Below are 144,179 nucleotides of genomic sequence, written 5' to 3'. Positions count from 1 at the left end.
GATCTTGCTGCTGGTAGAACAAATTCAAACAGTGCCAACGACTTTTAACTATACCATTATACCATTTGTTTTACCTATCTTACCTTTTCAATTCAGAATTTCATTCATTTCAGAGCATGGCAACAATTGAATAAATCAGGTCCGTAGGTGTTTGCCAGTTAATAGGCTGTTAAGTGGGAAAGATTTAGTATATAGCCCTCAAGGTTGTACCTGTTTATCGGGACATCTTTTCCAAGCATTTTTCTTCTGGCTTTTGTTATTTAATCCAGGGATCAACCTTTCCCATCCAGCCACCCTCCAAATATTTGGATTAAGGCTTCCATCATACCAGATAATGGGCCAAAGCTAATGGAGGTCTACTTCCAATTCTATTTAGAGCACCACTCTGGGAATAATTGGAACTGTTGCATCAGTTCAAAAATATTTTAGATAAGACTATGGATAAAGAGGTCTTTTGCAGTCACACAACTTCCCAACAGGTAATATTATGCTGACATTGCTGGCAGATTTATCAAAGCAAGTATGTTTAATTGAGCTGCCTTTTTTTCCAGAACAAGTTCAATTTAACTACTCTTTAAAACGATATTAAGCTAATTGATAGGAAACTGCAGTTAAAAGCAAAACCTAAACAATGCCTATTATGAATCCTAATCTAAAACATTTGTTTTAAAATATGCTTTTGCTTTATAATCTGAATCATGCAGAAAATGAAATTGATACAAGCTGGTCTCCTAACACGGTATTTTTTCAAAAACATTAACCACATTTTAGTAATAGACAGTATTCAATGGGCACAATGGTGCAAAACAAAACCTTGCTTCAAATAATAGATTGTAAGCCTTTTTTCTCTAAGAAAATAGGTGAGGTAATTTAAAATCTCGCTGCACAAATCGTTTTTAGAATGGTTACATTTAGTTGCATTTTTCAAAGCAGGTAATATCCAGAAAGTCTGTCTGTCTGTACTATATCAATGTATGCCTGTAAGTCCTGTGGAATTCGATTAGATTTACTGTCAGTCATGTCATATCCATTTTAATGCCATAGGGACCTGATTCATAAATATCAGTAATATATGAGCCTTGGCAAGATAAAAGTGCTCTGTCCTAGCAAAAGACAGACCATAACTGAATTCCAGTCCAGAAGTTCCTTTCCATTTGCTGAAACTAGCAGGAGCAATCATAAAAATCTTGATAGGATGCTTCAAATAAGGCCGCAGACATGTTTTGTAGACTGATACAGTATTACCCTGCTGCCTCATGCTAACATTTAACTTTTTATTGGCTTCTTTTTAAAACTGGCAAACTTTGTCATCATGGCTGCTTCCTCAAATTGCATCCATGTCTCCTCTCTGCCAACAATTTATCAAATATCAGTGGAAGCTTCTTCACTTCCCCTCCTAATTGTATAGCCATTATAACACAATTTATGCCTTTCAACAGAGAAGTAGTCTTACAGTACTAGCAATATATTCCGTTTTTGTACTATCAGTATAATCATTGCTCCAAATTCTGTCGAAACTTGTTTTTGCAGAAAATCTAATTATATAACTATGGTTTGTTGATTGGGTTAGTGTAGTGCTAGTTATCCCCTTCATGGATTACTGCCTTGTCGTGGCGAAGGGGCTTGCGTAATTCAATGAAGCTATGAGCTATGCCGTGCAGGGCCACCCAAGACGGACAGGTCATAGCTGAGAGTTCTGACAAAACGTGATCCACTGGAGAAGGAAATGGCAACCCACTCCAGTATCTTTGCCATGAAAACCCTATGGACAGTACCAAAAGGCAAAATGATATGATGCTGGACGATGAGCCCCTCAGGTTGGAAGGCGTCCAATATGCTACTGGGGAAGAGCAGAGGGCTAGTACTAGTAGCGCCAGAAAGAATGAAGCGACTGGGCCAAAGCCGAAAGGACGCTCAGCTATGGATGTGTCTGGTGGTGAAAGGAAAGTCCGATGCTGTAAAGATTTTTTCTCCATAGGAACCTGGAATGTAAGATCCATGAATCAAGGAAAGCTGGACGTGGTCAAACAAGAGATGTCAAGACTGAACATTGACATCTTAGGTATTAGTGAACTAAAATGGACAGGAATGGGTGAATTTAATTCAGATGACCATCAGGTATACTACTGCGGGCAAGAATCCCTCAGAAGAAATGGAGTAGCCTTCATAGTCAATAAAAGAGTAGGAAAAGCAATACTGGGATACAATCCTCAAAATGACAGAATGATCTCAGTTCGAATCCAAAGCAAACCATTCAATATCACGGTAGTCCAAGTCTATGCCCCAACCACCAGTGCTGAAGAGGATGAAATTGACCAGTTCTATGAAACCCTACAGCACCTTATAGAACTAACACCAAAAAATGATGTCCTTATCATCATGGGGGATTGGAATGCTAAAGTAGGAAGCCAAAAGATAACTGGAATAACAGGCAAGTTTGGCCTTGGAGTACAAAATGAAGCAGGGCACAGGCTGATAGAATTTTGTCAAGAGAATACGATGGTCATAGCAAACACTCTTTTCCAACAACCCAAGAGACGGCTTTACACATGGACATCACCAGACGGTCAACACAGAAATCAGATTGACTATATGCTCTGCAGCCAAAGATGGAGAAGCTCTATACAGTCAGTAAAAACAAGACCAGGAGCTGACTGTGGCTCAGACCATGAGCTTCTTGTTGCAAAGTTTAGGCTTAAATTAAAGAAAGTGGGGAAAAGCGCTATGCCAGTCAGGTATGAATTAAATCATATCCCTGTTGAATATACAGTAGAGGTGACAAATAGATTTAAGGAATTAGAACTGATAGACAGAGTGCCTGAAGAACTATGGACAGAGGTTCGCAACATTGTACAACAGGTAGCAACCAAAACCATCCCAAAGAAAAAGATATGCAAGAAAGCAAAATGGCTGTCTGAGGAAGCTTTGCAAATAGCTGAGGGAAGGAGGGAAGCAAAAGGCAAGGGAGAAAAAGAAAGATACGCCCAATTGAATGCAGAATTCCAGAGAATAGCTAGAAGAGATAAGAATGCCTTCTTAAATGAACAGTGCAAAGAAATAGAAGAAAACAATAGAATAGGGAGGACCAGAGATCTTTTCAAGAAAATTGGAGAGATGAAGGGAACATTCCATGCAAAAATGGGCATGATAAAGGACCAAAATGGCAGGGACCTAACAGAGGCAGAAGAGATTAAGAAGAGGTGGCAAAATTACACAGAAGAACTATACAAGAATGAGCTTAACGTCCCTGATTATCACAATGAGGTGGTCACTGACCTCGAGCCAGACATCCTAGAATGTGAAGTGCAGTGGGCCTTAGAAAAGCTGAGCAACAATAAAGCTAGTGGAGGTGACAGTATTCCAGCTGAGCTATTCAAAATCTTAAAAGACAGTGCAGTAAAAGTGCTACACTCAATTTGCCAGCAAATTTGGAAAACTCAACAGTGGCCACAGGATTGGAAAAGATCAGTTTACATTCCAATTCCAAAGAAAGGCAGTGCCAAAGAATGTTCAAACTATCGCACCATTGCACTCATTTCTCATGCTAGTAAAGTCATGCTTAAAATCCTACAAGCTAGACTTCAGCAGTATGTGGATCGAGAACTACCAGAAGTACAGGCAGGATTTCGAAGAGGCAGAGGAACTAGAGATCAAATTGCCAACATACGCTGGATCATGGAGAAAGCTAGGGAGTTCCAGAAAAACATCTACTTCTGCTTCATTGACTATGCTAAAGCCTTTGATTGTGTGGATCACAACAAACTGTGGCAAGTTCTTAAAGAGATGGGAGTACCATACCATCTTATTTGTCTCTTGAGAAAACTATATGCGGGTCAAGAAGCAACAGTGAGAACTGGACACGGAACCACTGATTGGTTCAAAATTGGGAAAGGAGTCCGGCAAGGCTGTATACTGTCGCCCTGCCTATTTAACTTATATGCAGAGCACATCATGAGAAAGGCAGGGCTAGATGAATCAAAAGTTGGAATTAAGATTGCTGGAAGAAATATCAACAACCTAAGATACGCAGATGATACCACTCTAATGGCAGAAAGTGAAGAAGAACTAAAGAGCCTCTTGTTGCGGGTGAAGAAGGAGAGTGCAAAAGTTGGGTTGAAACTTAACATTAAGAAAACCAAGATCCTGGCATCTGGCCCTCTCAATTCCTGGCAAATAGATGGGGAAGAAATGGAGGTAGTGACAGATTTTGTTTTCCTGGGCTCCAAGATCACTGCAGATGGGGACTGTAGCCAAGAAATTAAAAGATGCTTGCTCCTGGGAAGGAAAGCCATGGCAAATCTAGATAGCACACTAAAAAGCAGAGACATCACCCTGTCAACAAAAGTGTGTATAGTCAAGGCTATGGTCTTCCCAGTTGCAATGTATGGCAGTGAAAGTTGGACCATAAGAAAGGCTGAGCGCCAAAGAATTGAGGCCTTTGAACTATGGTGCTGGAGAAGACTCCTGCGAGTCCCTTGGACTGCAAGGCGATCAAACCGGTCAGTCCTAGAGGAGATCAATCCTGACTGCTCTTTAGAAGGCCAGATCTTGAAGCTAAAACTCAAATACTTTGGCCACCTAATGAGAAAGAAGGACTCACTGGAGAAGAGCCTAATGCTGGGAAAGATGGAGGGCAATAGAAGAAGGGGACGACAGAGAATGAGGTGGCTGGATGGAGTCACTGAAGCAGTAGGCGTGAGCTTAAATGGACTCCAGAAGATGGTGGAAGACAGGAAGGCCTGGAGGAACGTTGTCCATAGGGTCGCGATGAGTCGGACACGACTTCGCAGCTAACAGCAACAACAGTGCTAGTTATAATAAAACCATGATGGCCAAGTTCTCATGCCATACCAACTAGTTATTTAAACACTTGTTTTCATTTAATAGTATTTCATTTTCTGTTGTTCAGCTACATTCACATGTACAACCTAGCTATTGAATTACCCCTGGTTTATAGTACACTGAACCATAAAGCTAAATGCATTGAATTCATAAAATATGTTAAACTAAATAAATAAATCTGAAATGACAGTAATCATCAGCTGAGCCTATGGCAGACTTGATTAAGAATTTAGTGTGAACAAAGTCTAGGTTTGTTAACTAACAAACATTGTTGAGAGAGGAAAAGTAAAAAGGTGAAACTTCGTCAAATCAAATTCTAAACCCAGGAGTGTGTTTTCAGATTTAAGAAAATGGGAACTGAGATAGTTGCTTTAACAGTAAGTCATATTCTTCCAAAACATAATATAAAAATCTTGGATAGAGAAGAGGTGTGTAGGTGGCAATTCTCCACATGTAAGCAATGTTATGATTTTATTTAGTACCTTTTAAAGTCAATGGTTGTAGAAGAAATATCAGTCGAAGGAACCTGTCTTAAGTATTTAGATTGGGAAGCAATGTTTAATATGACTGAATTTATATGATTAAACTACAGACTTTATAGAGCAAACACATAATTCCTTTCATTGTTTATAAAACCAAGTCAATGGCTGATGGATGCTGAATCTTCTCTCTCTCACACACACACACACAGACACAAACACACAAGCTGAAATATGCTATTGTGTTTGTCGTATTTTATAAGTTATATGTATATCAGTGATATTCACGGGAGGGAGGGAGATACATGAGAGAGTGGCAAGGATGTACACCAGTGGTGTGGAGCTTGTGTCAGAACACTTTCACCACTCTGACAAAATGGCGAGATGTTGCAGTTGGTGTTATGCAGGAAGTATAACTTACTTTCATTAATACTTTCCAGCATGGAAATACAGTATTTTCTTCCATTTTCCTCCAGACAATTTTTTTCATGTTTCTTTTAGCAGAGGTGCTATGTTTTGGATCACACTCCTGTGAAATGCATTGCTCTGGTTTACAATCATTTAAATAATATATCTCAAATATAACTATTGAAGTGAACATATTTTATTAAGTAGGTAGAATAAGATGTGATAGAATTTTTCATATTAGAAAAGAAATACTCTTCTTATAAAAAGAATAAACAATTACAATTAAATCATTAGAAGAGAAAGTGAAAGGATCTCAGTTGTCTCCTAGATGTTAAATATCTCTGGATTCACAACAGGTTTCATGCTTTGAAACTAAATTATAATTAAATTGTACAGAAATTTATTATAAAATACTCAGAAAAGAGAGAGAGAGAGAAGTTTAGTAAACCTGTCTTTAAACCTTTATATTTAAATAAATTACCCATGTAATACTGTACTGAAGTTTGGTTTGGGATAAAATTGGGGAAAAGATTTTAGGTATAATAATAAATGTCTTATTAAATTTTATTCCAAATTGCTAAGTTAAACTCTTTTTAAACATTTTTCACTGAATCAACCGATTGCTGTAACCTCAGTTACCTTTTTCTCTTTAAGAAATTATGATTGCAGTTAAATTTAGATTTGTAGATGTGAAAGATATATACAGAGCAAGAGGAGACCCTACAGCTGTTAACTTGATCGTTGTCCCTCCTTCTGACTTCAGACTCTATAATTAAAGGAGTTGATCAGTGCCACCTTTTGGAAGGACTGTATTCCCCTTTGCCTAAAGAGGCAATAAGAAGATCTATGGCACTTAAGTATTTAAGTCTTTTTTCTCATACAAGCCATCCCAACACTTTTACATTGCTCATATCCTAAAAAAAAAGGGGGGGAATACTTAAGTGTAACTAATTCTGAGAAAATCTTAACCAGTAAGAATGCTTTGAATATTGTGGGGGAAACAAATGTAAATAAGAATTCTGTAAACAGGATCTATGATGAGGCAATTAGAAAAGAAGCTTTATATTGATGTGGTTATTATTTGCAGAAACATGAGAAAAATGTCTATATTTGTCATCCATTCAAATAATAAGAACTGTATTAATTTAAGGTTGGCAAAAGAGAATATTATTGGAAGAGAAAATCAAGCAAAGCCATTATATGGACTATAGAATTATAGAAATTGTTATTGTTTTTTAAATACTAACCCAGACAATACACTGTTTACCAAATATTAAGGTAATTATATTAAAAATCAATAAAACATTTACAAAAAAAATCTATGGCAATATATACAGTATATATACATATGCATACATACATACATACGTGGGGATAAATTGGGCACCTCAGATATTTTTTAAAAAGTTGGTTGCAATCATGGTACTAAGAGTTTGGTCTAGATAGCTGTCGGACTGAAATTAACATAACTTTAGACTGCTCAATGTATTTCACTGAATATATTCCTCTTAATAATTGGAATCTATCATGACATTAATAATAATAATAATAATAATAATAATAATAATAATAATAATAATAATAATAATAATAATAATAATGACAGCATCAACATCCGGGAGTGCGTCCCCGCTATCTTCAAGCGGTGATGCACTCTGACCCTCTGGTTTCGGCCCGTGGTACCGGGAGCGAAGATAATCAACCACCTGAGCTCAGGCTTGTATATCTTAATGCCAGATCCATAGTCAATAAAGCTCCTCTCATCCGAGATTTGGTTGAGAGTGAACATGCGGATCTGGCCTGCATTACGGAAACCTGGTTAGGACCTGAGGGTGGTGTCCCTTTGGTAGATCTTTGCCCACCAGGTTTCCGGGTGCTACACAGGCCTTGGGCTCAGGGAAGAGGCGGGGGAGTGGCAGTAGCGGTGAGGGAGAACCTGTATCCGCGAGAGGCCACTGTTGTCCAAATAGCCGGGTGTGAGTCTCTCCTCCTTAGATGTGGCCCTAAGGCTCAGTTGGGCTTGCTGCTAGTGTACCTTTCACCTAGTCGCGTAGCAACAGCCCTGCCCGAGCTTCTTGTCATCCTCTTGGGACTGGTGGTTGAGTTCCCCAAAATTATGATCTTGGGTGACTTCAACTTACCATCCCTGGGGAGATCATCTGAGTTGGCTCGGGAGTTCATGGCTTCCATGACGGCCATGGACCTGACGCAGATAATCCAGGGCCCAACTCATGTAGGAGGACACATGCTCGATTTGATTTTCCTATCTGGACAGTGGTTAGATGATCTGGGTGGGGGCTCTCCAATTGTTACGCCCCTGTCATGGACAGATCATCATCTCCTGCGGCTGACCTTCCGCTTTGCCACTCCCCGTCATGGGGTTACTGAACCAATGAAATGGTACCACCCTAGGCAGTTTATGGACCCTGGGCGGTTCCAAACAGCGTTTGGCCCCCCACCTGCCTCCTTTGCTCATAGCTCGGCCAGTGCCATGGTGGAAGCCTGGGAAAAGGCAGCCACAGAAGCACTCGACCGAGTTGTACCCATGCGGCCCCTGACCCGTTGCAGATCCCAGTGGGCTCCATGGTTTTCTACGGAGCTCCGGGAGATGAAACAGCAGAGACGGGGCCTAGAGAGCTGTTGGAGATCCAGCCGATCCGAATCCGACCGATCGCGACTAAGGTCCTTTACGAGGTCTTATCTTGCGGCGCTAAGGAGGGCAAGGTCTAATTACTTTGCTGCCCTTATCGCATCCGCAGATAATCGCCCGACCACCCTGTTTAAGGTGACCCGCTCCCTCCTTAATCTAGAGGTGAAGGAGGATCCCTTGCAGGGTCGTGCTGAGGAATTTAGCCAACATCTGCTGGACAAAATCGCTCGGATCCGGACCAGTCTGGATTCCAACTGGGCAGAGTCTGACGATGAGAACATGGACAGTCTTGTTGATGTTATCTGGGAAGAGTTCGATCCTGTGACTCTGGACGAGGTAGAAAGGATCATGAGGAAGCTAAGCTCCACTACATCCTTATTGGACCCGTGCCCCTCCTGGCTGGTTTATTCGGCTCGGGATGGGACACGAGGCTGGATCCATGCAGTGGTAACTGCTTCATTGAAAGAGGGCAGTTTCCCCGCAGCCTTGAAAGAAGCGGTGGTGAGACCCCTCCTCAAAAAGCCTTCTCTGGACCCAGCTGTTTTAAACAACTTTTGCCCGGTCTCCAACCTTCGCTTTCTTGCGAAGGTTGTTGAGAGCGTAGTGGCGCATCAGCTTCCTCTGTTCCTAGAAGATACTGATTATCTAGACCCGTACCAATCGGGTTTCAGGCCCGGACACAGCACGGAGACGGCATTGGTCGCTCTGATGAATGATCTCTGGCGGGCTCGGGACAGGGGTCATTCCTCTGTCCTGGTCCTATTAGACCTCTCTGCAGCTTTTGATACCATCGGCGTCTCAGGAGATTGGGAGTGGGAGGCACTGTTCTTCAGTGGTTCTCCTCCTACCTTCTGGAACGTTCACAGTGGGTGTCGGCGGGTGACCAGAGATCGACCCCGAGGCCTCTCATTTATGGAGTTCCTCAGGGGTCAGTCCTCTCACCTCTCCTGTTTAACATCTATATGAAGCCGCTAGGTGAGATCATCCGTGGTTTTGGAGTGGGTTATCATCAGTATGCTGATGACACCCAGCTTTTCATCTCGACCCCAAACCACATCAGTGATGCCCTTGACGTGATGTCCCGTTGCCTGGAAGCGGTCCGGGAATGGATGGGGAGGAACAGGCTTCAACTCAACCCGGACAAGACTGAATGGCTGTACATACCGGCATGTCAGGATATTCAGAGTATTCCATCCCTTAATATTGGGGGCGAGTTACTGCCCCCCGTAGATAGGGCTCGCAACCTGGGTGTCCTCCTAGATTCACAGCTCTCCTTAGAAGATCACATAGGAGCTGTGACTAGGGGGGCTTTCACTCAGGTTCGTCTGGTGTGCCAGCTACGACCCTATCTGGACCTGGATGCCTTACGTACAGTCACCCATGCACTTGTGACCTCTCGCCTTGACTACTGCAACGCTCTTTACATGGGGCTGCCCTTGAGAATCACTCGGAAGCTTCAGCTGGTACAGAGTGCAGCTGCACGGACGCTTTTGGGGGCTCCCCGATACTCCCATATTACACCTCTGCTCCGTGAGCTGCACTGGCTTCCAGTTGCCTTCCGGGTGAAATTCAAGGTGCTAGTGATGACATACAAAGCCCTACATGGCATGGGTCCAGAATACCTACGGGAGCACCTACTGCCAGCGTCAACACCCCTCCGTCCTGTGCGCTCCCACAGAGAGGGCCTCCTCAGGGTGCCACCGGTCAGAGAATGCCGGCTGGTGACCCCCAGGGGGAGAGCATTCTCGGTGGGTGCACCAATCCTCTGGAACCGCTTACCAGCCGAAATCTGGATGGCCCCCGACCTTCGCACCTTTCGGCGAGATTTAAAAACCTATCTATTCCAGCAAGCCGGCCTGGCCTGATAGATTTGGGGTTTTATTTGTAGATATGGGGTTTTATTTGTTTTATTGTTGGTTTATTGTATACTTACTTTGCTCTGTACACCGCCCTGAGTCCTCCGGGAGAAGGGCGGTATATAAAACGAATAAATAAATAAATAAATAAATAATAATAATAATAATAATAATAATAATAAGAAGAAGAAGAAGAAGAAGAAGAAGAAGAAGAAGAAGAAGAAGAAGAAGAAGAAGAAGAAGTTGTTGGAAGGGACCTTGGAGGTCATCTAGTCCAACCCCCTGCTAAGGCAGGAAACCCTATACCATTGTTACACAACACCAGAAGGGAAATTCAATGCCTGATTTGTAGCAACATACAGATATGCAGTTTGCATTCACTTGAATTAGGTTTAGGGCAGGGGTGTCAAACTCAATTTCATTGAGGGCCGCATCAGCATTGCGGTTGCCCTCAGGGGGCTGGGTGGGTGTGGCCAGGGTGGGTGTGGCCTACTGGGTGGGCGTGGCCAGCTCTACATCGTTGGCATCAAGGGTGCCTATGGGGGCCTGGGCAGGAGTGGGACAGATCTGAGGGTCTCTGGCAGGAGGAGGGTCTCTGGGCCAGGGCCAAGGCAGGGGGGGCCGTTCCCTCACTGTTTCCAGGATGGCTTCGCGGGCCGCATGAAACCACTTCGCGGGCCGGATCTGGCCCCCGGGCCTTGTGTTTGACATGTCTGGTTTAGGGGAAGGAAGTTGTTTTGTTTGATTTTTGAGGAAAGGAACAAATAACAGGGCTATTAAGCCATTTTGGCAAACTTTCTATCGTTTTGTTTTATTTGCAATATAATTTTCCTTCCTCCTATTTCTTGCAATGTGTATCACAAAGTTAGTAGTAATAGGTGCATAACTTTCTTTTCTGTTTTTGTTACTTTATGTAAAATGTTTACCTAAACAAACCAAGTTGCTATTGGTTGTAGTCATCAGTCAAGAAAACAAACACAGATATAATAATTAGGTAATGCTGGACTCAAAAAATGAGAGCTTGTGTGCTAATGAAGTTATCTAGTGGGATAAGAAAATGCTTTCAATCTAAAAGTGAAGATCAGAGAAGCCCAATAATGCAACTTCTATGTGGTAAATTAAAGCAAGGATACCCTTTTGGCCTCTATAAAGCCTTTTTATGGGCCAAGCGCAATCAAGGATGAGCTGAAAAATGCAGTACAGAATTAAATCCTTGGCTATAGTTTTTTTTTCAACAAAGAGAAATAAAAAGTGACTTGAATAAACAAGTAAGTTGACAACTGTCGAAAGTTTGATGACTTTGAGGACATGCATCTTTGTCACTAAGTATCCCTCAAAAATACAAAGCAGCCATCACAGACAAGTTGAACAGGAAATACCCACTTATACTACAGATACAACATTTTTACAATTACTAAATTCTTTCCACATGCAATCATCAGAAATTGAGTACAGGTGGTCCTCGACTTACAACAGTTCATTTACTGACCGTTCAAAGTTACAACGGCACTGAAAAATGCGACTTACGACCGTTTTTCACACTTACAACTGTTGCAGCATCCCCATGGTCATGGGATCAAAATTCGGACGCTTGGCAACTGACTCATATTTATGACGGTTGCAGTGTCCCCAGGGGGTCATGTGATCACCTTTTGCAACTTTCTGACAAGCAAAATCAATGGGGATGCCAGATTCGCTTAACAGCTGTGTCACTAATTTAACAACTACAATGAGTCACTTAACTGTGCCAAGAAAGGTCGTTAAATGGGGCATGTGAAACAAATGTTTCACTTGACAACAGAAATGTTATGCTCCATTGTAGTCATAAGGCGAGGACTACCTGTAGTTAGTAGCAATTTAATTAATCTTTCTTTCAAAGTGTCTGAGGTCTTCTACTTCTTTAAGAAACACAGGCTAATAATCATTTCTAAAACCTTTTTTTCCCCCAGCAATCAAACAACCAAACGTAACACATTTGTATCAAGCAGTAGAATGGAAAGAATTGTTTTCCTTCCTGAGAAATACAATGCTTTATCAGAATGTTGTTATTATTCCTCTTTTATGGACAATTATACTATGGGGAAAAGCTATAAAAAGTAACAATGATTCAATCATTTCTTTGGGCCGTTTTGTTTGAGCTGAGGAACCATTTCCCTTCTATTAAATAGCTATTTTAGGGAATTACTGTAGTCCCTAGGCATGACTTAAGTCCCTGTTAAAATGATTTCACAATCGTTGTGTTTAACTGTCTGAAAGACTATGTTTTTGTAATTCTCCTGTGATCGTATGGAGAGAGGGGGGGAGAGGGAAAGAGAGGGAGAGGGAGAGAGAGATTTAGTCTATTAAGGAACTTTTTTCTCTCATTACTTGCAATCAGTATTGGGATGGAATCAAACTGAAATGGAAAAATATATTTAATCAACTGAGAATCAGAAGCAGTTAATTTATTTAGGATGAAATGCTAGTAGGCCCTTCCCCTTTCATAATTTGCATCCTACCTTGCTAAGCCTGTTTGGAAATTGGGAGAGTTTAACGGTGGTAGGGGAACATTTTGCCTTGCCAGAGCCATATCCTTCCATTCCCACCACAGAAACAGCCACAAATGCCAAGTGAACATTACACAACTGTTTATAATTTTTGACATACAATCTCAAAAGCTAACATGATCTTAGAGTGCTTTGACAAATGCAAATGAGGTACTGGGGTCACATGGCAGCCGTGGATTGCACATTTTTCGCTTACCAGGGGTAGGCAACCTTGACTCTTTTATGACTCGTGGACTTCAACTCCCAGAATTCCTGAGCCAGCTGGTTGCCTACCCCTGCCTTACACTATCAAAGGTTACGGTCCAAAATAGTACTTATAATAGGGTCAAAGAATCACACAACATCTGAAAATGACACTGTGATATATTACTTAAATTGTTTGATAAGGAATGAGGAAACCCAGTTCTAATCTACTCTTAAGCATGAAAGCTCATTGATTTGGGGCTAATTACAGCCCAACCATAGCTGTTCTATTGCATTTGGATATCATACCAAATAAATATACTAACACTGTACTATAATGAAGAAACGAACCACAACCCAAAATATGTAGAGGGGAAAACACCAAATATGTAGGAAAAGAGAATCACATTTTTATTTTCCTTACTCCATTTATCTAAGTTGATCCAGTATTTTCCCCACACCAGGCTGTGGTAATGACAAATTGTTTTCTTTGATTTTCAGGAACATTATGTAAGGGCAAATAGCTCTTATTTCATTTACTACCCAATTCTTCTGTTTATTTATTTTTTCCCCTCTTAAAAATAGGATCCTGTTGTTCTTTTTTTCCCCAAGAACAAATCACTTTGCACCTTGTTTGGGGATTTTGTTTTAAAATAGTGCCACTTTTGATTTTGTTATTAGTTCTCATTTTTGGAAAACTGAAAATTCATTCAGTATGTTTTATTATGGTTCTAATTTACAGTATGTTTGCATATACAGCTAGGCGACAATTTTCTTCATTTAAATGTAGATGCAATTAGACTACACAGGAGCATTTGAATTTAAAAACAACATTGGCAGAAGTTTCATTATGAGGCAGCTTAGAAATTATATTCTCATTTAAGATTGGACACAGATCCTCTCCAGGACGCTACCTATTTTATACTTAATATAACTTTCCCCCGCTAACTATGTTAGCATTTGGCATGCCCTCTTTATAGCGTGGGTGCTTAGTTAAATAACACAATTTTGCCTAATATTCAACTATTATTTTCTTTAAAGATGCAGTTGTTTAGCAAAATAACCAATTTAGAGAAAGCTTGCTGAGGCCTTGCTATGCCACTGGAGAGTGTTCACAAAATATAAGAAAAAAAAATCAGTGGTGCAACTAAAGCTCCACTTTTTAAATGCAAAATACATATTAAGAACAGGTGGCACTTCTGTCATACATTTGTGGCTGCCATCCTCACTTTTTGGCAATACCATGAGGACACCCATATTGAAGCAACTTAGCCAACATAAATTATAATATCTGTGCCAACATAGTCCACATTATGACATGTCAATAATGAATGTATAAGCTAGGGCATTACTAATAGAACTGTATTGTTAATGAAGATTAGGTCTTAACAGTTCTGTCTGATGTATATAAATATTAAAGCTTGCTACCCAACTCAGAGATGGTTATCAGTTACAACAATGATTCTTCACTGAAGACTACGTTGAATTGATTTGATTAACATATCATATTAAAAAAGGTGGGAAAAGGCTAATTATAGAAAGTTGGACTGAAAATTTGAAAATTAATATTACTTTAAGTGAGCAACCTTTCAACGTATAGACAAGATGGTAAGGCAATTTAAAAAGCAATTGTAAACAGCTTACGGTAATCCTGTTGTAGCTACCAGATTAGATGTCTCAATTCTTGTAATGCATGAATTGTTTTTGTCTCTTAATTTTCCAGGGTTTTTTTTTCTTATCGGCATCCATGAGTCATATTATTAAATTTATTATAATGAGAAAAACCAATATCTGAATCTGATAAGGGATAGCCAAGGGAATTGGTAATAAGATACATGACCTTTCACCTCTAAGGTCACTAGAACACATCCGTATTAGGTCAATAGTGGCAGAAAGTCATTATTTGTCTGGCATCTGTTTGGTTGTCTTTGTAGAATCAGTTGACACATTCAGACTGGCACCAAGGCTCTTCACATAACATTTCCATTTTCACTTTAGAAATCCCTTGAAAGCTAAGGAAGAATGGACTGGTACATTTCTTGTTAATAAAGGATTACCCCTTTGTAAAGAGGCAGAAGATGCTATTCTTTTTTAGTAACTGGCCAAATATTCTCCCTGTTCAAATCTCTATGGCTCACTTCTCACAAATAGCCAATTGGTATTTAATGTTCTAACCTCCTTCAGAGTGCAATTATGGATTCACATGCTCAAATATTCTTCCATCCATTACAATAAAATGAATGAAAATGCACACAAAAATTTGCATCAGCAGTAAGAGTCCAACCGCATTTTTCTTCCTGGAATCCAGTTTGCTAAATGTAAGGCCTCCTTTGCATAACTTTGATAAGTCTTCCTTTGTAAGATCCCTTCCTGGTATCTTAATGTAGTACAGCAGAGACACTAATTTACTTTTTAATCTGCTATTTGAGGCAGCTCGCCTCAAACATGAGATAGCAGCTCTGTCCCACTGAAGAAATGTTTTTTACCATGATGGTGATAATGATACTTTCCATTCAATCCTGTCCAATCCTCAGCAATTCTATGGACCAGCTCTCTCCACACTTTCTGATCTTCTATGGCTTCTTTCAGTTGTTTTATTCTTTGATGGTCTCTTGCCATCCTGTTTTTTGATCACCTCATTTCGAATTCTTGCTGACCATTCCAAGTATAAACTGCCTTTTCTAATGAATTTGATCACATGAATGGATGAAATAAGTAAGGCAGAATTTTGTGATTCTGCCTTCCAGAGATATCTCTGGTTTATTTTTAGTACCTCCTTGTTTGTCACCTTTGCTGTCACCTGCTCACCTTAATTTTATATCCAAACCTGAATTCTGACAAATATAATAATAATGGGGGTTTTAAGAAAAGCTGAACTATCTCAAATACTTAATTTCAAAGGCAAAGAAACCTACATTAGATTCTAAAATGCTCAGGCGGAAGTAGTAATTCCTAAAGGAGCTGTCCGTCTAAGTACAAGTCAGGTACAATGTTCAAGTAATGCACAAATAGCAAAACCAGACAAATAATATGAAACATTCTTCTAGAACAGAAGCCATTCAGAAGAGGAATTCTAGAATATTAATTCCATCCCCATTGTTCTAGCACCTCCGCTTTCTACTATCTAAAGATGTAAGATGTAATCTATTCCAAGTACATTTTCCCTTCTTAAGTCAGATATTGCTATATACCTGACCTAGAAATACAGTATCAAATCCATGTGTCTGGAAATGCATTTTCCAGATCATTTAACACACTTCTCAGCTAGCAAACTAACCAAGTATTCATTAGCAGAATGATTAAAGTGGAATTTTCCTCATAATATATATGTAAAGTGATAACTCTGATCTGTGTTGGGTACCCTAAGCACCAAGCCAAAAAAAGCCTAGTGATATTTTCCAAGCTATATTTCATAAGTATGCAAGCTTAGAAGAATATCTTAAAGAAATTCAAAGGAAACTCCTTTCCTACAGTATAACAATGAAGTCTTATTTCTACTCACAAGTAAAACCTGGTAATTTCAAGTAAGTACTTAGTTTAACATTTGTTCCCTATGTTTCTGCCTATGTCGCTTCTACGTGTTCAGGGCATTCGGATTTGTATCCAAGAAAAGGGAGACATTTCCCAAGGCAATTGTAGCGCAGTTTGGCCAGAGAACATGCTGATGTCTGTCTGGTAGATCTGGACCAGAAACTGACTACACTTGCCAAAAAATACGTAAATGCAGTGTACCAAATCATTGAATCTAGGTAACAACATGCTCATGGAAGATATTAAGGAACCAATAAGACTGAGATCTTTTCTTCCTCTCCCCCTTTCCAACAACAAATGTATAGATTGTTGTGAACAGCTCTCTAGCATTTTGAATATGTGCAATAACATTTTCCTCCTCTTCACGTTTTAAGTCATAATTCTATTGCTATTGCTATTAAACTGTTATATAAAAGCTTCACCTGCTGCCGGCGTCAACTTCCCTCCGCCCTGTGCGTGCCCACAGAGAGGGCCTCCTCAGGGTGCCACCGGTCAGAGAATGTTGGCTGGTGGCCCCCAGGGGGAGGGCCTTCTCTGTGGGTGCTCCGGCTTTATGGAATCAGCTGCCGGTTGAGCTCCGGATGGCACCTGACCTTCGCTCCTTCCGACGTGATCTGAAGACCCATCTATTTGAACAAGCCGGCCTGGCCTGATGGGGGATGTGTTGGGGTTTTTATTGCGGGTTTTTTATACCATTATTTATTGTTTTAGCTCGGGCTCCTATTTAATTCCCTTTTAACTTTTGTATTTTGCATTTTATATGAGCCCTGTTCACCGCCCTGAGTCCTTCGGGAGAAGGGCGGTATACAAATATATATATATATATATATATATATATATATATATATATATATATATATATATATATATATATGGCATTGCACAGCTAACCCTGTTTTTCTGAATGGGTTTTCTAGTGCTTCTGACAAGAGCCTTCTTTCTCATTATAGTATTTTTTTTTTGTTTCGTTGCTAGCAGAATTACCACCTACCACCACATGGATCATTCCTGCCATATGCTGGGTTTATAAAACCTGTGGTGTCCCCATCCATACAAACAATGGATAGTATTCAGATACATGGCAGTTTTCTCTCTTCCTTCTCAGTTTCTCCCGCTTCATTGCCTCAAACATGGCAATTGCTGTAAACTTTAGTGCAAATATGTCTAGGAAGAAGAGAATGACAAAGTATGTCTCTATCGTTGCCATCAAAAGTACAGGTAGGCCTCGACTTATGAGCACAATTGAGCCCAAAATTTATGTTAAGGGAGATATTTGTTAAGTGAGATTTGCCCCATTTTACGACCTTTCTTCCCACAGTTGTTAAGTGAATCACTGCAGTTAAGTTAGTCGCACGGTTGTTCAATGAACCTGGCCTCCCCATTGACTTTGCTTGTCAGAAGGTTGCAAAAGCTGATTACAGGATCCTGAGACCCTGCAACCGTAATAAATATGAACCAGTTGCCAAGCATCTGAATTTTGATCACATGATCATGGGGATGCTGCAACGGTCGTAACTATGAAAAACGGTCATAAGTCCCATTTCTCAATGCCATTGTAACTTTGAATGATCATTCACTGTTGTAAGTCAAGGACTGCCTGTACAAATTAATAATCCCCTTGGTATTACAGTGCTTCTCTTCTGTGGAATTCTTCTTAATTCTTAGCATGTTATCAAGTCTCCTGTGTTTGGTAAGGTTAATGGGCTGCATTAACTGCAATTAATCTTTTAACAGGATTCAGGAAGTTAAAAAAAACCCAGACTATGTGGAAAAGAATTAATATTAATAGAGCCTTGGTGGAGCAGTGGGCTAATGCCTCCTTAAGTAACACCAGCTGCCTGCAATTAGTGCAGGTTCGCATCCCACCAGGCTCAAGGTTGACTCAGCCTTCCATCCTTCCGAGGTAGGTAAAATGAGGACCCAGATTGTTGGGGGCAATTAAGCTGACTTTGTAATAATGCCGCTTGGGGTGTGTGTGAAAGCCCTAATAAGCAGGCATATACATAGAATGAAGGCTACTGCTAAGCTTGTAAGCCGCCCTGAGTCTTCGGAGAAGGGCGGCATATAAATGGAATTAAAATTTAAAAAAAATAAAAAATATTAGAAAAAAAGTATTTTGGAGAAAAAGTATTAGAGCAGAGCTGCAAGATGTGTGGCTGGGGAGGCCTCCATGAAGCCCACTTATACCCCGTCTGCAGCTCCTTAGAGTAGATAGCAATATTTAGGGTTTAAAAGAGCAAAATCAATGGCTTCAGGCACTCACTAAACTCCTTGACACTTCCCAGCTTCCCAAAAAGGAGAGTTGGGCCTTCAACCAGATGTGCAAAACCAAAGAGAGCTCTTGGAGATTGTGTGCCCATGTGCTAGAGGTGGGGCAGTTGTTTCAGGCCCATCTGTCCCTTCTTCAAAATCTGAATTGTCATAGAGTTAGACAACTGCCTGCCTTCCAAATGTCTGGGCTGCAATTCTCAGAATCATGCTCACAAACTCTATTTCCTTGTTATATGGGAGTTTCCTTGCAAAACAACTGAACAGCACTGTGTTGTTCACAAGCCTAGAGAATTTTTTTTCCAAAAAGACAAGCTATGTGAGGGCTACCTATTCTATGTGCAGGCATTCAGAATGAAAAACATAGAGGCAGAGGTCAGATCCAAATTCAAATTCTCTGAGATTGTAGTCTTACGGAAACCCAAAATTATGACTTGAAACGTGAAGAGGAGGAAAGTGTTATTGCACACATATTCAAAATGCTAGAGAGCTGTTCACAACAATCTATACATTTGTTGTTGGAAAGGGGGAGAGGAAGAAAAGATCATCTAAAGTAACCCCAACCACACAGGATTAAAGCACAACATACCTTGTTTCAAGACCTGAGCTTCTGTAATGAGCCTCATGCAACAGATTACCCTCACAAAAAAATAAACAAGAATGTGGGACACACACACACACACACAAACCATGCACTGATGATTAAATGATTGTCTTCTGAATAGTTTCATGCAATAAACATTGGCCAATCAGCACTGAAAGGGGTACCTGAGCAGCCTCTATCTTAAGGGAAAGGATTGGTGGGGAAAAGCCCTGTAAAGGAGGCAAGGGGTCTGCTCCGTAAAGACCTTATCTGAAGATACTGCTTGTGGTTTGTTTGTTTTTTGTAAAAAAAAAAAAAGGCTAGCTTGGGATGGAGGGAAGGGTTGATGCGAACAAAGAACTGTTGACAGTGGTCAGACAGTAGCCAGTCCCTAGTAAAATTCCTCTCTTCTCCATAAGCTCTGAACAGTAAAACAATGCCTACTTTTTGACTTTGGTTGGGCCCTTTGAATTCCCTCTCCTTGACTGGATTTCAGTGACACATCCCTGGTGAACCGATCCAAAATTTGGTCAATAAGCCAATTTCCCCACCCACCTCGGTTAGAACCGTTAGAGAGATTCTAGCTGAGGCTCTTTCCCTACCGTCGTTGGATGTTGAAACCACCCACCATTTTCTGTCCAGACCAGGGGTAGGCAACCTCGGCTCTTTTATGACTCATGGACTTCAACTCCCAGAATTCCTGAGTCAGAAATGCTATGCTGACTCAGGAATTCTGGGAGTTGAAGTCCATGAGTCATAAAAGAGCCGAGGTTGCCTACCCCTGGTCCAGACCTACCGCCCTTGCGCCTTCTAAACCTCAAGCATGACCAGATCTCCCACCCCACCCATCATCCTGAGTTTCCAACAAAAAGACGAACCCTAGAGAAGCTGCTCCCCCTCCCGTCCCCCGTTTCCAGCAAGCCCCTTATGAGACCTTATAAGAGGTCCGGGGGAAAGAAGCCATGACCTCCCTGATTTATTTTGTTTCAGGGCTTTCGCGGGTGTCAAATTCGATCGCGTCACGTGACTTATAGCTGCGGGAGGGGGGGTTGGCCTTTGCCGAGCCGGGGTGGGCGTGGCCTGTGCGTGACGCATCCGGCCCGCGGGCCGCCAGTTTGACGGTTGAACGTTCAAAACTGCCTCCTCCCCCCCCCCGCCTCACACACACACACACACACACACACACACAAAGACCAAGTACCAGGCGCTTTTTTTCCCTCTCATGCCTCGCACCCTCTTTGTCCCTCGATCTCCAAAAGACTCCGCAGGAGTGGGGCGGGCATGGCTTCTGGATAAACGTCTCTATTAATGAATTATTAAGTTCGCTCTCCTGACCTTAAAAGTGGGATGAAGAGGCGCCCAGGGCTGGAAAGGAAACTGCTGAAGCCTTTATCGGTCTCCTGTCAGAGGCACTCGACCATTTGTCTTCCCCATCAGATTGGGAGAATTAATTAATATGAAAAGAAACTTTTTTTTAATTGCGTGTCAAACGAAATCAGATAGGGCCTTCCCGATTCGGTGCCTCTTTTTGTTTTGTTTTTGCGGTCTTCGTTTCGCCCAGCTTATGTTTCCTTGCTTTCTCAAGAAGAAACCATTAAGAGGAAGAAAAGAAAAAAAAAAGGGGGGGGTTTGCAGAAGATATGCAATATTCCCAGGGAAAAAAAAATGATGGATTTGGGCAGTTAATTTATCGATTCTGGCTCCTCTTCCTGCTTGTTTTATTTTAGAGGTCATTAATCAATGAAGAAAAACACCACCGCATTTCACCTTTTTTGCATGTAATACACTTCGCCTTTCCTTATTTATTTCTCTGGGAATGGATTCCTAACAAATATTCACCAATCGATTTGGGGTGGGCGGTGGATTTTTTTTTTTTTATCAAAAGTGCGATCGCTTTCGAGAGGGTCGATGTGATTTGTTTCTCTCTTCGCCCTATAAATAATAATCATTAAAAAAAAAGCCTGATGAGAAGGCGAGGGGCTGGGAAAGGGTGGGCGCGTGCCGGTGCCGGAATACTAAATCTGCGCGGGGGGGGGATGCGGGGAGAGAGAGGTCTTGCTTGCGACCTCTGTAAACCCAAAAGCCGCTTTCTGAAAACCAGGAAAGGGGGAAACCCCCCAAAAGCTCAGGGTGAAGCTTAGGAAAAGGAAAAAAAAAGAAAAAAAAGCGAGACTTAAGTGAGGATGGCCTGGCCTGAACCGGAGCAAAGAAAGCGGGGGGGGGGCGGGTGTCCCTCCTTGCTCGCACTTTGGGGCTTCGGCGACTCATCGCGTTGGTTTTTTCCGGAGGTCCAGTGTCCCCCCCCCCACACACACCTACAATCCCACACTTCGGCGCATTTACTAGAGCAATTGCTCCACTTTCTAGCCAAACCCTTGAGACACCACCACCACCACCACCCCTCGCCTTTACCATAGCCTCCCCGGACGCTGCTTAGCTTCTGTTGAAGCCGAGATACAGGCTGCTTTGAAGGAGTAGGGGAGGGGAAGGACCCCTCCTGGCCTTTCCTCGTCCCAGGTCGCCCAAGATATATTGGACTGCAGTTCCCCTCATCCCCCGCCAGCATGCCTAATGAACTGCTCAAAGTAAGGGGGGCGGGGGCGGGAAAACTTTATAGCCCAGAGGCAGCCTTGTATGTGTGTGTGTATGTTTTAAACAACAGCCATCGAAGATGGGAAGAAAGATCCGCGCCTCTGCAGGCCGTCACTTAAAGAAATTGGGAGTAGTTGGGGGAAGGGGACACCGCTAAATCTGTCACTGATCCTTCAACCTTCAGGTTGGATGCGGATCTTCTTGCAGCGGTTCCCCCACCCCCACCTGGTTCCGTGGGACTTTCGCTTGCGCCAAGAGCCTCTGGTTCTTCGCATCTCCAGTTCTCCAGCTTCACCTGGAAGACAAATGGAGCTATTGACCTTCCTTTCTCTTGTCTGACCCTTTTTCCGCCCCACTTGCAAGTTCGGTTGGTTTCTTCGCATATTTTTTTTAAAAATCGTTGTTTTATATTGGGAGAGGCGGGACGGGTACATAAATAAAGCAAGGTGTTTGCAATAGAGGTGGACTTGGACTCTTGCTTTCGAGTGAATTGAAGTTCAAGTCTCAATTTACTGGAAAGTAATTTTAAATTCCCAGGACCGTAAGGGTTCTGCGCTCTTAACCCGTCGAGTAAAGAACCGTCCTGAGTTCTTTTCTCGATTTTTAATAGCTCTTCTTCCGCTTTGCTCTCTAGTTTGTCCCTGTTCACGTTGATCTAAAACCACTCTCCTCCAGTGCTGCAAAGAGCAATACTGTATATCAGTATCTTTAAAAGGCGATGGCCGGAGAAGATGCAGCGAGAAATCGTTGTCCCAACCATCTCGAATGAATCAAAGGCAACGAGAAGGCTAGAGATCCATTTGATATCTCCGAAAGAGGTTTGGCACTGGAGAGCAGACTTTGGTTCTTTCGCCCGCTCGCCTCCTCGGTTGATGTTTGTCTTTAACTTAGGTGTTATCAATCTGTCCCGAAAAATGATGGATGACCTTGTCACAAGGTCGCCAGTCAAAACATTTCTTTTCGCTTGTAGCCCGAGGTGTTCTGTTCAGATTTATGTAAAAACGTCCTCCCTTAGACACAGACAAAAACTAAACAACACCAGAATTCCCAGGCTCCCTCCAAAAGAGCCAAGACGACAAATGTCAGAGAACCAGTTGGGCAAAAATGGATTTATGCAAAGGATTCTACAGTGAGAAGGGCGTCTTGGAACAGCATTGTGCAGGAAGAGAGAAGTTAATTTAGTTCTGTTTAATTACTACTCGTAGTTTTAACCCAACTGCCCGCAATGGAAAGTCTTCCCCGGTTGTGGCAGCTTCCCGACTCCTAGGATAGAATTCAGTTCCCGTAATGTACGGCTAAAATAATAAGGCTGGATAATTATCTCCGATTATCAACTAATTAGTAATGCCTCCAATTTTATATTTAACCAACCTGACTCAAAGGGTAAGGCGTGAACTTGTTTATCAACTGCCTCCCCGTCCACACACAATTAGATACGACCGTCGGTTCCCATTTATTTGTGGGCAGAAAAACAGCGAAACGCTTCTCCAGCGCTTTATAACCACACCAGTTTCTTAGATTAGATCCTGGTGAAAAATATTGCGGGGCCGGCCATACAGATAACTCCGGGGAACGTATCCCCGTCTGGGAAAGGAAACCCCACGTCGTTTGGAGCGCAAAAAGTGACCGTCCATAAAGGTTAGTCTCGCGTAGCCAACCTGGACTCGAAGACTCGGCCGATGTGGGGGGTCTCCGGGCTCCTCTTGGCAACCCACGTAAGGACTATGAGAAAACAAGCAAACTCTGAATTGTTTCGAAAATGGAGCTTGACTTTAGCTGAAGGTCTGAAAATGGGAGTGGGATTAGGAGGACGCGGGTGCGTGTGTGTGTGTGTGTGTGTGTGTGTGTGTGTGAGAGAGAGAGAGAGAGAGAGAGAGAGAGAGAGAGAGAGAGAGAGAGAGAGAGAGTGTGTGTCAAAGGCCAAGGATGTCAGCATCTCCCCTCTGACGCCACTTCAAGATCAGAGAAATGGCCCGTTCACACGCCCAGCGAATCCGCTTTTGCTCCTGGCCGATTTCGTTCTCCACCAGTTTCCCCCTTCGGGGCGGCCTTGCTCTTTCAGGAAGCCGCCGGCTCATCTTGCTCTCTCTTTCTCTTCCCGGAACCGAGAAAGTCCCCAAGCGGGGCGGCCGAGCTTTCTCCAGCTCCGCGTGCAGCCCGCGTGCCCGCCCGGTCGGCTTTTCCACCTCGAGAACTTGCGAAGGAAACGACGGCGGCAGCGCTTTCCCTTCGCTCCGCACGCTCGCAACTTCAGCCGCCCCCCCCCCTCCACCGAAGCGGGATGGGTGCGCGCACGCGCGTCTTTGTGCGGACCGTTTTTGAAGGGGGGGAGGAGGAGGAGGAGGAGGAGGAGGGCGGTGGAGAGCCGGGAAAGGAGCGCGGGGGCTTCTCGGTCCCAGATCCGCCACTTTCTCCGCTCCCCCTCCTCCTGCCCCCCCCCCCGCCCCGCCGCGCTTGTGTTTGGTGCTGTCGTCAAAGCCACGTGTCTCGCCCAAAGGCGGCTAGCGCGCCGAACGCTGCGGAGAGCCCAGCCGCCTCCGCCGAGCAGCCGCAGCCAGAGCGCGCCCGCCGGCCAGCAAAAGAGGCCGGCCGGTCTCCCTTCCGGACAGCCGACCGGCCTCGGCCGCTTCTCGCCTCCCTCCCGGCCCAGGTTGTCGGAAATCGACCTCCTTCGTCCTTTCGCCTCGTTTGGATCCGCTGGGACCCCGAAGAGTTCTCCTCCTCCTCCTCCTCCACCTCCACCTCCTCCTCCTCCCCCTTCGCGCAACTCAGGTACTAGGACAGGCCGGCCGTCGGCATCCAAGCATGGGCTTTGCCCGTCAGGGCGCTGGGTTTCCTGGCCGCCCGCGATCGGATGAAGTTGGCTTTCCGCGAGCCAACTTCTCGTCCGGGATGCTGCGGCTGGCTTGCCTGGAGATTCACGGGCTCAGCTCCTTCCCTTTCGGGATAGCGATGGGGAAATCAGGGGACATTCCACTGGGGAGCGCGGGGCGGCCTCTCTGGGTTGGAGGGGCAGAGATCGGGTCGGGGGATGCGGTAGGATGTGCGGAGGGGCGGCGGGGATAAAGCGGACGACTACAACCCGGAGGAGCTGGACATTTGGGGATGAGGTGGGGGAGAGGAGAGAGGTCACAGCCCCGGGCTCCTCCTTCCCTTTCTCCCCTCCCCCTCGAAAGTTGGGGTCCACCCTGTCAGGCTCTGCGCCTGAACGACCCTCCCCAGTTCTCAATGGTTCCGGGAAAATCTCGGGTGGGCGCTCAGTGAAAGACCCTCGCTTCTCTCCTGCCCGCGCTTGTGCAGGGCTCTGAGACCCACCTGGGTGACTAAAATCCCGGCAGAATCTCTCAGCTCTCTCTACTCCCCCACCCTTCCTCCTCCCCAGGCTCGCAGAGATGCTGAAGCCCGGCGACCCCGGCGGATCAGCTTTCCTCAAGGTGGACCCGGCTTACCTCCACCACTGGCAGCAGCTTTTCCCGCCCAGCAGCCAACTGAAAGGCGGCGTGGGGCTGCTGGGCCATCCACTCCAGGCGCCCGAAAGAGCCGTCGACCCAACCTGTGACAACCTCCGGCAGCTCCCAGCCTCTCTCGCTTCGTCCACCTCTTCGTCCTCCTCTTCGTCCTCCTCTTCCTCCTCCTCCTCCTCCTCTTCCACTCCTTCGTCCGCCCCATCTTCGTGCGCCGCCGCCGCCTCCCTGGCCAGCTTGACTTCGCTGCCGATGGCTCAGATCCCTGTCTTTGGGCCGATCCAAAGCTCCGATCCAGCGACGGGAGCCCCGGTCTCGCTCTTGCAGACCAAGGACTTGGGAGGGGGGTGCGGCGGCGGCGGCGGCCTGGCCAAGTGCAGCGAGAGGGGGGCGTCCAGGTTTCGCTGCACCGCCGAAGAGCTGGACTATTACCTCTACGGGCAGCAGCGCATGGAGATCATTCCCCTTAACCAGCACACCGGGGACCCCAACAATCGTATGTACCCACTGAGTTTTCTCTAGGCACGACGCAGGCCTTTAGGATGGGGGTGGGTGGGTGTTCCTTGCTTTTCTCCAGGGCTTTGAGGCCTCCTATCCGAATTTGTTTCTCCACACAGCCGAGCTCTCAGGCAAACTTGTAGAAGTTTTACTCCGAAATAAATTTGCCGATTTTTTTTGCGAATAGGCTGGTAGAGAATTGCATGTAGCCAAGATTACAATAACAATCACTAGCATATATGACCACCCCAAATTCACCCTTAAATGAGAGATGTAGGACCCGACCTGCTAGATATCTGAAATATGCCTACAGTTTACTTTAAATTAAGCAGGTCGGAAAGAAGCTTCAAACTGGCCCTTTCAACGTTTGCATTTTGGAGGGCTTCCAGTTCAACGCAGCAGCCAGCGGGACTCCCTTCCCCAAAGTTTCATGAACTTAAGAAGTAAGCTTAAATTAAATCGTGGAAAAGATTTTTTTTTTTTTGCCACAAGTGTTCTCTGGAAAACATAGTTAGATCCCCCAATTGGTTGTTTATCAAAGCCTTACCTTACTGTAACTTTCTTGAAAATGAGTGCTTTTTATTTGATTTTATTTACTTTCAAGGTTTTCTTCTTAATGGTGTAGCAAGAGAGTTGGAAAGACTTTCCCTCCCTATACTGAGAATACAGTCAAGGAGGAAGAAATTTAACTTTTTTCATTTAACTTGTTTGGAAATATCATATACCTTTCATTCTTATTGGCCCACTGGGTTTTTCCTCACTAGTGTCCAAACTGTTTTATAGGAAGTTAGTTTTCAAAAGTATAAATGTCAGAAGTATAACTGAGTCTCAAAACTCAATGGGGAATTTCAGAATGGATTTTTAAATTAAAAGAGTAATTTTTTTATACTGAAAACACTGGTTGAATTCTTTTTTTATAGTCCCCCCCCCAAAAAGGATACATGTTTTGACAGAACACCTTTGTTTCAGGACTGTAGTTTGCACTGCATTTGCTTGCACTATGGATGGCATTTGAAATTGTTTAAAATCTTTTTAGTTATCTTCAATGACAACATAATGAAAGCCTATAAATAATACATGAAAAATATACACGAGGAAGTACAATATAGTTGTAGCTTTCCTTTCTCCTAATAAATTAGTTGTTCCTCAACCCAGTGAAACATTCTACTTCAAAATGTATGACTTACACCTTCACTACATTTCCGTGGAAACAAATGCAAAGTTAGGAGAGTAATTAATTTTATTTGGGGCTTGAATGGGTATAGATCTGTGTGGCAGAAGAATCCGTGTAAAGTCTGAGTAAGAATACTTTTAATTCCAACATTAGAAACCTCATTAATTTAATTACCAAAAAATATGGTTTAAATAGCCAGGTTGGTGGGATGGAAAAGTAGCAATCATTCAAACAGATATTTCCACTTGGAACTAAAACTTCCTTCCAAAGTTGCAGAAATTTCCCAGTTTCCCATATAGCTTATTGTAACAAGAAGATTACACTTGCATTGAATTTACATAAAAGTGAATGTCTTTAGAGATCAGAGAATTGAAACAGCTACTTGGAAGGAAGCCCCGGGTTGCATAGGGCTCCGCAAGTGCGGAGCGAGCCAAATCCGACCCACGTTTACTCTAAATTTAGGGAGAGAAGAAGAACGCAATACTAAATCTTTTTTCTTCACCCGCATTCAATGGGATATTGTAGCCTTAGCTTTTCTCTTTTTAACCGTCCTCTGAAAACGAGGCGTCAATTTGGATCCGCTTCCAGCATTTCCCAGAGATTTCTGTTCGGGTCCTGCCTTGTTGCGTATCACCTGGTCGTGCGGCGGGGTGGTTTTCCTCAAGAAGCGCAGGGCGGTTAGAGAGGAAGCGATCCCCCTAAGTTATTGGTGTCGTAAATTAAGATACTCCGAGAGGCGCTTTCAGTTGTCAGCACAGATAGCTTTACTTCTCGCAGACCAGAAGTCGGTAATTTGGGGGGGGGGGGGGGGAAGAGACAGGGCTTCTAAACAGCAAGCTGATGAATTAAAAAGAAGAAAAATAAAAATAAAAGAAGAGCCGCTTCCTGGGATCGAACTGGCTCTCTTTGTCTTTTTGTCCGGAATTAAGTTGTCTGAAGTCTCCCGCTTCTTCCCAGAAAGGCTTGCAAGAGCCACCAGGTGGCCTTCAGTCTCTCCAAAAGGGCGGCTCGTCCTGGCAGTGGAGCTCAGCCACGCGTGGGGCGGGTTTAGGCTCCGGCGAGGCAGCTTGCTCGCCCCAACCCACTCCGGCCCTCTCCCCCTCCCCGTCGAGCCTCGGCTCCGACCTGGCTTGCTCCCTTCTCTTTCCCTCCCCTGGAAAAGGCTCCGATTGTTGCCGACGGGACTTCCTTCCGAGCGTTGGGGAGGCGGGCCAAGTCTAGAGCCTTGAGCTCAGGATAGTGGATCGGGCCGTCGATGCCCGGACCTCGAGCACCGACCACTCCCATTCTTTGCATTTCTTCCGGACGTAACTAAATCGCCGGGCTACGTCTGTTCTGTGTCATCCAGAGAAGGTCTCAAATCCTTTCTCCGGCGGCGACTGGGGACCGCCAAAAGAGGACTGGCTGGCGCAAGGCTGGGGAAGGAAGCGGGGTGTGTGTGTGTGTGTGTGTGTGTGTGTGTCCGTCTCTACTGTGGGTGAAGGTGCCATCTGCTGCAAAGGAGCTCGCGTTTGCTCTTTGAAGGGACCCAACTGGGGGGTTGCATCTTGCGAGCTGCGGGCTGCGAAGGCCACCATTGCTGAGGGTGAAACAGAGACCTCCCATCCTCCTCCTCCTCCCGCCAACCGGCCCTTCTGGTGCCCAGGTGAACGAAGCTCCCTTTTCGTCTCACTGTTCTGTTTCCCCATTTCGCGTGCCTGTCCGGTCCGTTCGAACCTGCTCATTGCCCGAAACAAGAACGCTCGGACGTACAGGCCACTCGCTCGATTTAGCAGTTAAACGCACCGCACGAATTCTATTGCAGTCGGAGGGGAATACTGCTGAAGCCGCCCAGGGTTCTAGGTGCGACTATATCTAAATAAAAATAATTAAGCATTTATTTATTTATTTATTTATTATTTATTTATTTAATTTATATACCGCCCTTCTCTCAAGAGACTCAGGGCGGTTAACAGGGCAATACGTAAAAAAACAGATACAAAAGTTAAAATAATTAAAACATGATTAAACAATGCCCATAGTACAGATTTAAGATTAACGTCATAATAACAAAACCCACCCCGTCCCATCAGGCCAGGCCCGCTTCCTTAAAAAGATGTCCCGGGTCAGAAAGTCAGAAATTTTGGGACGGCGGGGTGGGGTGGGGGTGGGGAGTCTAGTTTCCAGCACAAGGTCTTGTGCGTGTTGATGGCACCTTCATTTGCTTGCCCTATTCCCCATCAGTAATCTTGTCTTGACTGTTGTACAGCCCATAATTTTGGTCACCCTTAGCCCAGTTAAAGCAAGTTATTGGATTGTCATTTAAGCACTCTTTACCCAAAACACATTTACTAATTTTAGTGTCTCTTTGCTCCCGTGGATGGAGTCTAAGCCTTAATGAGTTGAGTTGCGTTCCAATATTTCACTTAATTAGAGAACAAATCCAGCTGTCAGTAACACTATTCAGCCTAAATGCTTTCCAGGCAAAATACAAACTGGAATGCTAAAATTTAATTAACTCTGTAAAGCGAGCAGAGAATAAAGTTGCAGTACTTAATCCTAGATTAATATTAATTAATATACTCATTAGATCACCACTATCGTTAATATCCATTATAATATAATGCTTTTTATTATTATTGACATGAATATATGAAATTGAAAATGGCACGATTCCTCATACGTTTCTGTTAAAAGGCATCTGTTTTGCTGTGTGGCAGCGATTCTATAACATGAATAGTAGCTAATTTACAATTTCACACTTTTAAAAAAAATATAAACAGCCATTGCTTCACTTACAGGTCGACTTCCAGATAAATAGACACACTTGACTGCTGTCTTTGGCACTTAGGAATTTCCAGTTCTTGACATAAATTAATTTTGAGGTTAACACTGAGAAGATATTGCCCGCACAGATTGATTGATTTTTATTTATTTATTTATGAAACATTGAAAGTTTGTTGTTTCCAGCGGAATTATTCTAGCAAAGAAATCACAGCCAATTGAGAGAACTGGGAGTCGAATGGACAATCTGGGTCTGTTGTTGTAAAGGTTTGATGAACCCCAAAGTTTCTGAGCAAGTAAGGGCGTTTTTACTGGAGATGAAACAGCATTCCATTCTTTTTTCTCTTTCACAGCGCCCACACGAGTGAAGACGTTCAGTGCTGGAGGTGGAAGGTTTCCTATCCTAAAATTGGCAAATAAGCAATAACCCAGACAAAACATTGTTGGCCTAGCGCAATTATTTCTAACCCCCCCTTTAAGTTGTTTACTGGTTACTATAAGTCCAAGAGAGCCACTTCCCCACTTCCAGTTCTTTCAGTAAGGGCGGTTTCTGGTGAGAAATCCTTAATTAAAGCAGAGCCGAAGAGGAGAGACGCCGTGCCTTTAGCGCTGCCTCCTAAATTCTGCTTTTTACGCTCTGGAAGTCTAGTTTTAAAACGTAGCTGTGCTTCCTCGCTGCCTTCCCACCCACCCAACCCTGGAGGTTTAAAAAAAACAAAGAAAGGGCATTTCTGCCCCTCACCGCGCTCTGCAACGAGTGAAACGAACCAGCAGGTTCAACAGCCCGCCCCCTTCCGTGCATTTACCCCTCTATCTTTTGCCCCACTCCCAGCCTGACGGGCAAGTAGGAGGAGGGGGCGAAGAGGAGCCTCTTGGGATTAAGCCTCGATGTATACATATATATGTACACGGTGTATATATTTCCCCAAGTGCTATCGTATCTTTAGCGTACTGTAGCTATTTTCCACCATTCTGTTGTTTCCCCCCCCCCGCATCCAGGAGCAGCAACTTTACAAGGTGGACGCGCGGCCCGTATATTAGATTGAGGTTAGAAGAGGTGGTGACTGTTTATTTAAGGTGATAAAATGGTCCATCAGCAGTAATCTCCATCGATACGTGCCACAAGGAGATGAAGGATGAGGGGACAAGGCACAATTAATTGCCCTATAGTTTTGTAGGAGAGAGTTGAGGCAAGACGGCCCTCGCTTCGATCTCCTCTCCCAATGCCCATTCATCATCTCCACATTGTGCACGGGGCTCCCCCGGGGGCAAGGGGTGGCAAGGTTTATCTACACACAATATTCTCCTAACCTTCTGATACTTGACACTGGAATTTAATTCATTCGTACATGCGATCGAAGGAATATATATATATATATATATATTCCTTACACTCATCGCGAAGCTTTATGCAAAAGCCGGTAAACTTGTCGCAGACTGAACAATCTTGTCTTTTCAATTCTCCCACCCTGGATTTTTTTTTATCCGCTTGCTTTGCAAAACAAGAGGGGAGGGAGGGAGGGAGGGAGGGAGGGAGGGAGAGAGAGAGAGAGAGAGAGAGAGAGAGAGAGAGAGAGAGAGAGAGAGAGAGAGAGAGAGAGAGAGAGAGAGAGAGAGAGAGAGAGAGAGAGAGAGAGAGAGAGAGAACTGTGCCTCTTTTCGTTCTACTCTTAATCCGGCCGAATCCAGACGCTCGGTTTCACGAGTGTGTGGATCGAAAGACGCGTACATTCGGAGGTGCGACCAACCCCACGCTAATGCAAGCTTGTTTGTTTTTTGCAGAACTTTTTTTTTGTTTTTGCAGAGTTTATAGGGGGGGGTCCCTTGGAGTGGAAGAACCGTGGGGGTTCTTCCAGATCCTGTTCTACAGTCGATCGGTTTCCTTTCTTTTTCCGCCGATTCTCCGAGCTTTGCGCCTTCTAACACCTGCACGTTTCCTTACTCAAAGGGCAGATGCGCGCGTCTGTCCTCCACCCTCCCCTCTGGCGATCAATGAAGCGGGCTGGAGACTGGGCTCAGGAGGTGACCGTCATGTGTCTGTCCGTGGCTCATCTGTCAGGCGCCCAGAGAGGGGCTGAGACTGGGGGCCAGTCCCCTGCCGCTAGGCGCGTGTAGGGATGCAGGCAAGCAAAGAGGAGAGAAGAGCAGGGCCTCCACCCAACCTCCCCCTCCCCGCCTGCTCTTCCTCTCTGGGTTGAAGGCTGCTGGGGCAGGATTGGAAACTGTCAAACAGGAGAAGCAGGTGAGGGTGTGGCTTACTCTCCACTTGGTCTTAGATTTTGGGGACCTTGGGCTCCAATTGGAGAAGGAGTTTCAGAGTTCAAGAGCTTCAGGGGTTGCCATTAGGTGGGATGCAAGGAGGCTTTTCTGGGAGTGAGGGCTTGGGTTGCCTTTTTACTCCTGGGTTGGGCTGGGTAACTGGGATGCCTTTGGCGGTTTTTGCCTGTGGGGGGGGGGAGACATAGCTTTCTTTGAAACAGTGATGGTGGTGATGAAGGCATGCTATCAATACATGACTGACTCTTACCTATAGGTTTTCTCCATGATCATCTATCCCTAACATGCCCCTTCAGTATTCCAAGGGTGCGCCCATCACCACTGTAATTGAGTCCATCTTCTTGCTAGTTTCCTTCCACCATTCTCAACATCAGAGCCTTCTCCAGAGAATAAGGTCTTCCCATAATGTGTCTGAAGTGGGATAACTTCAGCCTGGCTAATTGTGCCTCAAGTGAAAACTCTAGGTTGATTTGTGACTTACTGTTACTGCTTTTATTAATAATCACCATTGCTGTTATTACTTCAGTGTGTTGATTACAGATTCAAACCATGCTAAAGCTGTTTTGTCACTAATACTTTCAGGCGTTAGTCTGTGATACATTTTTATATAGCCATAACAAAGGCTGGTTTTGTTATAAAATCCTGTAAATCATTGAGAGAAAGAGACCTAAATGACCCCAAAACACAAAGTCAGTTTGAATTATGTAATAATTTATATGACTTACATAGCTTATAATAAAATTATAGGTTACAGTCCTAAAATTTAATAATTAGGGTTTATTTATAGCATGATTAGTAGCAACTATATTACTATTAATATTTAGGAAGAGAATTCAAATAACTGACTCACGCGCAGGAAAACCTAACTGTATCTTACAAAATATTTTAAAACTCTCTGAGATAATTGCTCCATGTGTAACCTCATATTCAAACCAAGATGCAAATACTCAGGGCACAATTATAGGTTGGCACAAATTAGATTCATGCAGTTGTGTGAGTATAAGGCAACCATGTCTGAAGATCTAGATCAGTGTTTCAATTGCACAACTCTAGGGCAGCGTTTCCCAACCTTAGGAACTTGAAGATGCGTGGACTTCAACTCCCAGAATTCCCCAGCCAGCATAGCTGGCTGGGGAATTCTGGGAGTTGAAGTCCACGCATCTTCAAGTTCCTAAGGTTGGAAAACGCTGCTCTAGGGTATCTGAACTTCAGCTTCCAGAATTTCACAGGCTGGGGAATTCTGTGAATTGAAGTTCACATATCTTAAATTTGCTTAGGATGAGAAACACTTCTAGATAATGCAGCCATTTTGTATGATCAGTCAGTTTATTAATAAGACAGAAGCCCATTCTTATCTAAGACAGAACTCTGAGAAGAAAGACTCTGGTCTGTGGCTAGCATTTGGAAAATTGTTACCAAATTCACTATTGGAAAGAAAAGTGCATGCCAAAAAGAGTATGGAAATGCTAAAATTGATGCAACTTGGAGTATAGCACCTTAGATGACATTCTTTAGTGCCCTCTTTAGCTAACTTTATTAAAAGGAAGCAGGAGGCATCTTTGTCTATGTTACCAAAATGATTTGGCAGAACTGTCTGGAATATGTTTTGTATTATCAATTTAAGAAAGTGGCAAAAGAGAAAGCTAACAGGTAGTATAGATAATGATTATGTTCAATTGCAGACTCAGGCTGGCTTAATTTTTGGACAAATCATGGCAAATGTTATCATTCCTTTATATGTATATCGTTGCCCCTTCTGATTTCATAAATAAATGACTATGTGCAACAGCTTAAACTATGAATAAACAGATATGTGCAGCAAAAAAGAAATAAAAATGTCTGCTTGGGCCAAACTGAAAATGTGTGATTGCCTTTTATGATCTTCTTGACATCTTTCAAAAATATTTTATGATATTTTAGAATGGATAAAAGGGTGAGATCAGCCTTGAGACTGGAACAACACTACTGATGGGGATTAACATTGCCTGGAAGATGTGATGCTACACTACAGCTAAGTACTTTTGGCCAAAGTGTAGTTCTTCAAGTGATTAAACTGACACATCTATGCCCCAGTCTCTCTCTTTTCTTTTCTTTCTTTCTTTCTTTCTTTCTTTCTTTCTTTCTTTCTTTCTTTCTTTCTTTCTTTCTTTCTTTCTTCTCTCTCTCTCTCTCTCTCTCTCTCTCTCTCTCTTTCTCTTCTCCCTTCCCTTCCTTTCCCTTCCCTTCCCTTCCCCTCCCTTCATACACACCATTTTTAAATCCAGTTAAACTTCCCTAATACCATCCATTCTATGCTAAGTAAGACATTATTAAGCAGTTCAGTTCAAACATCTGAAGAGTTCCAGCGTGGGGTGAGCTGATCTGGAGAGTAGATCCACAACAAACTCATTTTCTGGGATGGCCCACATATTGCTTTGCATAATGGAAAATATCATACTTTCATTCAGTCATAAAAAAACTAAGTTCTTGATTGTAATGTTGCTCTCCCTAAAAATAGTGGGAATTTCAAAAGGGATTCTAAATGGCAGCTCCTCAGTTTTAATAGCATTTCCCCCACAGGTAAATAATTAGCTGAATATTTGGGAAACACTGTATAAAATTAATTTATATGAAATACTTTGAACAATGTGAGATTGTTTCATTAGTATCTTCTTGTATAAGTAAGATATAGCTAGCCCTGACCTACATATATTTCCTACTATTAAATACGTATCTTTTGTTAACATCCTGTTAGATACTTAAAAATGGTCTATTATGTGTTATTTTGAAAGAGTGAGTACCGTAAGATAGAAATTCATCTAAGTAACTAAAATGTTGCTTCATCTTTGGGTAACTTTATTTATGAAGATGTTAAATCTTTCTACCTCATTAAATGTACTTGAAATAAATATTTTGGATGTTAAATTTTGGGTTAGGACTATATTAGCTTAATGCAACGGACATAAATTTACTCTGACTACAATATATGCTAGATTTAAAAATATAATAATTTAAAAATTATTGACTTGCTGTTGCTATCCAGTGTTAGCAAGATTTTAACAGCAATTATAGCATGGGAGAAACTCAGGCTTGGTTTTTAGTGTCATGTGTGAAATGTAGTGTATGGTTGTCCCTATAGTTCAGCTGCAAGAAAGAAGCTTTCGTCTCAAACTCTTTCAGATTTACTGAGCTGTAGGCACCTGGCATAGCAACAACATAGATCTTTCAGTTAGATTGTTGTTAGGCTGTAATTTATCTACTGTTAAAGACTGAGAGATTAAGACTTTTAGAGAGTTTTTCGTTTTTGGCACCAATATAGGTATAGAAGGGTAAGGCTGAATGCTCAAACAATACCAATTATCTGAGACAAGGAAGAATAATAGACACTGTTAAATAGAAACATTACATAGAACTAAGTTTTCTGTTAAAAACAAATTTAATAAGTGAGCATTTAGATTTGAATACATACACACTATCATGTGTAGGTTTTCCAGTATTGAGGGAACATTCTCATTGCAAAATGGTTGTTGTGAGCTCTATTCTATTATAGGAAAGTATAATGCACATATTACATACAGTATGTAAAGCTATGGGAAACGTTACCAGAAACAGTTTTGATTGAGTTCAGTAAAAGTTCCAGCTATATGTGCTTAGGATTACGGAAAAAACCTAAATACTTGAAAATACACTTTTTGTTGAGCTCATTATTTCTTCTGAAGAATAACACTCTGGATAGTGGTGTGCATTTTTAAAAATGGTTGCCCTTCACCAACAGCAGCTCAATTGAGAAAGCCTAATGCTTGTTATACCCAGGTAATTCATTGATTAATGTTGATGGGGGCAAACCAACCATAACATTTGACCAACAAAAAATCTCCACTTCACTAATATGTCCAGTCCACTATATTGTGCTTTTTATTTTTCACTTTATAAGTAGATCACAATAAAAATGTTATTAATAATTTATTTCCCTATAGTCGGAAAGGTGATAATTTCACCTGACAGAAAAGAGTCAAAGAAAAGTAATATGGATTATTTTAAAATATTTTCAGATATTTCTTTCCAATAACCTTAGACAAAATCCCACATTGTTAGTCAGCCAATTCACATATAAGGATTTTTACGTGAAATACATTGGCTGATGTTTGTAACTCGGGGTAAGAAGCTTTTGTATGTTCGAAGTGCCCTTATTAAACAATTTGAATTCTGTTTTACTTTTGCTGTATTTGCATAAATATCTTTGGTTATTTTATTAATATCTGATTTATTGTGAATTTTTTTCAGTCTGATGATGATTAGAAAATCATTTTTCAGAAACTGATGGACAGAGATCTGAATGAATGCGCCCTTGAAACTAGATGGACTTGAAGTAAACATAGTTTCACAATAAATTTTGAGAGGATGATGAGACAGTCTTACACATGGACATTTTGATACACTTATTAACAATCTTCTAAAAGACTTGTTCAGTTAATCATGGTATTTCTTCCATATGCACAAAGATGAAACTCAATATAAATATTTTCAGGATTTTTAGGTTGGTCTCTTACCTTTCTTCTTGAAAAATATCACTAGTTGACCTGCGATCTGTATTTCTTTTTTCTTCTGATGTTTCTTATATTCAATAATATATAAATAGCTTATCTGTTCTTTTATTTTTCTTCTTTAAAATTGATTTTTTCTTTATTTCTTTAAAAATTATGATTACTTTTGTTTCCTTTGCTGTGAAAAAAATAATTTTTGCATTGGCAGAACATATATTAATTAATATGCGAACACTTTAACTCTGGTAAATGGATCAGAAAGCTGATAATGCTTTATATGTGTGTAGTGTTAGCAAAAGAAAAAAGAAAAAAGCAAACCAGAGCCATGCACATTATCATTTTTTATCCTGACATGGAATAAATATCCACATTAGAGAAAACAAGTTGATGAGTTCCTGGCTTTATCAGGTACACTTACTTTAATGAAACAATCTTGTACCTAAAATATTTAAGAATAATAAATAAAGCTGCATGTGGAATATGTTAGAAATCTTATTCACCTAATGATTATTATTGCTTCTAAGCATACACTTCAAAGACTTTTCATCTACTATCCTCTGGTTCAAGTTGTGTCGATGTCGAAGGGATCCAGTGCTTGTAATTTGAATGTAAATTGATTTGAGTGTATCTTAAATCTTGACTCCTAATCTTTTCAGTGGAAATATAATCCATTTATCTGAATGAGATTTAGCTGTAAACAATGATTAAATGTAAACTATGTTACTTAGAGTATTGTTAAAATAAATGGGACAAGTTACTAACATGCAGCTTACTGATTTATTAGATCTATTATATGTATGAATTTAATCCAATAATGTTAGGATTGCAGCTGCACTTTAAAAGATGGAAAAGTAATTTGTGCATTATATTCATAAAAATTTAAATGTCCTGAAAAATTTGATGTAAAACATGAAACAGTTCTGAAGTGTTAATAGATCTATTCTTAAATCAAGTTTGAAATATACCCAGACAATAATTGAGTTAACTGGTTTTAGATTTCTTTTTTAGAATATAAAATATAGCAAGCGATCAAGTAGCTCTGGTTTATTCAAGAGCAGTAGCAGTAGATGGAATTCAATACAAATTACAAAACATTTATAATAATTTATAATACAATCTTAAATATGGCCACAACAATAATTTCTTTCTGTTTACAGCACCTTATTATGAATAGTGGAAAATATAAAAAAAGAATGGTACTGAATAGTTAAACAGATAATATTTTTAATATAAAACAGAACAGTTCAGTTCCATAATTGTCCAGGTAGAATCTATTCCTAGCAATGGAAAATAATCCTTGGCATGTAGTCTACAATTTGTTCTCCCTAATTTGTAATGCTGATCTTTACTTTTTGGGCAGCACTTCAGAAAAAAGTTCCCAAAACTGTGTTTAGAACGAGTATGTATAACCATCTCAGAACTGTATGTTTATATGATGTTTTGAAGACCACATGTGCATAAATGTGAGTGATACTATATGTTAAATATAAGAGTTTGATCCTAAAACTGTATGGTTAGAGTAAAAAACAAAAAGATGCTTTGGCTTCATTTAATTGAAGCTGCTTGGTAGACATGGTGTCTCCAAGAGAGCCATTAATAATCAGGAAGCTGGGAGGAGGTTACACATCTAAAAGATTGTCAGCAGGGAACAAATTATTCTAGAATCAAGGGTCTGCACTGAAATGTAACTGAAATCTTGACCATACGGATCCTATATCTTGAGACATACCAAATTTCTGTCCTGTTTTTGGTCATTTTAATGTTGTTTAATTGTATAAAAAATCTAATTTAATCCAAGTCACATCTTATGTAAAATTATTACAAAACAGTGAAGGTCATATTTGAATTAACAGTTATATGAAAATAATAATGAGAAATGTTAGCTAGTTGAATTATCTGAATTATTACTGAATAATGAGAATGAAGCCTGATGTTGTCTGCTCTTTTTCTTTAAAAAAAGCAACAACCTGCAATTCTGCTTCTGAATTCTGTTGCATTTGGGAACATACTTACTTGGATATACTGCAATTACTATCTTAGTCAATAATATTTATCTTAGTAGATAATAAAATAGTTTAACACAAAGTTATAATACATTTATAAAATTAACCTCTATAAGTGAGGCTTATACTTAATATAAGTTATAACTAAAATTACAAGTGAAAATATCTAAAACAGACATGTCAAACTCGTGACGTCACGTGACGTCACACAATGTATCAGGACGGTTTTGCCATTCCCAGCAATGGGGTGGGCATGGCTTCGACATGACGCATCTGGCCCGCGGGCCAGCAGTTGACACCCCTGATCTAAAATATACGTAAATTATAATTACAGAGATTACATGCAGGAATGTTGCCCCATCAGGGTCGAATGGATCTTCTGTGCTGCTGCACAAAACCTAGTTACATGCACCATAACAACAAAATATAGTTTGTGTGAATCTGGTTCAAATGTTTCAGAAAAAGGAGCAATAAAATAGAACAAGTTCTGTAGTTTCCTCCTTTCTGGAATCACAAGGGCAAAGCTAATGATACTTTTCTTTATTTACTATCCAACACTGTGTAGAGGAGAACATGGCATTGGGCAAAAGAGAAAGCCTTCTGATGGCTAAGTGTTTCTGGCTATGTAAGGTAGCAGGCAGCAGTGACAATATCTCTGTTGTGTACTAGTGAAAAGAGGGCTGGGGCCTTCCCTACATCTGCTTTCTGCTTTGTGTATCATTTGCTTCAGGATTTATTTTGCCTGTTCATATTCCATTCAGGGAGAGGAGTCTAAATATAAAAGTTTGAACAGCCTTTATCAATGTGGATTGAAAATTGTCCTAAAGAATCAGTGGTGCGAGGCCTTGAGGATAGAAGTTTATTTTCTTGGTCTGGAATTTAAATAGATTTAAAGTTCATCAAAGCTAACAATTAAACTAACTTCAAGTAGTTTAACTTGTAAAGAAGGTTGTATATGAAACTTATTTGCGAAGAGGAATGATAATTATTAGGTATAGCAAAGTTAAATGCTTGTATCATCATATTTTTTCCTATATAAATTTTCCTACATTACATATAAATGAGAATTAGGTTGGAATGGGAACAATCTACAACCTTGATCATTTAATCTTTCCCTGTCCCTCCCATCCTCCAGTTGGCTGCAGGATGTGTAGGATGTCAGACCCACCAAGCTGTAGTTTAAAATCTTAACAAGGCTTTTTTTGTGAAGTCATGGGCCCCAGTTATGGAAATTTATGAAAGTCCACAACTTCATTTAATTTTACTGTTTGAAGAATTCTGTTAAGCAGAAAAGGAGAGAATGGTCACGAAAATATATCTTGAGTTCTAGAATTAAGAATTCTTCTTTTGTAAGCACACTGGTTTATGGGTTTTTCCTCCTCATCAAATTATATTGCTATCCATTTACCTTTGATTCAGCAGAAAACTGTACCCAAATGAAGTAGTTATCTCCACTGCTGAATCCTGTCCTTTCCCTATTGTCTTTACGGCAGGGGTGTCAAACTCAATTTCATTGAGGGCCGCATCAGCATTGTGGTTGCCCTCGGGGCCAGGTGGGCATGGCCTACTGGGTGGGCGTGGCTAGAGTGTGTATGGCCTACTGGGTGGGCATGGCCAGATCTACATCGTTCGCATCAAGGGTGCCTATGGGGGCCTAGGCAGGAGTGGGACAGATCTGGGGGTCTCTGGCAGAAGGAGGGTCTCTGGGCCAGGGCCAAGGCAGAGGGGGCCGTTCCCTCACTGTTTCCAGGATGGCTTCGCGGGCCACATGAAACCACTTTGCGGGCCAGATCCGGCCCCCAGGCCTTGTGTTTGACATGTCTGCTTTACGGTATCTGCCCAATACCTAAATTCCTTCAAAGAATAACAAGTTTTACACACTTTGACCTTGCCCTTGACCATGTCAAATGAAAGAGGAAAACACTTCTTCAGTGCTGGCAGGTGGGGATGAATCAAGCCTGTGACCCTCCTGGAATGGTGGAACATGATGATAGCACTGATGAAGACACCATGGGGGGAAAAAAGATGTTGCAAGGGTTTGTTGGCACTGTGGATAGGTATGAATGATTTCAGAGCTTGGGGGTCAAGAAGGTTGCACTTGAAACTGATCTGACTCAGTACTTGGATTATAAATATATTGACTGAAAATTATGAACCTCTTCAAATGAATTTTCTGTTGGGATCCATAGCATTCCACCCCTATTTTTGCGTACCTAAGAAGGTTCTGCATTCATACTTTTCAACTTGAGGCCACAAGTATTTTATGGATTGAAACTAAAATGACATTTAAAAAACCCAAGAACTTACTACTGTTTTCAAATAACATATTTTTATAGGATTATTCAAATTGCAACATATAATGTGTATGTTTTTCTAGATCTATAATATGCTTCTTAACCTGAGTCTTTGCAAATGTGCAAGTTTATTCCCAACCACTCCAGCTACTTAAGGTTGGCTGGGGATGATGGAATTGTAATATGACGGATTTAAAGATGCAAGGTTGTGGATAGCTGATCTGGATGATGACAAAGAAAATGAAATTTATATTCACCTTTGGAGCAATTTATTGGAAAATAGTTTTAAAACTAAATAGTAGCTACTAGTTTAGCAACAGCAGAATGGAGGCTAGATTTTAGTTATATAATTGATAACCGTGTTGGATAGAAAGGATTTTTGTGCTCTCTGAAACATTAAACTTGCACTAAAATTTATTTGACACAGGAGGAAAGAAAACTATGTCAATTCTACTAGGTTTATTACTTGTGGTTCCAGGATGTATACTTATTCCAAATTTATGGTTTAGACCACCAAATCCCCAACCAACTAGTGAATATTTTTGTTTTATTTTTAGCTGCAATATATATATATATATATATATATATATATATATATATATATATATATATATATATATATATATATATATATATATATATATATATATATATATATATATATATATATACATATATATACATGATGCAAAATTATTGGGGTGAAAGGAATTGCTGTGTAAATAATAAAGAACAAGCATTACTTTTTGAATATATTTCTGTAACAGCATGTGAAACCTTTCATTGTGTTTTAATATCCCAAATATGCTAGAGACCGTAGTTAATTCAAAAAAGTTCACTTTTATTTTATTTATTTTATTTTCAAAATATATTTCTGTGAATAAGCAATGTTCTTGGAAATCCAGAACTTAAAATATAAAAAGAATGTGGAAACTATTGACCTGAAATAGAAAAAAAACACCTTATAAAGTTCTCTTTATTCAAGATTATCAGTTAAAAATTTATTGTAACGTAAAGATGTTGCCCATTTGTTGCAGCAGTGTTTTGCATTAATAAAATTATTAATCTGTTGCTTTCCAAGACATCCAATAACCATAGCTCTTTGTGTAGCTTGCAAATTAATAGAAATCTATTCTAGAAAAGCCAATATAAAATCAATAATAGGAATAATAATGACAGCACGTACAGTAAAATCATAATATAATAAACTAGCAAAACTATAGTTCTACCAGCTTTAGAGGATATAGTACCTGAGAGAATTAAAAAAGGTTTCATATGGTTTTTTTAAAAAACCCTTTAATGTTAGCCTTTTTGGGACAGTATTTTGAAGACCATCCCAACATTAAAAAGTCCTTGTTTTATGGCCATATGCTTCATTAGTTATTAACTGTAATGTATCATAACTGAAATAGTAATGGGGAGAAATATAATTTCATACCTTTGGATACAAATAATGGTACATTATAATAGGGATAATTAGGAATAATGCAAGATTTTAGATCAAACATAATACAAAAATTGTTAAAGTAACCCAGGGTATGGAATAGCTTTCATTTGGATGCTTCTTTGTCCCAAATAAATCATGGTTTGTATATTGTAATGGACACAATAAATCTTGATTTATATGTGCGAACCAGGCCTTGATGTTGAATGCTTTGTTAAAATAAATCTCTTTAGTTTTAATCCACAAAAATCAGTTGAAAGATAGTAAGATGCCATGCTGTCCAGTGTACACTTCCTAGAAAATAAATCTCATTCCAGTCACTAGAACTACCTTTCATATAAATTGGTTTAGATGCAAAGCTACGCCAATATTTTTATTCTTTGAGTAAAGGAGTGGCAATTGATCCCATCCGTTACAGCAAGTGACAGTCATATTTTTGTATCATATCTAAACACAGCAGGCTTCTGACCTTGGGCACCTTTCTATACTACTTGTCTATGCCCTAACCTGCCGCCTGCTTGCCGTATGCCATCCTAAATAAATGCTCCATTATCTGTGGGAATGCATGCCCTAGATTCAGTTGTCTTTCTCTCTGCTCAGTCCAGGCCCGTTTTGAACAGTAGTCTCTGTCATGTTTTGGGATAAGGCAAGCTCTTTTAATGTGCTTTATTTATCAGTACTCCAAGCAAGAGTGCCCAACAAATCTATTCCTATGTATTTCCTTCTGATATTTGCATCTAAAATGTAGTGGATGAGTTCTTGTTTGCCAGCCTCGAAATCAAAACTACAGTCCAGCAGCACTTAGCATTTGCCATTCTCTTTTCTCCACAGGGTGTGACATGTGTGCCGATAACCGAAATGGAGAATGTCCCATGCATGGACCTCTGCACTCCTTGCGCCGCCTGGTGGGAACTAGTAGTGCAGCGGCTGCAGCTCCTCCCCCTGAGATTCCAGAGTGGCTTCGGGATCTGCCACGAGAAGTATGTCTGTGCACCAGCACTGTTCCTGGCTTGGCCTATGGCATCTGTGCAGCCCAGAGGATTCAACAGGGCACTTGGATTGGGCCTTTCCAGGGCATTCTCCTTCTGCCAGAAAAGGTACAAACAGGAGGAGCCAGAAATACTCAGCACCTCTGGGAAGTAAGTCACAGTTTAAAATCTAAATGGGAGCTTGGGTTTCATTTCATGGGAGGTTGGTTTCATTTGTCTTCATTGTCGGTTCTCAGTGGATTTCAGTATGTGAATTAACAGTATTGACATGGAACATCTGAGCCTTTTCAGACTAAATGTGGCATTTTTGTCCAATAATAATAATGATGATGATGATGATGATGATGATGATGATGATGTTACTTGCAAAGTCATGTCCGACCCATCGTGACCCCATGGATAATGTTCCTCCAGGCCTTCCTGTCCTCTACCAACTTCTGGAGTCCATTTAGGCTCACGCCTACTGCTTCAGTGACACCATCCAGCCACCTCATTCTCTGTCGTCCCCTTCTTCTATTGCCCTCAACATTTCCCAGCATTAGGCTCTTCTCCAGTGAGTCCTTCCTTCTCATTAGGTGGCCAAAGTATTTGAGTTTCAACTTCAGGATCTGTCCTTCTAAAGAGCAGTCAGGGTTGATCTCCTCTAGGACTGACAGGTTTGATTGCCTTGCAGTCCAAGGGACTCGCAGGAGTCTTCTCCAGCACCATAGTTCAAAGGCCTCAATTCTTTGGCGCTTAGCCTTTCTTATGGTCCAACTTTCACAGCCATACATTGCAACTGGGAAGACCATAGCCTTGACTATACGCAGTTTTGTTGGCAGGGTGATGTCTCTGCTTTTTAGTCTGCTGTCTAGATTTGCCATGGCTTTCCTCCCCAGGAGCAAGCGTCTTTTAATTTCTTGGCTGCAGTCCTCATCTGCCCAGGAAAATAAAATCTGTCACTACCTCCATTTCTTCCCCATCTATTTGCCAAGAATTGAGAGGGCCAGATGCCATGATCTTGGTTTTCTTAATGTTAACTTTCAACCCAACTTTTGTACTCTCCTTCTTCACCCACATCAAGAGGATAATCATCATCATCATCATCATCATCATCATCAGTGCTTTTTTTGTAAAAGAAAAAGGTGCCGGAACTCACATATGTCATACAACCCGCCTTGCCTACCCTACAAGGTTCCATCCAAAAAAGGTGCCAGAACTCCGTTCTGAGTATTTTATGAGAAAAAAGCCATAATAATAATAATAATAATAATAATAATAATAATAATAATAATAATAATAATAATAATAATAATATAAAGTTGGAAGGGACCTTGGGGGTCATCTAGTCCAACCCCCCTGCTCAGGCAGGAAACCCTATACCATTACAGACAAATGGCTGTCCAGTCTCTTCTTAAAAACATTCAGTGTTGCAGCATTCATCACTTCTGGAGGCAGGTTGTTCCACTGGTCAATTGTTCTGTGAGGAAGTTTCTCCTTAATTCTAGATTCCTTCTCTCCTTTATTAGTTTTCATCCATTGCTTCTTGTCCTGCCTTCAGGCACTTTGGAGAAAAGCTTGACTCCCTCTTCTTTGGGGTAGCCCCTGAGATATTGGAATACTGCTATCATGTTACCCCTAGTCCTTCTTTTCATCAAATTAGGCATACCCAATTCCAGCAACTGTTCCTTATATGTTTTAGCCTCCAGTCCCCCAATCATCTTTATTGCTCTTCTCTGTACTCTTTCTAGACTCTCCACATATTTTTTACATCGTGGTGACCAAAACACGATGCAGTATTCCAATTGGCCTTACCAAGGCATTATAAAGTGCTATTAATACTTCACATGATCTTGATTCTATCCCTCTGTTAATGCAGCCTAGCACTGTGTTGGCTTTTTTGGCAGCTGCAGCACACTGCTGGGTCATATTTAAGTGATTGTCCACTAGGACTCCAAGATCCCTTTCACAGTTACTACTATTGAGCAAGGTACCGCCTATACTATACCTGTACATTTGCTTCTTCTTGCCTAAATGCAGAACCTTACTTTTTTCATGTTGAATTTCATTTTGTTAGATAGTGCCCAGTGTTCAGGTCTGTCCAGATCCTCCTATATCTTAAGCCTATCTTCTGGATTTGGCTATTCCTGCCAGCTTGGTGTCATCTGCAAATTTTATGAGTTCCCCATCTATCCCCTCATCCAAATCATTGATGAAGATGTTGAAGAGCACTGGGCCCAGAACAGAGCCCTGGGGCACCCCACTACACACTTCCTTCCATGTAGATGCAGTTCCATTGAGGACCACAGGCTGAGTACAGCCGGTCAGCCAGCTACGAATCCATCTGGTGGTGATGCTATCTAACCCACATTTTTCTATCTTATCAAGTAGCAGTTTGTGATCTACTTTATCAAATGCCTTACCGAAGTCCAAGTAAATTATATCCACAGCATTCCTCTGGTCTACTAATAGAAATGTAAAGTTAATACGATTCCAAACAAGTGGGATTCTGACTGCTGTCATAGTTTTAAAAATGACACGTTTTATAAAACTTTTATCACAAATATTTTGAGCAGGGGGAAAATAGACTTTTTTATTGTCTTTTCTAAAAATGAAAATTATCTGAAAGCTAGTGCTGCAAAATCTGGACAACCACTAGATGGCAACAGACAGGTAACAGAAAACACTGTTCCATCTGGCAATCATCTGGATTTTGAGCCAAATCTGGTGTCCTATAAAAGCTATATTTATTTAAGCAGTTTCTCTATTAGTTAGCACATAAGTACAATGTTATACTGGTTGACAAATGCATGCTGATTTGGTTTACAGGCACTGTGATTTTTAAAGGCTTTTTCAGATAATAGTTCCAAATTCTTCAACTGTGTTTTAGGAAGTTGGAAATTCTTCCGCTCACTTTGATGTAGCATTTTGCTGTAGCATTTTGGAATTTTAATGTGGGGACTTTAAACCATAGTTTTATATCTATTCTATATTAAACCATATTTTGAATCCTTTTGCGAGGCAAAATGTCTAAAGAAGCAAGACAGCCTCAAATGTCACATGAAGGAAGGTTTCAAAAGGTGCAAGGGAATGCGAGGTTCTCCTCTGTCAATTCATTGGAATTAGATCATAGTTTTGTTTTAGATTATGACTAAATTTCATACAGCCCTGGGAGAATAATCACAACACTGTTTCTAATGTAGTGAAAATAAAATCTCTGTGTTCCTAGCTGAACATTTTAGCTTTTTTATATGATGATAATATCACTGTGAAAGTTGGGCTAAATTCAGTAAAAGCGTACCAAATCATATATCACTGAAAGCAAAGGAATATATCTTAATGGCAATATACTTTCTAGGCATGTTCTCCAAAAGCCAGGTAGGGATTTCAGCTGGAGGTGTTTTGTTTTTTTCCAGAATACCACTAATGCTCATTAATTGACAGAAGAAATACAGAAGCTTATGGGTCAAGTATTCTGCTGTTCATTCATTGGTATACACATTACATTGTATGCAATAAAAAACTTGGTTTAGAAGAGGAAAAAGCTAGTGGAAGAATTACGGATGAGTGTCTTTGGAAGTTGATATGATAATCAAAGTAAGAGAACATGGTAATGAGCATGAGAGATGGTCAGAGGGAGAATGAGAATTTTGTGCAGAAAGAATTCCATATCTTAATTATAGATTTACCATAAATAAACTAAAGAGGTGGGGGAAATGGGTACATTTAAGGCTGTACATACAGTTAGTAGGATACATACAGGGCTTTTTTTCTCATAGAACGCTCAGAACGGAGTTCTGGCACCTTTTTGGGATGGAACCTTATAGGGTAGGCAAGGCAGGTTGTATTACATGTGTGAGTTCCGGCACCTTTTTCTTTTACAAAAAAAGCACTGGATACATATGATGCAGTAATTGAATATAAAGGCTTGGAAGGAAATGTAAGGGTTTAGTCTTGGTTGTCTTAATTTGTTACGGCAATATAACTTTCAACAAAAGAATCAGTCAAACAGTCAGACAGTATAGTATTGGATGAAGGAAAAGAAGCTTGGATTTGAGACTACCCACTGTGAAAGAATGGTTGGTGAAGTTGACAGATCTTGCTGAAATGGATAAACTGACTTCTTTGGTTGGAGAAAAGGCATTATTTACATTTATTGGTGACTGGTTGCCTCTTACAGATTTTTGGGGGTAAACATGAAAAAAAGAACTTGTGACTTATGGTTTTGATGATGAGATAGGATAGTTTATAGAAGGAAGATTAATATGATGTAACTTTAGAGAGAGAGAGATTAAACTATATTTATACTTGTAACTGCTGTGAAGAATATTTGAGGCCATGTTGTATATATATTTATTTTTTCTTTTCTTGCAGTTTTTGCTTTTTCCTTGATTTCTTTCTTTTTGTTTTTTCTTCTTTACTTTATATTTATTATTCTTGTTTTATATATAAGATCCAAGTGTGTGTGTGTGTGTGTGTGTGTGTGTTTGTGTGTCTAATCAGCTAACAAAGAGAGAGAGAGAGCCTGTGGCCTAGGGGTTAAAACAATTGCCTAATGTGCAGTCAGCCCAGGTTTGAATATATATATATGTTTGTTAAGTATTTAGATTACCTTGCTAGGCCCCAAACATGGGACAAGTCTTATTTCCTGTTTCAGCCTAACCCAAGGCCATCCACAGGCAGTGGTCACAGTAGTGACAGCTCATATTTGTGTAAATTTTTTCGGATTGCTAACAAAAAATTAAAGGGAGACTGATATGCATTTCAAACTTATTTGTTCTCATCAGTCAGCCATACCCTTCTGAGATTCGAACCTGGGCTAATTGCACATTAGGCAATTGTTTTAACCCCTAGGCCACAGGCTCTCTCTCTCTCTTTGTTAGCTGATTACACACACAAACACACACACACTTGGATCTTCTCAAATGAAGGTTGGATCAATAAAGCTAGATAACATCAGTACTGAAGTATTATTGAGCCAGGATATTTGCCATGTTAACATGTCTAGAAAGAAAATGATGTAGGACCAAGAATGCTCAAGTTCATACTTTGTGAATTGCAGTGACTGAACATTGAGTTGGAGTGGGTCTAAAATGAATTTTGAGAAAAGATAGGTAAATAATGAGAATGTGAAAGTAGTCTGAAGGGATATAGTATGCAAAAAATGGTGATAAAATAATTGCAATTTGTTGCAATTAATATAGGTAGTCCTTGACCTATGACTGTTTGCTTAACAATGGTTAAAATTAATGATGGCCTCAGAAAAAGTCAGTTACGACCCAAATTCAAACTTACAGCCATTGTCCCATCCCATAGTCACATTATGGCAATTCAGGTGGTTGGCAACTGGCTCACATTTATGACAGATTGCATCATCTTGTGGTCACGCGATTTCAATTTGAGACTTTTAGGACAGTTTCTAGCAGAACCTACCATTGATTAACCTGGATTGGCACATTTAACTATGTGATTGATTTACAACTGCATGACTCCACCTATGGCCATCATAAAAATGGTCATTTATACTTAGACCATATCATTTACAGTAACATTTATTTAAAAACCAAGCAAAATGTTTTACAAATGAAGAATCCAGTTTCTTACTCTTCCTTCTTTTCACGTGTCCTGAAACTTCTGATTCTTAATGGTCTTCAAATAATTTTTGGTATGATTAGAAAACCAATGAAGGGTTACTGCAGAGGCAATTAAGCCCTAATGCAGATGTAGCATGCTTTTATTTGTTTTACTTTGGCAAATATCAGGATTATTGCATTTGATGTATAATTGGACACTGTAGACACAGTTTTTGGCTTGTCTGTGCAAGAGTTCCTGCCACACATTTAGTGTTTGCTTTGTGTGTAATCCATACAGTTCAATATACAGCAGTGTGAAGTAAATTAAACACCATTCCATTACCTCACAACATGGCCTGACACCTATGGGTGTTCACTGGGAAATTGTACAGTCTTTTATCAATCAGCCAAGTGATTTTTTTATAGCACAGGGAAAAGACAATTTCTTTAGGAAGCCAAGAATATGATTCATTTCTGTTGTGATTCTTTTAGTTTTCCATTGGCCCATTTTTAGCTGGGAAAAATTTTGATACATTTTATGCAAAGACAATAAGCTCTGATTTATTTATTTAACAGAAAAAAATAGCACTGAACTTGGCAAGTAAATCTTCATACAGGGATTGATTCCTTTGAAAGTCAGTATTATTTCGAAAGTGCTTGTTTTAAGTTAATGAAACCAATTCTTTCCTAGTATTCTTGTAAATAAACTTTTTCAAAAATTAGATGTTATAGATGAGGATGAGATATTTTTCTTAGTGTTTCTAGTAAAAAAAAGGATCTGTACTAGCTTCCAACATGTAGGAAAACATTATCTCAGTTATTAATGTTTTTGTTCCCCAGAGATAAATTAATCTACTTGCACAAGGTTTCTACTTTCTGTTTAACATCAAATTGTAATAAGACCAGACTCAAGGAATGCATAGAAGGCGCACTTTAAATTCCATGAGAATATAATATGGACATTTAAAAGGTTTGCAAAGTCTCACTACTGAAGTTTTTCAAGCTTTAAGATCTGAAGACCTATGACTGGCACATTATTCACCTTCCCTCCCTTCTTCATATATTGGAAACTGCAGGGCTTTTTTTCTCATAGAACGCTCAGAACGGAGTTCCGGCACCTTTTTTGGATGGAACCTTGTAGGGTAGGCAAGGTGGGTTGTATGACATGTGTGAGTTCCGGCACCTTTTTCTTTTAGAAAAAAAGCACTGGGGAACTGTATAACTATGCAGGACATAGAACTGAAATGAATGCTACTTCTCTTTAACTGATTGATCAAAGGATTAATTCCTACATGTTCTGTTTGCAAATTCTTCTCAGGTTTTTTACATACGAATAACAAATGAGTTTCCTTCTAACCTGACTATGACTTTACTGATTGAGTGAGGATTACTCTATTAGATTTAAATACTTCCTATATTTTTTTTGAAGTTTTGTTTAATAACCAGAAATATAAGGCATGCTTATGCTATTTAGGAATGTTGAATGACTGAAAAAAATATTTTATTTATTCTTTAGAAACAGAATGAATTTGCAGTCCTATTCATATTTAGCTGGGAATGAGATTCATTAAGAACAATATGTTTTATTTCTGGATATATATATATATATATATATATATATATATATATATATATATATATATATATATATATAAAATCCTTCACTGCAATAATATAACATTTGTCTTTTAGATTTAATAGCAGTTACATTTCTAGGATGTAAATTTAACATCTTTGAAAGGGTGTTCTCATTTCTTAAAACGTTATTTGTGATTAAATCCTATTAAGATCAATGGACTCTTCTGCTAGATTCTATGCTAAATTCCTTTGATGTCAAAGGAAAGTAAAATGTAACAAAGGTAAGGCTGAAGATAAGAGAACATTTTAAGTATGCTGGAAGGAAATAGTCCAGACACTCATTTGCTAATCTGAAAATAAATGTGTCTTCACATTTCTTCCACCACACTTAAAACAATTATCTGAATTGGGTCTTGCATCAAATTATAGTCTTTAATATGACAAATGGGAGAAGCAACTTACCTATATTTAATTTAGTTTAATTCAAAATTAGTTTTGTCCTGGTCTTAGTTGTCTGGGCTCTGCCCAGATTTTGAAACATCTTGCTTAATAGAAGAGATGACTTTTAAAAAAAATCCTATGAAATCTGCAATCAGCATATTTCAGGAATTCCAAGATAGTGTAGTTACTTAACACAGTTGGAATCTCACAAGTAGCTTAAAAATTGTGAAAACCATGGAAAGATAAATTATCCTCCTTCCTCTCCCTACAGTATAGACTAAGTTACAAATGTAGAGAAAGATACATGTCACAGTCCCTAAACTGCCTTTTTTGTCTATGTTTTAGATGCAGTAAAGGTTAGCATAAAATTAAGTTCAAACTATAACTATATTAAGATGAATATTATATTACTCAATAATCCATCCTGTATTTCTTGATTGCTTGTCAGCTCTATTTCAAATATATCATGGTTGATGAAATCTGGATAATTTTGCCTTGGAAATAAGGTTGGATCTCAGCCTGCAAAATTGAGAGAAAAGGCACTAACATCAAGGGTGGGCTGATCTAATTATTTATTGTAGATCAGTAGTATTTATATGATTTACTATAGCTAGTATGGTATGAGAAATAGAAGGTAACCAGAAATTAAATAGTTTGTGCAAAAATCTGGTGCTGAATGCAAGTTCAGAATGTGCCTTCTTTTTAAATTCTTTAGATATCTTTTTTAGTAGCTGTTAGGGAGTTTAGAAAAGTAGTTCTGATAAGCTGTTTGTAAATTATGCTAAATTGAATGTCAGAATATTTTGGACCTTTAGATAATCTTGCTAAAGGAGAAATGTGGTTCAATCTTTCATTTGAATATGATAGAATGGAAGAATAATTAAAATGCACAGGGTATGCTAAAACTAATGGTGTGATTATATGAAATTAGCAGTAAACCAGAATTGTATACAGCTATTTGCTTATCAACTAGTTTATGGATTGGATTAGGATATTAAACCCCTATCTCAACATCTTAATTCTCTTGCTTATGTGAAATGTAATGAAACACATCTGACTTACAAAGGATATTTACTTAGAAAAGTCTTCTTGGCAAGAGTCCTAAGTTATTCCTCCATTGTTTGGGTTGGCAATTGTTTTCGCTAGGATTTGTTCCAAATAAATGTCAGCAAAACTGCAGCTATAATTCTTGTGCACGTGTGTGTGCATGTATATATATACAAATAGATAGCCATTGTTAAAATGTATTTAGAAAGTGCCAGTCCAGATACATTACATGCAATCAGTAATGAACTGCGTATTTTTAAAAATATTTTTATTCTGCCTTTATTATTTTTATATATAACTCAAGCAACAACACAGCTGACCTAAGGAAGGAGTAGAATTCACAGTGTCCTGATTTCTAGGCTAATGCCTTAACCTCTAGATGAGGGGTGTTAAATTCACATCACGTGACATGCCGCAAGATATCATGATTTTTTTCCCATTGCCGGCAATGGGGTGGGCGTGGTTTCGGCATGACACATCTGGCCCATGGCCGGCAGTTTGACACTCCTGTTCTAGAACAAACAGGCTCTCAGTTTGTTTTTTAATGTTTAGTGCTGTCAGATTCACTAGTTTTGGAAGAGTTAGAGATGAGATACTACCTACCCCACAAGCCAACAAAATGGGTTTTCATATAATAAATTTCATATATTCAGTTCATATATGCTCTATTCTATATTCATCTTGCTTGGAAGAGTGCATAAACTTTCTTATGATAAATATGTTAGATAATTGACTGATTGTCAATGCCATTCATATCTTTGACAAATTTGCAGATGACACCAAACTGGCAGGAATAGCCAACATCCCAGAAGACATGCTCAGGATCAAAAAAGATCTTGAGAAACTTGAACAATGGGCCCTATCCAACAAAATGAGTTTTAATGTGGAGAAAAGCAAAGTTTTACATTTAGGCAGGAAAAATCAAAGGTTTAAGTACAGACTGGGTGAGATCTGGCTCAAAAACAGCAACTGTGAGAGGGGACTTGGAGTCCTAGTGGACTATCACTTGACTATGAATCAGCAGCATGCAGCAGCAGCTAAAAAAATCTAACACAGTCCTGGATTGTATAAACAGAGGCATAGAATCAAGATCACATGAAATATTAGTACTGCTTTATATAACCCTAGTAAGACCACACCTGGAATACAACAACCAATTTTGGTTGTTGAGACCTTGGTAAAAATTCAGAGAAAAACAACTAAAATGATCAAAGCCCTGGAGACTAAAACATATGAAGAATGGCTGCAGGACTTGAGTTTGGCTAGTCTAAAGAAAAGAAGAAAGAGGGGCGACATGATAGCATATTCCAGTATTTGAGGGGCTGTTACAAAGAAGAGGGTGTCAAACTATTTTCCAAAGCACCAGAGGGCAAGACAAGAAACAATGGTTGGAAACTGATCAAATAGAGAAGGAACCTGGAATTAAGGAGAAACTAACCAGTGGAACAGCTTGTCTTCAGAAGTCATGGGCACTCCATCCCTGGAGATTTTTAAGACGATACTAGACAGTCACTTGTCTGAAATGGTATAGGTTCTCCTACTTAAGCAGGGGGCTGGACTAGAAGACCTCCAAGGTCCCTTCCAGCTTCTATTCTATTCTATTCTATTCTATTCTATTCTATTCTATTCTATTCTATTCTATTCTATTCTATTCTATTCTATTCTATTCTATTCTAATAAATAAATAAATAAATAAATAAATATTCTATTCTATTCTATTCTATTCTATTCTATTCTATTCTATTCTATTCTATTCTATTCTATTCTATTCTATTCTATTCCATTCCATTCCATTCCATTCCATTCCATTCCATTCCATCCCATCCCATCCCATCCCATTCCATTCCATCTAGTGATAATAGAATAGAGTAGAGTAGAGTAGAGTAGAGTAGAGTAGAGTAGAGTAGAATAGAATAGAATAGAATAGAATAGAATAGAATAGAATAGAATAGAATAGAATAGAAATTCTATTCAAAATGAGATTGGCAAGAAATAAATTTAATAAATAAATCATCATCACCATCATCATCTCAAGTTTCTATGCAAATCCTAAATATTTAATTGAATAACATACATAGCGACTACAGAAATCACCAAACATCTATGATCAGGAGTAAGTCAGACTTAAAACAACAAATTTACATATACAATAATATTAATATCAGAGAGGAAATATTTCTGGCTCCTGTTGCACTTGTATCTCCCAGAAAATTATTGTGTGCCAATGACTTTTGAGCCCTAATCAATTATAGGCACTTGTGTATCAACACCATAAACACAACAAAGATCTCTTAGAATGCATTCTACATGTATCTTTGTGCAATATTGATATAACTGACTTGTTGATTAATATAAATTCATAGAACATGGTGATAGAAATTTAATCTGCTGTCGGTATAACGATCCTCAATGTATCCTTGAATGTCCTTTTCAATTTTTGTGGTCAGCAAAAAAAGACATGAAATTTTATCACTAGCAGCAGGCAAAACAAGGAATAAAAACAATACTTCTTATATCTTATCAATAAAATATAAACTGATTTGCATTTGTTTCATATGAATCAAAAGAAGTACATTTTGAAATGTTAAAATGATACATTACATATAAGATTTCTTTTGTGTGATTAGGCTATGGCATTGCATCGTATGTATTGTGTCAGAACAGGTCTACAAAAGTAGTCATCCAGTTAGAATGCTTGCCCCTCTCATGCATACAATTATTTGGAAATAAATCTCATTTAACACAATGGGACTTTTGATTACAGTTTTCTAGGATTGGCCTGTTATATCTCTGCACCTCAGTTTGGATCATATTTTAGTTGCATAGTTATTGATATATATATATATATACTAGTGAATGTTTTAAAGGTCTATCTATCATCTATCAATCTAATCTAATCTAATCTGATTGTTTTTAAAAATGCAAAGACAACCACTCTCTAGTTTATTTCTATTTCTTCAATTCACTAACTGTAATTTGTGAACTGTTTTGTCTGAAACAGATCAGACTTGATATTCAAGGAGATCTTATTAAAGTCATAGAACTATTTTCCACACAAAACACAACATAATTACATTCTGTGATATTAGTTTTAATGTAGCCAACGCTGACAATGTATCTGATATTGGCATGGTAGCCATAGTATGAGCAGATTAAAAATTCCTATTCCTATGCTGGGCTATCATATAGAATCTGTCGTGTTAGAAATATTGCAGCGTTGCCTTGCAAATCCACTGTCCTCATTCTCACCCAGTGTTGTTTCAGGTCCTGTAGATTCCCCCCCCCACCTTGAATTTAAATATGGCTGCTTTGGAATAATCATTACCCCAGTCTCCCTCTCCTGCAAAGAAGCATGGAATTACAGCCAGCATTTGCTCCATTTCTAAGTCATGGCCATCTTTCTCCCTCCCCCCTCCCCAATAACTTAGAGAATTCCATTATCCAAATTGTTACACATGTGTGACAGAGGTTGACCTTTAGTCATGTCAATCCTTTTTGTGTAGGCCTCAGGCTCCAGCTTAATAGCTCAAAGCCTGATTTACTCACTGTAATAAGGGCAGAAGGTCGAGCAATTGTCAGCTGCCTGTTCGTACCCTTCTCGGAGTCTGGCTGAAGGCTGTTAACACAAAGCTTTTCAAAGTGAATTTACAGCCACCACCACTGACAGAGGCCAATCAGTAAACCATAAATGTCAGGTTAGTGAGATTGAGCAGTAAGTAAAACACTGACAGCCCAACATTGACTCAAATCAATTGCTTAAGATTTAACGAAGAATAGCAATCTGTGTATAACCATATCTAAATATGTAGAATGTGCAGATTTAATGATCAGTAAGAGAAAGTGGTACCAATTGTAATTTAATTTGAGGTGTTCCCTTTATTTGAAGGAAAACTCTACATCATAGGGCAAATATTTTACCATATACAATATCCAAAGTGTCTCTTTTAATTTTATTTTGTTATCTGGAAAGCAACATTTGCTTTATGACAACAATATCATCTGTTAGGCTAATTGTGGGAAAAAGATATCATTCATTCTTTCATTCAGTTTGAGGCTTAGGAAGTGGGAAATATAAAATAATATTTTAGCAATGTCATCAGCAGCCATTTTATTCCATTTCATTAAAGTGTAATAATTTCCAGACATCAACTGCTGTGCTCAAAACCTATAGGTTTCTCCTCTATTTTTGTCAAAGCTTTGTTTGAAAAGAAACAAGAAACATGCTCCTTAATTATGCTGCAGTTTTGTAATGGAAGGCTATCATGTAATTCACTAATGAGTGATTATGTTTTGAGGGTTTGAATATCCATGAGATACAGTAACTTACAAGACTGAATGTTTCTATCATTTTGTGCAATGACAGTTTGGACAACAATTCATTTAACTTTGAAGGCATCAGCATGAAAATGTAAGAATCCATTAAAATGCTGTATCTGAGGATTTATAAATTAGGCAATTTCCTTGATTATTGCAACCATTTACAAAATTGATTGTCCAAGTGTGGCATAGGCAGATTCTAACAATGATAATTGACAAGAGGCATGCACTTGAATATCTATATTCTCTGTTCACTAAAATAAGATGCTTCTGTCCACTCAAGGTCAATCATGCACTGAAGTATCTTAATGTAAGAGATGGTTTATCTTTAAAGAAGACTCATTTTAATTATAGACTTGTCATGATAACCAAAAACTCTTTTTTCTTTGCCTCTTATTTTAAGACTTGATAATCTTAGACATTTACTAGGCCCTATATAGCATATTCTCTATGTGATCTTCTATTGAGAGATAAATAATTTTTATACAATACATTGCAGCAGTAAACATTTACTTGGTTGAAAATATGAAAGTCAATAAAGATTTGTTTGTTCCTTGCAAAGTTTTTGTTACTCAATAGGTATACCTGATCACACAATTTGATCGCAAACCATTTTTTACACAGAAGTTATAATAAAGATGCCAAATCCACATTCAGGGAGTCAGAAGGTTTCAAAATAACATGGAAGTTTCAAGGCTTGTAAAACTTATCAGCATGCTAGATAGTAAACAAAATGAGGGAAGGTGGAAAAATAACCAGCAGGTTATGGAGCAGCCTTCCCCAACTTAATATCCATCATTTGTGTTGGGACTACAGCCTCTAGGATTCCCAATCAACACTGGTAGGTCTGGAGGTTATACATCTAGAGGTGACCATGTTAGGGAAAAGAACCAGCTAGGTATAGTGGTAAGGTATCAGGCTAGAAACACGGACATGGTGAGCTCTAGTTTTGCCTTAGACATAAACTCAACTCGGTGACCTTGGGTCAGACACTCCTTCTCCTTCTCCTAAGGAAGCAAACCAGGCTGAGAAATTTTACCAAAAAAACTGCAGGGACTTGTCCAAGCAGTCACCAAGAATCAATATTAATTTGAAGGCAGAAAGAAAGAAAAAGAAAGAAAAAGAAAGAAAAAGAAAGAAAAAGAAAGAAAAAGAAAGAAAGAAAGAAAGAAAGAAAGAAAGAAAGAAAGAAAGAAAGAAAGAAAGGGGGGGAGGAGGGAGGGAGGGAGGGAGGAAAGAAAGAAAGAAAGAAAAAGAAAGAAAAGGAAGGAAGGAAGGAAGGAAGGAAGGAAGGAAGGAAGGAAGGAAGGAAGGAAGGCAGCTAGGGAAGGATATCAACCTGCCTCCGTCATAATCTTAGAATTGTGAAAGTATTTTCCATATAACATGGTAGACTGCTGCAATTGTTTCAGGTTTGCTTAAATATTCTCCTTTGAGTTGCATGGTGAAAAGCATATGATATGGAAACATTATATTCTGGAAAATCCAAAATATAAAATAACATCTTCAGTTACGTTTTTCATTCCCAAAGCAATAATTAGGTAGGTACGTCTAACTACCTAGATATTATCAACAAAAACCACATTTTCTCTTTGTATATATAGAAAATAGAACTACATATATTTTATGTATTTCCTGATTTTTTAAAAAAATATATTAGACATAACAAATGTTTTTACTGCAAAATGTAAGCCAAGTTATATATTGTTTATAGTGATTATATGGACCATTGCTGTAATTGTGGTTTTGGCAAAGTTTATGTATCTGCTAATCCTTCATTTGGCAATCCCATTATCTGGTGGGTAGGCTAATATTATAAATTATAAGCAACTGGTTATATAACCAGTAGCTGCTAACAATTATTTAGACTGTAGTTTTTTTTAACACTATGACTGATATAATATTCTGAAAAGTATGTAATTAAACATGCATAGTATGTGATTATTTTTCATTGAAATGCATCAGTTAGTTTTGCCCACTTAGGTGCTGTGGGTGGTCTTTGATGGAAGAGGATCTAAGAATGATTTCTAGGCAAAGCTAATTCTGTACCTCTAAATTAGAAATTAAGACTTCTTATGGCATACATTTTTTAATGTTTATATTTATTTGGAATAGTTACACATCCCGTGCCAAATACATCAAAACTTGAAAAGTCAAAGTCACTTGCTTCTGAATGATTATGGTTTTTCTTCTTTCAGGAAGTCCATTTGCCTTTTCATGACTTTCCTTATTTTTCTACCTGAAAATAACAAATTGTTCTAGGTGCATCGGAGAAAAATGGGTATTGAGCTAGGGCACATTAGGGCATAGTAATTAGATGTATAATTTTGTGGTGTATAACTTAGTTCTTGGAACTGTGAAGCACATCTTAAAAATCTGAGGGAAGGATGACATTGAAATAGACCATAGAGGGGTTTCCCCCCCATACTGTTGAGGTAAAGTGTTGTCCAGCCACTCTTGAATCACTGAGACTAAAATTGCTCTCCCAGTTGCCCCTCTTGTCTGCCTCTCCTGTCTGTCCTGAAACCCATCACCTGATTTCTTTTCAAAGTAATAGCTGACAAAGCCTAACAATTTTTGTATATATTGAAGCTGTGCTTGGTTGGTGTTAGAATAAGGGGGAAAATGTTAAGGACAACTTACGTCTGTCTCACTCTTGGGCTTGGAACAAGATGAAGGCAACATCCTGGGGACACAGCTGAAAAATGATGTTGTCAGGGCATGTTTGTACTATGGTTAGATGCAATTAGGAAAAGGCCTAAGATACAAACCTTTTCTTTTTATAAATTCACAAGCTCACAAAAGTCAGACATTAAACAGCAACCTATGAAGTCAGCAATAACAGCTTTATAGCGTGCAGTGTTCAGAAAGGGGTTGAGCCATGTCATCACCAGCATCTCATGCTGAGGAAGTATTCCAAATAAATGCAATTGCCTATTCCTATCCATGCAAGCTGATTTAGTCCAAATACTTCTTTGAACTGTCTATGGAGATACTCAGCCATCCAGGTCATAGTTATCCCAAAGGTGCTTTTTCACAAGCAACTGAACTTTCTTGTTTTTCTTTGAAAATGTTTCACTTCTCATCCAAAAAGCTTCTTCAGCTCTGATTGGATGGTGGGTATTGTGTAGTGGGTCCGACGCAAGAGAGACGCCAGCCGGTGTGTGAGTTCAGCTCTTTATTGGAAGGGGAAGTGAACTGAGGAATGAGGGCTACCTGGCCTCCTTATATACCTGGCCAGGTAAGCTAACAGCCAATGGGGTTGGCCCTAGGTTTCCCGCCGAAACTGTCCAGGCCAACGCCCCCTGATGGCTGTTGCTATGCAGATTCCTGCATACATAACACTGGGGAATGAAAGGATTCATACTCCTTGCACACAGCTGGTCATTTGCATTATTTAAGAGAGTCATTGAGGCCATCTGGAGACTTATCTGTGTCTTCAGAGTCACCTGATTAGTGCAAATGGGTGTGGAGCCTTCTTGGAACTGCTGAAAGGACTGTGTTGTAGACTGCAGATAGATGATGTCGTATCCCTCCCCCTCTGTTGAGAGAGGGCTATTCAGTTTTAACATAAATGGCCTCTTTGACCCTTCTTTCAAACCAGCAGTACTCTCTGTCCAAAATGTGGACTTTGCTGTCTTCAAAAGAGTGTCCTTTGTCTCTTAAATGCAGATGGACTGTTGAATCTTCTCCTGATTGGTTTGTTTTCCTGTGTTGTGTCATGTGTTTATGAAGTGGTTATTTTGTTTTCCCAATGTACAGATCTGTAAATGGCTCACTGCATTGTACTGTATCTATCACGTTGCTCAGTTTGTGTCTGAGTGTTTTATCCATGGGATGGACAAGGTTCTGCCTTAGTGTATTCATGGGTTTGAAGAATGAATGTATGTTGTGTTGGCTGAAGATCTTCCTGAGTTTTTCCAATATTCCTGCAACATATGGAATGACAATGTTGCTTCGTTTATCGTTTTCTTTTTCCTCTGTTATGGAGGAGCTCCTTCTGGGTCTTTTTTGGGATTTGATGAAGGCCCACTTGGGATAGCCACACATTCTGAGGGCTTCCTTGATGTGCTTTAGTTCTTTTTCTTTCCCATCTTTGCTGGTAAGAAGGCCTTCAGCTCAGTGGTGTAGGGTTCTGATAACTTCCATTTTGTGTTCCAGTGGGTGGTGAGAATCAAAATGTAAATACTGATCTGTGTGTGGGTGTTTTCTGTAAACTTCAATGTTAAGGCTTCTGTCTTTCTTAATGTGTACTGCACAGTCCAAGAAGGCCAGGCTATTTTCCTTAACATCTTCCTGTCTGAGTTGATATATCTGTCCACAGAATTGATGTGTTTGCTGAACACTTCCAATTCCTGTGTTTTGATCTTGACCCAAGCATCATCCACATACCTATACTAGTGAGTAGATAGAATTACTGTGAAGGCTTTGGTTTCTACCTCTCCCATGTAGAGATTGGTGACAATAGGTGACACAAGTGAAACCATGTGCAGCTGTGTTTCTGTCTGTAGAAATTTTCATTGTATTTGAAACAAGTAGTGGCCAGGCAGAGGTCTAGCATGGCATATATGTGGTCTGGGCTGAGGTTGGTTCTGAGGCCATTCTTTTGAAGACAGCAAAGTCCACATTTTGGACAAAGCATTTTAAAGGCTGGTTTGAAAGAAGGGTCAGAGAGGCCATTTATGTCAAAATTGAACAGCCCTCTCTCAATAGAGGAGGAGGGATATGACATCATCTATGTACAACACAATCTTTTCAGAAGTTCCAGGAAGGCTCCACAGCCATTTGCACTACTCAGGTGACCTTGATGACACAGATAAACCTCCAGGTTGCTTCAATGACTCTCTGAAAGAATGCAAATGACCAGCTGTCTGCAAGGAGTATAAATCCTTCCTTACCCCACCATACAGTCAGAGCTGAAGAAGCTTCTTGGATGAGAAGCAAAGCATCTTAAAAAACAACAACAAGAAAGTCCAGCTGCCTTGTGAAAAAGCACCTTTGGAATACTTATTTGAACTGAAACCTAATTTGCAAACATTTAGTAAATTGATTGCAACATCTCTCTTCAGCCAGGTCCAATTCAGGAAGATAGACAAGTAAGCTGATTGAGGTGGGCTTGGACTCCCTCATTCCTTGGACTGTTTGTATCCCTCAACACAGTCAGCTGAAGGGCTGTCTACTTGTTTATTGACTTTGTCCTCCTGTATTTCAAAGGAAGTGGTGTCATTGGGATCCTTAATCTCTGCAGAATCTTCTGTGGATTGACTACTTGCTGGTAACTTTGGAGGTTAAAAAAAATAAAGTGCCACGTTTTGGCTTTGTTTTTAATGGATTGTCTCTTTTCTACTTGAGAGATGGGAAAGGGGTTTCATGCTTAGACCAGTAACAGTATCAGCATGGTGGCAATTTCATTATCCAGCAGTTGCCTTCTTAAAAAGACAGCTTGCATGCGTGATTGGTCAACATATTTTGATGAATGTATATAGGTTGAATTTTGTTTCTGCCACGATGATGAAAAAAGTACCATAGAATGTAAAAGATAGAATTCACCTTGGAGATCATTTGGTCCAACCCTTTGCATAGTAAAGAAAACTGTTACTACAGAATACTTAAAAAATAGTTATCCACCAACTTCCAAGACAGTTTATTCCATTCTTGAACAGGTCTTACAAAAAGAAATGTTTCATATGACCACTAACACTTAAATCCATTGTTTTTGGTAAACAATTATTTCCTGTATTCTATTGATCATTCTTTGGCTATTTGAAGAGAACTGTCATGTCTCTCCATTATCTTATCTGCTCTGGGCTAAACATGCTCATCACCTCCAATGTTCCTCATTTGTTTGTTTTTTTCAGGTCCCTTGTCTTGGCTGCACTCCACTGGGCATGCTCTATGCTTATACTCTGATGCTGACCTTGTTATAGTTTCATACAACTTTTTTTTTGTTTGCTGACATGATAAAATCATGTTAAACTTAGTGATTTAGCATATACTGAATTTCCATGCCAGGATTGGTCAACAGAAATCCATCTGGTACTGCTCACATAGATAGAACTATGACTCCTCTTTCCATAACTTGTTTCCTATGACTAGGTGTGGAGGTGGTATCTTGAAGTTGGCAAGTTGAAGAAAGCTGTCTTTAAAGACCAGAAGTTAGTTATGGCAGGGGTCTCCATACTTGGCAACCTTAACACTTGTAGACTTCAACTCCTAGAATTTCTCAGAATTACCCTGCTGGTTGAGGAATTCTGAGAGTTGAAGTCCAGAAGTCTTAAAGTTACCAAGTTCAGAGACTACTGAGTTATGGGAAGAGCTCTAGTTAAGACCCTGGTGAATTATTGTAATGGAATCTGTGATAGGCCTTGGAAGACTGGGCAAAAAGACACTGCCAAAGGAATGATCAGATAGGATAGTTCACAGTTGGATAATGGGAGGGGTAAGATGCTCAGAAGAGATCCTCCCTAGTTTCTTGGGCAGTAAAGGAGACAAGAGGGAGAATTATACTTTCAGTCTTGCATGATTCTGTCAATGTAGCATTACAATAAAGTAGAATTAGCTCATCTGATTGTGATTTCTATCTGGTTTACCTCATGAGGCCAACATCCATCTTGCAAGTCTCTTACTCACCAAAGGGAGGGATTTCAGGAATGGACTCTGGTCTTCAAAGAATTCTGCTACTGCTGAGTATTTGGCAACAGCATTGTTGAAACCTGCAGTAAATGGATGTAGAATGCAGAATGTCATGATATAACTAATGCAACAACTGGGGCAGGATTTACCCCAACCTGCGGTAGCACAACAACTTGCAGTTCAGTCAGTCCTCTTATGTTCCCACAGGAGTTTGTTGGAGAATTCAGAAGGGACCAGAATCAGTTCCAGACATTTAACACTCAATGTGAAATGTTTATGGCATGTAGACCGGAGGAGTTTTCCACTGATCACACAAAAATGACTTTTGTGCTGACTTTGCTGAAGGAACAAGCAACTACGTAGGCACTACTGTTCATTGAAGGAAATGGTCTGATGCTGAACAACTATTAGGTTTCATGCATAAAATCAGAGGATACTTTAGAAAATCACTGCTAGTTGTGAGGTCCAAAAGTGAGAAGAGTAAAGTCATTTATTTCTGACTTTAAAATATTTTCTGGTGTAGGGTGGCATGACTAGTGTGAATAGACCATTTTCAGAGAAGGGTTGGCTGAGCACCTAAGAGACAAGCTGATGAGGCAAGGCACCTCAAATACTCTGGAAGAGCTGTATCAGAGGTATGCAAATTAGACATTCAATTGCAGACATTAAGGCAGGGGAAGGAACTGTAAGGGGAAAAGAACCTGTAGCCTGACTTCCCCCATACCACCCCTCCTAATGGCACCTTTGGATTCCAGTGCAGGAGAACGTATACAAATCAGAGCAAACAAGATATCCCTGTAATTAGGAGAGAAACAATAGAGAAGGGATCAGGGGCACCATTTTTACTGCAGGGCCCCTGGACACCAGATCATGCCTGGTAAAAGCACCAGCATCTGACACAGCAATGAGATGCAAAACTTGTAAATCAACAGAGCATGTATCCAGCAAGTGCCCAGCTTACTTCAAAGAAGCACAGCAGGGAAACTTTGCTGGCCCATCTCCCAGGAGCTCTGAAGGGGGGCACACCACCATTTAAGGAAAGCTCAGGCAACCAACTTTAGGCAAGCATATTTAATTACTTTTGCTATAGTTGCTTTAGATTCCAGGCAGAAGGTGAAACTTTCTGCTTTTGTATACTCAGGGCAACCACTAATTTCATAGATAATGAAGGAATACAGAAACTAGTGTTGTCTACTCAAGCTCTAGAACACCCTTTGATATTCAAGATGAGTGATGGAGAGGTGGTAAGAACAGGACCAATTTTGCAGTGCTTGGCTCCTTTTCAGGTAACAAAAGTCACACAGGGTTCGTTATCTCAATGTAACAGCCTCCTTGCAAGTGCCCATCATCTTGGGAACAGAGTAGCTTCAGCTGCATGATCCAGATGTAAGTTGAGCAAAGGGAACATTCTCATTTCCTTTTTCTAAATGCCAGCTTCATCACTTACAGCAGGGCAAGTTAACCCCACCTGCACTCTGCATTCATAAACAGTACCTCTCCCCCAATAAGTGGGAGAAAAAGGATGAGATGGGAGCAGGTTGAGTATTTAATACTTTGGAAAGGCTACCAAGAGAGGTCATGGGAGGCAGAAATGGGTGTGCATGGACCACAATTGTGGCACTGATTTCATGACCAACACCTAACAAATCCAATCCTCAATAACTACTGGTCTTTCAGGAGTTTGGCCCTAGTCAAAATGAGCATGAAAACTACTTCTGTGGGATGCAGGGAGGAGGATGCATTAAATATATAAGAAGAGATCAAATAGTGGGCATGGAAAATGACCCAGGCATACGGCCAAATGTGGAGATGCCTGATGGCAGCAATCATATCTATAAGCACAACTGAGTTACAGGACATTTTTTTATTTATTTATTTTTATTATTTTAATTCCATTTATATCCCGCCCTTCTCCAAAGACTCAGGGCAGCTTACAAGCTTAGCAGGACATCTCATCTGAAGGGGATGGTGATGTGATGGTCTGTGGAAAAGACCTTGGAAGATGGAGCAAGAGGAGATGCTGCCTTGGGAACCATAAGATAAGAGAGAGCATGGCCTGCAACTGGACAGTGGGAGGAGCAAAGGGCTCAGAAGAGATCCTCTCTAGTTTCTTCAGCAGTAAAGTAGACAGGAGGGAGAAATGTACTATAGACTTGCAAGATTCTGTCAATTTAACATTACAATAAAGAATTACCTCATCTGGTTGTGATTCCTATCTGGTTTACTCCCACGGCCAACAAACATTGACAGTCAGAACAAATACCGTAATATTGGCTACACAGACAAATAATTTGATCATGATTAAGTGGCTTCCTATATACTGTAGTTAGATGTGCATTTACACCAACTTTTATTTACAATCTACTTTTTATTCAGTAGACTTACTCTGTATCACTTTTCAATGTTCTTGTTAAAGTTTATGAAAATATTTGCCATAGATGAAGAGATGCGGCTGCTGATAAAAACAGGATTGCCAACATGATCGCCAACGTCCGATAACGGATATGGCACAAGAAGATGAAGAGAAAGTGCCATACCATTTTTTATCATGTTAGGAACATATCTGAAAAATATTGTGTGATGGAATTTCTAGCCAGCCCTGGAAATACAAGAATATAGGATTATTGAAAAAATCATTCGGGAAAATGATTTTGGGCACTTATTTGGGGAAAAAAGAGACTGAGAGTGACTCTGCCATAATTATACTACTGTAGATATGTTGAGCAGAAAAATTATTTTAACAACCTTTTAACATACCAACAGCATGCATATTTCTAGAAAGCCAAGTGGTGTTTGTTTTCTGAGTTTGCCATTTTGAAGAGTTTGGCACATGTTTTTATAGTTGTTACTGCTCATATCTTTTTTCTAATAATTTTATTTTCAATTACGGAACTATAAAATTAAAGAACTGTTCATAACACCATTATATAAAACACAAACCTATTATTGCTAGTCTTGGTAATTTATACTTGGAAAAATGTGTTAGAACCTAGCCTACACATATTTAAAAATAAAGTAATTGGCAGCGTAATACTGAATTCTGAAAGATGATGCTAAACTGCCTGCACTATTTTTATAGTCCCAATTAATCACATTTTATAATGTTGTGATGTAGTGCACAACAGCAAAAAGACTTATTCTTAACTTACATGATATGAATCACTTAAATAATAGCTACTGTTTAAATAAGATGTATTTGAGATGACTTAGGATACATAATATTTTTAAACAGTTCAATTTCAATGTTTGTAATTTGGTTTTGTTTACTGTATGTAAATATAATAATCATAATTATAAACTCACAAACATACACAAATACATGCAAACTCATAAACACACACAAAGTCACACATTTGCAGTTCAGTACATTTGTCTGGATTAAGCCACTTTAGTCCTTCTAATACATTTTACAACCAGGCTACAAAAATGTGATTCTAGGAAACAAAACTGTACCATTAATGTGAAGAAGAACTTAGACAAATGGTACTAAGTGCTATATACATACTATAGCTTTCAGTGAGAGCACATCTTTAACATTAAGAACCACTTTTCAACAATATGTGAAACTGGCCTACAAATATCAAATTTATTTTAATCAAATTCTGTTCCACATCATCTTTAAGGACTAGTGCTCTGAAAGCCTTCTTTGGTAAACTTGTGCTACATCAAAACGGAGTTGGCTAGTTAAAGTTGGAAAACTAACGAATGTTGCATGAATACTTGCATGAAAGTCCATCAGAAAAACTGGCCAAAGAAATAAGTTTCTTTTTTGAATATGCGAAAAATACTTTCCATCCGTTTTAGTCACAACTTATTATTGTGAAAGAGAGTTAAATTGTAAAACAAACAAGAATGGAAGAGTGGATGAATTGAGAAGGTAGGCGAAAACTGAAAAAAAGCCTTGTTTATAGTTGAAGCAACAGCAGTTTGCAATGCTAGAAAGCAGTGAAGAGGTTTAGTGAATAGGATTGGTAGAAATGAATTAACTACTGTTTTCCTCCAAAAGTCTTATTCTGAAAATAAACTCTAGCTTGATTTTTGGGGTTGGGCCTAATATAAGTCTTATCCCAAAAATAAGTCGTAGTTTTGGGGTGAGGCACATGCCTAAAAATCAAGCTAGGGTGGGTGTGGGTGGGTGGAGCTGCCCCACGCACCATGTATCCGCTTACTGTTACAGCCAGGACTCCCATAAATTGACATATGCCATGCCTCATTGGCCCACTTCTTCTATGGCTCTTCGCTGCCACTCGCGTGTGTTGCCCCCAGCCCCTATTTTGCCATCAGAGACCCTCAGGAAATGCCTCTGCAGCTGAGAATGGAGCTCCAGGTTGATGTGTGTGGGCCCCCCCGGCCTCCATTTTGCTGTCAGAGACTTTCCAGAAAGGCCTCTGCAGCTGAGAACCGTCAGGCCTCTGACGGCGAAATGGAGGCCTGGCGCAACATGCGTGAGCAGTGGCGAGCAGCCGCATTAGTGGGCCAGATGGGTGGAACTGTCGATGTTGCTGCTGAGAGGTGAGACCATGAAAATGACACCCCCTGAAAATAAGATTTGGTGCCTCTTTTGGAGGCAACCCACCCCCGCAACAACAGACCGGGTCTTATTTTTGGGGAAACATGGTATATTTGTTTTTATCTTAGATTTTTAATGTCATTGCCTTAGTATATACACATATATGTATAATTCTGATAATGATAACAAGTTTCCATAATAGAATGATGCTTTTATACCTTGGCCACATCTTCTGCATCTGTAACAAAGAATAGTGAAAAATTGATTGAGCAGACTTTGATATTACTTGCTTTGGATGCAAATTTCTCTGGTAATTGAAATAATTTGTGTCAAAGTTACAAAGTTTGAAAAACACTGAAATGCAGTGGAGCAGGCCTTAACAACGCATGGTCTACCAAGAAACTTTGTGAATCCCACTGATTTTTTTTTTAAGTCAAGAAATTCACCGCGACCTCTTCTAAAGATATATTTTCAAGCACTTCCAAGCTTGTTTGCAGGCATCAGCACAACCAGTGCTCTACAAGCAACCAAATAGCTGATTGACATGCCAGCTCCCTCAGGGAAATTCATGTTTGTCCATTGCATATTTTTGTACCTTTCCTAATGAGAATAATCCGTGTGCATGGGCACAAATGTCTGTGGATATTCTCAGTCATTCAGGTCATAGTTGTCTCAAAGATGCTTTTTCAAAAAGCAACTGGACTGTTTTTTCCTTGAGGAAGAAGAAGAAAACATTTTGCTTCTCATCCAAGAAGCTTTAGAACTGATGAAGCTTTTTGGATGAGAAGCAAAAAGTTTTCTTCTTCTGTCTTAAGGAAAAAATTTTAGTTGACTTTTGAAAAAGCACCTTTGAGATAGGCACAAATGCTTAAATTCAGGCCATACAAGATTGCTCTTCAAATATTTTAAATCGGATTAGGATTAATAAAAAATGAAAGTTGGATATGGTGTCCAGTAACTGGGGGTCAAAAGTCCTACTAACCACTATTTTAAAATAATCAATGAAAGTATCAACTTATGATCAATAGGATTCTGTTCTCTCACTGTATGTGAGTTACAAATTGTATAGAAATATGATCTGGTATTATATGGAATTGGTGCCTTTTTCCTTGTGTTGCACCTTTAGCTATTTATTTCTTTTGACTTAATGTGAGTTTAGTACTGTAGTAGCTTATATGGATTGTAATTCAAATGTCATGCTTCGCAATGCTTTATAGTACCATCAGGAGAAAATGGATTAAAACAAAATACTCTGCTAATATGCTTTCTGTGAATTGCATTCTTGTACTGGACATTCCTATGAATGATATCACAGAATTTATTTCTGAGTAGGCATATAAAAAATTTCACTCTATATGATGTACTTATAATATATTGCTATATTCTAACATAGGTTTCTCCAACCATAGACTTTCCAAACATTACAGGATTACATTTGGTAGAATTCCATTAAGCAACAAAATTAAAATGGTTACAGCTTTGAAGGATGTAGTCCCATACATCTTTAGAGAGTGATAGGTATTAAATGAATTAAAGCTGTTTAATATATATTCAACTGATAACCTACTCACAGATAGATGAATATATAATTTGTCTATATTCCATTTTCTTCTGGAATCTAGTACAGTGTTCTAATACAGAGAAAATGTATTAGTTTATACAAATGCAATTTATTTTAAGATGTGAAAAAGTTCATTGTAACATAGACCAGTCTGAGTAAGATCTCATTTGTGATAACCCTGGAATCTATTTCTTGTTTTTATTTTTGTTTTGGTTTATGGTCCTTACTGAATTTTGTGGAAAATAGAGATGAACCTGAACTAGAAAATTCTTGGTTAGAAACAATTTGGTTGCCTTCATGAAATGTGTTGATGACTTACTTTCTGTTGGGTTTTTAAAGAATTAGGAAACATGTTATAATTGGAACTTTTAATAATTGAATATAATATTATAAATACATTTAAATTAAAATGAGAAATATTGTTTAAATATCAATATAGGTGTAGTGTAATATTTATAGCAGTGAAGAAACATTAATATGTGTCTAATAGCTTAAATGGGTGCTTAATGTTTCTACCGAAATTAATTATTCGTTAATTATTCCTAGAATCTCTGCCACAGTTGACTGTTTAATAGACATACTATTCTCTCCTTCTAAAAATCTTTTATACTTAAATTATATTTAATCTGTGTTTGAATCATAGTTTAAAGTTTGTTTCTGAATCCTGGCTTGCTTGAAAGCCATTAACTACAGTGCTTGAATCGGGCCTAAGCAAGTAACTGTAGTTCTTTCTATTATAAAGGCAGCAGTGAAATAACAGCAACCAAAAGGCAGAACCCTGAACATCTAAACTGGGGCGATTTAAATAATCTAGAGATCAGGAAGAAATCGTTCGGTTTCAATGAGATATTTGTTTCTCATACAGTCTTGCCTAACTAAAATTCTCTTTGCTTTTCTCAACTGCTGTTTGCAGTTTCTGCTTGCATCCTAGAGAAAGACCCCAGTTACCTTAGTTTGTTTGTGTAATAATGATATCCAGCAAACCTTGATCCATGTCTTGTGAATGCATTATATTCAAGGCAATAGGAATGGGAATGGTTTACAGATGCCTGAAATAAGTAAATGCAGGGACCTGTACAAGCGTGGTAAACTTTTGAAATCTTTCTCACCATGCATGCTGTTTGTTGCAATAAGATATACACTGAAGTCAGTGGTTCGATTCAAATAAGTGAACAACCAGTTCTCTGTGTGGATGCCGCTTCCGGAAGCCCATTCTGGGCCTGGGCAACAAAAAATTAGCTACTGGTTCTGCCACAATGGTGCGAACTGGCTGAATCCCATCACTGACTGAAGTTTAAATCTTTATATAAACGTTTATTTTCTGAAAATTTTGGATGCCAGCTTATTCCTTTTAGATAGTTAAAGCTTTTTTAAAAAAGGGATAATGCACAAACAGTGATGAAATTATAAATGTGAACTTTGTTTTTTGTGTCTGTGTAATACTTTCAGTGGCTTAGACTCCAAGAAAGATAAGATAGTGGGGCCACTATCAGTTAAAAAGATTATCCCCTAGTTGCAATATAAAAGGCCCATGGCTATACGTAGAGTGATCAGTCCCTATAGGTAATGCTGATTATTAAAGGAAAAGACATTTCAGAGCGTGACTAAGATATACTATTCTAAAATAATAGTTTTATTTCTTAAACATAAAATATTTTTCTAAATAAAATAGATCCTGGAGTTCTAAACTAAAGTAATATTGATATTTACCGCAAGCATGATCATGATAAACTACGGTAGTTGTCTGAATCATCTGTTTACGCAATCTAAAAGTGGATCAAGGAGTTCTGAAAAGTTAGAGTGGATCTTGACAGTTATCTGAGACTTGTTTATTTTAGCTTTAGTTCACCTAAGTCAATCTTAGGTCAGGTGGTAATGATGGAATGAAAAATTAAACTATTAGAGTTCAATATAGCTCCACCTAGGAGTTAAACTTTATTTACGTGGTGTATATATATTTTGGCTTGTAATTGTTGACCTTTGGAACAAGAACCTGAATTTTAAAAACTTATGCACATTGTGGAGCAACAGTTAATCATTTCTTTCAATACATAATTCTATTGAAATAACTGTGAATAAATTCTGCAGTTATTCAGCAGCTTGCCATAGCTGTCACTTGAGTGAACCACTTGATAAATTGGATCCTGATATTTACAAAATCTATTAAAATATGACCCATCGTGTGTTTGTTTATATGTTGACAAGATGATGTACATACTACAGATCAAGGGTGAGGTGAATTGTTATGGCATGCTTGTCAAGGCATCTTTATTTTAAAAAAAGAGCATTTAAATCATTTGTAGACAATAGCTAGCAAAAATAGCATAATAGCAGCCTACCATGTTCTGGTTTATAAAACAAACACCTTTATGGGATTGATTCATCTAAAGTAGAAAAGAAGAAGAAAAAAGTCAAAAACGATAGTCATCAATCTAAAGACTTTTGCAATATGCTTGACAATAGACAGTTCTGAGAGTGAAAGTAAACCACAAAATTACACAGAAGGCAATTGATTTAACTACTTGGGTGGCTTCCTCAGCATCACAGAGAACTTTCCATTCTGTCTTGTCACTTGCATACCTTCTCTTTATCAGCTGAGTTTAAATAGCTCTAAACAAAGCTAAAGATTAGTCTGAAATAGCACAGTCTAACTCAAAGACATTTTAACAGCTTATCAAATGTATTTCTATCAGTATATGTTTATTTTTATTAGTTGCCTTTACAAACTAAAAAACATTTTCAGAAGCTGTGATATGCATATGTTAAGGACCAGCAAAACGAGGGTCTAATTGGCATTTGAGGATTTGTGGCATTGAGATTAACACACACACAAACAGTGATCTGTACATCTTTTCCCTGGCTATGCAAAATGAACAAGGGTGGGCTTTTGAGGCAAATTTTTTATTAGTAGCCCCATATTATAAAACTGCTCCCTGTTTAGAGATTAAGGAGACACCCTCCTTGTTGGCCTTCCAGAAACTGTTAAAGACAGAAATATTCTGGAGGAATTTTGAGAAGTGAATGATCACCATTGTCCCATTGCACTATGGAAAGTTTGTGCTTTTATTAGTTTATTGGTTTTTATTATGTTTTTTTAATGATGTAAACCACCAGAAATCATTTTCTGACTCTGGTGGTATGTACACTAAATCATCTAACTCCATTTCATGGTTTCTTCTTTTTCTATTGATATAGGGTTACCCAGGGTTAAATAAGAAGCCCCGAACGGTATTTTTAATACCATGTAATTATTAAAAGGAATGTGTTTAAAATATACATATAGGGAAATAATCTATAAAACAGAAAACTAAGTTTGGAAGAAATCGAAATCCTGAGCCAAGATGAAAATCTTATAATAGAGATTACTTATTAAATTTTAACATAAATTATATTCACATACATCCAAGTTTTCCCATAGTCTATCTTTTTTTGCTTTTTGCTTGGTTAGAAATAATGAGAATATGATGCCATGACCAAGACTATATTTTCTGGCAAGGGCTATGCAGCATTCAGAACACTACATGACTCTGAAATAAAATGATACATGTTATTGAAATGTAATTTAGATGAAAGATTTCAAATTTTACTGTGTTCAGTGAAAGGGCATTTGTATATGTTCTGTTCTATTTTTAAAGCCTTTCTCAGTATGCAACTTTTACAGCTGTATATTTGTTTCCCTATAGAAAATTGTTAATAATATTCCCAAGTGAAGGAGAATATACATGTCCCAGGATAATGTTGCAGGATCCAGTCTGGGTCGGTTACTGGATTCAGAGGTTCTCTGTGCTAGAGAGAAGTTCCCTGAGAATGGGTTCCAGCATGGGTCCAAAAGCTTGGAAAACAAAATCTCTGTTTCTTTTTACTGATCCAGAATGGATCTTGTGGTCAATAGTATTGTTAGCCATTCAGAGTCACTTGTCTAAGGTGGGAGGCTATAGAAATTAAATAAATAAAAATATCCAGGTGAATCCCCTGATATGAGTCTCATCAACTTAATGACGCTATATACTTTAACCTTGTTTTTTTTAGAAATCATGTTATTAATTAATGTATTTTGTGGAGTAAACACATCTGGATTCGCTTCTGCAATTTTGATAATGATTGTGATGGTGAGTTCTGCTTTTTAGTAAGAGGATCATTAATTATGGAACGTGTGTGGTATTGTCCATGTTATTGTGGTGTATCCTAGATGGTTGGGTACGCTCTCTCTCCTGTTATTTAATGATGAAAATATCTTTTAAAATGATACTTATGATCTCTTACAAACACTGAAGAAACCGGCATAGTGCTATTATAAAGTACATAAATGACCTGCATACTGTAAGTCTCCAGGTTTGGTCCTTTAGTTGTAGTATGTAATAACAGGATGAAGTCTAGATCTGTGGCTGAAATCTGTCAGCACAGACATTATTAGATTAAATAGACCATGGCTGGAATTACTATTAGCAACTTCATATCATTTATTGATCTACTTACATTCTGGATTTTCCATTACTATTGCACATTCTTAAGATCATGTTACCCTGTCGCCTGTGCAGATAGAGCTGCTAAATAGAATGAGCAAAGGGCAACTGTTAAATTAATATACTTTTTGTCTTTCATAAAAAATATCAGTTAATGCGACGTAGTAGTATCTGCCAGTTCCAGGGCTTAAATCAGACCTAAAACTAAATTATGATTTACTAAACATAATTTACTTTACTAAACATTTCTGAGTTCTAATACTATTCTCAGTGTAAACTCAATTCAGCTATCATGTTATATTTGTGTAAATCCAGAATAAAAATATAAAATTACAAAGCAACAATTAACATTGATTTTATAGCAGCATATGCAAGAGTAATACAAGATCCGATATTTACCTTTGATGATAACGTATATAAAAATATTCACTAAATTCGTTTACTTTAAACAGTTTATGTTTATGAATTTAAAGACAAATGTTTTTCTTATACAACATTTGTTCTTAATATTTTCTTATTCAATAAGGTCAGAACAAGTTCAAAAGAACTTTATGGCACATATCTATCTACTTGGGAAAGTAATCTAGCAATATAATGAAAATACTCTGTAGCAATTTTATATCAATAATATTCATAAGTATTCATAGAATGCTTGAACTATGAGTTCCAGGTTTACAATTTATACATTTTAGCACTCTTGAAATCTAGAGCAATAAAAAGTCTATGCATATTTTTTTTTTAAAAATGATTTGGATGAAATGCTTTGAAACTCATGCTGAACAGAATACCTCGGCGTTATTTATCAAAAATCCTATTTTTTTCCTGCTTTCTATACAAGCCTGAAAAATGATGTGGCTGCTTTAAGGAATTGCCTCATTAAAGGTAATATGCACCTTGTTTTCAGGCTGACTCAGAAGCCTGAAAACAAATTCATCCTTATTTAATGGATAGAAAGGAAATGCTAAACTGAGGTCATTGAAGCACTTATTTTAAAATGTACATCATTGTAATAAATAGATTTTTAAAGTGATGGTAATAATAGCATAGCTGCTTGGGGAAAAGATGATGGATCCCTCCTTGACCTGTGAGATGATATATAATTTTGGAACTTAGTCCTTGACAGAGGTTCGAATTTGAGTTGGAAAAGATGATTTGGACTGCATGGGAGACAGAAATGGAGCATCTACTTATAGGTTGCACAAGTCCTCAACTCCAGCAAGTTCTCAAAGTGGTCTTTAATCCCAGGAAAAGCTGCAGCTGCTATGAGCAACTGTACAGTAATGTTAAATTTGTGCCTCTGCATATTTTGAATCACAATGTTGCATTGAATCCAGGCACTGCACAGTTGTAAAAGGTATAGTTTTCCCATCCAGAGGCAAAATTTAAATTATGAATGGAAACTTAAATCTGTGGATAATTAGATTTTAAAAAAATCAAAGTAAAATATTGTTAAAATTAAAAATGAGCAGTATGTGGATCAGAAGCAACCAAAGGTGTTTACAAATATATCAGAGTATGGGCCAGGGGAAAAATTAGCAAACTATATCATGTTTTTCTTGCCCAGGTGAAAGATAAATTATTCTTGAGATGGGGATTTATTTCAAATGAAACGATAATCAGGATTTTATAACAACATTATGAAATAAACTCAAGCTTGAAAAAATATGAACTTCAACAAAAATGTAGCTGTCTATCCTTAAGCACTACAATTTAAAGATATACAAACAAAAATATTGTTTAGCATTAATAGTTAGTTTCTAAGTGCATCTCTAACAATTTCTGCTTTATTTTTTTCTCCTACTTGCTCTGTAGATTATTGTTGAAATTTTAAAATCTAGACATTTAAATGTTAGATTCGTCTCCAGATTATCCTGCATCTGAAGTTGGATGGAGATTAGGAACAGGACATTTTCACATTTGAGTTTTATATATGAAATTGTTTTCCTAAGTATTTTGTTTTATTTGCCTAATTCTTTTATCGAATTTTACAACTGATTTTACTTTCTGTGATTTAATTAAGCATTTGGTTATACATTTCTAGTTTTGGTATATGTAATTTTGGGACGCAGTGGACGCCGAGCTTGTCGATCAGAAGGTCGGCAGTTTGGCGGGTCGAATCCAGAGTGCCGCGTAACAAAGTGAGTGCCTGTTACTCGTCCCAGCTTTTGCCAACCTAGCAGTTCGAAAGCACGTAAAAATTCAAGTAGAAAAATAGGGACCACTACAGTGGGAAGGTAACAGCATTCCGTGAGTCTTTGGCATCTAGTCATGCCGGCCACATGACCACGGAAGACGTCCTCAGACAAACGCTGGCTCTTCGGCTTTGAAATGGAGATGAGCTCCGGCCCCTAGAGTCGGAAATGACTAGCATGCATGTGCGGGGGAACCTTTACCTTTACTTTAATATTGTTTTACATTTTTATGTTATAATTTTATTTTTATATTTTAATTATTTATCAATAGTAATTTTTTTACCATTTTGAATGATATACCAACTTTTCATTATTTTAGCAAATGGACTATATTTGTTTTCCAAAATAAGCAATTTTCACTGATTATATGTAATTATATGCTAGTGGGCCCAGTTCAGCTCCTGGAACCTGTTAGACAAGTGATCACCATCTTGACCTTCTTTGGTAATCTCCCACACTCCTTCCAAGGACATTCCATCCTATACTTTCTTTGATAGTATTCATATATCATATTCATTGCCCTCTCCATTTTGTATCTTCTCTTTGCCAAGCATAGAGTAGCTTTTGGTTCTAGTCCATCACTTGCTTATATCACATTACAATACTATATGAGTTTCTACTTGGCTCAAGGGTTTCTTATTTCCAAATCCATAGTCCAGAAGTTCTATGTTATATATATTTTTTCATTCTTTCTCAGTATGTAACTTTTACAGCCGTGCATTGCTTTGTTCTAATGTTTCAAGTTTTTAGGCCTCCTAATTTGATTCCATAGGTACGTTTTCCCAACTTTTTAACTTTAAATGTGTTATGTATGGTACTAGACATGGATTAATAGGCATCCACGTTCATTTCTTTTCTCTCTGAACCACTGTGATTCTCCACTTTCAGTAGCTCCTTGGAAATATTTCTCAGAATAATTTGGTGTTTTTTTGTTATCTTACCACATTCCACATTCTGGCATTATCTACACAATCAACAATGTTGCTCTAATCAATGAAGCAACCCCAAATTACATATTATATTCTATTATTCTGTCCATTATCCACCTCAAATCAGTCATTCAACCATGCCTACTTCTGCCTATTTGTTAGTTATTCCTCCTTCAACCTCCTTGCTTCTTGGAAGATCTTATGCAAGACACGTATGTGAAGAAATGGTGAAATCATTCCGTTATTGTTCATTTTTCTTGCATCTCCTGACTCTGGTGTAGGTTTGTTCAACAATATTTTCCAGTCTCTCGGCCACATATTGTTCCAAATTTGTTGACATAGAGCTGTTATCACTTTTACTGCTTCTTCTGATGCAGCTTTAAACAGTTCAGTGGATATTTAATCTGTGTCTGGTGCTTCCAATTTGACAGCTGATTTATTGTCTGTTGAATTTCAGTTTCTAGGCGAGTCAGTTCCTGAACATAATCTCTTTCTCCAAACATTTCTGTATTCTTTAATTCCATCTGTAAAGAGTTTGGGTATAGTACTGCCATCTTTCCTTATCCTCATTGGCATTTATGAAATATCTTCTATAAGTACAACAATATGGAGTATTCCTAGTTTAATTATAAATTTTCCTTTGATTTTTCTGTAGTTGATTTTTCAATTGACAATGTTGTGAATTTAGTGTGTTTGTGTATGTATACTGTTCATATATAAACACACACATACTGTGTGTGTGTGTGTGTGTGTGTGTAGAACTATAGCGAAATACTATATTCTGTTCACATATTCCAAAAATGCCAGTTTTGCAACACTTCTTTCTTGCTTTGTGAATGTGCTTCTACATTCTAATCATAAATATCCTGTAAAGGGAAAATATCCTCTTTCAATACTGTACCATCAGTGATCAGACTTCTTACTCACTAGTTATGTTCCTAACAGCATTGCTGTTGTTTTCCTAAAACTACTGACTCTCCCACATAGTCAAGAGGCTAACCCATTGGGATTACTGAAGCCTGCAAACACTCATCTTTATATGTTAACAATGGTAACATTATCTTAACAGGAACAGGTTACTATTATTGTCTTTTACTTGTGCATATTCATAGTTTGACCTACAGAAGCTGAATACGATTTTCAAAACCAGTTGAAACACTGATAAACCAAGTTAATAGCTTTTATAGGTAGGTCCTAGTCAAGTCTTTAAATGTACATTTTGATACATGTTATGGTATTTGTGACAGAAACAATGCATTTCAGAGAAGTCTACTCAATATTTTAAATATTAATTTATATTATATGTAAATGTTTATGAAGTGCACACTGATTTTAAACCTACCTCTTGCCACAAGAGGAAAATGTATTATTTATATGTTTCATAAACCTTGAAAAAGTAATTTTATGATCACATATTTACAGCAATATCTTAAATTCATCTGAAGTAAATCCCATTCGGTTCAATCAAGCTGACTTTATCTATATTTTAGAATTGTAGTATTCAGAAATAAGGCCCTTTGGTCCCATTGGTGACTTTTCTGAGTAAATATGAATAAAATCAGCTGTGATTGTTTCAGATTGTCTGATATGTAGTTATTGTTAATACTTAGGATTTTGTTTAAAAGTGTGTTCAGAAACAACACATGGCTAATTATACTAATAAGAACAGAAACATACAGAATATGTAATTATTATAATAACAGGAAATGAGTTATGTTCAATCTCTTTAGACGGGCCTTTGTAGCTTGAGTTATTTTAATTGTCTTTATTTTTAATATTTGACCTCTTTATGCTTTTTTAACAGTTTGCTGCCTTAAATGGGCAGAGAGATAGAAAATAAATGCTACAGATATGCATTTGAATGAAATAAAAATTAGGCAAACTACTTTGGATTCAGCATTTCATTCAGCCAGGGGTAGAATTCCCTAAACAAATGCCATTCAAAATGTTCCTGCTGGGAAAAGCAGGAAAGCCAACTCTGACTGATTATCTTTCTTCCTGTCGCTTCATTGCCTGTCGACCCTGATTCAGAAGAGCTTCTTAATACTCCTCAGAAGTTTTTGGTTGCTATAGCGAAGCACGTTAGTAGAGATCGCATTGTACTCCATGCTATCAGCAGAAACTAAATTGAAAGTTAATTCTGTAGTCTGTAAAACCTGTCCACAAAAACAGGAACCAATTTTATAGATGTCTAAATATTTGTTTTAGGAAGAGATTAAAATATTTCTAACTACCTTTTACTGTAGTCTACTTATTTATTCTGGCTAAACACTTGGCTATGTAAAAAGCATTGAATACTATATGTTTTTTTTCTTAAATTTCTTAACCACTTTATAATTCTTTTTTTAAAAAAGTCTATTCCTTGCTTGTCTTGCTCTCCAGTGATATTCACCACAGCTTCCTTTTAAGGCACATGTAATAATTCTTAAAAGAACTTTAATTGCTCTCTTGCTGACTTTTCTTGAAGAACATCAGACTATTATTATGTTGATTTTTATGCCATTCGCATGCTATCAGAATAGATACAGTACATTAAGAAATGCCTGCTTATTGAGAATTATAATTACATAATTCTTCTGCATTGTTTTCCCCAGTGTAGGTAGTTTTTCTATATAACTGTATGCTAATAGTACAATACTTTATAGGACTTTTTAAACTGAATATTAAAATGAGAAATTATTATTAGAGTTAAAAGAAATATAATCTAAAGATTGCTTGATGCAGTTGATAAACCTTTCAGGAAAAGGAAGCAAATGTGCTCCACTCGACAATCGTTTTGAAAAGAACTAATCTTTAGTCCATATAGGGGAAAAACCAGGGCACGTTGATCTCTCTGTTTTTCTACTAGCACCTAAGTCTCTTAGGCTGTCATTAAACAAATCTTAGCTGTCTAAAATGATAAGTCTAGAAATGATGGTCACAGTGGGTTCTATATCACAGCAGTATCTTATCTAAGCTGGCTGTGACTCTTGTAATAATCAGAGATTCCCTGGGGCTGTTGTGTCTTCACAGTATCTTCTTGCCCTGACAGATGTCTTTAAACTCAGTTTACTTTTACTGGATTGAATATATTGAAAAAAACGAGGTCATTATAAAAAAAAAGTTACAAGCGTTACCAGAATTACTCAAATTCATTGGAAGTGTGATTGCCTAGTGTCCTTAATAGGTGGTAAGCAACAGAATATAGTAGAATTAGATAAACACCATAATGTTAAAAAATGACACATTGCAACAAGAAAACAAAGCTGTTGGTAGTACAGAGGAGAACCTCAGAAACCATTGTGGCTAACATTTTTAGTATAAAAAAAATAGAACCACTTTCTTATTTTAAAAAAAAATGGAGGAAAATTCTCTGGAGCATTTCATTTTTAAAGTTGTTAAATATTACTTAAGAACCAAAGGCAGCTTCTTAATTATGATCACAAAATGAGTACAAATATACTCAGGTATATATTTTTTTTTAAAAAAAGAATATATTTTGGTCTTCTTGCAAATATGGAAGATAAATCTTAAAATTAAAGAATGTCTGTGCTGCAGCCTTGAAGAAGACCTCAGCTACATCTTATGTGGAGAGCAACATCGAACTAGAATGTATTGTCATGGAAATAATTAAAGCTGGTTTTATAGCAATGTGCAGTCCTGACAAAAAAAATCCCCAATTCTAGATTGAATAATAACATTTTTTATCTGTATCTAAGTCATCGCTTAAAGAGGATAGTTATGACAAGATTGTTGTAACATAATACTGTAGGTATTTAGCAGTTCTCCTTTTGAAGCCAACAGAGTTTTTCTCTAGGTGGGTGAGTACTACAGAGGGAGGTGGGGCAGGGGGAGTTGCTGTGGCGAGTGTGTGTGCAGGCAGGGAATTGAGTGCTACAGCATGAAAGCACTACACAGTATGGGATTCCTGGGATCTTGTAGTCCATTGGGGGCTCCTCAGGAGAAAATCCAGTGGAAGAGATTTGAATTTTCCTTGTTGTCTTCCCCATTGACTTTGCTTGTGAGAAACTGGCAGGGTGAACATGTGATTTTAGCATGCTGCAACTGTCATAAATATAAGCCAGTTGTCAAGTGCCCAGATCACAATCGTGTTACCGTGGGGGGTGCTGTGATGGCGAGAACTTTGAGGTCCTAAGTACTACTCATTCAGTGGTCACAACTTTAAACAGTTCCTGAAGACTGTTCCTTAACCAAGGACTACTATAATTATTATTATCCTATTGAAATTACATCTGTGAAAGCATCAGCATGTTGATGATGATAATGATGATGATGAGGAGGAGGAGGAGGAGGAGGAGGAGGAGGAGGAAAGGGAGGAGGAAAAGGAGAAGGATTATTCCTGTTCTTTTCTTTTTAATTCTGTTAAGAATCAACTTTGGTTTTGAAATTGATAAAATGTTAATTTAATTTGAAGAACTGAAATAAATTAGTGCTTCCTTTTGGACTCAGGTATGTTTTGATTTCTTTTTAAAACTTTAGCTTTTTATTAGTGTGCTGAGTACAAATCCTTTATTCTGTAAAATAAATAGTAGGCTGAAGGTTCCGGAGGCTATGAATGTGCCAGTGTCTAGTTAAATGTGAATTTTATTCATATGAATAAACCTAAAAGTGAAAAGGAGGAGGGGCAGTAAGTAAAAGTGAATTTGGGACCTATTCTGTCTCATTTCACCTCAGTAGACGGGGAAATACTGCAATGATGTAGCCTATACTTAATTTACAGTATACACAATTTGTGACAGAAGTTTTTATAACTCCAAAAATTGCACTTAATAAATATGAGAAGATACAGATTTTCTTGATTACTTAAATCTAAATGTTTATTCAAGCTTACATGAGAAGTTTGTCTTAATTTAAACAGAACTAGGTCCTGCTGTACCCCAGCCACTTTTTTGATGTGGGCTCAAGTGCACATGAAACAGCCTTAATAACATCCAAACACATTTCATTTGTAAACGAAACCTCTGCAAGGTTCACTTCATGGTTTGGTTACTGTAATCAGAACTAAACTAAAATTCATTTTCTTAGGTAAAAGATATTTCAAATCTTGATATTTCATATGTAATATATAATAACAACTTCAGATTTAGATAGTTCTTAGAAAACCAAACAAGTGCATTCATATAAGGGAAACATGTATAAATATTTGCAATAAAGTTCACAGAGATATAAAGTATTGCTTTTATTTCCCCTTTTGCTATTGATGTTATATAGTGATGTTGAGCATATTTGTGGCTCTGATTGCTGAGAAAAGGAGAAAAAAGAGAGGCATGAAACACAGCCTGAATTGTGGCATTTTGCCAGGACACTGAAGAATGGCAAATATGCCACATTTTAACAGCTGGATGCAGAAATATTTCTCTTTAATTTAGAAGGATCTTTTTTTTCCACAGTAGGGCAGTCTCAATAGACTGCCAGATCAAAGAGGGTGGGTCTGTTTGGTCAAACATCATCTGGCTCCAGGGTGGAGCAAAATGAATGAACTGTCATGCCTTTTTTCTAGTATATAAAGTTTTGCCAAGAAAGAAATAAAGAGGGTCCCATGGCTTATTCTGATCATAGACCAAACTCTGATAATGGATAGCTCATTCCCCAACATTTTCCTCTGATCAGCTGACAAGAGATGCCTGAAGAAGACCCCAGATTGATTGATGGTCCACTTTGTACTGTGGCCTCTGCTACTCTTAGAGATAAGTAGGACAGGGAAAATGTCGAGTAGCCCAGGAGGGCTCTTGGGAAGGGAACATGTTCTGATGTAAGCATTCTAATCTCTACAAAAACAGCGTGGAACAAAACTGAACAAAATCCATACTGAAGGGAAGGCATTGGTTTCACTACACGATGCCAACATAGGCTTTTTGCTCATTTCTAAAATGCCAGCTGAATGCAACTTTAAGGATTAGTTGTGCAAGGAAACGTGCTGACTTTCCAGCTCCCATCTAATGAATGTGAAGAATGGCAGAACGATGGGCTTTTATCAGCATTAAAATGTGACTCCAGCTTTTACAACCATTGCTCATTTATTTTATGGGGGAAATATCAGACATAGTTTAGCATATATTTTATTACTTGGACTTTAAACATCATCCTAGAAAAGTTGACAGTTCATCTGTTAAAAATGTACAAAAACTTTTTTTATAATGTTTTCTTTTTGGAATCTTTGCAAAAGAACTTCAAATAATAACTAGTATATGTAGGTCTTTTTGTAAGACCAAGTCTTTCAAAATTATCTGTGTTTGAAATATATACTTTCAGCAAAGTAGATCTACTAGATCTGTTCTGCAAAAATCCAAATGATCAGTAGTTGCATCAAAGTGCTAGATGTGTCATCATCAGAATGAAAGTCAGATTGGGTACCCTATAGAGCAGGGGTCCCCAACCCCAAGTCCACTGACCAGTATCGGGCCATGGCATGTCAGCAACTGGGCCATGCAAACAAATGAAGACCCATTTGCAGGAAGCAGGCAGCATGCAAAACCACACCCCTCCGGTCCACGGAAAAACCTTGCCCAGAAGGTTGGGGGCCACTGCTATAGAGAAAATGATATTCTGTGCAAACGTATCCCCAAAGTGAAACAAGAAGATGAAGTGGATGAGCCAGAGAGAGGGCTTCTCTGTAGTGACAAATTATTCTGTAGTGAAATTTACAATTCTAATTAAATTAGAAATAAGACTTTATATAAGTGTTTCTACATTTTTATATATAGCTCCAAAGTGGATGCTAGTACACACAATAAAATCTCTGAGTTGCAGTTATAATGAATATATAGGATGAGATACAGGATTCTCTGTTGAAATTTTTAGTCAGTGTGAGTTTTTGGCAGGGAGCTCCAGGGGGATACCCTAATGCTTTTACCAGCCCTAAGTCTGGCACAGCTTTATCTTTTCTTAGTTGGTTTCCCATTCCATGGAGATAATGTTGCTGCTTTGATGTTAGGAAGTTGATACTCAATACTGAGTGTGTTTGAGAAGTTAGAAAAAGCACTGTATACTAAATTTTGTGAATTTTTATACCTCATGTAAGCCAAAGATGCCTCACCAGTGCAGTAATTTAGTTAGAAAGACTAAGTGAAGGTTCTTAAAGAAAGACTCTGTGCCAGTTCAAAATTAGCTTCATATTAATTGATCTGAGATCATTTGCCGAATTCAGCAACTGGTTGAAATTTCTAGGGGAGAGGGGTTTATCAGTAACCCAGAACACCATTCCTGCAAAGCATTTTCATTTTGCAATGATAAAGCTATTCTGTTTCATTGGAGGAATTTCTTGCCACTTGTCAGCTTTTGAACTTCAACCATCCTACTTAGAATATCAGAGTTGGAAGGACCTTGTAGGTCATCTAGTCCCAAGCAGGTTATCTATTTCTGCCCAAGCAGCAGTTCCTACACTATTTCTGAGTTATGGAATTCCAGTCTCTTTTTTAAAGCTTCCAGTGATGAAGCACCCACAACTTCTGGAGGCAATCTGTTCCATTGGTTGATTGTTCTCACTGTCAGAAAAATTCTCCTTACTTCTAGGTTGAATCTCTCCTTGATTAGTTCCCGTCCATTGTTCCTTCAGGTGCTTTGGAAGAAAGGTTGATCCCCTCCTCTCTGTGAGACCCCCTCAAATATTGGAACACTGCTATCAAGTCTCCCCTGGTCTTTCTCTTCACTAGACTAGGGTCCTTTAAGAGGAATGGTTCCTGAGTGCTCTGCTACCAATAGTCTTTGCTGTTTGAGAGGGAGGAGGATTGGTGTTTATTTTTTAGCAAGAATGAAATTCACAAGGAGAAGGAGAGGAGGGTCTGCTTTCCTTTTTCTCTTCAGCATGGCTTGGAGCTTTTGCTTACTTTTCTCTCTTTTGTGTAAAGGGTGGGTAGCAACAAAGGGATTAGCTTACTGGAGTCAAAATGTTATGGACTGTAGATGCCTTGCAATAATTACCAATCCTTCCACCCTAAAATTGGTGAACTTTATTTAGAACATGTTGACCTACTCTCCTAAGTCAGCTACTGCCATGGACTTCAACCATGATTAGACATTTTAGGAAGAGGATCTGGTTGCAAAACTGATGATATGATATAATGCAAAGTTAATGGGGAAGCTAGCTGAAAATCAGATATCATAATCACGTGAAGTCCTTGCTTAACAACAGCAACCAGAACTGCCGGGACTGTTGTTGCTAAGTGACACAGTCATGTAATATTGCCCTTTATGACCAGATCGCTCAGCAATGGCAATTCCAATCACAATTGCTACCTTAAGCCAAGGACTACCTGTAAAAAAATGGGAGAGAGAGAGAGAAATTAATATAGAAATTCATTCATATATATATTTATATCCCCAAATATTTTATTCCTAGCCTTGTTTCAATTCACACAAACATGCAACAGTTTCTATGGAATTATTTGAGCTATAATAGAACACCATAAATAAATAGGATTTTTATATTTTGAAACAGTTTCTTTAATTCATCATTAACTAATATTAATATTAATTCCTGGCATCAGTAAAAAAGAGTGAACAATTCTCTAAATTATTACTGCACTCTGACATTGTTTTGTTAAAACAAAAGTTTAATTACTTTGTTAAGAGCACAATCCTATGCATTTATATTTAGGAAATAAAAGCATGTTCAACTGGGGTCAAGAAATAGTGTGTACAATTGTATCCTATTTCTGGCTAAAATAATACAGTGAAATATTTAATGGCCTACTTGCGAGGAGATTTTTATTTATCAACCTTGTTTAAATGTGAAACTATACTGTAATTTGCACTGCATGATGATATTGGTATACAAATGGCATAAAATGGTGTAAATGGAATTTTTACATGTTCCATGTAAAGTCTGTTATACTTACTCTGGTAAATAGAAGTTTCATTATTGTTTTCTTTTCTTTTTTTTTAGGTATAAGATAATAACATTTCTTTGCTGTCCTAAATTGCTCTGTACTATACTTAATGATGTGTTTGTAAATGTGTTCCAATGTTCTTTTTTGTCCAGCCCTTACACACTTTAGATCTGCATTCATTCCATAACATTTCAATATTTTTATTTTATTCCTTTATGACACATTTCTGCAAACTTATGTATTGGACATTACTGAACACTTTTAAAATAGTATTGACATTAGTTAAATATTTTCCATTGAAATTAGCTTGGACAAGTACTTTGTGTATGTGGGCAATCTTTTTGTGTGTACAGTATTTTATAGATCACAAATATTATAGCAAAATAAAAATAATTCATTTTTATACAGTTCTTGGTGACAAGACTGGAGAGAGCTGCTTTGGATTCTTGAATTAATAATTGTTAGTTACTACAGCTGAATTCTTTAAATGTTGACAAAATACATTTGTAATATTGCTTTAAAGCTTTTAAATTGTAAATAACCTTTAGGGCAGACATGTCGAACTCACAACATCACGTGATGTCATGCAACGTATCGAAGCTTTTTCTCCATTGCTGGCAATGGGGTGGGCACAGTTTCCTGCTGACACGTCCGGCCCGCGGGCTGGCAGTTTGACAACCCCTGCTTTAGCGGCTTTGAGAGTTAAACTATGACTCAATCATTTTGCCCCTCAATTCCTAGACCTAGAGGCTTTGATTTTCAGTTAATTCTTTCTTTTCCTATCAACATAACATAGTTATTAAATATATTTTCACATACTGAGACATATTTTCACATACATTTGAGTGCTGGGGAGCCCTGTTGTTAACAATGGCAATAATTAGCAGTTCTGTAATAATTTGAATATATATCAAACCCACAATTTATTCTAAATAGGTGAGATAAAATAAAGATAAAGTTTTATTTTATCTTACTTTAGCATAAGTATACTTCAGTTAATTTGAACCAGGAACTATGGACCCTAAAAAGTCTCTTTGCTTTGTTTTCAGTTAGGTCTTGTATTTCTAATTCTCCATGGAACCAAAAAGCTATGTAACTAGTGCCACCAAAAGAAAGTATTAAACATTCAAAATATTCTTTAACAATCTTTAAAGTTTAAGTAATAATACTAGACCTTTGACTATGATTTTCCTATCAACATGAAGAACATACATTTTTTAAAAGATTTTTTTTTCCTAAACAGGTTCCCACCTTCTTGGAAAATAACTCCATGTAGAATATATGTGCAGAATTTGTCCACTGTTCAATAAGTTTTATCTAGAAATAGGGCTGGATATTTTTTTTGTCTCAGAGTCAGGATAATGCTAAGTGAAAGAAAAACAATCTAATTTCTCTAAGGCTTCTTTCTATCATTGAAGTTGTAAATATTTTTGCTAAATTCATCTTCAGGAATTAATGCTTATAAATGTTCTCCAACTCAGTGTAAGGCTGTAATTTTTTTCCCAAAGTGTCCTGTTTAAGTTTGAATCCTCAGTGTTTCAGTTATTAATATCATTTCTTCAGTTGGATGGTGTGAAGGAATGTCATACATTTCTCCCAGGATGGCTTCTTCTCGTTGTCCGCCTTATTCTTTAACATTCTGTAACTTGCCTTGGGAAATACCGGAAAGATTTTAGTAAAGCAGCAGCAACAACAACAAAATGTTCAGCAAGTACTGACCCTTGTTCAGCCTTTCCCATTCAGATTCCATATGTGTATGCTTGTGTGTTTATATGACAGTTCATTATTTAAGTTTACTCTGTCAGAATAGGTTAAATATTCTTTGGGAACTATGGCTGCATCTTTGATACATGAAAAGCATGCTAAATATAGGAAAAACTAACCTGATAAGAAAAGCATGACAGACTGCTACCGCGAACAATATTTTGTCATTTGTTTCCTCTGATTTCTGAGAGCATTATATAAGCTGTGAAATGTCACTGCAATAAATTTCCGAGAGTGGCGCGTAGCAGCAGCAAATATGACTGTGGATGATTCATTCTAATGACTTGACTTCTGACCTATTTACAGATATATGACCAAGATGGGACACTACAGCACTTTATTGATGGTGGGGAACCCAGTAAGTCAAGTTGGATGAGATATATTCGATGTGCACGGCACTGTGGGGAACAAAATTTAACTGTAGTCCAATACAGGTAAGTTCCATTTCAGCTTATCGGACAAATATTTCAATTTATTTGCAATAGTACATATTTTGTCAAACAAATATGTGTCAGAAAGCAACAACAACAACAAAAATGCCATGTGAATAGTATATTTCACTGCAGCAAAAAAAATATGGCTTTGTAAATTCTCTTACGATAAGAAGCTGTGCTTACCAGGTTGCATGTAGAGGTAAGTGCTTTTTTAAAAAAAATGAATGCAAGATGCTTCTGGGCAAAAATTGCACTGAAATCATATGATGATTTTCTGTTAGTATTATAAGAATAATCAGTCACCTGAACTGGGGTTGCATAATAGCAGCCAACTTCAGAAAGCATTAAACAGTGTGGTAGCACTCATGCTTGTGATTAAGCTGTGTCCTGCAAAAATTTTGCAATTGTTTAGAAAACAAGGCAAGTGCAAAAATAGGACTTGATCCACATAACTGAACTGTCCTGCTTTTCATTTGGTAGAGGAATTCAGATTTAAGGCTGCAATTTTAAAAACATACTACGAACCATGTTAGATTAGACTAAAACTTCATTTATTTATAATATGCATACTATATGCATATTGATTGAAAGTAACCCCTACTAGATTCAATTGCACTTATTCCAAGTAACCTTTGCCTACTCTTTGTCCCTCAGCAGCAGCTCTGATTTTAGCTGCATTGTCCACTGTTAGATTGGAAAATTGTCTAATTCCCTTTCAAGGTCATCTGCTGGTTAAGTTCCAACTGCTAATTAAACTTAAGTTGCATTTTCCAGAATGATTGTAGGAAACAGCTAGAAAAATTTATGTGTTAATGATGAGAAATATAAGTCTACCATGTATTTATGTCTTGAGTTTTCTTATCTGCAAGGGACAGCACACTCTCATGGAGTAAAGAAATCAATCCTTTGAAGTTTCCCAGTGGCTTCACTGGGTGCCCAACAAAACCAAACTAAAGAGAATGAAAGAGAGGAACAATCCCACTGTGTTTATTCAAGCTTGTGGCTTGTTTATCAGACAATAGTTCTGGATGTATCTCTCCTGTGCAGTTGTGTGGGCCTAATCCACAGGTCTGCAAACTGCGGCTCCGGAGCCGCATGCGGCTCTTTCAGCTGTCTCCTGTGGCTCCCTGTCCTCTGCCATGTGCAGTCCAAAAAAAAAAAGTGGGACTAAAAAAGTTCAACCAATCAATTCAGATATGCAGGGTAGGTGCATATCTCGCCTTGGCTCCACTCTTCAGTCAAACCCTGTTCTGCGCATGCACGCATGTATGCGCATGTGCACACATTTTTTTGCAGCTCCCAGTTTTTCCTTTTGTGAGGGAACCAGTTCCGAGTGGCTCTTTCACTGTTTCAGGTTGCTGACCCCTGGCCTAATCCATTCTTGGAGAGAAAGGCTTGTGGAACACGGACATTACTCTGCATAGTACAGCACATATTCTTTCAAATGGCATGTAGACCTGAAAGGTTTAGAACTTAATTGCCTTTACTCACAATAAAAAATATCAGTTCCTCTGTGGAAAAAACAGAAAGCTTTGTAGACACACCTTCTGCTAGCACCTGGCCATTAGCTAATTATCTAAGAAATAAAGATCAAACATGAGAAGTTGTATCTGGATGTAGAAGTCATATTTGCAAACAAAATCACCCAGTAAATGTGCTGAATAGATATATGAACTTTCAGTCAACAATATTTCCCTTTTAAACTCCCCCTTTTAAAGCAGCAAGATATTTATGTGAAATAACTGTTTCCTAAATCCAAAGAGCATTAACCTTAGTGTGCTGCAACACACTTCCCACAGCAGTTTTAGGGGGCTAAAACAAAAAACTACCATATGAGCTGAAATTGTGCCCCTGTGGGAAAGGGGCCATTGAAAATCTAGCTCACGTCCGGCTATACTGCATCTTCTATAAGGAGAGACTCAATTTATAACACCTTATCTAATAAAATATCTGAGAAATACTGATTTTTATTTAACATGCATCTACTGTTATCAGATCAGTATGAAGTAGTTTCTCTGAATGTTACCAAATTCTGCTATGCTGTATGTAAATTGGGCAAATTTTAACTGCCCACTGTTAATCCACTACCAATTACAATGTATTATTCTGTCTTTTATTTTTTCCTATTATTATTGTTTTAATGCTTTTATTTGCTGGTCTGTGACCATAATAAAGATTGTTTGATTTCCCTTTTAAATTCAGAAACAAAGATTTGACATGACTAGGCATTATGGCAATATCACATGGCCAATTTGACAACTGCTATATTAGCTTCTTTGTTTTGTTTTGATCTGATTTGTTAAAAAGGCATATACTTTTAACTTTCTTTGTATTGACAAAAATCATTTTCACAGATGATTAGAGAATAAGATGAATAAAAGTAACTTCACAATCTGGAATACTTTCATGAATGCAATGGTCATTAGGCCTTTATTTTTTACAACTTAAACATGAAAGTAAATAATAGGAAATGAAAGAAAAACTACTTGCCAGTTTGGGCCACTAAACATTTTCTGTAAGAAGAAAGGTTTCAGTATAATATTATTATTAAAGTAGGGTGTGGGTCCCTTCATGAAGAATTCATACTGTTGATAGAAACATAGACTGGTCTGTGAGTAGTTCCTTCTGTAGGGAGATGAGGCTGAACAGTTTTATCCTGTGGCTGGATTGTTTTAGTTCTTGGGGGCTGTTTCTCTGAGGTTTTAATGTCAGCTCTTCTTTCAATGTGGTTTGTTGTTTTTCTTTTGCTCACTGTGTTCAGAACCCTGCTTTGACTGATTACAAATAATTTAATCCATGGCAAAACTAAAATGGAAATTAATGCATTGTTGTCATAAAGAGTACATTAATTGTTGAAGCACAATGGAGAGGTTATGGAACATGACAATGCACCATATGCCACTTCAGGAATGGTGCTAGTATGATGGCTATGTCTGCCACTCAACTTACCTAAACAATGGAGTGTAGATGGTATGTTTGTAATCGAGATATTTTCTGATCTACTAAGACAGTTGTGAACATATGTTGTCCTTATGCAGAACCCTGTGTCGCATCTGATATACTCTTAGAGGAAAGAGAGAATGAGAGAGAGAGAGAGAGATGAATGATGTCATACTTCAGTTTACTCTTTCTAAGAAGAGTGTAGAAGACTCCTTCTAGTCAGCAGACAGAGTTGGTTGCATAGGAGCACTGTTCCCCCAAAATTCCCTAGCTTAAACTGAGCATACTTGCAAGCAAAAAGACAAATTCTAAATTAAAATGCAGCCATGGGAAACCATTAAACATCTGTCAATATTAAACAGAACTTATAAGTCCCTGTTCATTCTGTAATTGTTGCTTAAAATTTTCTCTCTTGATCTGTTTTCCATTGCCTTTAAAAACAGTTTTTTTTAAAAAAAACCTGGCATCTATCACCAGGGACTGCATCCAAGTGTAAAGAAATAATAAAAAAAACGTTAAACCCTGAAAATCCATCTAATTTTTATTGTACATGGACGTCCTCCTCACTGAAAGTCAGATGGTTTAAATTCATTCTGTTATGATTTGTAATATCTAAATGGAATTTTCTTCAAAGAGCTCTTGATTGATTGACCCTTCGCTGAACGTTTTGTTTTTATTTTGAAGCTGACAATAATGTTTGTTGGCATGTGTTCTGCTTCAACTGCGTTGGGACGCCACGAAGCTATCTTTATGAGTCATCCAACCACAATACTAAATACATGTCAGCAAAGGAAATATTATCCGAAAGAGGAAAAATCCCTTTGATGTACTTCAACATGCAGAGATTTCTGCAAGTTTTGGAAGCTCTGTGAGCTTGTAAGGAATGGTGTATGCTTACACTTTTTTTCCTCTTTTTTTGGCCTACTCCTCAGAGACCACCCATTGCTCGAAAACAGTTCAGTTCTTTCAGCACCAAAGTGTGTCATTGGGTTTTAGCACATTCATTTGCTGGGCTGCTGTGTTTATGTTAGGTGAAGCCAAACAGAGAGATGAAAAGTTACAAGGGTGAAGTACAAAGTAGACTGTATTTTTTTTTCGAAGTCAGGAGATGCGGGTGATTTATAACTCTGCCCCAATTTGATTTTTATGTAATGGTGGAAAGAATTAATAAAATGTGCAGCTTGGGTGAAAATAGTGGGAGGGGGAGAGAATGAGGGCAGGAAAGAGAGCAAGGCTTGAGTTTTTGTCAGATATTCATAGAAGGTTGGGAAAAAGCATTCTGCTTAGCCAGCAGTGCCCTCCTGAGACAGGGTGGCAGTAAGAGAGGAAAGTAACAAGATAAATGAAATTTTTGCAGCTGCTCGTAAAATATTGAGAATCTGCACTTTTTTATTGATCTTTATGATCCTGTTGCCAAGAGCCACTTTGCGGTGACAAAATATGTTGACAAGTGCATATCTCACTGCCATGAAAAATGTGGTTAAGGATTCTCCTTATGTCGGCAGTGTTACACAAGAAACAAATTGCACCACTCTGGCCAATTTTTTACAAAGAGACTAAATTTAAGGCTTACCATCCCTGCAAGCTTTTATCTCAGACTTCAGGCTTTTAGCAATTCTTCACTGCAGGAAGCAGTTCGGATTCAACTTTTTCAAAACTCCATTTGTATCTATGCTTCACATGAGGTGGTGTTATAAATGGCCCTTCCTTTCTTCTATGGCTATATCATTCTGTAGGGTGTTACTCCAGGTAGAAAGGAATGCTCATCTTGTATTTATCGAATTGCCTTCTATCATATATAAGGATGTTTTATGTTACTGTAACTGGTTTAAGTGACAAGCTACAGTGTCAAGATAATTTTTCTTTTGGCTCCTAAATGCCTACTTTCAGGTTGGTTTCACCACTGTTTATAGCCTCCCCTTATTGTTTCAGATTGCATGCTTCCTTCTAAGAAAATATTATATTAGCTACATTATAAAATCATACATAAAGAGAAGTATGAATGAATAAAGAAATGGATTACCAGGAAAGGTCTGCTTTTTGTAGCTCTAGTTTAGTAGGCCTAGTTTAGGCCATTCCTCTGTCTAACTTGTACAAATCTTGGATTGTGCTAAGCAATGAAGTGATAGCATGGCTTGGTGCAAGGAGATGGATTTCCTTTGAGTGGGTATGTATGTGTCTCTGTATGCACACATGGAGCAAGGCAGAATTTAAATGAATTTGAAGAACTTCAATGTATAATACATACAGCATCTCCTTGCTTAAAACAGTTCAACTTTGTTCAGGCTGCAAAGAAGACAAAGAAAAGTTAAGGAATTCCATTGAGTTAATTACATTAAAGTTAACTTTCAAAATGTTCAAAAATATTCACAGGAACTCGCTTCCCAGCATATAACTGTTATTGATTCTGTTATTTTCGTGACAACATACTTGGAACATTCTGACATGCCAGAAAAATGACTTTTCTGAGAAATTATGGATCTATTGTTCAGTTTTGACTATATTAGTCTCTTTTAAAAACCTGCAAGGTTATTCTGGATTCTCTGTCAAAGAAGACATGTAACTTATTTATTATCTGTACAATCCGTTCTAAGGCACTGAATGCTAAGAAACAAAATAGGTGCCTTTTTATGCCCGGAATATCTCATTTTGAAATGTCACATCAACTATCAGCAACTGGTGGAAGCTCTTTATCTGCCAAGCTATCAGCAGGCAAGCTGGGAGTTTCCATGATGGTATTTTTCTTCATTAGAAAACTGGACAAGTGTGCTAGTTAGGCATTATATACTTAAAATATATTTGTAAGCAAAACATTGCAAGGTGGAAAAATATTTGAAATATATGCGTTTTAAAAACATTTTTTTAAATTGTCCTAAAAAGATGTTGAGCACTATTTAGCATCAGTCATCTTTAAATAATCTTAGATATTACATAACTTTCTGCATTGTTTTCATGCTTTTGAGGGATACTAGCTACAATTTTGTTCTTTATTTATAACTCAACTTCTATAAATCAGAAAAAGTATATTGCCTGAAACAATACTTAATTTTAAAAGATACATAACACACTTTGACTATGCAGAGTAGAAAAGATGAAGCTTCTTCACATTGAGTTTGATTTCTGGTGACTAGATGGAAACATCCCTACAGTGTCCTCGTTAGCAAAACCAAAGTGTTTTGCCATTGCTCCCTTCTGCAATTTTGTTTTGATTTTCCTGTTTAGCCTACAGACTTTGATATCCTAGTGGTCTCCCATTCTATTATTAGCCAGTTCAGAACTTGACTTGTTTTAAGGGACAAACAAGTGGTTAGCAACATACAGCCACTTGCTGAGACCCACACATGGTATTGAACTTCAAAATGCCCTTTATGGTAGCCGCTTTATCACAATGTAATAGCTGTCACCCATCATCTATTTAGCTTTTGTATTTATCTTCACCTTAAGATACAGATTGATACTAATGTGTGTGTCCTGAGACTGCTGTTTCAATGATGATGTCAACGCTGCTAACATCAAATCAGGTCAGCTAGATGTGTGATATCCGGGACTGCCAGAACGCATAGCTTTTGCTAGTCAAAGTTTTCATGCAGGTGATCAGGAGGATGCACTTTAATAAAAAAATATGCTGGGGTCTCATTCTTTCTTTCTTTCTCTTTTGTTCTATGACCAGATCAAATATATTCTACCGAGCTTGCATGGATATTCCCAGAGGCACTGAGTTGTTGGTGTGGTATAATGACAGCTACACATCTTTCTTTGGAATCCCTTTGCAGTGCATTGCACAGGATGAGAACTGTAAGTGGCACTTTACCTAAAAAAAGTATCTTATGAATGCATGATTTGTATTTGGATTAAAGTAGATCCCTGCCCTATCAATTGAACCATGTCAACAAATATGAATTTTCTACCTTCAATATGAAAAACTGTTTTGAAGGTGCTAACTATAGGAACTAATATTATGTTACTACAAGACGTAGCATTATTACTTACATTTATAATACACATTTGTTGTATTTGAAGACTATTAATTTGAGGTTTTGCAAGACTATTAACTTAAGTACTGCAACACTAATCAGTGAAAAGCAGTTGATTACAAAAAAGACTTTTCTGAATAGACAGGTTATACCTTTTCTTTCTATTAAGATGTTAGTTAGGATCTGAAAAACCCTTCAGTTTAGTGAGCATTATGAAGCAATATCAATCTTATAAATTATTGTGAAATATTAGACCAGCAGGGAAATTTATCATTTGGTCTATCACAAAAGTTAGTGTTTCCTGAGGATGATACCACATCCCTATTGTGTGCACAGATACTTGATAAACACCAGGTTCTGTATCTTTTTAAGTTAAAAAAAAGTGCTGCCAGTTGTTGCATATAAAGAAACATATAGTCTTATGTTTAACCTGAATGGGAGTGGTTTGCATTTTAAAGGGAGGGACCTGGTCAAAAAATATTTCTGCATCAGCTGTAATGTTTTCTAGCCACTGCATCATAGACAGTCCCAGATGCTAGATCAAACATCCACAGATATACTGTATAATGGGGAGACAGAGTACCGTAAAAACTAATGCAACAGTATGTCCACCTTTATTTGTTCCTGTGCCCTGTAGGTAACTCAACCTGTCATGAAACAAGCAGTTAAGGCAGAACTCAGCCTGTGGTTTTGATTGTTTTTGTTTATCCTGCATCCATTTTCCCCTCCCCCTTCCTCCATTTTACAATGTGTCAAATTTTACATGATAAATTCCTTAAGAACAAACTTATCCTTTTCTTCTCTGGAAAGTATGATAGGTATCAGTGGGATTCTGTAATGAATAAGCAACTATTATTTTTAAAAATGTAATAATTAGACCATGATAGTTCCAAATTTTGATTTTCTGACAGGTATACCTATTATGGGAAAGCATAAGTGCATTTAAATGGGCATAGAATGGGTTGCCATCTCTGTTCCAGATGAGGAAGTGTATGATATGAAGTGTGAGCAGTCATTGATATTATTGGTTGCTGGATATATAATTAATTTTATGGTTTCTGAAATATGTCAATTACACACAGAGAAACAGTTGCAAACAACTGTAATTATTTTAGACATCTGTGACACTTGAAAAATTGAATTTCACTTACTCACTTTGTACAATTTAGTACATTGCTCTTATTCATGTCTACTTAGACATAAATTCCATCTCATGAAGGACGACTCTGAGTGGCATACAATTAAAAAGTACAACAACCAAATTAAAAACAAAGAATAATTTAAGGGAAGAGATGTGGACTATACCCATCCTATCTGCTTTGAAAAATGCTTGCTTGGAGAAAATATACAAAACATCCAGATTTATTCATCTATTCATCTGCATTGAATTGCCTGCCTAATGAATTATTTTTCTTCATATATGTTTGTGTAAATTGTTTGTTTGCTACTAACTGTATATCAATTTTTCATAATGAGTTTAAAAATTTGCAAAAGAGAAATAATGAAATAATCACCTATAAATATTAGATAGGTATATCCAAGACTATTTCACATTCTTATAATGAACTAAACTTTGTTGCCATTATTATGAAAATAGTGATAAAATTCTGAAAATAATCAGTAGGAATGTTTCATGTGTGGTAAATAAGATTTTCCACTTTTTTAATGTCTGTGCAAGCAAAAATAGACTTTTTTGAATTGCTGTTCTTCCACTTACATGATGTTCGTGGCATGAGGAAATATACAGAAATATAAATCTCAAATTTGTTTTTGGAATTCTTTTTTACCACTTCCTGACCACCATACAGGACTGCATGTGTAGACCAGGGAAAATTTCATTGCAATGCTCATCTGTTCATCTCTACAATTAGAATTCAGTGCTTTATTGTAAACACAATGAAAGATAAGTAGATTATGGTGTGTGTTTATACTAATATATTTTTTCATATTTCTGAAGGCTGTGTTATAATGACAGAAATTTTCTTTTTCTTCCCCCACCCCCAGTGAATGTTCCTTCAACTGTAATGGAAGCCATGTCAAGACAAGATACTCTCCAGCCATTTAACAAAAGTAGCAAACCGCCCTCTGCCCCTCCACAGCGATCCATAGTCTTTCCACAGACTCCATGTAACAGGAATTTCTCTCTTCTGGATAAATCGGGTTCTCTCGAATCAGGATTTAACCAGATCAGTGTAAAAAACCAACGAGTCCTCGCAAGTCCAACATCAACAAGTCAATTAAATTCTGAGTTTAGTGACTGGCATCTTTGGAAATGTGGGCAATGCTTTAAGACTTTCACCCAGCGGATCCTCTTGCAAATGCATGTTTGTACACAGAACCCTGACAGGTAAAAGCATGGACACTCTTTACTTCTGTATCTGCTTACATAGACAACATTGCTTTTGCTTTATCAGGGTGACACTCTTTTCAGCAGCAGAGGGTTATTAGCAGGGAACCTGTGCAGTGCAATTCATCTGCTGCTGTATGAAACATACAGATAATAGCTGTAGGTTAGTGTTATTATTTGTAAAAATATTGGGTACCTAAAGACACAGATGAGAGAAAATGGCTAAGAATATAATCTAAGTTTGGTACATCTCTTGGAAAGTGGAGGAGGGGGACAAAATAGAAGGAAAATATATGGATATACCAGATGGGAAAAAAGAGGTCAAGATAATTAAGCCTCATTCTATCTTTGAGAGATAATATAACTTGTGGCTCAGCAGCTGTCATAGCCATTTCAGGGTTCACCTATAGTGTGCAATGTGTATGAACTTAATTAAGTACTAAGGGGTAATGAATTGGAATTTTTTGCTTAGCACTATTTTTCTTCAGAGCATGCAAAGCCATAAATCGTGCAAAGCTGTCAAAAGGAAATACCTACTCCACTAGTGATGTGGAGGAAAACAGATGCCATTTATTCAATAAACTAATATCCACACCGAAGAAAAATGTTGACTAGATACCTCAGAGTCAAAGTTGGTTGAAAGTTTGTCAATACAGAATTTTATGGCCATGAACTGAGGATGAAATTTAGCTGAACAAGTGAATTAAAATTTCAGGTACCCTGACCAATGGCCCGGTAGAGATAATGGAACTATTATTTATGAATCAAATCTGGTTTATTTGACAATTTTGATAGCTGGCAGCACAAAAGGCAAAAATCAAATTAACCCAATAAAAATATTGTTTTGTGATTTTGTTGTTCCTTTAGTGACAAAGAGGTGCTTTAACAAAAATGATTGAATGTCCTGAAACAATCATTTGAGAAACAGTCCACAAGTATTGTTCTTATGCTACTTCAGTGGTGAAAAGGAGCCTTAGCGGATTACAGAGAAGTTTAGAAAGCTAATATGCCATTTTAGTAAACATTAATGTTTTCATTGCTGACTATAAATATTTTATTATTTTATAGGAATCTCATCAAAATACATTAATCATGCTTACTGCTATAGAACCTCAGGGTTTTTTTCCCCAGTAAATCTTCTATATGGGTTTTGCATGAGAACAAATTAATAAAATTATTAAGGAAACAAAAGAACTTTTTAATATTGCTTGCAAATTTCCAAAGAAATTTCTATTATTCAACCAGAGATCTAAATATGTTTGAATGGATGCATAGATCTCTCAATTTTTTTTGTTCATTTCAGTAAAGTGAATAGATTGCATGGTGAGATATGTACTTAATGGTAATTTCTCCACTAAAGTAAATAAGCTAATTTTTCAAAATATTTATGCATGTACTGTAGTGTACATCAAATATTATGTGCCTGCAAGAAATCAGATCTTTGGATTAAAGTCAATTTCATGTTACTATTTTCACTGCATTAAAATGTGCAAAACATTGACCAATAATTAAAGAATCTACCATAACAATTTTGAGGATTTAAAAACTAAAATAGAATGCCATTTTTTTTGAATATTTGCACACTTAATCATACTAAATTATAATAATGTTCCTAAGCATGGACCAACCTATCGCTGAATCTTAACAGTAATCTTGTACTAATGCTGAAGTAGTCTTCAAACAGCAGCCATTTAGGTTGTTTGTCTCTAAGATTAGGTATAGTCAGAGCTGAGATGAAGGAAGAGTTTTTTCATCATCTTTTACAAAAGAACAATGTTTGAATTTATCTGGAGATTCTGCATGTATTCAGGCGATAGAAAAAAAAACATGGAAATTCATTGGTACCTCTGCCTCTTAGTAGTAATGGAAATCTACACCAGTTATTTTTTAGTTCTGGTACTCATACAACTTACATATTCTGGGGCCTTTTTCAGATATTACAATAAGAAAATGGTTAGGAAATGTAAGATAAGAATAGTCCAAAGTATGCTAGAGTAGTAGAAAGTACATCTTTCAATCAATAGGTTCGCCTGGTGCTCCAGTTGCAACCCTACCTGGACCGAGATGCCCTACGCACAGTCACTCATGTGCTCGTGACCTCCCGGTTAGACTACTGCAACGCTGTCTACATGGGGCTGCCCTTGAGAACCACTCAGAGTCTTCAGCTGGTGCAGAATGCAGCCGCGTGAGTTGTGATGGGGGTTTCCTGATACTCCCATGTAACACCTCTACTCCACGAGCTGCATTGGCTTCCGGTTGCCCTCCGGGTGAGATTCAAGGTGCTGGTGATGACCTATAAAGCCCTAAATGGCTTGAGTCCGGGATATTTGAGGGAACACCTGTTGCCGGCATCAAGTTCTCTTCATCCTGTGCGTTCCCACAGGGAGGGCCTTCTCTGGGTGCCGCCCAGTGGCGTAGCGTGGGGGGTGCAGGGGGGGCCAGCCGCACCAGGTGCAACATCTGGGGGGGCGCTCGCACTGAGCTGCTCAGGGAGCCCCAAGGGCTGCACAGAGTTGGCTTGGCTCCGCTCTCGAGCTGCTCTTTCTTGCAAAGCGAAATGAGTCCGGCAGGTGAGATGGGCAGCCACATAAACTGAATAAAATAAATAGAAGCGGCCAACTCTCCGCCCAGGCTCAGGCCAACCGCAAGCGCCCTGCAGGCGCCCTGGCAGGTTTGGCCGAGCGAAGACGGACCCGCTGGCCGGCCGGCCTAGCTTCGTGCGCATGCGTGGCTTTATTTAGCGGGGCTCACGTGCGAGCTTGAATGCAGCGGCTCTTGCAGGTCGGAGCCCCGCCCAGCCGCCATCGAGAGGGACCCGGAAGCATCCCGCAAGCGCGCGACTCTTCTTGGAAAGTCTACGCCGCTGTGGGGCGCGTCTTTTCAGCAGTGCCGTGACGTCACCGCCCGCCCGCCCCTCTATTTCTGCTTCCCGTTGCCTTGCCCCGGGTGCTGACAACCCACGCTACGCCACTGGTGCCGCCGGTAAAAGGCTGCTGGCGGATAACACCCAGGGGGAGGGCCTTCTCTGTGGGCGCACCTGCCCTTTGGAACCAGCTGCCTGTGGAGCTTAGGACTGCCCCCGACCTTCGCTCATTTCGCCGGGACCTGAAGACCTGGCTCTTTGAGCTTTCCAGCCCAGGCTGAGAGTTTTAATTGGGGTTTTTATATTTCTACTTCAGGGACTGAATTTAATCATTTTTAATTGTTTTTTAATTTTTGTATTGATGTTTTAAACACCTTGTAAACCGCCCTGAGTCCTATGGGAAAAGGGGCAGTATATAAATCTAATAAAATCTAAAATCTAAAAATAGCCAGGAACAATAGCAGTGAGTACGTGTACTTTTTTCAGTTTTCCAATTATGTATATTAATATTAGCAAGCTATTTTTTCTCACCAAATAATAATTATATTTGTGAGAATATTGTGCTTGCACTTTTTGTCAATGTTTTTGTAGTTGAGTAAAGCAATTATATAAAGTGTGAGTCATAGTCAATATCACTATAGTATCATTGTTCACCCAAGAAAATGTAGATTGGAATACAGATCTTGAAATTTTTCACTGCCAACAGATCTACATTGAGCTAAAATAAGTGTTCTTGAAGGTGAAAGTTTGCTTTGTCTCATCTTATGCACTCCCAACAGCTTGGAGGAAGGGTTAACTCACTACTAGAAAAAGGCTCTAGTAGCAATTAATGGGATTAGGGGAAAACTTTTCTTTAAACATTTACTCTACACAAGACATAGCTGGATAAAATCTCATTATAGGCAGCTTTCTGGGTTTGCTTTCTGGACATAAAAACTGGACCCAATATTAAAATTATTTTACAAGAGTAGAGTTTGTCTGTTGAGAGTAGAGACAGCTAGGGGAATAAGGACAACTTGGAAATTGAGATTATCACATTTTTGTATCAAAAGAATAGAGACAATCCTTAAATCTTTCTTAAGAAACAATGGGCTTTGGTCAACTATTCTTCTATCTTGTAATATATGATAAGAATTTCAATTTTTTGCATTTCCTATATATACAATGTAAACATTTTTTCCTCTGGATTAATTAATTAATTTATGGATTTGCTGGAAAATTATTTGTGGATTTATATGGTTATTACCTGTAGTTTTTTACTACTTGATAAGATAGAAAAATATGGGTTAGATAGCATTACCACCAGATGGATTCGTAGCTGGCTGACAGGCCGTACTCAGCATGTGGCCCTCAATGGAACTGCATCTACATGAAAGGAAGTGTGTAGTGGGGTGCTCCAGGGCTCTGTTCTGGGCCCAGTGCTCTTCAATATCTTCATTAACGATTTGGATGAGGGGATAGATGGGGAACTCATCAAATTTGTAGATGATACCAAGCTGGCAGGAATAGCCAATACTCCAGAAGATAGGCTTAAGATACAGGAGGATCTGGACAGACTCAAACACTGGGCACTATCTAACAAAATGAAATTCAATGGTGAAAAAAGTAAGGTTCTACATTTAGGCAGGAAAAATCAAATGCACAGGTATAGTATAGGTGGTACCTTGCTCAATAGTAGTAACTGTGAGAGGGATCTCGGAGTCCTAGCAGACAATCACTTCAATATGAGCCAGCAGTGTGCTGCAGCTGCCAAAAAAGCCAACACAGTGCTAGGCTGCATTAACAGAGGGATAGAATCAAGATCAAGTGAAGTACTAATACCACTTTACAATGCTTTGGTAAGGCCACACCTGGAATACTGCATCCAGTTTTGGTCACCATGATGTAAAAAAGATGTTGAGACTCTAGAAAGGGTACAGAGAAGAGCAACAAAGATGATTGGGGGACTGGAGACTAAAACATATAAGGAACGGTTGCTGGAATTGGGTATGTGTAGTTTAACGAAGAGAAGAGTGAGGGGTGACATGATAGCAGTGTTCCAATATCTCAGGGGCTGCCACAAAGAAGAGGGAGTCAAGCTATTCTCCAAAGCACCTGAAAGCAGGACAAGAAGCAACCGATGGAAACTAGTCAAGGAGAGAAGCAACCTAGAACTAAGGAGAAACTTCCTGACAGTTAGAACAATTAACCACTGGAACAACCTGCCTCCAGAGGTGGTGAATGCTCCAACACTGGAGGTTTTTAAGAAGAGACTGGACAGCCATTTGCCTGAAATGGTATAGGGTTTCCTGCCTGAGCAGGGGGTTGGACTAGATGACCTCCAAGGTCCCTTCCAACAACAACTACTTCTTCTTCTTCTTCTTCTTCTTCTTCTTCTTCTTCTTCTTCTTCTTCTTCTTCTTCTTCTTCTTCTTCTTCTTCTTCTTCTTCTTCTTCTTCTTTTTCTTCTTCTTCTTCTTCTTCTTCTTCTTCTTCTTCTTATTATTATTATTATTATTATTATTATTATTATTATTATTATTATTATTATTAAATATCTTGTAATAGATGAAGTGAATAAGGTTTTCCTATCAAGGTTATAGATGTTATGCAGTGTAGAATATTGGAGCCAGATTTGAGGACAATCAAGGAATTTCCCCAGTGCATGTATTTACAATTCTAGGAAAACACTTGTAATTGTTGTAATATGTATATTAACACTATCATCATGTATGATTAATAATGTAATTAGCATTTAATGCTATGTAATTATTAGGACCATATAAAGCACACAGCTTCACTTCTAGCAAAGTGATTCACTATATGGAGATAAAGAGGACACCTCCTTCATTTTAATAAAGCCTTTTATGCAGCCTTCAACACTGGGCTAATACTGTCAGAAAAGGCTTCTCTCAGACTTCTGGCCCAACGCTATCAAAGTGCTTAGGGCATAGGAAGCTTTAAGAATTCTCTCATGCTTAGCCTGAAAGATCTTCCTAGGACATGTTGGTAGGGTTTAAACCTCTGACTTGCATTGTGGATTTGTGCACTGTCAAACCTAATTTAATATAGAAGCACATCAACTGAGCTCTGCAGAAAAAGTCTGAAAAGAGGTTCCAGAGCAGAGTGAGGTAAAGCACTACTGTCACTTTGCTCTTATAGATGTGATGATTTTGCTTCGCAAAACAGTAGGACCTCATGCTTTGTTCCAAGTTGCACTGAAGCAAAATGCTTCATAGAAACCATTGTTCAAATCACTCAAAGGAAAGTCACTGTTGCGATTATTACTAAAGAGTGCAATATGAACCTTGTGTAACTGTTCTGAAATCACCAATAAAAGGACTTTCTAGTCATGTTCTCCAAGGCAGAGAGTCTAGAACACCAGAACAGATTAAAAATCCACCTGCTTTGAGAGGAACACCCTTGACCTGCCAGTGCTTTGACCCATCCCTTTCACCATTGTTTCTGAACAGGAGTATGATAGGCCTTTCTCTATTTCTCAACAATAGCAGAAATAGGTTTGCACTTGCAAAGTCGGTTCCTCTTAAGTCATGCCTGGTTATTCACTAACTTGCACTGGTTTATGATTATTATGGCTGGTTGATCAAGTAGATTTGACAGTAAAAAAAACTGTGAGTGATTTGTGCCAAGAATAGAGACATTCAGTGCCTCTAGCACGATTATAGTGGCAGAGTGCAAATGCCTTTCTACATAAAGAGTACATGGCATTTCAAAAGGGAGATGAGTTGTTTTGCAGATACCTTTTATTTCCACTGAAAGAGAAGAAATATATTCACCAAATGCATGGTGTTTTGACCTGTTTTCAATAGTAACAGTGGTAGTACAGCATAATATAGTACAGCATTAGTATAGTAGTAACTTTTAATTATCTCATTTGCAATATATATTGTATGAATATTTTTATTTGGATTTTCTATTCCCATTTTAGACAATAAGAATATATTTTAATTTAAACCCAATACTTTTTCTTTTAATTAGAAAAAAAAATTAAGAAATCATCTTACTATGGTTTGCTATGACTGATTATTTCTAGTTCAAAGAAATAATTTGACTTGCTCCCAAGATACAATTACACATCTTGTGCTGTTTCTAATAGCTCTTCTATAGGGCAATACCACAGCCTTCCCTAACTCTGCAGCCAATCCCTTTTAATAATAATGCAGTAAAAGGGGATTTATAGTTTGAATTGCGTAAAAAGTATTATGTGCAAAATTAATGGCATTATTTTTCCAGAGTAATAATATGAGAACAATGTATAATGTTTATTCATATTAATTAATAATTGATTAATCATATGAATATATATATATATATATATATATATATATATATATATATATATATATATATATACACTGTATATATATATACACTGTATATATATACACTGTATATATATATACACTGTATATATATATATATATATATATATATATATATACTGTGTATATATATTTATTATATATATATATATATATATATATATATATATATATATATATATATATATATATATATATATATATATATATATATAGTGTAATATTATTTTAAAAGTAGCAGCTTCAGCTTTTAAAATTTATGGTAGACAGTGATATCCCCAGGGCAGAAATGAAGTATGTTCAAGGTTTGTATGTAGGCAATGTTGAATTTTATAGTAATTAGATTTTTTGGAAACAGTTTTCACCATTTTGGTTACATAGTCTTTTACCATGTGTGGGAGGGCAACAGAAGAGGTTCTGTCTTGTATAAAAATGGGATAGGACTTAGAAAGCCATTCAGGCTACCATCTTCATTTTTTTTACACCTCATTCTCTCCGTAGATACTGCTTTCTCTTGCACTAGAATCTATTTTTTAAATTGCTAATTAATTTAATGCTTCTTCTGAAATCAACTTAAAGTCTAAAATTTAGAAGCACACCTAGAAGTAATTGGCCAAGTGGTTTCCAAGATTTGGTTTGGTTGTTTGCTTGTTTTGCCTGGTTCTTGGCAATCTTACCCATTATTCCATGAACCAGGATTAGAAATCCCTTTTCTCTTCTGTTTTTCTGCTGCAGAAATTCCCAACAATCCCATTTGGGGGGCTCCAGAAAGGGGTAAGCAGAAGCCTTCAATCAAAGTCATCTTTTTTTAAAAAAAAAAGCATAACTTTTTCATAATGCGTTTTAACTAAAAAAGCAGTTCTTACAATACACATCATTATTTTTTAATGTCATGCACAATCTACCATGCAATTTAAATGATTAATATATATCTTTTAATATACATATATGGATATTCTCCCTGACAGCTTCATATATGTGTATACACACACACACACACACGCTTCTAATTTTAATTTGATAAATTAAATGTTATATGTATAATATATCAATGGAATAATAAATACAGTATGTTCAAGCTTGTATCATGAGCTATGTGCTAATATACATAGTCCTCGACTTACAACAATTCATTTAGTGACCCTTCAAAGTTACAACAGCACTGAAAAAAGTGATCTTTGACCATTTTTCACATTTATGACCATTGCAGCGTTCCCAGGGTTACTTGATACAAATTGGGATGCTTGGCAACTAGCTCTTATTTATGACAGTCTCAGTGTCCTGAGGTTATATCAGGGGTTTCAAACAGCTGGGCCGCAGGCCGGATGCATCATCCAGAAGCCGTGCCCACCCCATTGCTGGCAATGGCAAAACCGTCCCGATATGTTGCGCGACATCAAGTGATGTCGTGAGTTTGACATGTCTGCGTTATAGGATCCCCTTTTGTCAGTGATCTACTTAACAACTGTGGCAAGACAGGTTACAAAGTGGGACAAGACTCACTTAAATGTTTCCCTTAGCAACAGCAGTGTGGGGCTCAATTGCGATCATAAGTCTAGGACCACCTGTATGTGCAGCACCTCCTGTCATCTATGGATGAGCACATCAGAACAAATATGTTTCATCACACATCTGATGAGCCACAAGTTACTAGGTCTTGGGAAGAGAAATGGAGGCCATTGGCCCCTGGTAAGGTCACAGAGGGCGGGTTCCGTCAGTGTCTCACTTCCTGTCATTTACTTTGGTTTACTGATGTGGACCTTTTACAGCAAACAAATGTGCCATAGCACAGTGGTTGAAAAACAATGTCTTAGAGCCTTGTGTTTGTAGTGTGATGGTATGTTGAATTTTCTTCAAATATATTGTTTGGAGTACCTTGCTTCATTTTAAGAACAATACAATCTTGTCCATCATTTCTATTCGATAATAACTATCCAGAAATCACAAGCAGCACATGAGAGCAAAAGCACCCACCTGCTCATATTTCCTATTATATGATATTGTAAGGTCACAGGCCCTTGGCAAAACCTGAGAACTCATAAAAAAATCCAATCATGAAAACTCAAGCAGAGGCTTCTTAAAGGTACAGCACTTTATTTTCGATCGAAATAAGTCCTGGGTGAGAGCACAAACTGAACACTGACAGCAGTTGCGTTCAGAAGTGCCAAACCTTGGAAAGTTAGTAGCATTGCTTTATAAACTTTGTTACCCAGTGAGAATCAGACAACAGAGTCATTACATTATAAGGAAGACATCAATCATTCCTGTACACTCCTTTATTCCCTCCTTCAGTACATCCCATCTATGTACAATTTTTTTGCCTGATGCAAATGCTGATTACAGAAATGAGATAGCAATAGTTAGGCTAAACAATTCCTTTTTCTTCCAGTTACAGAACCCTTCATTATTTAGAAACATATGTCTAAAATGTTGCAAGTTTCATATGTTATCACCAAAAGCACTTTTACCCATCCCCTACCCCATTTCTGCAATAGCCATGACAGTAGCTTTATTCACTGTAGGTTATCTTCCTTATTCCCATCACATTTTTGAACAGAATGTAAAATAACCATGGACACCTTACCAGGATTTGTTTCTCTGAGTATATCTTGACTATAGAATCAAAACACTAACAATAAATCAAATTTAACATCCAATTCTTCTTGCATAATTACTAAAAAGCTTGTAGAGTTACTTGTTTGTAGTTTAATATTCCAAATAAGTGAAGTATTTCTGTCTAATATCACTATGATACAAATAAATATTACTTGCTTATGGCAATAATCTTTTCTACTTTACATGAAAGCTTAGATTTAACAAATATGAGCAGAATACCTGGAAGGGACTTATTTGAGAAAAATATTTTTCCTCTTCATCTCATGAGGTGATTTCATCATAATATAGCCTCTATTACAGAAAATTACTTACTATTTATTAAGTAAATCACTGAGCAATCACTATGCATTTTTCTATTTAAAAAATGGTATTCTTGAAAGTAAAGTATCTGCAGGTTTGCTGACAAATGTTAAAGGCTTAGTTGCAATTGTTTATAATAGAATGATTTGATTTTGCAGAAAAAAATAATCACCTTGAAATAAGGGATTAATTGATTTTATTTAGTGACTTATTTATTTATTGTGGTACCAGTTAAAAAATAGATAACCAGGGGCTAATAAATGTTAATGATCCCACTCATTCTCAGAAAATCAATTCAGGATGATTACAGCACATGTTGGTTTATCTTTTTACTAAAAGAATCTAATGCTAAAAATATCTTATTAGAGCAGATTATTATTATTAAGTGCTTCAAGAACAAAGAATACACTATAGTGAAATACCCCTTCATGGATTACTGCCTTGTCGTGGTGAAGGGGCTTGCATAATTCAATGAAGCTATGAGCTATGCCATGCAGGGCCACCGAAGATGGACAGGTCATAGCAGAGAGTTCTGACAAAACGTGATCTACAGGAGAAGGAAATGGCAACCCACTCCAGTATCTTTGCCATGAAATCAGATTGACTATGTGCTCTGCAGCCAAAGATGGAGAAGCTCTATACAATCAGTAAAAACAAGACCAGGAGCTGACTGTGGCTCAGACCATGAGCTTCTCGTTGCAAAATTTAGGCTTAAACTGAAGAAAGTAGGGAAAAGCACGCAGCCACTCAGGTATGAACTAAATGATATCCCTGACGAATATACAGTAGAAGTGACAAATAGATTTAAGGAATTAGAGCTGATAGACAGACTGCCTGAAGAACTATGGATGGAGGTTTGCAACATTGTACAAGAGGTAGCAACTAAAACCATCCCAAAGAAAAAGAAATGCAAGAAAGCAAAATGGCTGTCTGAGGAAGATTTCCAAATAGCTGAGGAAAGGAGAGAAGTGAAAGGCAAAGGAGAAAAAGAAAGATACACCCAATTGAATGCAGAATTCCAGAGAATAGCTAGAAGAGATAAGAATGCCTTCTTAAATGAACAGTGCAAAGAAATAAAAGAAAACAATAGAATAGGGAGGACCAGAAATCTTTTCAAGAAAATTGGAGAGATGAAGGGAACATTTCATGCAAAAAAGGGCATGATAAAGGACCAAAATGGCAGGGACCTAACAGAGGCAGAAGAGATTAAGAAGAGGTGGCAAAATTACACAGAAGAACTATACAAAAACGAGCTTAACATCCCTGATAACCATGATGAGGTGGTCACTGACCTCGAGCCAGATATCAGTAGAATGTGAAGTGAAGTGGGGCTTAGGAAAGCTGAGCAACAATAAAGCTACTGGAGATGACAGTATTCCAGCTGAGCTATTCAAAATCTTAAAAGAACATGCAGTAAAAGTGCTACACTCAATTTGCCAACAAATTTGGAAAACTCAACAGTGGCCACAGGATTGGAAAAGATCAGTTTACATTCCAATTCCAAAGAAAGACAGTGCCAAAGAATGTTCAAACTATTGCACCACTGCACTCATTTCACATGCTAGTAAAGTTATGCTTAAAATCCAACAAGCTAGACTCCAGCAGTATGTGGATCGAGAACTACCAGAAGTACAGGCAGGATTTCGAAGAGGCAGAGGAACTAGAGATCAAATTGCCAACATACGCTGGATCATGGAGAAAGCTAGAGAGTTCCAGAAAAACATCTACTTCTGCTTCATTGACTATGCTAAAGCCTTTGATTATGTGGATCACAACAAACTGTGGCAAATTCTTAAAGAGATGGGAGTACCAGACCATCTTATTTGTCTCTTGAGAAACCTATATGTGGGTCAAGAAGCAACAGTGAGAACTGGACAAGGAACCACTGATTGGTTCAAAATTGGGAAAGGAGTCCGGCAAGGCTGTATACTGTCGCCCTGCCTATTTAACTTATATGCAGAGCACATCATGAGAAAGGCAGGGTTAGATGAATCAAAAGTTGTAATTAAGATTGCCGGAAGAAATATCAACCCTAATATATGCAGATGATACCACTCTAATGGCAGAAAGTGAAGAGGAACTAAAGAGCGTCTTGCTGTGAGTGAAGAAGGAGAGTGCAAAAGTTGGGTTAAAACTAAACAAGATCATGGCATCCAGCCCTCTCAATTCCTGGCAAATAGATGGGGAAGAAATGGAGGTAGTGACAGATTTTATTTTCCTGGGCTCCAAGATAACCGCAGACAGGGACTACAGCCAAGAAATTAAAAGACGCTTGCTCCTAGGGAGGAAAGCCATGGCAAATCTAGACAGCACACTAAAAAGCAGAGACACCACCCTGCCAACAAAAGTGCGTATAATCAAGGCTATGGTCTTCCCAGTTGCAATGTATGGCTGTGAAAGTTGGACCATAAGAAAGGCTGAGCACCAAAGAATTGAAGCCTTTGAACTATGGTGCTGGAGAAGACTCCTGCGAGTCCCTTGGACTGCAAGGCGATCAAACCGGTCAGTCCTAGAGGAGATCAACCCTGACTGCTCTTTAGAAGGCCAGATTCTGAAGCTAAAGCTCAAATACTTTGGCCACCTAATGAGAAGGAAGGACCCACTGGAGAAGAGCCTAATGCTGGGAAAGGTTGAGGGCAAGAGAAGAAGGGGACGACAGAGAATGAGGTGGCAGCATGGAGTTACTGAAGCAGTAGGCATGAGCCTAAATGGACTCCAGAAGATGGTAGAAGACAGGAAGGCCTGGAGGAACATTGTCCATGGGTTTGCGATGGGTCAGACACGACTTCGCAACTAACAACAACAAAAATAGTGAAATATCTAATCTTTGGTAGATTTTTATATGTTTGACTTATCAACTTCATTTTCTATATAAAAATGAATAGTTCCTTTGAACAAAAACTGAAATTGGTTTCCGATCATAAAAGTAAGCATTAGAATATAACAAGTTTAATATGTAGTATTAATGCAATGTAAAATATCTGATTTTTTGAAAGTCTGAAATCTATGTACATTGAGTTTGTATGAAAGGCAGCAACTTCCATACCTTCAACATCCAAAAATGTTATAATAATTGCAAATTTTCTACATGAAGTCTGAATGTCAGGACAAGGGGGGAGAATGAAGAAAGAAGCATATATAAAGGTTCCATTTATTAATTATGTAAAAGAAAGAACAAATCAAGACATTATGTATTTTTAATGAACTTTCCTCCATCTCAGTGGCAAGCAAAAGTTAGGATTTCAAGAGCTCAGAGATACAGTATGTCCTAATGAAGTGTCCTTGGACCTTTCCATTTCAAAGGCCAATAATGTCCTGTAAATAGATTCTAGAACAAGGAATTGAGAAATCATATCTATCTATCTATCTATCTATCTATCTATCTATCTATCTATCTATCTATCTATCTATCTATCTTACTGTATATCTATCAATAAAACATCTGTCTGTCTGTCTATCTGTCTGTCTATCTATCTGTCTATCATCTATCTATCTATCATCTATCTATCTATCTATCTATCTATCTATCTATCTATCATCTATCAATCAATCAATCAATCAATCAATCATTTGTCTGTCCATCTATCCATCCATGCATCCATCCATGCATCCATCCATGCATCCATGCATCCATCCATGCATCCATTCATCCATCCATGCATCCATCCATGCATCCGTCCGTCCGTCTGTCTGTCTGTCTGTCTCTCTATCTACCTATCATCTATCATCAGTAAGAAAATGATCCAATAATAAACTGAATTTAATACCAAAGTACTAAATTTAGTACAATATAGATACAGTATCAGCCTGAGATACTGAGAAATAGTTCTGGTTTCTACAGGATTTTAGTGCGTAATAATTCTTTTTCATTTATCGGCATGAATCTGTCAGTTTATCATATCTCTCTCTCTCTCTCTCTCTCTCTATCTATCTCTCTATCTCTATCTCTATCTATCTATCTATCTATCATCTCTATCTAATCTATGCATGCATAAATCCTATTTATTAGGAGCTCTTTATGGTATGATAAAGATCTTTCTGGTAGTTCAGCAGAAAAAAAATAAATTCTTTTTTCCCTTTCCTGAAAAATTTTACAAAAGAAATGATCAAACAGTGTTTGGAAATCTGATTATTATTAATGTAAGGAAAAAATCCCTAAATAATTTCAATTCAACTGGTATTTTACAGCTATAGAACTTTACATTTGAAACTTGTTGTGGAACAGACATCACAGATTTTACAATGCAATTAAAATAATATAGTATTGAACTATTGACCAAAGCTAGGTTATTAATCAAGCAGAAAAATTCTGTGATCAGTGCTCTGAAGCATTGTAAAATAATAGTATTGGTGATCAGTGATGCACGTAGTCACAATTAAGCAATCCAGCTGAAGAATGAGGGATAACATTTTATTGTACACTTAATTGAATTGTTCTGTATGCCTGGTCACCATTGTCTCTTTCCTTTGGTCTTTTGTTTTAGCTCTTCAGCACTACATACAGTATTTGTTCAGAACAAAATGCTGTTAAGACATCAGCGTATATTAACATTAAAAGAACAGGTTTTACGAATTGTAGCTTAAACTGCTTGTTCCTCAGGACTAAAATTATTGGGGTACCTAAAGATATATATCCTTATTATTATTTTTTTAAAAGAGGTTGGTATAGATAAATATAAATAAATAAAACAGCCAGTTGAGTAAATATGCTTAAAGCTTTGAAGTTTCCATTGGCAACATAAATCATTTTAAACAAAAAGAAACTACAATTTGTAGTTGTCTAGCTAAAGGGAAAACAAATGAATTCTTTTTTCTAATTTTGGAAAGTAAAATTTTAAAAATGTAACTATGAAATATGACTTCCAAGATGTGTACAGGAAGACACAACCCAGGTTTTTCTGCAGCTATAAAGTAATATTTATTCTAGCTTTGAAACAGCAATATAGCTATCTGAGCCTTCTTTGAGGCAAAACATTATTTCCATTGAAGAGGTATGCAGAATTTGAATCACCCCCTTTAACTGGTCTTCTAAATCAATCCCACATGTCATAATGAAATCTGCTAGATCAGGCCCAATTTCTCCTTGAACACCTGCAGCAAGGAAGAGCTTATCTTTTTCTAAACGTTTAATTATTTTACTGTATAATTCTTATCACTGGAAAAAGATTTGTAATGTTCAGTGGAAAACCAACCTACAACTTAAAACTATTTGTATAACTTCAGGTATGGGGTTTTATATGATAGCCCTTCAGATATTTGAAAGGTGCTGTCATGTGTCCTCTTCTCCAATGAACTTTCTTGTAATTCATATTGTCCCATGAAAGGCCTAAAGGATATTGGGCTTTTAATATATTTTCTCTGTACTTCTTTAATTTTTATTGCACCAATATTTTGTATCATCTGTTTTGTATGCATCATTTTGAGACTGACAGGCAAACACAGGGTACATTTGTAAATATGATCTAGATTTCTACAGCACTATCCATATACACGTATAGCACACTCTGAAACATGACATGGGGAAGGCAGTGCAAAAAATAGAATATGTACGTATTTCAGTTACATACTCTGATGTCTATGGAGATTCTCAATCATCCAAGTCATAGTTGTCCCAAAGGTGCTTTTTCAGGAGCCAACTGGGCTTTCTTGTTTTTCTTTGAAGACCTTCCACTTCTCATGCAAGAAGTTTCTACAGCTCAGACTGGATGGTGGGGAATGGAATGATTTATATTCCTGGCAGACAACTGGTCATTTGCATTCTTTTAGAGAGTCACTGAGGCCACTTGGAGGTTTATCTGTGTCCTCAGGGACACTTGAATAGTGCGAATGGGTGTGGAGCCTTCTACTGAAAGGACTGTGTTGTAGACTGGAAATAGATGATGTCGTATACCTCCCCCTCTGTTGAGATTTGGCAGTCCATCTGCATTTAAGAGACAAAGGACACTCTTTTGAAAACAGCAACGTCCACATTTTGGACAGAGAAGACTGCTGGTTTGAAAGAAGGGTCAAAGAGGCCATCTATGTCAAAATTGAATAGCCTCTCTCAACAGCATTATTTTAGAGAGATCATCTGTCTCCAGTCTACAACATAGTCCTTTCAGCAGTTCCAAGAAGGCTCCACACCCTTCTTGGTGACCCTGAGGACACAAATAAACAGTGGCTTCAATGACTTTCTAAAAGAACGCAAATGACCAGCAGTCTTCCAGGAGTATAAATCCTTCCATTACCCACCATCCAGTCAAAGCTGAAGAAGCTTCTTGAATGAGAAGGCAAATGTCTCCAAGAAAAACAAGAAAGTCCAGTTGCCTCTTGAAAAAGCACCTTTGGTACATGCTCTGATATTTAAGATAAGTAAGAAGTAAGTACTGGGGTGTTCAAGGAACTTTAACATTTAAGGTGGACATAATGGTGGAAAACTGGGGATGGCAGCAGACAATAGTGAGAAGCCTTTTCAGATATCAAGAGCTACCTGAATGTTGTTGCAGAACAAATTACTTAAGCACCAGAATAAAGTATAACTCTGAATTAGAACATCCTGGATATGCTATAGGAAGGACACATCAGAACTTTATGTATTGTGTATAATGGCATCTCAGTCATGTCCAATGTATTGTAATTTTCTTTAAATACCTTACTTTAAGTTCTTTACAGTTGTTAATCAGAGCTGTGCATCACACTCAGCTAAAGCCTGAATTCACAGATATATAGGATAATTTGGGGCAGTAGATCAGTATATCCTATTTTTTAACATTAAAGCTTCACTTATCCTGATAAAGCTACATCAATATGGAACTCATAACTGCATTGGATAAAATACTATGGTGGGAAGGAGAAGAAAGAGGTTTAGATTCAGTGGTGTAGTCCAAGTAAGAGTGACTCTTATGATCAGATCACTCTTGACTTTTTTAATCTGAGCATTTTGGGAATCAGTTAAAAGATTTGGGAAGAGAGAGCTTTAGTTATTATTATTCATTGTACTAAATGTCTATGGAGATTCTCAGTCATCCAGGTCATAATTATCCAAGATTCTTTTTCATGAGGCAACTGAACTTCCTTGTTTTTCTTTGAAGACATTTCGCTTCTCATCCTAGAAGCTTCAGAGCTGAAAGTCATGAAAAAGCATCTTTGGGATTCATTCTACTAATTGTTAGTCTTTCATCTATGACAATTCTACAACAAAGTGAACTGTTTTAACTAGATGATTGGCTTGATGACTATTTTCTTTTGAGGAAAATACCAGTACATTTTAGACTATTCTCTTCCTACAACCAGGGCTGCAGCTGCAATCCCATTCTGGAAAGAGTATCATTGTTTCTCATTAACACACTTTTTCCATTTGCACAAAATAGAGTCAGTCTAAGTGTCTAAAATTTGGTATGGGTATTTGTCATAATAGGAACTATATTCATGATATTTTTTCTTCCTAATTAAAAGAATCTGAAGTTCTTTTAAAACAAAGAGAGATTTTAAGAGAGTACAGATTGAAAAAAATATCTTAGCACCACTAATTGATTCCATACTAATAGCAAACTCTGAAAGAATGGGCCCATTGAACTTCTGGAACCAAGGTGTCATGTTTTTCTCTTGCTGCCAAGCAAAACTTTTTTGATAGTCACGTGATTAGAGATGACAGGAAAACATAAGAAATGTTGGTTTCAATTCATGGAGGTCTTCATAAATATTAATTATTACCTTGAATTGAATTTCTGCCTTTAGGACTACAGTCTGCAGAGAACCTAAGTAAAAATATTTATATTTTCATTGCATTGCTTTTGTGGATATTAATAGGATTTTAAGTAAACATTATGCTTTTATATATCTCCCCCCCCCTTTGATTGGCATAATCACATGCAAAACAAGTTACTTATGCTTCAACCTTTATATTGTTGAGATGTTTCTCTATCCGAAAAGATCTCTACCCCACCAATACATTTTTAATGTATAATGTTAGAAGCAACAGATTTTTTTGTCCTTATTTTAATGGTATTTTTACCTACTGAGTACAGGACTGCGGTGGGAGGGGGCTACTTGTATACATTCATTGGTATTATTGATGGCACATCCAAGCCATGTACGTGGGTTCTTTGTGTGACGGTGGCACTAGTGAATAAGGAATACAAATGGGAGCTAATCAAGACTACATGTAGCACAATAAAAATCAAAGAATGCCTAGTCTAGCTTTCACTATATTAAATAACTTCAAGCCTTTTCTAAGAATCTTCTAGGATTAATAAAGAAAGCCTGTATTTAGATTCCATAGGCACTGATAATACTTAGCATAGAAGGGTTATTATATTCAGCAGTACAAGCTTTCAAATGAAAGATTGAATTCCAGGCTCACACCATCCTCCAAGTCCCTGATTTATTAAGCATGACCTGCCTTAGAGATTTCAAACAGAAAAATGATTGGAGCAATCTTGTTGGATTCTTTGAGTATATATAACAACTATATTGCACATTCTCAGAAGAATCAAAGATGTTTGTAGCTGGTAATACACTCAATGATTTGTTGTGAGGAAAAGAGAGAAAATATAAGGAGAGACCTTATATGAAACTGAGGTTCCCTATTATTAAAAAAAAAGACTACAGAGACAACACATCCCTAACTTGATGTTCCCCCAATGTATTGGACTTTGGCAATATCTAGCTACGGTAGATATTGCCACGGACAATGCCTGCTAGGGGTTAAAGCAGGCTCCTCAACCTTGGCAACTTTAAGACTTGTGGACTTCAACTCCCAGAATTCCTCAGTCATATCTAGCTACGGTAGATATTGCCATGGACAATGCCTGCTAGGGGTTATAGCAGGGTCCTCAACCTTGGCAACTTTAAGACTTGTGGACTTCAACTCCCAGAATTCCTCAGCCATATCTAGCTACGGTAGATATTGCCACGGACAATGCCTGCTAGGGGTTAAAGCAGGCTCCTCAACCTTGGCAACTTTAAGACTTGTGGACTTCAACTCCCAGAATTCCTCAGTCATATCTAGCTACGGTAGATATTGCCATGGACAATGCCTGCTAGGGGTTATAGCAGGGTCCTCAACCTTGGCAACTTTAAGACTTGTGGACTTCAACTCCCAGAATTCCTCAGCCATATCTAGCTACGGTAGATATTGCCATGGACAATGCCTGCTAGGGGTTATAGCAGGGTCCTCAACCTTGGCAACTTTAAGACTTGTGGACTTCAACTCCCAGAATTCCTCAGCCATATCTAGCTACGGTAGATATTGCCACGGACAATGCCTGCTAGGGGTTATAGCAGGGTCCTCAACCTTGGCAACTTTAAGACTTGTGGACTTCAACTCCCAGAATTCCTCAGCCTTATCTAGCTATGGTAGATATTGCCATGGACAATGCCTGCTAGGGGTTATAGCAGGGTCCTCAACCTTGGCAACTTTAAGACTTGTGGACTTCAACTCCCAGAATTCCTCAGCCATATCTAGCTATGGTAGATATTGCCATGGACAATGCCTGCTAGGGGTTATAGCAGGGTCCTCAACCTTGGCAACTTTAAGACTTGTGGACTTCAACTCCCAGAATTCCTCAGCCATATCTAGCTACGGTAGATATTGCCACGGACAATGCCTGCTAGGGGTTATAACAGGGTCCTCAACCTTGGCAACTTTAAGACTTGTGGACTTCAACTCCCAGAATTCCTCAGCCATATCTAGCTACGGTAGATATTGCCACGGACAATGCCTGCTAGGGGTTATAGCAGGGTCCTCAACCTTGGCAACTTTAAGACTTGTGGACTTCAACTCCCAGAATTCCTCAGCCAGCAAAGCTGGGAGTTGAAGTCCACAAGTCTTAAAGTTGACAAGGTTGAGGACCCCTCGGTTATAGGATATGATATTAGGATAGGATAGGATAGGATATGATATTTATAGGATATGATATTTATCTGATATTTATCAGATGTGGAGACCATCAGTAGGGAAGATGAGAAGAACATTTCAAATCTTAAGAAAGTTCACCATTAAATTCCCTTTTAAAATAAGCAATCAAAGCTTGGCGGCACCACCCAAATGATTTTCCTTGTGCTGCAGTTTAAAAACAAAAGAAGTAGTGATCACATTGGGTGTTTCTTATTTTCTGCAGGCCCTATCAGTGTGGACACTGCTCCCAATCCTTCTCCCAACCTTCAGAGCTCCGGAACCACGTAGTCACTCACTCCAGTGACAGACCTTTCAAGTGTGGCTATTGCGGTCGTGCCTTTGCTGGTGCTACTACACTCAACAATCATATCCGGACACATACAGGGGAGAAACCCTTTAAGTAAGTAATCAAAGACTCAGTTGAGCAGGAAGGGAATTAGAACACTAGGATAAACCAAATTTAGACTTCACCCTTTCAGAGATAGATGTCCTTTTTGAATTCAATTCCGAATACTAAACAGACATGTGAACCTGGCTGTGCTCCTTCTTTATTTCAGTGGCATTTGTTTAGAAGAAAAGTACATGGACAGGAGTTGTTAGTTGAGTCCTTAAGGATTATGATAGTATTCATATATCTTCATATTTTTATTTCTACCTCTGCCTCCTTGGTCTATCTATATCTCAGCTACATAATCTTGTACTTTCACTATAAAATGGTGGGTGGCTTTTTTAAAAAAAGTTTTCAGTAACAATCTCTCCAGTAATAGTACCTAAGAATGCCAAAATAAATAAGAGTTTTTTCAGGCATATGTCATGTATGATACATTGAAGAACATTAAGTAGGGAACAATTAGTGAGCCTCAAAGCAATAGTGATTGCATACTTTAGGACAGAAGTATTTTAAAAAGGAAAAGAATACACAAGTGTATGATTACATCATTTTATATTGTTGTAATATGTAGCAGTTTTAAGTACAAGTAATATTTCAGAGTGTAATTGGGGAGTGGAAAACATGGCATGTGGATACTGAACTACAAATTATGTTACTTTTGGCCTACAGTGATGCTCACCATGATTGATACGAGTTGTAATCCAACAATATTCATAGACCAATCAATGGAATCTAAGTCATTCTGGTCCAGGTTTCCCCTCATGAACTTTTACTACATTATCTCCCATAACTAGTCAAGACAGAGCAGCTATCAATATGAAAAAAATAAAAGCAGAAGAAAAGGGTTAGTGAGTCTGTCCTCTACTTTATCATCACTAAAGCTGAATTGAATTCCATGCTGAGATTTGGTTGCTTTGCAAGATGTGTTTGAGACAGACATCTTAGATTTGAGATGCATAGGAAAACAAGGTTTGTCATTGATTGTTTATTATTTTTATTTTAAGTAGTTCAGATAAATCAAATAAGTTTGAAAGAATGTATTTTTAAAATTATTAATAAGCTTGTAATTGATTCTGCTCCTAATTGTGGGATAACTAGTTGGCGTTCTAGTTAAAGCATCAGGCTAGAAACCAGGAGACCATGAGTTCTAGTTCTTCCTTAGGCACAAATGTGGACCTTGGGCTTGTCACTTTCTCTCAGCTCTAGGAAGGAGCTGAGCTGAATGCCCAGAGTTTGAAGAGGAGGCGAGTGCTATGTTTTCCAAAATCCAACTCAATCAGTGTTCAGCTTTGGTCTAGAATAACACAAAAGTGCCTTACCAACAAATGGCGGCTACTGAAGCATTACATTGGATTAAAACAGCCAATGGAAAGAGAAGCCAAAAACTAGCAGTTCAGATTGATTTTATGTAGTTGCTGTGTAAATAGATTTTAGTAATTAATTGTACAGGCTTCCAGGTCAAAATGGAAAATAGATTTCTTTTAATGTTAAGATGTTACTTATATGTAACCTTGTTGACTCCATTTAATTTCTTACCCCCATAACATTCTGTTTTTGTCATGTTTCCAATAAATCTGCAATTTGCACCACAAAAAGCCAGTCCTACTTTTTTTCCTTTATTTTTTTCCTCTTTTCTATTTCCCAAAATATCTGAATTAATGTACATAGAGTGGTGTCAGTTCAGTTCCATCCATGAAATAAATGCTTAGGAACCTATTCTATTAGATACATGAAAATCATGTTAATTTTATGTTTTATTCCTTTAATTGATTTTTACATAAAGAATTTACCATTATTTGATATCCTTATTTCAGTTAATATTAAGATATTTATGTAAGGAAAAAACAATTTGAAATCTAATTTTAATGGATATGGAAATGATAATAGTGTTTTGTGTAAGACCAACATCTTTACTCAACAGATATATTGCATTATAATTTACAGAATAGCATATCTATGTAAGAGTTTATAATGTATGAAATAATACAGTGGAATAATTTAATTCAATAGTGTGTTACTGTACCTTTTCAAAAGTTATACATTTCCAGTGTATGTGCTTACACATCTAAGTATAAATATACATACCATTAAATGTTATATCATAAAACACACAAATGAAAATATACATTTGGGCAGGAGAAAAAATGATTCAACTGTTGGCTATATTACAGGTGTAGAATGGTCATCATGAATATTAGCTGTATGGAGGATTTATTTATTTATTTGATGCATCATGAATAAACCTAAATCTCCAAGTGTTATTTTATCTTGTTTCAGTAAATACCTATTTTGTACTTAGACTACTTATGGTCATACTTTTTAAATTTGGAGATTTTATGAATGCCCCATGGAAATTACTTGAAGTAGGTTTAGTATAGTATCACTAATGTAGGAGCAAATTTTACTTTATGATCCAGGAGAACTTGGTCCTCATTTCATAAGCTTTTTGTTTTCACTTGTGCTTTTGATTTATAATATGCTTGTTATTAATTCAGTAGTGAGAAGGTGAGAACCAGTATGATGTAATGGTTAAGGTATGGAAACCTGATGAAACCAGCTGGATAAACTTAAACAAGTTGCTTTCTGCCCTTAGCTTAGAACAGGCATGTCAAACTGCTGGCCCGCAGGCCAGATGTGTCACACTGAAACCATGCCCACCCCATTGCCAGCAATGGGGAAAAAGTCACGATATGTTGCGTGACGTCACGTGATGTCGTGAGTTTGACATGCCTAGCTTAGAAGAAGGCAATAGCAAACTATGGTTAAAATATCTTGTTAAGAAAGTTGGAGAGATTTGTCCAGACAATAACCAAAAGTCAGCACTAACTTGGAGGATAGATATATGACAGACAGACAGACAATTATATACATGCATATGAAATATATATCATATTTGTAGCTTTGTTGATATAGAAAAGAGAAAATCAAATCTAAGTAGAGATCACTGCATTGTACAATAGAAACTAAATTTAAAAATGAATTGATTTCAAGGTGTTCATAATGAAAAACAAATTCATAATTTGCAAGTTTATCAAGCAATGAAAGTTAGTACATTTTGACACACTAATCCAGTAACTAATCAGTTTTCTAATAAACAATCAGCAACACACTAATGTGTCATCAGCATTTCAGGAACTCTGGAGAGAGGAAGATCTGCACATAAACATTAATGAATACACCAGAAATCATTAGGTGATCAATACTTCTGAGTTATTTTCATTGAGCTGATAAGTCTGATACATTAGACCTGACATTTTACATTTGTCAAGATCACAGTGCAGTTTTTAACAGTAGAACAGGCTGCTAAAATATTCTAAGAGAAACAATCAAAGAAACATAACTTAAAGATCTTGACATGTTAGACTGGGAGTAGAGATAAGATGAATGAATTTGTAACCTTCAGGCCATAGGTTTTTCAAGCCATAATTTTCTTTTTTAAAAAATGACACATACTTTATATCATCCTGAAATTATATATATTTATAAACAGTTCTAGATGTATTCATAATGAACTAATTCATTATATATATAATGTTTACAATAGAAAGTTGCACATAAACACCGTTTCCTTTTATTTCATTTGGATATTTTTTACGTAAGGATATCTTGGATTATGAGCAGGCTTCTTAAATCACTGTTAATTAATTAATACATATGATTCTATCAACATTATGTTAAAACTGTAGTTTGTAATTCACAAGTATCTCCTTTGTCAACTCAATTTAAATTAATGTGCTCAAGAAGTTCTTGTGCAGGCTTTATTCATTCCAATACAATCCATCTGTGACAGCTTTACTGGCTTGAATCTTATGCTTAATTCCACAGCCAGCATGTAGTTTAACATATTGGACTAAATTATCTAGAACAGATTTCTTGCTAGGTTTTTTTTGTTTGTATTTTTTGGGCTATAAACCTGGGGGTAAAATTGTAAGAGTTTGATTATTGAGAGGGCAGTAGGTATCAGGATACTTACTCAGATGGAAGTTATTGAAAAGAATATTTACATCTCATAGATTGCTCAAGTGTTAAAACACTATGCTGAATATTAAGTCAAGTTATTGAAGGACCAAAGTTTGGAAAATTAATTCTTATCTAAAAGAAATGAAGTTGTTTCTGTTTGAATTATGCACATCCCTTGGATGTTCACACAGAAAGCCTACATCTTAAAGGTATTCATTGTCTCGACACATCATTTAAATCTATGAGGAGAAATGGCAATGGGAGGTGTTGAAATTTGGGGTTTTCTGACTGGTCATTTCAGCAATACTGTATATTGATTCCATAATAATATTTTTAAAAGTCTCTTTTTAATCACAATTACACTCCTTTGTATCACACTGGCTAAACAGTAATTTCAGAGAAATACAGAAAGTGATTATTGTTTCCCAGTTTCATGATTGTTCCAATAGGTAAGATTCCTGGTTTTAAATTAGCAGGAGGTGAAATTCTATTTGTCATCAATTTCTCTGAGGGATTACAGAGCAGAAAACTGCAGACAAGCTGCTTCTTTGATGGCTCACTCCTAAAAATCTCTTTTTGTTCTTTATCTATTTGAACTGACAGTGATCAGAGCTACAGTAGGACAGGCCTCTCTAGAGAAATCACCTTCCCCTGTCTATTGACAGATTCCCTTGTTCTGAATCAGACAGGCCTTGTCCCATCATAGGCATCAAGGCCTTGGAAGTAGCCACCAATTAAACCTCTTGAGCCAGTAAAATCTGAAGCCACTTTTGAGTGTCTGTTCTGATTAGGCATGATAAGACGAAGCCCCCCCCCCTGCCCCCCAGGAGCAACTTCCGACTCTCAATTTTCTCTCTTGCCTTTCCCAGGTGCGAGAGGTGCGAGAGGAGCTTCACCCAAGCCACCCAGCTGAGTCGACACCAGAGGATGCCCAATGAGTGCAAGCCAATAACAGAGAGCACAGAATCAATTGAAGTGGATTAACTGATTGACTGGTTGGAATTAAACTGCAAGGAAAGTCATGATTAAATGTCACGGACACTTAAGCAAAACCAAAGATTTCCTCTGAGCAACTTTCAATCAGTCCCAGAAAACCAAGACCAGTAATAAAATAAGTAAGATGTTAAGAGATATTGATCCTGGCATGGAAGCGAAACCAGGGAAGAGATTATTTATTTATGACTAAGAATGAGATGGATTTAAATGGACAAGAAATCCAAGCCTTGTAGGATTTCCAGCCCCTTCCTCATCATGTATTGCTTTATTTCTAAAAGCTTTTATAATTGCTATTTAATACCAAAGCAACAAATGTCAAGGGCTTTTCTGCCCATAACTATGAACTGCAAATGCACAGGGAGTTGTTTATTGTTGCACCTTTTTCTTCAGCACGACTCAATGGACCCAAATATGTGTTCCTGATAAGGTTTGGTTGGATTGCCATTCTTTTGACTTGACAGTCATTTAAAAGGACTAAATGACAAGAGAGAGAAGGTGATCCAGGACCATCATTGCCCTCCTCTGACTAAGGCACATTTCATTTCCATGGGTTCAAAATTCACATTTTGTGCACTTTTTTTGTATAAATGTTTTCATTAGCCAGTGTTGCATTGGCCAAGGAGATCCCAGAAATGTTAAATAAATCTGTAGATATATATGTTGTAAAATATCCATAAGGAAAGCATTTGAAATATGTAGTTTTTGAAAACTGTCCTCTTTAATGAATGAGACATATTATTCATAAGTGATGAATAATTTCAAGTGAAATAGTGACATTCTCTTATCTAAAGTTATCATGCTTGAAATCATAAACATTAAAAATGGTATAGCAAGAGGCATTCTTTACTTTAATTGCAAAGAAGAAAAATCAATACAATTTGTCCATGTTTAAAATTTTTACGATCATCCACACAAGGCAAAAATAGGTTCATGTTATATAGCTACCACACGGGATAAATTCAGTTCCAATTTTCTATTGTACAACTTAGTAAAATACAGGCAGTTTAGATGTCAGTTACTACATGGATACAGAACTAAAGTCATTCCTGAACCCCCCATTTGATATGATTGTAATATCTCCTGAGGTACAAAAAGCTTAAGACTTATCTCAGTTTATTCCTCTCTATGTGCATATTCTCAAGTCCTTTTCCCATATCTTGTAATGGTGAGCATAACCTCTGGGCATAAAATGGTGGAGTAAGGATGAACAGTCAATATGTATATTTACATGAAAGAAAGTCCTACCATATTAAGTGGTTATGTGGGGCAAATGTGCATTAGATCATCAATTTTAAATTTATGTTGAAGCATTTTATATTTTTTAATCTCATTTGACCATGCTGGCAGGATTTTATATTAAATTAAATTCACAGTTATTCCCATCACTTCAGAGTAATATTTATTCCTTGAAGGTCCTCTTGGGCCATTTCTAATTTTTAAGTCCTTTAAAACTGAAACACAGGAAAATAATTGCGTTGTGTGAGATAGGTGGCACTATAAATGTAATAATTAATTAATCATGAAAGGCACTACAAATGAATAAGTTGAATGCTGTAGCATATGTAGCAAAAGAGTAATCTAACAACAGGTAAGGTGACCTTCCTACTTTGCTCCCAATTGGCCCTATTTCCTTCGTTTCTGTGGTTTAGGGGTTAGCCCAATGTTAAAGATTAAATTTGCAATGCTGAATTAAAAACTTAGTAACAAAAACAAAACAAAAATGTATAAGGTCCGTCTTTGGTGTTGATGATATAGATGCACAGATATTTAATCAAATCAACAAATTAATGAAATTAAATACAAGATGTACTGTTGGTGTGTGGATAAAAAAGTCCTTTATTCTAGTTCTTAGGATGGCCTGTGCTATAAAAGATTATCATCATCATTGTCTGGTTATTGATTCCTTTGTACAAACCAATTCTACCAATTGTGAAAGTCATCACTGGCATGGTCCCAGCCCCAGTTGTATTTATCAGGCATAATCTGTAAATGCCATTTTTGCCTTTAGAACCTTACCTCATTACCTCATGACTGAAACATCACTATATAATTCATAGACCTCTTGAGTTAATGTATTGGCTCATTTAGAAAAGTAACCAGGCACCTCTGCCTCATTAAAATGTAATATTAAAGAGTTGAAATTTGTGTATTTCGTACCTTTTTAATCACATTTTTCTATTACAAAAGTAGCAGACAAAATATATAAATATGAATAAACATTATAAAATTTAAGCAACAAAGTAACAATAATAAAGGATCTAGAAGAAACTCTTGCCTAGCCCTGCATATATCTAGGAAATGGTTGTTAGCTTCATTTATCAACTTTGATGGTCTTAAGGATATGGCACTGTTGATACCCAAGAACATCAATCGATTTTCTGTTCTGCAAGGTGAGTTGCAAATTTCCCAGTAGTAGTACTGCATGCTAGGGTATTTAGCAGTGCTTTTTTAACCATGAGAGGCCTGAGGGATTGATCGTGAATTTCTTTAGTTCACTAGAGAATCTTTGCTTCTTATTTTGTACTTTACTCCCAACTGAATAAGATCATTCCAAATCAACTGACATGTTTATTTTGTGGAATGCATAAAGATTAGAAGTATCAAGACATCTCTCTATGTGCTTTTTAGAATCTGCAATTTTTTTTAGATCAACAAGACTTTTCTGAACTTTAAATACTTGGGTTTAGCTAAACTCCATAACCAAAAAATCAGTGTTGAACTTCCCTTTAAAAAGTATCTATCTTTAACATATTTTAATAAATGTGACTTGCGTTTCAACCTGGGAAAGTAAGCTAGTTACACTTGTTTCTCATTTTCAGTGTATTGTTTACTGTCCTCTTTCCAAGTGCAACCTTAAAAATTAGATTCTATTAATCTGTTGCAGAAAAAAGGCATTAGAGCACTATTTCACAACTTTAACAGCAGCACAAATTTATTGGACATAATTTATTGTTCAACCAAATCTCCTCTCAGATTAATAAAATTGCCACCAAAGCTTTATATTATAATAGGATTGTTATTTTTTTACACCAGATTTTCCATTGTTTTAATTAATGCAAAGAAAAAAGTACCCAAATCAGGTGAATAAAGAAGTTATGGTTTGCAGCATATACATTTTAACCAAACAATTCTATACATTTTAATTCAAAAGTAAGCTTTGTTGAATTGGGAACTCTACATGTACAGAAATAAGAAATCACCTACAAGCACACAACAAGGAAGTCACCAAATGTTCAAGCTCCTTTAGGACTTCACAGGTTGACCAAAGCTTTTATGAACTTATGCAAATCCTTGTATAAATATAAAAACCTATTTTCTTCCTCAATCAGAAAAAAGATAACCTTTGGATTTAGGTTAAAGTATTAGTATGAGAATAATAAAATTCATAATAAAATACTATATTTTTGATACTTTCATCCCAGATATATACTCTGGATATAAACATCATTAGTTTCAAAATCATCTAAGCCATACTGTGCCACAAGAAAACTTTTTTTCCCCCAGCTGTAACTTGCATAAGATTAAATTTTCAAGGAAGAAATTCAGGTCCACTTCTAGAAGTTGGTTGTGGGGTGAGTGACAGCAGCATGATCAACAGCATAGTTTCTGAATAATGTGTCTCCTGGCATGTTTTTGTGCTAAGATAAGGCAGTCACCTCTTCCAGGCTTTGAAGGACCCATCTATTTAAAATAAGTCATAATGACTCATACTTAAGAAAAGGAATCCAAAGTGTTTAGTAGATAAGAAATTTGATTTCACTGATTTCTAAGACAACAATTTAAATTTTCAGTGGTTCTGCCTCAACAAACACCATCAGATTATACAGCAGATGCAATTTACTTCAGTTTTGATTGTATTAGAATCAAAAGGCCATATATAAGCAACAGATTCCACCATTAACTCGTTTTTGTGATAAAACTATATGGCTGTAAAATATGCTGGGGGTTAATACTTTCTCTAATTCGATGGTACTAATGCAAAACGGTGCACAATAGCACTATTCTGAAATGTTTTAGGATTTGAAGGAAATCAAATTTACTTCTGAATCTCGCCACTAATTAAAACTGTATTTCCCAGAGCTCTTCAGTCAGCACAGACAATTGCAGTGTGGAATTTGGAGTATGCCAAAGTTGAAAAGACAAGTTTAATTCCAAGCCATATATAAGCCCTGCACTGCAGGGGGGAGGAAGAGTGTCTACAAGGAGGGAGGGTGAGAAAAATTAAGATGGGGTAAAAAGTGATGTGGAATAAAAATAACTCTGATGAAGGAATGGATTAATGGTTAAGGAATGGTTATGGGAGGGGGGGGAAGAGAACTCAGTCCTGGAAAATGGAATACATGAGAAAGCAATTCACCATAAACCCACCTTGATTTCATTTAGTATAAGAAAGAATAGAGCAAAAGTGTGGCAGCTTTTCAAGGTTGATGTCAGCCCTTCAAGGTAGACCAGGTGAGGAAACAGAGACCAGAAGAATCCCAGGAATGCTACTTTGTCAAGGTATAACAACAGAATCTTGTATATGTCTTTCCAGAGTCATTCCTAACATTACAAACAATAGAATTATTGCAAAAAAAATAAATAAATACTACAATGCAAAGCATGTGATTCAATTAATAAAATAAACAGAGAAATATTTCAGTGAGTAGGTAAAGATTATAAATGACATGCAAGTTCTAAAACAAGCTTTAAACCCAGGGCAAGTCTGGCATGTCATGATGATGTACAGTCTGTTTGTAATGAGATCATTCTGCAAATGACACAAATTGTATAATTGTATAATTTGTCTCCTTGGCATTAGGGTGCCATGGTGATAATATCACTGTGCAAGTGATGTGACATGCTCTTTCTGTCCCTCTAGATGCAAGTGGACATTAACAACCCAGTGTCCTATAGACATTTTGGATTTCAATCTTCATCAGCCCAAACCCCAAAAGAGCCAGTGGCAGGGAAGCATAAGAGTTATTAGTCAAACCCTGTAGAACAGTATTTCTCAATACTGTTTAATGGGTAGCCATTAAATCTAAAAAAATCATTCACTGATAATATGAATATAATCAGTGAGGTAGTGTATGCTTTGAGGATATTGACAATGCCTCCACTTTCATAGCCTTTTGTTGTTCTATTTCAAAAGCATTAAAAGAGACGGCTGGTCATTTATAGCCATGTGTCTGTCGTATCTTATCAAAGTACTTGACAGTACATAGTACAGTTACTGAGGAAGTCAGTGTCTATGTTATTCTTTTCTTTCATTGTAGCAGCTGTGATAACCAATCTTGTAGAAAATGCTCTGTAAGAATCCATGCAAATTCATGAAAGATTTCAGTATGAAAAAAGCTGGCTATTTTAAACATGAAATGACAGAAATTTTACTCAATTAAAATGTTTTCCGCAGGTAACAAAAAGTGTACTCTGAGTGATCCATTATGCTGAGCCTAAACGAATGTTTCCCCAATACTAAAATACAGTGACAATGCAGTCTCGATAAAGGTATTTTTAGAGGGGAAGGAGAAAAACACATATTAGCTTTTACTCTTATGTACCTCATGTATTTCTAGACCATTAGACCCTGAGGAGGGTGGGCTATTTCCCTCCATAATTTGGAAGAATACCTGAGTGTAGGAATTCCACTTGATGAAATAAATGCTAGCCATCACCAGATGATGAGTATTCCCAAAAGCAATAACAGTATTATACTCAATACATTTAGTATATCTATGTTTGCCTTCAGAGGCTTAACACTACTTCATACTGTGCATAGCTAGTGGGTCTGAATAGGAAATATGTATCTGTAATCTATAGAGGGTTCCTGATCTTTCACTCTATGAGAGCTTGCTCCATTTAGCCTCTGTTTTTACTAATGTATCTTAATAATGGAATGTATCTTAACATGTACGGGGCTTATTCTTAATAAGCATGTCCTCTGGATAGCAAAGGCTTCCATAGGCATCAAACTGATAAATATGAAATTAAGAGAGTGCTATGTAATTATCTGCTTCTTAAAATGGTATATTAATATATATTATTTTTTAAAAATGAAGTATTTATGAGACATGTTTACGAGGGTTATGCAGTGTCTTGGATTCAAAAATGAAAAGGTTTTTTTGACCATGTGATGACACCTATAGAGCATTTGCCTACAACTCCTTTTATCAAATGCATCTTTTCCTGGAATTGTGTGGCAGTCAGGCAGAGTGAGCGCCTGTTACTCGTCCCAGCTTCTGCCAACCTAGCAGTTCGAAAGCACGTAAAAATGCAAGTAGAAAAATAGGGACCACGACGGTGGGAAGGTAACAGCGTTCCGTGTGCCTTTGGCGTCTAGTCATGCCGGCCACATGACCGCGGAGACGTCCTCAGACAAGCGCTGGCTCTTCGGCTTTGAAACGGAGATGAGCACCGGCCCCTAGAGTCGGAAACGACTAGCACGCATGTGCGGGGGAACCTTTACCTTTACCTTTTACAGGCACATAATCCTGAGAAAAGATGTTGCTGATTTAGAGACTTAGAGAGGGATGCTATATGAACACTTGCCACACATTTCTAAGCATAGTTCTACCTATAGATTTTGAGTGCTTCAAGGCCCTATCAATCACAAAGGTTTCTCAAGCCCCATTAATTCTGGTGTTTTGTGTCCTTTTCTGTGGTTTCTGTTTACCCTTGTGCACACACACATTTATTGGTAAACAATCTTTCTTCAGTTGGGGATCATTTCATGATTTAGATTGTCATTAAGATAATCAGAATGAAATGAAATATTCATTAAGTGAACAGAATACTAAAATGTGTGCTCTGTTGTCATAATGACTTTGCAATTCAAATGGCAAAAAGGTACTTCTTTTTCTAAAAAAGCAATTAAGTAATATTTCAAATATGTTCACTTTGTAATTGTAAATAATTTACATATGCACATAGTGACATTTTGTGTTAGAAGCAGTAAGATCACACCAACCCGACCCTCTGTACTTCCCCGGAGGACCCAGGAGCGAAGGTGTGCAGCCTCCTATGCTAAGGCTGGTCTACCTGAATGCCAGGTCCGTAGCTAACAAGGCTCACCTCGTTCGTGACCTAGTGGAGAGCGAGCACGCGGACCTGGCTTGCATCACGGAAACTTGGCTGGGCCCAGAGGGTGGTGTCCCTCTGGTTGACCTCTGCCCGCCAGGTTTCCAGGTGCTGCACCAGCCTCGGACCCATGGGAGGGGCGGGGGAGTGGCAGTTATCATCAGGGAATCCCTTAGCCCGCGAGAGACCACCGTCCCTCAGATGGTCGGGTGTGAGTCTCTCCTACTGAGATATGGCCCGGGGGCGCAGTTGGGCCTGCTGCTGGCGTACCTACCACCTAATCGTGCAGCGGCAGCCCTGCCCGAGCTACTTGATGTCCTCTCAGGGTTGGTGGTTGAATTCCCAAAACTCATGGTCTTGGGCGACTTTAACCTACCGTCCCTGGGAGGATCATCCGAACTGGCTCGGGAGTTCATGGCTTCCATGGCGGCCATGGACCTGTCGCAAATAATTTCTGGACCGACTCATGAGAGAGGCCACACCCCAGACTTGGTGTTCTTGTCTGGACGGTGGCGTGATGATATCGGTGGGGGTACCACGACTGTTACGCCCCTGTCATGGACCGATCATCACCTCCTACGCCTAGACTTCCCCTTTGCCACCCCCCGCCATGGGTGCACGGTGCCAACCAGATGGTACCGCCCTAGGCGCCTAATGGACCCTGATAGGTTCCAGGCAGCGCTTGGGGACGCACATGCACTCCCTGCTCACAGCTCGCCGGATGTCTTAGTGGAAGCCTGGGAAAAGGCAGCCACGGAGGCTCTGGACCGAGTTGTACCCCTGCGGCCTCTGACCCGGCGCAGATCCCAGCGAGCCCCATGGTTCACCGCGGAGCTCCGGGAGATGAAGCGTCAGAGACGGGGCCTAGAGAGCCATTGGAGATCCAGTTGATCCGAATCCGACCGATTGCAATTAAGAATCCTCACCAGGTCTTATCTCGCTGCGATAAGGGTGGCAAAATCCAACTACTTTTCCACCCTCATCGCGTCCGCAGATAATCGCCCGGCTGCCTTGTTCAGGGTGACTCGCTCCCTACTGAACCAAGAGGTGAGGGAGGAACCCTTGCAGGGTCGAGCCGAGGAATTCGGTCAATATCTGCTGGATAAAATTGCTCAGATTCGAACCAACCTGGACTCCAACTGGGCTGAGATGGAAGAACAAGACATGGACAGTCTTGTCGACGTCATCTGGGAGGAATTTGATCCTGTGACTCCTAAGGAAGTGGACAGGATTATGAGGAGGTTGAGCTCCTCCACATGCTTACTGGACCCGTGCCCTTCCTGGCTGGCTTATGCGGCTCGAGAGGGGACACGAGGCTGGTTCCTGGCGGTCATCTCTGCTTCTCTGAGTGAGGGTCACTTCCCCACAGCCTTGAAGGAGGCGGTGGTGAGACCTCTCCTCAAGAAGCCCACCTTGGACCCATCCTCATTGAATAACTTTCGTCCAGTCTCCAATCTTCGCTTCCTTGTGAAGGTTGTTGAGAGCGTGGTGGCGCACCAACTTCCTCAGGTCCTGGATGAAGCGGTTTATCTAGACCCGTACCAATCGGGCTTCAGGCCGGGCTACAGCACGGAGACGGCATTGGTCGCTCTGATGAATGATCTCTGGAGAGCCCGGGACAGGGGCCATTCCTCTGTCCTAGTCTTATTAGACCTCTCGGTGGCTTTCGATACCATCGACCATGGTATCTTGCTGCGACGCCTCAGGGGACTGGGAGTGGGAGGCACGGTTCTGCGTTGGTTCTCCTCCTTTCTCCAGGGTCGCTCACAGTCGGTGCTGGCAGGGGGACAGAGGTCGACCCCGAGGCCTCTCGTTTGCGGAGTCCCTCAGGGGTCGGTCCTCTCGCCTCTCCTGTTCAACATCTACATGAAACCGCTGGGTGAGATCATTCACAGCTTTGGAGTAGGGTACCATCAGTATGCTGATGACACCCAGCTTTTCATCTCAACTCCAAACAACATCAGTGATGCCCTCGACATGATGTCCCGCTGCCTGAAAGCGGTCCGGGAATGGATGGGGAGGAACAGGCTTCAACTGAACCCGGACAAGACTGAATGGCTGTACGTACCGGCAAGCCAGGATACTCAGAGCATCCCATCCCTTAACATCGGGGATGAGTTACTACCCCCTGTTGATAGGGCCCGCAACCTGGGTGTCCTCCTAGACTCACAGCTCTCCCTGGAAGATCACATAGGAGCTGTGACCAAGGGGGGCTTCTCCCGGGTTCGACTGGTGCGCCAACTATGCCCTTATCTGGACCTGGATGCCTTATGTACAGTCACCCATGCCCTTGTGACCTCTCGCCTAGACTACTGTAACACTCTCTACATGGGGCTGCCCTTGAGATCCACTCGGAAGCTTCAACTGGTGCAAAGTGCAGCGGCACGGACACTTTTGGGAGCCTCCCGATACTCCCATATCACACCTCTCCTCCGTGCGCTGCACTGGCTTCCAGTTGCTTTCCGAGTGAAGTTCAAGGTGCTAAAAATGACATACAAAGCCCTACATGGCATGGGTCTGGACTACCTATGGGAGCACCTTCGGCCAATGTCAACACCCCACCGCCCTGTGCGGTCCCACAGAGAGGGCCTCCTCAGGGTGCCACCGCTCAAGGAATGTCGGCTGGTGGCCCCCAGGGGGAGGGCATTCTCAGTGGGTGCGCCAGCCCTCTGGAACTGCTTACCAACTGAAATCCGGATGGCCCCCGACCTCCGCACCTTCCGGCGCGACTTAAAGACTTACCTATTCCAGCAGTCCGGCCTGGCCTGATAGCTCTGATAGCTCTAATTGGGGTCCCAGTTTGTTTTGTTTTGATTATTGTTTTTCAATACTGTTTCATTATGTTGCCTATCTTACTCTGTACACCGCCCCGAGTCCCTCGGGAGAAGGGCGGTTTATAAAAACAAATAAATAAATAAATAAATAAATAAATTTTAATAAAAACACCCACTCATTTTTTTCAGGAAACTGAAGTGTAAATACATTTGGTTAATAAACTATTTCTCTTACGAAGATTTTTTCATTAGCTATCATGTAAAATTTGCAATGAAGAGAAACTAAGAAAAACTCATAATATATCAATATTCAAACCTGAGCACTTAGACATTCATTAATCATTGTGTCCTTGAAGAATTACTTTCTGCATCATTTCTCTTGTAAAAAAAACTCCCCAGCTGTCTGAAAATAAGCTATTTATGTATCTTTGACCTTAGAAGAAATGCTGTCATTTTCTTCTTTGTGTGATGAAATGATGAAATAGAAAGAATCCCTTTCAAATTTAGAATTCTTCCAAATAGTCACTGCAACCAGATTACTGTAGGTCAGTGGTCCATGCTGACAATTCCCCGTAACACAAATTTTAATCAATTATAATTATAACACAGAAATGATTGCCCAGTTCACAACAAATAATGTTCCTGGAGAGAATTCAGGGTCATTTGGGAGGATTAGTGGAGAAATATTCCTCAGAATATTTTACTGTAAAAAATCAATATCGAAAATAAAACCTATTTGCCTAGCTGAACTCTGAAAGTTGAGGAGTAAGGACTTCCTGAAAATGAATTCTTACAGAAGCCACCACTGTGGAATATGCCAAGCCATTAGTATCTCTTCTCTCTAATCCTGCTTCCTTTTCATCCAGTTGTTTGGTGTACTTTAAATGGACACTGGGATTAAATACTGTGAATATTTCTGAAGTGAACAGCCAAAGGGGAGAGAGAGAGAGAGAGAATCGTAGAGGATGACAAATTCCCTATGGTAATCAGGGAGATATGGCTTGTATGGATTTGAGTAGATGAATATATTTAAATGAATAAAACATGTGAAGACTGAAAAGGTGAGTCTGGATATGGTATCTCCCTTTGCTTTTAGTTTTAAACTCAGGACTGTTGTCTTACTCATGCCAGTTTGTGACCAACAACTTTATTTATTTTATTTATTTATTTATAATGAGACTTGTATGCCGCCCTATCTCCCGAAGGACTCAGGGCAACAATAAGATACAAATAAATACAAATATTAAAAAAGAATTAAATTGTGTCAAAGTCCCACTAAAACCAATAAAAACATTTAGAATCATAATTAAAAACCCCATTATCATCAGTCCAGGTCGGCCTGTTGGAAAAGATATGTCTTAAGGTCACAGTGAAAGGACTGAAGGTCTGGGGCCATCCGGAGCTCCCGGGGGAGTTGATTCCACCAAGTAGGTGCCCCAACAGAGAAGGCCCTCCCCCTGGGGGTCACCAGCCAACATTGTCTGGCCGACGGCACCCTGAGGAGGCCCTCTCTGTGTGAGCGCACAGGGCGATGGGAAAATGTTCCTGGCAGCAGACGGTCCTGCAAATATCCTGGGCCTAAGCCATGTAGGGCTTTATAGGTAAGAACCAGCACCTTGAACTTCCTTTCCCCAAGAGAATATATAACCAGAATGGGTTACTAGATCGAACCTTGTTATAATCAATGAGTAAGCAGCCTGAGCTACTGGCTTAGTTTTACATGAAATCAGCCATGAACTCCAGAGTGGCTCTTGGCAGTCCTTCTCAAGGAATTTCTTTCTATCTCAAAATAAATATATATATTTTTGTTCAGGTTCAGCAGTCTCTCTTGATAATATTGTTTGTTGATGCTATATAAGAAGGCAAATATCCTTCTTTTTCTTTATTTGTATCACATACAAATACAACTTTCAAGCCCTGGTGGTGAAGTGGTTAAAATGCAGTATTGAAGGCAAACTCTCCCCACTGCCTGGAGTTCAATCCTGACAGGGCTCAAGGTTGACTCAGCCTTCCATCCTTCCAAGGTCAGTAAAATGAGGAACCAGATTGTTGGTAGTAATATGCTGACATTGTAAACTACCCAGAAAGTGCTGTAAAGTGCTATGGAGTGGTATATAAGTCTAAATGCTATTGCTATTCATCATAAAGCAGAATTGCTTCATTTGCAAAAAGAGGCTATTCAACTGTGTTCTAAATATACTCTAAACATTAAATATTCTTCTTTCCAGATTCAATAAATGGGATTAGATGTGACCAAACCTGTGCATAACAATATCCCATAATATTAATGTAATATGTAAGCTGAACAGAAGTATTCAATGAGCTGCAGATCAGGAGATTTCCATTGGTGGGCCAAATTGTTTGTGTTGATAAAAGAAAAGAACATAAGTACTTTTGTTTCTACTTGGAAACCGCTTCTGGACTTAGTGCTTGAGGTGGGAAAAAATGATATCATTATTTTGGGTTTTACCGATTAGACTGATTTACCGATACAGAAATGGCTAGTGCATACTATTATAGAAATGTAAAAAGCTGAGATTTGATTTTAATGTCTGATTTTACTGCAACAGAGAGAGTCGGAAGTCAATGTCTTTTGTTTCTCCTCCCCCTTTCTTCACACTTTTTTTGTTTCCCTTTTTCTACTGTAGTCCCCCCTCTATTTGCTTTTGTATTTTCACATTTTATGTTATAAATGAATAAACTTAATAAAAAAAGATTTCCATTGGTGGGAACTTCATCATAATACCTAGTTCCTTTGTCCTCTGCTTCTTTCTTCCCTTCTGTCAGAATACTCTGTCACTATCTCATACACCCAGTCTCCTTTTCTCTAAGGGATAGCTTTTCCCCACATCTCCACAGTAGTCAGTTATTCCCCCCACATTGGTGGAGGAGATAAAGGAAGGAGGGGGGTGATGGCTGAATGACTTGTTTACCCACTTCCATTGGCCAGTTGGAGAGAACCCTAAATAGTTCTAGCAATTGACTGAATGTAGCAATGCAAATAGTGGGGTGTTAATCTGGAACCTGAGGGTTCTACTTGACTGCTGTTTGAAAGTGCCTAGAAGATCCTGAATTTTATTTTAGAGAAGACTAAAAGCAGGCTTCTGATGCTACAAAGCAAAAAGAGGTCCACGTTTAGCCTTTCCTGAAATGAAGGTGTTTTTAATTCAACATCTTACAATCCTTTCACCTCTTGAGTGATCCTAATTTAAAAGGATCACCATCTAGTGGCTCAAGGCCGAAATTCAAGCTGTGCCTGTTACCTGATCTCACATTTTGAAGGAAACCAAATCTCAGTGCTCTAGCCATGCTCCCCTCTGAGGGACCTTTCCTGCCTTGTAGAACCTGCTTTCATTGCAGCCATATATGTCAAGGAGTAATGATTAGTGCATTAACTCACCGCTTATGCCACTTGAAAAAACACTACTTCAGTCTGTGAGCAGTATGTCAGTTTTGTTTTGTTTCGTTTCGTTCCTTGTGTTATATGACCTTTTGTATAAGCACCAGAGCCACCACGGCAGAATAATTGTATAAAACTACTGTACTTGAGAAAATAACCAGGTAATTGGCCAACAGACAGCCTGCTGGTTTACAAGTGGCCAGGCTAGTCAATCATCCAAAGTTAGGCAGCTTTCATTATGTTAGCAGAGTTCTTGAAAGCAAGAAATTGTATGGATTCAGGCTGCAGGAGATTATATCTCAGCCCTCTCGCTCAACTGGGCAATCAGTCATAAACTAATGAGACACAAATGGTTCACACGGGAGGTAAAAATTAAATCTGTTCTTCGGGAGTTTCAGAAGAACCTGGATTCTTGAATTCACCTTCTCACCTTTAAAAGGCAGCAAAGGAAATGACAGCAAAAGCTAACCACAGATTTTGAAACCACAGGCAGCTAATCTGGAATAGATTGACTGAAACTGGTTTAGGATGAACTCTTTACAGTTATTTAGACTAGTTTTCCAAGCAGACCAAGAAGAGTATTCAGAAGCAATGAGTTTTAGTATTGCAATCTCAGTTCAGCTGAAGGGAGCACAGTAAATAAGCAAAACATATGCTTATATGCTAATGGTACCTGTACATTAGGGTAAGTGGGAATATGGCAACTTGCTCTTTTGTTTGTGGTTGTTTTATTATTTATATTATTTGCTTTTTTGTAAACTATTAGCTTATGGAATGGAAATTTTTGCTGGTTCATGATATCTGTAAAACTAAATTGCTGCTTAGTGTTCTAGAATCTATATTAATAAAATTTAATGACAACTAACAATAGTAAATATATATTATATGTAATATTTAATAATATATTACAGCAATATATTACTACTGCTCGAGATATAGTTTCTTGAAATTTTGAAGCCATGGAAAAATTTACCTTTTCTGTCATTTTTAATAAATATTTTAAGGCAAAATAGGAATATAAGGAACATCCATTTTTGTTACCCTATTTTATGTTCTTTTTGATATCCTCTGGCAGTGGTCTACATTTTTGTAAGCCTATCAGCATCTGCACAAGTGATGAATTAATAAACATGAAAACATATCCAAATTAAAATGCTTCTCTTATTATATTTGGAAATTCAGCCACCCAAGTATTTTGAACTCCTCTTCTAATCATATTTTTTTTTAAAAGCTGAGGTAAAATTATTGTGTAACAGCTTTGCCTTTAGATGTTCATTCAGTCTCATTTGCTGACCTATACTGTAACTATTACCGGCAGTTTTGCTTTCCTCTTAGTCTGAGATTTAAAATGAAGAATTGCTCAAATTATGACAAGTTTCTCCACTGTTCTATATGTTGTTTCTCTGTATATGGGAATTGTAGTGCTATGATACCATAAATAAAAATGTTTCTGTTAATCTTCTTGAAAAACATTTAGAGAAAAATAAAGGATATCTATAAAAGACCTTGTCTTATTGAATTCATTACTCTGAAAAAGAGTGTTTATTTGGCTTCTAATTCTTCCCAGTTATATTTTTTTCAGGAAAAAAAATCAAAAAGAAAAAAACAACTTAAAGGGGGAGTAGGGGAAATGTCTTGGTATTATTCTGGATTTAGTACACTCAAGATTTCCCAACAGTGTTATGCAGCTACAAAGAAGACCAATGGCATCTTGAGGAGCATTGAGAGGCATATAAAGTCCAGATCACAGGAAGTAATTATCCCTTTCTACTTTGCCCAGGTCAGGAAGCACTTGGAATATTGTTTTCAGTTCTGTACACCCCAGTCCCCAGTTTAAAAATACATTAATGACCTGGACCAATCCAGAGAAGGGTTACCAAGACTGGAAACCTGGTTAAAAGACCTAGGTATATTTAGCTTACATTACATAAGGTTGAGAGGGAAGTTGACATCTGAAGAGATTGCCACATTGTAGAGGGTTCAGACTTATTCTCACTTGTCCCTGAGGTAGGGCTAGAATTAATGGGATTAAAACTTCAAGGATATTGATATGGATTAGACATTAGGAAGAACATGTTGATAATAAAAGCTGCCACTCACTGGAATGAGTTGCAGCATGGAGTGGTTTCTTCCCCATCACTGGAGGTTTCCCCATAGATTAGGGGTAGGCAACCTTGGCTCTTATATGACTTGTGGACTTCAATACCCAGAATTCCTGAACCAGCCACGCTGACTCTACAAGTCTACAAGTCATTAAAGAGCCAAGGTTGCCTACCCCTGCCATAGATAGTCATCTATAGCAGATGGGGTAGTGAATCCTGCAGTGTTTAGGGGGATAGATGATCTGCCTTCCAATTCTTCTATGATTCTAGGTCAGAACAACTGTTAGGCCCTAAGTGTCTATAAACCACCTGCAGTAAAAGTTAGGTTTTTTTCCCCCTTTTAGTCACTGTAATCTCTCCATAGCTAGTTAATTTCCCATTTGACTCTCATACTTCTCAGTCATGATCTCACTGTTCTACACAGTATTCCTTCTCATTTAGTTACTTCAAGTGTATTTTCTAAGAAAAGAACTCCCTTTTGTTTGCATTGGCACAGGACAACAGTAGAATAATTTTCCCCCCTCATAATCTAGGCATTCATGGGTATGTCTCATATTATAGTAGTCAACTAAAACCTGAACTCAGGCCTTTTTACATATATATACTGTATATCACAGTGTGATTTGGCCACCTTAGGTTAGCAAAGTGATGGTGCTGTCATGCTGAATCTATTTAAGAGTGTCTTCCTAAGAAGTGGAAATTATTTGTAGTGTGGGTTTCTGTGTTTTTTTTCTTTTTGGTGTGTGGTTTCAAAAAAAATCAATAGTAAAACAACTCAAAAGACAGGAAATTCAAAATTAATGTCCCACTTAGAATGTATAATGAAAAGTATGGGAACACATAGCTATAGTTATTGAGCAAGCTTTGCTGTGGCATTTATCCACCTTCTATAATCTATATTATATTTCCAACATTCATGTGTTAGATGTGAAATAAAATAACTCCGCTAAAATTAATACAAACCATCAAGTTAAATTTGCAGGTCGCTTATTCTGTAGTTACTTTCCCTAAACATCTGTCCTCCAGGTATGTATCCTCAGCCAGCATGGCCAGTCTGCAAGGCATAAAGATGAGCAATAGTTTTAAAACACTCTTATTGTCTTAAATAGACCATGAATGAACAATAGTCTTACAACAGCTGTTTCTTGAAGACAGAAAGATGGATAGACAGACAGACACATGATAATTATTCACTTTTTTTTTAATGACAGGCAGAATTTCTTTTGAAGGCCTATTTCCTGAGAGCTGCTCTTAAAGGTCTGCAAAGTTACTTTTTTGGTACAACAAACCACATCTTCTATCCCCATTTCTTGTATCTATATTCTTCACCCCTTGTCACCATTTAAGCTAAACTCCCTTAGTATTTGAAGGTTTCCGGGGCTACTGGTAAATACTTAAGCCACTTCATTTGGTTCAGATTATGAAATCCTTGTCTTCAGCCATGTTTAAAGGAAAAATATATATATATTCTTTCAAAATAGTATTTAATGGTGTGTGCATGTCTGCATTTATTTGTGTATAGTATCTAAAATAGTTAGATTTGTCTTATATTTTTTCTTGATTTAATTCTTTTCAGACTTGACTGAAATGCTAATAAACTTTCTAGTATTTCCAGAAACAAAATTAGGGCTGTGCTAATAGCCCACTTGACTTTGGATAATTCAGCAGTACAAGTCTGAACGTCAATTCAGAAAATTCAAATTCTTCTATGTCCTGTCACCTTAGTGATGAAAATGGCCATAACTTATAATTGCAGATATAATAGCCACATTCCAGATAGATAGGTACGACAGCTTTTAAATTTGTCAATAATTTAATATTGAAGAAATTAAATGAAATTTATTTGCAAAACATCACAACTGTCCCATTCTATACAACTAAGTCACTTCAAAAGCATGAGCTTGCAGGTTTTAAAAATGTGTTTATTAGTATTATTCAATTATGATGTAAATGGCATATAGAGTTACTGTTCTATTACAGAATCCTGCAACATTTCAGAAATTTAAATAAATGATATTGAGGAAAAGGATTTTTAGTAGAGGAGAATAACAGATGTTGTAAAGTCAAGAGAAGAATATGCCAAATGTCAGAAGACTAATTGCAAGTACAATTAAAGAAACAATTAAAAAAACAGCATGATAAAATATCCTGTTTTCTTTCAATGCACTCTCCAAGATTTCTAAAGCCTTGTCAAAGGACAGAGATCTCTTATCCTTCCAACTAGTATCAGAGCAAGCATGAATTTAGTGCATGATGCTCAATTTGGTCACAGGTCTGGGGCCAGCATTTTCCAAACAGGATGCCAGGGTACCACCTTCTCAGTTCCCACAGCTTCCACTAAAATTTTCCCACGCTACTTCAGAAGAAAGCCTTTCTCCAGTTTGGAGGAAGAGTCAGTGGATCTCAAAACATTGTGTCATGTTCCTGTTAGTCACACCTTTATGATGTCCAGTGCCTCATCTATTAAACTCTAAGCATAAATCTATATTGGAAGAGTTCATAAGTCATTTTAAAAAAGAAGTGTGATGTACACTGATGAAATTGATATCTAACTTTACAAACAGAATACTTAATATAATAGTCTGTTAGCAATGATTGTTGTTTGGCATTATAGAAACTATGTTATGTTTTCCTGAAAATATTGTTTCTTGTATGACCGTATGCTTGTGTAAATAGCTCCAGGTCCTGAAGACCCCCAGCACAGGCTGTTGAGTTAGGGGAACTGAAATTCTTTAAAACTGAAAGAAGAATTATCATTAATATACTGCACACCTCCTAAAGTTTAATACTGTACTGTAATTATAAAATGTTAGATAATTCTATACCTAAACAGACTTTTTTCTTTGATAAAGCTGTTAATGATCACCTTTTAAAGAAAAGATGAATGATTCTGCTAAGTCTTCTCAAACCAATTTCTGAAAGGGACTGATAGCCAAAAACAGTACAAATAAATTATACTTTTGAGAGCAAGTCTAACAGTACTGGCCCATACATAAATACTTTGGAATGTAAACTATTGTCTGGGTTTTTTCCCACTTTTATCTTAGGCAGTTAACAAATGGTTGCCAACAGGGAGTCACAAATGTTATTTGAAGATAGGTTGGTCATGATTTATTTTCTTGAGCATAGTAGTGATGAAAGATTTTTACAGTAATTGTGCATGCAAATATTTACTTATGCTGTTTAACTACCAAATATTGTTTTAGGTAGAGCCAAATTAGGTAAGTCAGAATTAAGGCCTATTAAATCGTAAAAACAAAGATAACTTATTTTAATCATTCTTTTGGTCAGAAAAAAGCAGTTTTCAAAATTATAAACACATCTTCTCTTCCCCCCCCTCTTTTGGAATAACATCATCTGAAAAGGATAATACCTGACATTTGTATTTTAGATCCTAACTACCCTGAGGTATAATAAGAGTTACTGAGATATAGGAATATAGCCAGCTGTACCAACAGGCTGAAAAATAGCTTATATCCGTGGGCTGTTAGGCTTTTAAATGGGACATAATCTCTGTGAACTTATGCAGAATTGACTTGGGAGGCCGGTGTGTGGTGTAGTTGGTTCACATGGTGTGGTAGGATGGAGGGTTTGTTGTCACTGTGTGTTGGGAGGTGAGAGCACGGGGGGAGGCTCAGCTAATCTCAATGTACACATGTTGTACTTTGACAATAAAGGTTTATTATTATTATATACAGATCAGAATCTACTTTTTTTCTGTAGTCCAACTCCTTCTGCATCTACATTTTGTCAACAAACTACTGAGTAATAGTAATGCAATGGGCACTGATTTTTATGTCCAGGATTTAGGCTATTATTTGGCTTAACAAATTCAACCCCTCTTTCTCCCAAACCAAGCCCTACACATTCAATCTCCTTAGTGATATCACTAAGTCATCATCCTTATCTCTTCAGACCTTAGTTGTATCCAAGATTATCTGCCATTGAACTATGTCTAGAGTTTAAGTTGGTGGTATGATGTACACAGCTCAAAATGATGTACACAGCTCAAAAAGAGTCCAAGGTACTCTTCTGATATAAACATTCTCATAATATCTCATTATACTTCAACTTTTAGTTATACAGTGCATTATTTAAAAAGTATAAAATACAAATTGATGAAATTTTGAAACATTTTATACCTCTTCAATTTAATACAATTGTTCTGTAAATTTTAAATGCACTTTTTTATTTTTGTATCTTTTGGTGAATGCGTGCATGTGCGTGTATATGCATGGTTTATTTGGTTAATGATGAGTTGTAACATTTTATTTTACACTGATTACTTGTATTTATAGGCTTGAATATTTCTCTCCCTCCCTCCCTCCCTCATATATCTATATCTATATCTATATCTATATCTATATCTATATCTATATCTATATCTATATCTATATCTATATCTATATCTATATCTATCTATTATCTATCTATCTATCTATCTATCTATCTATCTATCTATCTATCTATCTATCTATCTATCTCTATCTCTATCTCTATCTCTATATCTATCTATCTATCTATCTATCTATCTATCTATCTATCTATCTTTGGTCATTCGGGTTTTTTCCCGCGTAGAATTGAAGGTGTAGGAGCAACGTTTCGATGGAATCCCATCCGTCATCCTCAGGCTGGTGGCTTCAGCCTCCTTCTTCTGGGAGAAGCATGTGGTAGTGGCTGTTTGTTCCTCTTTTTTAAACTGCCACAGGGGGGGTGTTCTGTGGGTGGAGGTGTGCTCTGATTGGTTGGGGGATTAGGTGTGTTCTGATTGGGTGGGAGTGTGTTTTGAATGGTGGGTGTGTTCTGATTGGGTGGGGGTGTGTTTTGAGTGGATGGGCTGGTCTCAGCTGCCAGCCTTAGACCTGAGCTGGTGAGTTGTGCTGCTTTTGTTCGGCTTCGTGTTTGTGGTTGTGCCATGTTTTTATAGTGGGTGTCAGTTTGTTTATTGTGTGGTTTGGAGGGGTTTAAAGTGGCTGATGTTACAGCTGTAGTTAGGTTTCTGTTTTGCGGTTGTGCGTCGTTATCATTGTGGGTTCGGATTTGCTTTTTGAATGGTTGTGTGGTGGTGATGTCATGTGATGTTATCATGAGTTTGGGTCTGGTATAATTTTTGGTGGTTGGGACTTGTCTGTCAATCAAGGCGGGTTTCCAAATGGCTGGTAGGCGAGACCAGCCCATCCACTCAAAACACACACACCCCAATCAGAACACACCCACCATTCAAAACACACTCCCACCCAATCAGAACACACCTAATCCCCCACCCAATCAGAGCACACCTCCACCCACAGAACACCCCCCCTCTGGCAGTTTAAAAAAGAGGAACAAACAGCCACTACCACATGCTTCCGTCGAAACGTTGCTCCTACACCTTCAATTCTACGCGGGAAAAAACCCGAATGACCAAAGATACACCCGCGAAAACCTCAGAAAACATATATATATATATATATATATATATATATATATATATATATATATATATATATATATATATATGTGTGTGTGTGTGTGTGTGTGTGTGTGTGTGTGTGTGTGTGTGTGTAAATTATTCAAATTGCTAATAAAGAATTTGGGAGGCTGAGATGATCATTTCGAACTTCTTATGTTCTGATTCAGCCCAGGTTCGAATCTCAGATAAAGGGTATGACTGACTGATGAGAACATAAGAAGTTCGAAATGATCATCTCAGCCTCCCAAATTCTTTATTAGCAATTTGAATAATTTACAGAAATAATGAGCTGTCATAAGTTGACTATATCCTGTGGATAAGCCTTGGGTCAGGCCAAAGCAGGAAAGAAAGAGTTAATTAGCAAGGTGCATTCAAAAAGCCTTGACAAATATATATGTGTGTATATATATATATATATATATATACATATATATATATATATATATATATATATATATATATATATATATATATATGTAGATCTAGAATCTCGGGTTTCTTCCCGCGTTCCTTTCATCTTCAGAAAGTTGTGGCGACGTTTCGACGAAATCACATCCGTCATCATCAGGCCGGAGTGTTCCTCCTGCTGCTTCCAGGAGCAATGCGTGGTCTGGCTGTTCCTTTCCTTCCAACTGCCGGTGGGGCTGTGTTCTGACTGGGTGGAGGCGTGGCTGCTTTCTGATTGGGTGGGGGGGTGTCCTCCGACTGGGTGGAGGCAACCACGCCTCCACCCAGTCGGAGGACACCCCCCCAATCAGAAAGCAGCCACGCCTCCACCCAGTCAGAACACAGCCCCACCGGCAGTTGGAAGGAAAGGAACAGCCAGACCACGCATTGCTCCTGGAAGCAGCAGGAGGAACACTCCGGCCTGATGATGACGGATGTGATTTCGTCGAAACGTCGCCACAACTTTCTGAAGATGAAAGGAACGCGGGAAGAAACCCGAGACTCTAGATCTACACATACAGACACCCGCGAGAATCTACGAAAACATATATATATATATATATATATATATATATATATATATATATATATATATATATATATGTGTGTGTGTGTGTGTGTGTGTGTGTGTGTGTGTGTGTACTAACACTAAAAATAGGATTCCTAGATTAATTTTTTCTAAACCAAAATCAGTAGCAAAATCCAAATAGACATTAATCGTTTAGGGCTGTCTCATGTGGCAG

At 38.2% G+C, this 144,179-nt stretch overlaps 1 protein-coding gene across 1 annotated transcript; it reads left to right on the top strand.

Annotated features, from left to right (window-relative positions):
- Window positions 1–25,330: 25,330 nt before the first annotated feature.
- On the top strand, window positions 25,331–122,190 carry PRDM6 (PR/SET domain 6; the record flags this gene model as incomplete). The annotated part of the gene is made up of 8 exons (XM_083351613.1): window positions 25,331–25,898; window positions 43,210–43,517; window positions 87,489–87,616; window positions 94,227–94,351; window positions 96,535–96,877; window positions 104,798–104,836; window positions 117,079–117,255; window positions 122,076–122,190. The coding sequence occupies 8 exons, from the start codon at window positions 25,331–25,333 to the stop codon at window positions 122,188–122,190; spliced, it is 1,803 nt and encodes a 600-aa protein (XP_083207739.1).
- Between the last annotated feature and the right edge of the window lie 21,989 nt (window positions 122,191–144,179).

The sequence above is a fragment of the Vipera ursinii genome (genome assembly GCF_947247035.1).
Source record: "Vipera ursinii genome assembly, chromosome: 2".
In the NCBI taxonomy this organism is placed as follows: domain Eukaryota; kingdom Metazoa; phylum Chordata; class Lepidosauria; order Squamata; family Viperidae; genus Vipera; species Vipera ursinii.
Note: the sequence above shows the minus strand (reverse complement) of the source record. Positions and strands in the feature narration are given on the sequence as shown.